Below are 128,416 nucleotides of genomic sequence, written 5' to 3'. Positions count from 1 at the left end.
GTGTTTTATAAAATGAATCCGAGCTGCAAGCTCTTAAATGCAAACCAGCTACTTTCACATTTTTAGTATTTAGCATTTGAGAGCAACCTAGAAAGTCAATAATAGCTGTCTAATGCTTTCGTGCTCTTGACAGACTAAATGTAGGTTCTCTGTTTTGAAAGGAGGGGGAGATTTCTAAGAAGTTCTAAAAGCAAGCATATTATTTGCAAACTACTGAATTTTAATATACATCCATATATGTTTGAATAGTAATAATAGAATTGTTACTTGAGGTTTCCCCTGAGAAAATATACAACTATTGTATTCACCTTTTAGAACATTTCTTCCAACAAAAGAAATATGTGTACACAGCCTCTAGGTCAACATTCTTCAAAAGAAGGTCCCTGTGTATTTTTGTAACAATTGCCCTTTCTTTCCATTTCATTCTCACTACAAATCTCAGATTAGTAAATGCTAAGAAATGGGGATTTTGTGGTGTTCGAGATTAAATAAATTAGCTCTGAAAAATCCAATTTACATGCACAGAAACACATCGGATTCACTCTTCTAACCTACACCTTATTTCACAAAACCAACAATGAGACCTGAACAAAATCATACGGAAGAAACCAAAAAACCCCAAGCCCTTTGTTTTAGTATTTGAGCCCTAAGAGCAGGGAAAGGAGAAAAAGAATTTACATTTGAGATCTGTACAGACCACCTATCAGTCTTGTTTACTCAAAAGTCAAAAAGAGAATACCAGCACATACCATCGTAGAGAGTCTGAGGATGACTAAAGAGTGTCTTTTCCTCATGGTCTCCATGCAAAAGCACACTTGAACACAGGCACTAAGTTTCTCTAAAGCCTTTGTGCCGTAGCCAGGATACAGGCACTCAAAGCAGGACTGAAGATGGAACTGAGACTCCGAGACCAAAATTGGGATCCAAATAAGACTCATCAGCTCTTGCCTAATCTTGAAGTTGCTTAATTTCACCCAGTAAGTATGTATCCGTTTGATTCAGTGCTTGTTCTGAAGTTGCCAGCCTAGTTATGGTTAGGATCCAGAAAAAACATATTCCAATGCCTTAAAATCTCTGAGTAACTAAATGCAACAGAGATTCAGAGAGACATTTAACACATGTTCATGGAACTGGACTTTCTAGAGACATCAGTTGTGAGCCATCAAGATGTGGGTGCACCCAGGAAGCTAGAAATGCAAATTCCACAGCTTAAGGACATATTTTGAGAGTACTCAGATTCTGCCTCTGGAGCTGTTGGCTAATATGGAGGCTATCATGCTTACAAAGATCAGTTAGGGTACAGCAATTTACAGCACAAAGTATGTTTCTTAACAGTAGCAATACAGACCACTTAACCAGATGGAGTATTCTGGTTCTGGTGTTCGCTCCTAAGGCTGGAATAAGAACAAAAATCCAGAATCATCACTGTGAGGTATGTGTCCTAAATAGGAAGTACACAAACAGGTTTCTTCTTGGCCTTTTTGGATCAATGAATCTTGAATGCTTTTCTGGATGGTGTCACAATTTCAGTAGTATGGGCACGGTGTAGTTTAAAGGCATCTTATGGGAAGTAAGAATGATCATTTCCTGCCCTTGGTTATATCAGACTTTTGAATCTCAGTAAGTGCCCCTGCCACATCAACAACCTAAAGTGGAACAACATGCACCTCTGTACCATCACCACCATGTCAACCTGGGAGAATGAAACTGAAGTGCACAGCCTGAACTCAAAGCCTCAGTGTGTTTATGGCCAAGTCCCTGATGAGATCTTCAAGAGACCAAGACTGATATGTTCACTTCGCAGTCCACTGATCTGCATCAAGATTTGCCCCTCAAGACAATGGCAGTGATCCCTACCCTTCCAAGCCCTCAGATTGTTAGTCCTTAAACTGTCAGTCAATTAAGAGAAGCAGATGGTTGCCACACTATCAACAAATGTGTGATCAAAGTAACACACTGAAATTTGAGGGTCTCCCATGAAAAGGGTTCTAGACCAGGCATCCAAAGTCAGAAATATACACCCTTTGAAATCAGATTTGCTTCTTCAGCAGAGAATCAAGATAACATTTCTTTCTGGTCCTCTGTAGAAAGTCCCCTTCACAGGTCTCTTGCAGATGTTTTTTTGGTTCATCCTCTCTCCCCACGCTTAGCACAGCTAACACCAGCACTTAGCGCAGGATGTGGGATACAGTCTACAGTGCCTAATTTAAAAATGCCTAATTTTTAAACAACCTTTACAAGGGCTAGCCCTTAGTCTCTGAACTAAACCAATTGCTCAACTCTTGTGAAATTATAGGTGTATTCAAAGGCACACTTTAAATAACAGTCTGTGAATAAGTTCTATGCTCTTGTGTTTTGGGCTCAGCTAGGTAGTGTCTACAGTACTCTGTGAGGCTTCTAGTATAAAAAGCTCTGAAAACCTTGCTATTTCAGATCAGTAAGTCAGGAACTTAACTAATACTTAAACTAAGGGAAATGTCCTCACAAAGTGCTTAACTGAAATCTATATAAAAATTTAAGTTAAACCAATGCAACTTGCTTCTGCAAGCTCAGGGCATGCTGCCCTGCATTTATTCTGCATATTCAGACTCCTCCAAAGGGAGCACAGGGCATAAGATTATAAGAACAGTCCATTCCATATAATCCTAAATTAACTTGCAGAAAGGCCAGCCAGTGCTGGTTAAGGCCATTATGGTTATGGGTTTAGTACATACTGTTCCCTCTAATACCCTCACTGCTCTACATTCTTAATCCACTTGAGCGTTGCACATGCTCACTTTCAGTGCAACATTTGTATTTCACCTATCATGCAAAATTCCTCACACCGTCACTATCAGGCCTACCAGGAGACCTAGAGACTTTATAGCCCTTACACGTAGTTCTAACAGAAGGCAGCTTAGTTTATTGCTCTGTCCCTAGCAAAGTCTTTACATTCAAAGCCAGTATGTGCTAGAGAGCAGGCACAAAGTAGACTGTCTTTATTTCTTATAGCTGCTAAAAACCAAAGAGTCGGTTGCTATATGAGAAGGGAAGTGAAATAAGGTAGATACAGCAAAGGCTGCCTGTCCTCTTCTATGAGTCACCAGTTACCCATGCTTGCATGATCTGAAACCTGAATTTTAAGAAAGATGAATACTTAGAAATAAAAAATCTGCTCACTTTTTAACTGAAACTGAATTCATGTTTCATATGTGGAGTTAGGAGACTTTCATAAAACCTCCTATCTGGCCTTGGATGATTCTGAGGTATTTTTGTTGGGCCCCAAACTCTATAAACTAGCCACTACTAACAGCTTCCTTCTGTGAGAGGCTCTGTTTCAAACTACAGCAAAACTCAAAGGTTAAATCCAAAATAAACAGTTCCTGTAAAAGTAAATTGATAAATAGCTCCCCTGTAATCATATAATTAGTGGTACAATGTGCTAACCGCTTTTGTGAAAGCAATTTAAATGCTCACCATTCACATTGTCAAAAATATCATTGACCCAGTTGCTTAAAAACAATTGCTGAAATGAATGTTGGTCTCTACCGCAATTATTAATGCTGGGGCAGATCTTGCTGTGTGCAGACAGCAACAGACCCTCCATTGGTACACATCCGTGCTGTGATTTTTTTATTATTTCCTAAGAAAATCTGAAGATTGAAGCAGGGTGGCAAGGATCCACATCTGGCCTATTCACTTATCCCCAGTCATCGGATCCACTAGTCAAACTTCCAACATACTGAGGATCAGTAGCTCTTAGGAAAAATTGTACCTCAAGGAATTCTAAACATTTGATATCTAAAGCTTCAGTAATACAATCATACTTCATAGAACATGGATGTGATTCCCTAAGGCTTTCACATCATAGCGATAGACCCTTACATTTCCAACCCAAGTAAAACTCAGGGTAACAAAAGGGATTTTAAGGAAATTTTCCACCCCTCATTAGGAAACAGAGATCAAGATGATCAGAGCTAAGTAGAATTAGGTCTAAATAAATGTTGGAATTCAATAAACAGAAGCAAATACCCTCATTTTAACTTTATCCAAGATCATCACCAAGCCTGCAAAACTTCTGCAGTCTGCGAAATGTTTTATCTCTATAAAAGATCTAGTGTGAAAAGAGTTTTCCATTTGCCTGCCGTTAAACTGGTAGTTATAGAATAACATTTCTCAAGGTGTAGAACATTCCTTAGGAAATGGACTAACTTGGTGGGCAACTTTCCTATCAGAGGTTAAGAAGCCACTATTAAAAATTAAGGCTCTAACTCTTGTGTTTGTGAAAGGTGCCTGCAATAAAAGGGAGCAACTGGTTTAGCTGGGTCTTCCTGCAGCTTAGACCCTTAGACATGCACTAAATCCACCAAATGCAAGAGGTGCTAATGCCAATACTACTCCCCATTTCACTACTGATGCATGGACAAAGGAAAAGATACCTTGTAGGAATTCTTACCCTAGTCGTTCTGAGAGTAAACAGTAAAAAATTGCATGTAATGAGAAAAAACCAGAATATACATATGCTAAGGTGTTTGAAGTTAAAAGCTCATGGAAAAGCAATGGGTTCAATTGATTTCACTTTGGAAATGATCTCAGCTTTTAAAAGACTGAGAAGTACTGTTACAGGAAGATGTAAAGATTTTATAGTAATAGCACATACCCAAATCGCAACAAAGCACTGCACACAAAATTCCTGACTTGCAAGTAAAGAGCTGTGCAGCCCATGCCTATTATTCTCAGCTCTCAATTTTCAACTCCTTGCCTCCTGAGCTTAAAAGAAGATTCTTTACTAATAAATTAATAAACCTACCTATATGTATCATCTTCCATTCAAATGTCATTTAGCCACAGTTTGACCCAGATGAGTGACTCCCAAGCTTTCTTTATCAGGACACCTTTTTTTCAAAATTCAGCCCTTTGATGACTTCCATTCTACAATTATTATTGTTCAGAACAAATCCTTTTCTACAAGTCCATACTATTAAAAAGAACAATCACTTCCAAAGACCGTCACCTGACAGTTGGGTGTCAGTTTTACTCATGGATCGTACCATGCAAACAGTGTCATTTCTGCCCAATCTAGAGAAATGCAGCTTAGCACAAATGCTAAAGGCAAAACCAATACACTGTTATATCAGGCAGATAGTATTCCTGCTCATTTGCTTTCCACTCCTTTTCTCACTTTGAGCATATACCACCTTTTAAAAAAGTAGAATTAGGATCTACTCAATCTTCACATTTTTGTACTTTTAATAGAAAACAAAAGTTGAATCCTTTCATGACACAGCTATGTAGAACAGAGTAGAGGAAAACTTGATCATGTTGGGGGAGGCATGGGGGAAGAGGAGGCAATAGACTTTCATTACATTGTTCTGGACATGCAGAAAGAAAGACAAGATGCAAGGGATGTGGTTTATTTTGGCTGCAGCTTTATTAACTCAACTCCTCCGGGAGCTTCCATCAATAACTTGTACAGTACAGGTCGTCATTCTTTCCATAATCATTCCCACCTGCTGGAGAGCTGCAGTTGGCCTCCTTTCTCCCATCACTCCTCCCCTTGCTCCCTCCCACCCCCACCTCCACAGCTGGTCACCAGCTCACTACTGACCACCATATCCCCAGAAAAAGAGTAAAGGGGCTGGAATAGGCAATTGATTCCCTGCTGTTACAGATTGTAGCAATTCCTACTCTCAGCTTCTTGCCTTTCTCCAAGTCTTCCTTCCGTTCCATTTAATCATACGTTCAGATCTTCATTGAACAAATGCCTATATTGCACATCTGCCTTATGGAGGAGACAGCAATTAGCCTGGCTGAGCTTCTCCACCCTTCCACTCTGTTTCCCAGAGAATTAACAGTTCACATTTGCTGCTCAGCACAAAGCTGCTATCAAATTCTGTACGCAGACTCAGCAAAGTGCCTCAAATAGAAATAAGGGCCTTTTATCCAGAATGCTGATAATCATGATGTTTACAATTGCTGTAACAATTTGAAAATATAATTTTAAATAGCAAAGGAAGTGGATTTTTACACTGGTCAGAGAAAGTGAGAAGCAGAGAACAATCTAACTTCCATGGTTTTTATCTATGCATCAGATGATCTGTTGACCTCACATTCTCAACTTCATTCTTCAGCTCTAAGAATGGACATGATACCCATAAAGAGAGAGAACTAAGGGCTTGGAATGAGAGTGACAATGTGTTTCACAAGAGCCAAGACTGTGGAAGTGGGGATGTGCCTATTGACTATCCACATACACAATCAATCCCCTGGGTTGTTCACACATCAAGTTTATATGAAATGTGTGTCTGCGTGTAGACCAGCTCCCCACCTCTTTTGGCAGGCAGATGGGCCCTGTGTGTGCAAATTTCATGTGGAGGAATGAAGGATTAACAAATGCAGCAAGAATTACACCCCCACCTAAAGTCTGTCCTTTAAGAAAATAGCAAATATAAAATCAGAAGCACCACATTTCTGCTATAATGCTAGCCATCTATCAGGTAAAAGCCACAGAATTGTCTAGGAAAATTCCATCTGGTATTCCGATGGTATGACCACTGCATCTTAAAAAGCAATCAGTCTATTTTTAAACTTCTGTTCATCTAAGATTTTTTTAATTTATTTTGGCAAGGTATATACATTTTCTATGAATTATCAGTGCAAAAGGAAATGCGTTCTAGGGCCTTCAGTGCAGCTAATGTGTTTGAAAAGACTTATATTTCTTAAGCCATTAAAATAGAGTTATATGAGGTAGCTATGCCATCACTGCCATCTCATTTTAGATAATTATATCCTTTCTACAAAGAACACCAAATGTAGACCCACTGACCCTTCACCTTTCTGAATTGATTCTCTTTTCTCCTGTCTTACTGCTTCAGTAACCAAATTGAAATAATTAAAAGCTATACCAGTTGTAGAGGCAGTGTAAGACCAGAAATGGATCTATTCCCATTGACTTTAGAGAAAATGGGACAGTGGTATGCATGATGCTGGCTCCAGGAACACAAAATTAGAAGGACTTTGCATTTCTGTTTTCATATTTATTTATTTTTTTACACCCAATTAATTAGTAAAATTAACTGCATAAAGTAAAAATGCATAAATAAAAATGGAACACATTTTCATCTGGGTTTTATATTTTCTAAATGAATCCCCTTGAAAATTAAATATATAATTGAAACAGAAATTATATATTTATTGCTCATAAAAATATATCATGCACAAGAAAGTTGAATGTTGAACTACTTAGAGAAATTTACTTCTTTGCATTTTTCACTTTAAGTTCCAGTATGGGAACTGATGGATGTTTTCTGGAATCAAGGACATTTGTCTCTGTTCCCAAATGCAGAAGAATAGAAATACAGTATTCTATCATTATGCTGTGCTTGGTCCAGGTCCATTCAATTTTTTTCCTAATGTTTTGGAAACATACAGACATGAAAACCAATGTCTGCCTGGCCCAGCAGGAGATAGTAAAATACTCCACAAACACCAGATGGGATTTTAACAATGTTTGTAAAATATAAAAGGCTTGAAGCATTCTCTGCAAACCTAAAACTGAACATGTTTCATCTCATTATAAGTCTTTTTAATCCTAGTGATTTCTTTACATTTTTGTTATAAGACTGACACTAACAGACCTCTGATGTTTCAAAGGAGATCCAAAAATCAATTTCTTTGGAACCCAATATTGATACAGATAGTTGTGTGATGTCACTAATGTAAATCCTATGTAATCATTATAATGTAACTGCATGGTGTCAATGCTGGGAAAAAAACCACTATATTTTTTGCTTCATTTTTATATTAAATAACTAAGGCGTTTGTGGGTTTCAAGATATTGCATTATGTTTATGTCTCTAACCATCAGATAACATTTTACAAGTACAAAAGCAGACTGCCTATCCATCATCACATCGGAAGAAATAATAACGAGTTCCTACTCCTCCAGAATTAGGAATGCTGTTGAATGGAAAATTTAAGAAGACTGCTTTTGCCACAAGATAAAAAATGGTTTAAACTGAAATTGTCTGAGGGAGATGAGCCAAAGGCACTGAATTTCCTATTAAAAAAAGGAAACATTTCAAAAGTATTGAGAAAAGTTATTTAGATGATTTTCTAACTAATTTTCTGTTTGATCAGTTTTTCTTTCAAAGCTTTCATCTTAAAATGTAAGGCAGTGATAGCTGAAATAACACCCTTTAAATGGAATTATATATTTAGAAACAATCAAAAAGAACAATTCACATTAAAGCATTAGTTGAGTTCACAACCACTCTCAAAATTTCAACATATTACCCTGATAATGGATGGACAGAATCTTCAAAATCTTGAAAGTTTTCCCAGGGTGGAAAATCATTTTAAGCTATATGAAAGTTAACTGCAGTTTATTTACATGAAGTTAATTTACATGTAATACAATACAATATTATTCTCTGAAAGGAAACCCTGTCAGTAGACAAACAGCCTTGTAGCCTACTTATTCTCTTAAACCCAAACAGTGCTAGAATTAACTGAACAGTTTAGAGTATATTCTTATTTCCCTTGCTAAACATTTCTGCTTACAGGGTATCTGCACTTTCTCAAACACAGGATATGCAGAACTCTTATAATTTGACAATTGGCTGCCTCCGTCAGATAAAGCAGTTATTCCAAGGCTAGATCTGTCACTAGCATTAAGAGAGGTGTGTGCCCTCCTGATCCAGGAGATCTGGTCTCCCCAACTTGGTAAGGTGCAAAGTTATGCTTTATCATCCTCTTTTGATGCAGTCTCCTGCACTCCCAGCAGCACAGCGATCTGGGTTTAACCAGAGGACTCTCTTCTTGGCATGCACTGCAGTTGGAACCCACAGGACCCCCAGAGGAAGTGACAGCCAGTGACTCCAGAGAGCCTGGAGTTCCTCCTTCTCACCTCCTGGCAGAATACTGTAATGCCAACAAGACAGTAGCACTAGCATTGCTCTAGAAGACCGGTGGTCAGGGTGCAACCCCTGAGTATAAATGCAAGATTGGCTTTGAATGGGGGAGGAATTCTAAACACCTGCAAACCAGCAGAACTCAGATGGGAGAAGAGGGCACTCTTAACCACTCTGGGGGGCACTTCTACGTGGGCCTGGAGGTAACTTCATGGGCAATAAGGATCACATTGAAGAAATATTAAGCAGCCCAAGATGTACTAGTGGTAATGGTGGAAAATAGCTTTTTTGGCTGCTTCTTCAGGAATTAGGCACCTCATTTAATGCAGTTTCAGCAATTTTCAGCTTAGGAAGCTAACTGGTAATGCAAAATAGTTAGCTTAGACAGATTTAATTACAGAAATGCCTGTTGCCATATGAAGGAACTTATTAGAGTGTGGCAGTCTAGATACTTTTGCATCAGGCTTACCAGATTCTCTCAGTTGCAATTTATATTTATCATGTCATTTTAAAGAAATATCAAAGGAATTGTGGCTCCCTAGAATATGGCCCTTTGAGTTGTGACTCTTGGATGACTTTATGCACAAAAGTACAGGGTGTCCATTGATGTAAAGTCACAAATGAGTTATGCATGGTCATCTTTAAACCAGAAGAGTATTAAGTGCCTTTAAGTTTCCCTATCCCTTTGCATTGTAGGCTAGATTTTCATAAGGTGAAGCTTGATAGCCATATATTTTATGAGCCTAACTTTTGCACCAGCAAGTGCCGCAATTGCATCCTTAAACACAACTTTAATTGAAGAAAACAGATGGATATTTGTGTGACTAAGGGACCAGTGAGGTCTTACAGAATTCATCATGAACCTTTCCACTAACTTCAGTGAGATTAATGTCAACAATAAAATTATATTTTTATTAAGAAATGAAAGACTTCTATAAATAGTTGCATTAACAAAAAAAAGGATGGAGTTAGATACATCACGACCTCTGGCTTGCTTTGTGAAAATCCTACACTGAAGACCATCCAAAAAAGAATGATTTCAGGAGAGACGGTGCTGGCATAATATTTTTGTTATGCTTTTTGTAGAGTTGCTTGTTCTATTAATTTAGTAGGAGATACTGCTATAGCAACTGAAATGTTATGAATTATTAATTATTTTCATTCTCGTTCTGTGGTGCATTATTGTATTCCTGAGGGTTTTATGTGAAGTACAGTTTGTGCATTTTTGTTAAATATTTTTAAAACCGTACTACTATCGGGATAAAAAAAAGCCAAAATAAATTCTAATCAAGAAAATTTTATTTTGGTTAAGTAATGTGTATATATGTATTGCTTACACATTTGGCTGCATCCATTTACAGACAAAATCTGCCTTCACAGAAATTTATGTGCAGAAACAAGGGACAAACTTTAAAAGCTGGAACACTTCAATAGAGATCTTTTTATAACAATCATATAATTTGAGTTACTCAGTTCCACATGTGGCACCCCCTTGAAAACTACAGCAATTGAGAGTGTACAGTCACAGAAGAATTATGAATATAGAATATATTCCTTAGTGAGAAGATACAGTGTCCTCAGGGAATTCACAGAATAAAACCTATCTCACTATGCCATTCTGTACTAAAATACTCCTCTGAGTATTTTTATTACCCAATGACGTCATAGATTTTCTATCAATTTTATTCCGTTCATAAGTTAAAATATGTTTGTGCTTCCTTTTGTAAATGCCACCTCTCTGAACTAGGCCTGAAATGTAAAAGTCAAGATAGCTTTTCTCAAGTTTATACTCATCGGTATGTTATAGTTAATTAAAACTAAATTGAGTTATAGCAGCAAAAATTTATTATAAGATTTATATAAAGTGCAAATAAGCAAAACAGCGCGCTGGGCGGCCGGGGAGACCCTTGCTCCGCACGGCCCGCGAGCGCAACAGGCAAAACAGTAACTTTTATACCCTTATCAATTCCCCTCCCATAGTCACTTGTTATCTCTTCATTGGACCTGAGTTCTTGGGGTTTATTCTGGTTGGTCCTTTTTTGCAGGTCCAGTTCAGTTGCCAGGGACTTTCCATCAATAGTTTGATGAGTCCATAGTCCATGAGGCCTGGTGTGTGGGATTCTCCAGATGTCCGTCCTGGTTCCTCCTTATCGTCCTTGTACTTGACCTTCTGTTCTTTATCTGTCTCTCTTTCGCCTGTATCCTGTCATTCCAGAAATACATTCTGAACAATACACTTTTAGAATAACAGGAAATAGCAGACCAACTCAGCGAAGCAAACAAGTTATCATGTTAATAGTATATGATTAATTCTTCTATAACTTATAATTTTTCAGCAAAGCATTAATAGCATAAAGTACATTGATTTGGGATATATGAATTGAAAAATCACAAGCTGCAGAACAGCCAACCGCTACATTAACATTACAGCTGACTATTCTACAACTTATGATCTCCCAGTCCGAGCATAGCCTTTATTATATTGATATAAAAAAAAGGTATGAATACAATTTGATGAGCAAATGGTTATTTCACCCTTCACCACCTATTACAAGTATCACCAGTAGAAGATGCTTTGCAGCTGAAGCTCCATTAGAAATGCTATTGTGCAAGACTGACAATAAACCAAAACCCTCTCACTAAATTTGTTGGCCCTTTAGAAAGGGAAAAGGAGCTAAAACATACTGGCAAGGGCTATGCTACCTTTGGAATGGCTATAAACACCACTGCTCACACATGGCTGCTGAAGGATCTGCTGCAGGCTGTTGTCCAGAGGCTGCCTGGAGGTGCATCAGCTTGGTATTCTGTCCTGCACTGGCTTGCTCTCTGTGTGATTTTAGGCTTCAGGGTTCCTTATCCTGTGCTTGAGAGCCTTTTTGAACCCTGAAGGAGCCCATAACTATACACCACGAGTCCTGTGGCCCTCTGGGATAAATGAGAATGACCTTCTAGGGACTAAACTCATCCTTAATGTCAGCACAGCAAGCTGGCAAAGCTGAGCACACAGTGGAAGCAAACAAGAGGAGTAAAAATGTAACTTTTTTAGTGGGCACCTTCGCTTTATTCACAGTAAATGTCTTCAGAGTTGCTTAAAAGCAGAGGAGTAAGCTCTGAATTCCTGTGGGAAATGGGAAGCTGTGTCTCCCTTTGCCTCCTTTGCAAATCATTCTCTGCATGTTAGTCTTGATGCAGCAAGGAAAAACAAAGTCAGATTGAGAGAACCTTTTTTTCCAATTTCTTTTTGGCCACAGAACAAAACTGTTGATTATTTGTGCTAGTGTGTTTATGTGTCCAGATGCTGCTTTTCAAGTAACACATCCTACCCAAGCTTCACAGTATGGCTCCATCCGTGCCTAGTGCTTTCAACTGCACTAAGTTCTCATTCCTGTCTTCCATTTCTTCATCCAAGAGTATATGAGGCTGTATGAGTCCTGAACTACATCACTTTTAATGAACCCAAATGCTAACTGTCGTTTCTGTGTTTCAAAATTTACATCTGGAAACAATAATAAAGCCACTTTGCCTATAAGTAACTTTATCCATGCTACTTACAACTTAAAGAACATTGTATTTGTATTTCTATTTAAATAATTTGACTAAGAGATCTCTCAGACGCTGGCTGGTTCTTCTTGTCTTGGCTAAAGGATGAAGTGCACCCTTTCAACTTCCAAATGTGATCTCTTTGTGTGTATTCTGAAAAAAAGTTTCCTTTTGAAGTTACTAAGGCAAGCCAGTGGTGTTATTTCACCCGCCTGCTTCCCTAAAACTTATTACTCATAATTTGGAACCCCTACTTGATTACTGTAAAGGCACAAGCTACAGGCTGGGATTAAGTACATTTCAGCAAACATTCTACCATGTTTTTATTACAGCAGAACAATATAAGGTGCAGAAGAAATTATTTCAAAAGAATTTATGCTTGAAAAGCAGATATACCTAATATAAAATGAAGTTAGAAAAAAACCTAGATTTCATAGAATGTATACTGTATTTCAATGAGCAGTGCATACTTCTCACAGAATTTTTTTAGACAGCATATGGAATATTTTTTTTTTTTGCATTTTGTGATAGGATCAAATAGGCTAAAACTCAGATAAAACTGAGAGTAGGGTAATCATAATCATATTTTTACACCACATCTTGAAAACCCAGGCATTCATATCAACAACACGTGTTCTACAGTGTAATGAAAATGTGCTAGAAAATAAAAAGTCTAATAAATCTAATTGCTAAAGCTGTGCCTCCTTTTTTGGTTTCAGAAAGCAATGGTCTTGATTCTTCAAGCGCATTTGCACGTTGTGGAACTATCTAAGCAGTCACTTGGCAATTCACACAACCTGTGGATGTTGTGCTTAAAGACACGGTTAGTGGGACTTGGAAGTCTTAGGTTAATGCTTGGACTCAATGATCTTAAGAGTGTTTTCCAATCTAAATGATTCTGTGATTCTATGACATGAGCCAGCCCAGCTTTGCATTTGTCCTGAAAGATGTTATCTGCTCAAAGCCAGCTCAGGTATATCAATATAGAAATATAAAAGAATGTAAACATCCCTGTTCTGTGTCATAATGTAGCCCTTGTGAGTCAAATTTTCCATTGATTGAAATTAAAATTAGCATAGTAGGGTATGGACCGAAAGATCAACACCTACAGTTATAGAGTTAAGACAACTGTGGAAGAGAAGACAACTGTGGAAGGGAGTAGGGAATGAGTCTCTGAACTTCTGAGCTCTACCATTCATAACTATATCCTAGCTCAATTATTAGAATTTTTTTTTTTTGGTGGCAGAAAAACTAAGTCTTGAAACCTCATCCTTCAAGTCCCAGTATTGTCCATCATGTATCTCAAAGCCAGCTATAACGGCAGAGAGTTTCTAATGTGAGGATGCTTTCAAAGCAGGTTTTTTGCTCCATTCACTTGCCTGCATAGAGTTTAGAGTGGTAAATGGTGCCTTAATGGTTTGAATGTAAGTGAATTGCACACAGCTATCTAATAAATGCTATTTATATAGGTGCTTCTAAGGTAATCACATTAAAGCAGTGAGTTCTAAAAATCACCAGTTAATTAAATTCGTGTATAAACACACACACACACACATATATTATATATATATCATATGAAGACTAATTATATCTGTATTCTGTTGTCCTGGCAACATCTGGGTGACTGCTGAAACACTGAAGATGCAGATGTTTCACAAACCTGAAGGAATATTGTCTGGTTTCTGTGTATTACTACTATCATGTCCATTTAAATATCAACAGGATAAAAAAATTATAGATGTGCTATTATAACTAAAATTATTTTAAGTAAATTTACATCATGCTACAAAGTAAATCTAAGAGCTATTGTGACAGGTTTTAGAACAGCATGTGGAAATGGCAATATCAGGTGCATATCTTTCTTCATTCTTCTGATAGGCTCCATTAGGGGCACATATCAGCACTATCATTAATCCCTTGGACTACATTGTGGGTTCAGCATTTTTTAGCAAGTATCACTGAACAAAGAAACATGTAAAACATACACTGACTTGAAAGCCATTTCTACAAACGACATTTTCAATGACATTTCCTCCTGGTAAACAGAGGGGCAACTTGCAAAAATAATCACATGAGGCTTCTCCAAGTTACCTCTGTAGCTTCTGATCGTGATTTTTTCCTATTTTCTGAAAAACTGTCTAGTAAGTCAAGGGTATTGTGACCTGGGAGGATTAACTGAGGATACAGTGTTCTCATTAGGACTATCATCATAGAACTACCAAGGTGGATTTTTAACCTTCCTTCTCATATATGCTTACATTCTAGCTGGGTTCATCGCTAACATGTGACTGATTCAGGCACCCTGTTTCTTAAAACCTTCAGAATTGCCCTTTGCATATTGAGCTTTAGTAACTCCAAAAAAAGCCCATCTTGAAATATATCTCATAATTCTGGTATCATGTTTGTAAACGCAGTTTTTCAGACTATTAGTAGAAAAAGCAAAGTCCTTCTTTTGATAGTTACCCTTAAAGAAAATCACAGCAAAGGCCCAAACAAACCTGTCATCTGACATGTCCATGAAAGGATGATGGGAATCTGTTGTGGCAAGTTGATCTCACTGCTTTTTCACATATAGTTCAAACTCGTGAGATAAAAAACAAACTCCATATTTATCCATGGCCTAAAAGACTGAGAAAATCATGCTGGACACTGAAATAAGAGAAGGAAAGGAAAAAGGTTAAGTTTAGCCTTCAAAGACCATACTTGCAAAGTTACTTGCATTGTTGATAGAGGGAGACAAGCTGTACTCCGGGGTGGGGGGAGGGAATCAAGAACACCTAGATGATTGCTTCTACTCAGGACCATCTTCTTACTCTTGGAATATTGTATGTTGCCTTGCTTTCCTCTGACACTGTAAACTTCTCTTTCAAACAAATTATGGGCTGCTGTTCAGTATTTAGGGATGGGAGGAGAGTTCACATTCATCTGCTCTCTCTCCCTTGCAGTGAACGACTGTGTCAAGCAGCGCTGTGATAACTGTTGGTCAGAACAAAGGGTATTAAAACCACTCCCTTTCATATAGCCTGTGCAGCCTTCCCTCAGTGTACAGGCATGTCAGAGACTATCACCTGAGTCCTCAGCCTAAGAGATTCCTTTTGAAATGAGTTGTATGTTGCTTTCTACAGCTTTAGCAATAGCTATCAGTCAGTACAGGGAACATGCAGCCATTTTGCATAATGTCTGAGGAGGTCCCTAATCTGCAGCCTTGTACTCTGCAACTGTATCACACCTCTCCTCTTGCAAAGGCCTGACTATGCAAAGGGTAAAAGTGCAGAAAGTGGATCCAGGCCTCTCTCTTTACACAAGTAGAATGCCATTTTCTACGTTGGAATCTAAAAGGCCTTTCAAGATTAATATAGGGTTAAAGGCTATATTACACAAATTCTTTTTCAGAAATTTAATCTTTCTCTCACATTTAGGACAGAAACACCAAACAATGTATGCTGGAAGGACTTAAAGAGGTTATTTTGATCAACCTCCAGCTCAAGGACCAACTTTAGATCATGTTTGTCACAGCTTATCCAGCTAAGAACTGAAAAAAAAATCAATGGATCTTGAGATAAATTATGCCCTAGAGTCTGGGGATGGCTAAAAAGAAGTGAGAGATGGAATATTAGTTTCCTGTTGAGTTTTACACAAGATATAGGGTTGGTTAATCTGCATCCTCCCTTTTCCATTCCCTCCCCCTTCCCTTTTAGTACCTGAAATCACAGAAAGTAAAAACTTGTTTCTGCCCAATATTTTCTTTTCTGGTCTATCTGATGCACTTTCATCATAACTATTACTTTAGAGTGTCCTGGTATTTCAAATGCAAGTTTTATATTTCTGTTGCATTTTAAAGATTAGACTAAATCTATTTTAATAGCTACTTGATTATATTTTTGTCTCAAAGTGTAATTGTTTGAATTAAGCTGCAAGTCGTGTTGTGTCCATTCTACTGCCCGAAGGCAAAGGGCTCAGAGCTCCAGCAGCAACCAGGAGAGGGAGCCCATGCTTTTAGCCTGGTCTTGTCTTGCTGACAGCGGGGAGCAGTGTAAAAAAGGCAGCATCAAGCGGACAGATTCTGTACAGATAAACTCAACTGCTGATAAGCGATGGCAGCCAAATTACTTTTTAATTCAAGCAGAAGTATCTGTGTCTTGGGTGTGTGTGCTTTTGGCAGAACAATAAATAAAATCCACACCTCCCAGTAATAAGCAGTAAAAAAACTTAATTGGTATGAATACACAAATGCACGGGAAGACATTCAATTTCTTCACAGATAAAATTGTAGATATGGTTGGAATCTTTTAATTAGCCCTTGGCCTCATATGCCTTTTTGTCTGCCACTGCTTTTTCAAAAGTCAAAATAACATCCTAGCTACTGCTTCATCATCCTCAGTTGAACCATGGCTTTAGACTTCAGTGTGAAGAGCAAATCTATGCCTTTATTTTGTCCACATGAGGATTCCCAAAGAAGCTGGGTAATGTGCAAGACATAGATTTATCATATATACCTGTGACTTTTCCAAAAACTAGTTCATCCATTTAATGTCTTACTGAAATCTAATTACTTGTGTTGTTTGGTTTTGTTTGATTTTTTTTCAAATAGGTCCTTTACAACTCATGTTAGTTAGTCCTTATGTGAAAATATTAATAAAAACCTACTTTTTATGTGTTATGGATATGTTTTCACAGAAATTTCTCTGAACATTTTCAATTCTCTTAAACACAATTCTAAACTTGTTAGGTTTTACTCTGGTGAGGTACCGAGATAGACATAGAAATATATAAATATTTATATAAATATAAATAAAGAATAGCTTTGCATGCTGAATGCAATGGCATTACCACAAAAGCCTCTATAATTTAGACAGACCACACTAAATAATAAGCTGGTTTGACAAATTTGACAAACATCTGTGTACCTGATAAAACATTTTCTTCGAATCTATCAAGCCACAGCAATTCTTAGTCTCATCACATTACTCCAAACTTGTACACATCAAAATAATTTAATGCTAAAATTAATGATGTTAAATTTAATGCTGTCCCTTTGATACATATTTTCAAGAAATATAAAAGGAGAGTTCTTACTGCATGGAAAATGCTTCTCTTTAAAAATGCAGTGATATACTGCTGGACAACTGTAAAACTGGAGCAAATACTAAACAATAAAGCTCCGAAGTAAAATATATAATAAATAATCTTCTTTGATCACTATAGTAAATCTGAATTTACGATTCAAAATACTTTAGTTAGTATAACTTTTGAAACTGTTTTTAAGTTGCTCTCAATTTGTAATTAAGTTGTGCAAACTTAGGAAGCAAAAATTAGCAGCCACATTTTGAAATAAACAGAAATATTGCATTCTGAAGATTCCTGGGCATAAATGAGCACTACTAAAGAATAGTTTCTGATTTGACACAAATTCACCTGTAAATAATATGCTCCTGTCCTAAATAAAGTTTAATACAAAGTTAATGTACACACATACTGTAAAGCACAATCTGACGACTTACCTCAACCTCTGACACTGTATGGAAGAGGCAGATTTTGCCCTCTGTCACAAACCTGCAAGTTGTTGAAAGGACAGAAGACTGAAGTAAAACAAGAGGACGGTTAAATTCTGCATGGCCACTCACAAGCAGCACAGCATCCTGTATGAAGTCTTTCTCTCCCTCCAAGTAATTTCAATTGTGATAAGTGCACATGTTCAAAGAAATACTCCCTAAAATCATCAGCCAACAGACCGGACATTTCTGACTTCTTTCCATAATAAGATCTTCTAAAATTCTGGATGAATCATTATTATTCTTAACATTAAATGCATTAAGTGTGTATTTGTTTTACAGATGAAGATGTGTTCCATGAAAAAGAAAATCTCTAATGGAAATGGAAGTGAAAACATACAAAAACACTACTTTTGACTTGGGGCTTTTGAAATCCATTCCAAGTGGCCAAACTGAAAAGTAATTATTTTCCAATACAATGCATTGCTTTCTCCTTTTGTCATTTTCTTTATCTTTTTTATGTTTTCAATTCCATCTGTTTTTACCATAGTTCACAGAAACATTTCAGAGAAAAACTGAACTTGACCAAATGCTTCTTTCTATACCACTGCCACTTCTGCCAGATTCCAAACGGCATTAGACCAAAATGATTAGTACCGATTTACTTTCAATCTTCTGTTTCACCTGTCTCAGGGGCTCATATATTGAGTCAAATGCAGACAAAAAACTGTACATAAACAGAATATACTAAACCTGTGCTTTTCATATTAGTCCTTGTTTACTAGTGTTTCCTCTTTCCTGCATGTAACTTCTCAGGGCTGCGCTTTATTGCAGCAGCAACACTAGTTGCAATCAATTCTTTTGCATAGCAACCATGATTTAACTATCCACAAATGCATTAAATAATTAATGTAGGTACTTTGAACCACTTTCTGGAGGAGTCTATTACTCTTAATCAGCTTCAGAAAGATCCCCGTAAGATTAAATTTGGGTGGTATAAACACTGTCTGTTCATATCCTACTGTCTCTATTAATTACTAAAGAAAAATAGTCAAACCCTCAGAGGCCCAAGTTGTTAAGAAAAATAAATACATTGGCTTCCATGGTCCATTTTTATATAAATTTGGATTTCTTTCAGACACTCTTTTAAAAAGAAACTCCTGCGGCAACCACAAACTTAGAAATTTCAGTTCTCATGACAGCAATTGCAGGGATATCCAAACCATCCAGCATGGGAAAGAGTATTGGACCTGAAGAGGCTCTAAGGTTCTCTGTGGGATCTCAATGGACAGAGAAAAGAGTTCTCTCAGCTTGAAGCCAGGAGCCAGCAACTCCCTTCTGTAGGTACCTCTTTTTCTTCAATGATGGCAGATGAAGCTAAACGAATCAACACCCTGCTCCCTGCTTTTGTTACATGTAATGGGTCTTTGCTGACACTCTGTTAAGATGGGATTTATAAATATAAAACTCTTTCAAATAAGTTGATTGCTTCAAGGGCCAAAATAAATGTGCCTGCCCTAAAGTCAGATAATCAGCCTTGCCAAAGAACAGAGAAGTAACACAATGCATATTGGTAACACAATGGTAATGTTATGTAAGGCCCCGATTCTGACATTCAGTCCAGAAATACATCTCTATATCTTTCAAAAACATTTAATACAAATACATAGCAATTCACAGAGTATTAACACTATCAGGGGCAGTGTAGAAGAATGAGCACAGAAACTTCAGAGTTCTGTATTTCAACCTACTTAATTTCATGTACCAAGACCTCTTGCCTTCTTCTCCTGCAAGTTTTTTGTGGATCATCTTTTCTCCTCTTCTCTTTAAAGACTCCTTTGTCATTCCTCTGCTCTAAACCTCTATTAGCTCTGAATGTCCCCATTCTCTTTTTTCAAATACAAGGCTCCTCCAACTCACTCACTCTCATCTTCCTATAAACATCTGTGCTGCAATCATTCTTCCTCCCTTTGCTCCCCTGCATAAGGTTCCTTCTCTCCATCTCCTTGGCCAATGTAGACTCACAATCCCACTTTTCCTTCCTGATGGTTGATGTGTCCAAGTTCTTGACCAGGTCCCTTCCTCCACCTACAGCAATAGCCCTGAATGACTGTCAGCCATGCAGAAGAACTAGCATTTCTTGTATATGTATGTGTCACTGGCAGGCACTGGTGGAGGCTTTGTGCATATGTTGAAGGTCACAGACCTATATTTTGCTCTCCTCTCCCTTTGTGTCATTTTGCATTACTGCAGATAGGACTGCACAACTTAAGAGAGTCAACAGAGGTGGGTAATGTACCCTGATAGTTCATCGTCATGGTACAAAGTGCAGATGAAGCATGTGAGCCACAGAAACATGGACACTTCAACATCTGTGCTGTATGTGCTATAAGGCTTTGGGAATTGATTTTGCACTGGGGAATATGCAAACAGTTTTCAAAAACGTCTTGAAAAATTAAGTCCCATAAGGTATTTCCCACCTGATTTTTCCAAAGTCCTAGTCCATAATAGGAAAAGCTATCAAGAGGATAGAGATGTTTGAAATGTTTTGGTCTTACTTGCTAACAAAAAAATCTTGACTTCACTCTCTGCAAAGAAATTTGCTTTTTCTGTGCTTACACCTCAGAAGACAAATACACAGAAACAGAAATAAAAATACAGGTCCCTCCCCCCTTCTAGAGGGTAATTTACAGGAAAACAAGGTATTACAACGCATCTAAACCCTTCTCATAATTTGTCACAATCAGGTGATTCTTACATACATTTCCTTCTTTTTGCATGACAGTTGATCCCAAAATGACTAAAGTTATTACAAACATCACCAAAAAAAAAAAAAGTAGTAAAAAAAATATTATTGTGACCTCCTTCAAACAACTACAAAACAATGTAATCACTCATTATACAATATCATGCAAATACACTTCAGAAACCACAGGAACCCCAGGGTGTTTGCCACACAGACACAGTGAGAGAAGGATGAAAAGAATTGGACAGAATTTCAGTAGGAGCTGCTGAATTAAGAAATTATTCATGCACATAGTATGTGTCAACTCCTGCAGAGAAGATGCAGATCACCACAGCACAGACAGGGCACAGAAATACATGTCTCTCCACACGCACACATATTCAAAAGTTTTATGTTTTACAAGTGTTCAGGAAAACAAAAACAACTTTGCAAGCCTCTGTGAACTGGAGTTAACTTCCTCGCAGATGTGGAAGTATTGACTTTCCACGGGAGTGATGAACTTTTGTTGCATTAAGTGAACAGTATTTTGGAGACCTTCCTCCAAGTCCCATTGACAAGCCCCACAGAACGCAGTGATCTCTGGACTTAACTACAGTGCTAAAATGCACACTAGTGCATTTTTAAATGTTTGGCTCTGACATCTGCTATTATATAGAACAAGTAGCTATTGATTACTTTTGTGGGGTGAGGAAGTAGAGACTCAAGACTATTCAAATCAGGAAACAGTCAAAGGGATTCATCCATCCCAATATACCCTTCCAAAATTCACATCTTTCTTTCAATCCTTTCAGAGAAACATTTGAGCCCACTTGCCATTTGGGCAGCAGTTGATTTGGCCTGCCTTGCTGCCACACTCCCAGTTCTGCACCTTTCTGAAGAAACTGTATCATAGCTGTTGATGCGACTGTCTGGGCTACAAGTGAGACAAGCTTTGAATGGGCAGTTAGACAATGCTTGATAAGGCTTAATGAGCCAAAACGAGCTCTTACCTGTTTTCAAATATTAGTTGTTCTCATAAAAAGTATTGCTCCTCATTTAATGCCTTACCATTCTTCATGTATCTTTAGATGTAGCTTACATTCTCCTCTTTCTTCTTCTGGTTCTACATGAGATATACAAGGATAAGGTAACAGACCAGTAAATGTTAGAGATAAAAAGCATCTTTTAAAGTATTGTTTAAACCACATAGTTTCTGTGCTGGTGAAATACCCACTTAATGCTTTTGCAGCCTGGCTGCAAATTCTCCAAATGATGTCACATCCACTTCAACCCAAAATAATAGAAGGTTCTCTTCATATACCTTAGTTCCACATCTTCACTCTAACAAGCAGATTTTATTTCCTAAGCAAAGAATTACTACAACAATCAGCTTTCATTCCCTCCAAACAAACATTCAGTAAATCTGCATCCTATGTATTTACATTTTTCCCTTGTTTCTTTTCCCAAATTTCTAGCTATTAAAATGTGCCTGGGTAATCCTCATTTTCCCACTAATGTTGCAAGCTTCACTATCAGATAGTTTCAGACTAAAAATAGTGTTCATGACAGTATCTGCTTCAAAGTTATATACATAAGTCAACTGTCACTGTATGAATTGTAGCTGTAATAATACTTGTGTTCTATTTTTGTCCCTTCTTCCTATCAGAAACTTAACTACTGAAGCATATTTCAAGTGAATCCAAATAAATCTTAGCTGGCAGATGTTTCACCTCTGTCCTATCATCACATTGACTACAGAACTGCTCAGGGAAATGTGCAGCTAGGTGGCAGTGTGCCAAACTAAAGAATCAATATAAGAAGTTGATTTCTAACGATGTGTGACATAGCATGCCTTAAATAGCATGAAAACCTAAACAAAAACAATCCATAATAAAAAAAATAAAATCACCCATAATATTATTGTGATTGAAAAGCTGTAGACAGGTGGTAAATTGAGCCACAGCAATTAAAAGTCCTATATTTCGTTCTGTTTCAAGGAGTGACTCTGCCCTAACCATCCCATATTTTGTGTACCAGCTTTTACCACCATGTAAAACAGAAACAGTGTAATCTGCCTTGGTCTGAAGAACATTGCGTGGCTCAGTTAAGGGATATAGATATATGTACATGTTTAAGATCCTCAGCTAAACATGATAGTTAACATGATGCAAATGACCGTGAACACACACTGATAGGAAAATATGGAATCAAATGAACACAGCATATAAATAGCCTTCTGCTGTAAGTATAAAAAGTCTATATAGTGATAAACCTTAAAAGACATGCACCATTCTTCAAGGCTAGCTGAAATAAAAGGACAAATCAGGTGTTCTGCGAGGAGGAAAGGATCCTTCTGCTCAGATCCCTGACCAGTTGCCGTACTGCTCTACAGTAGAACAGCCTAAGGGCTGTGGAGCTGCACACATGCCTACTGAACCCTTTCAGTGTAATGGCTTCAACACATGCAGTGAAGAATTTCTTATCCCAATAGGAAGAAAAAGAAATCCCACTCCGCACAAGAGATTTATTTTCTCCACAGTCTAAACACACGGTTGTACTTACTGCCTTCTAAGAACCTACCCGTCACCCATAGGCAGGAAAGGAAAAAACATGCTACAGTCAACTGGAAATTATCTTGTCCTTTGCTGCAGTGCTTTTTATTTTGTCTCTGTATTGGATTTGCCTTAATATTTAAAAAATAGAAGCTACCTTTGTTAGTGTTGATCTGTTAACATTTCTGCTTTGAACTCTATTTTAGCTGGGACAACTGATCATTTTAGGATTAAGCATAATTTTCCATGGTCAAATGTTTTAGCCACACTCTTTTTAAATAATTTTATCAAGTTTAAGTTTACAAAACCAATAGCAGTGAATATTTTAGATACCCAGTTTTCTTTTTACAGTCCTATATTTTAAAACCAAATTTCACATAAACTCTAAACTCTGTCATGCTGTAAGTAACGATCTAAAAGATTGATGTTAAATACATATACACACATTATATAAAAATACATATATATATATATACACGTTGTGCATTCTTGAAATAGGAACTGTTATGTTCACGTATCAGAAAGACATATTCAAGACAGCACTCTGCTGAGATCCCTAAGGGATTTGGTTATTGCCATGATGAAAACCGAAGACCACTGATGGCTGTACCATGGGTGTCACTCCAAATCACTGGGACATTATGGTGAGATGTTGGAACCTGTAGGAAATTTTAACAGTCCCAATGCCCTTTTGTAACAGTAACAGCATCTCCCAGAGATGTTACCAAACTGACAGATGTTTTTCCTTTTCCCTTTATGGAGAACCAGAGACCTATGAGAAACACAAAAAGGAAATAACTGTACAGCCTAATTTAAATGCACAAAGGCAGGGATTATCCATATCCGCTCCTATTAAATCCTTCTTTTAATCTTCAAGCTACTTTTCTTTCAAAAAATCTTTCAGTAAAATTGTAGAAAAGTACATTAAATGTTTTAAAGAAAGTCACTAAAACAAGTGTATTAATGCAAAATAAACAACATTCAAAGGAGGATTTTTACAGTTGAACCCTCACTAATTAATCTATGTCTGTCTAACTTCAGATATCTTGTGCAAGCTAATAAATCCTCAACAGAAGATGAAGAAACAGTATACTCTTTGCTTTCTAGAACAAACAAAAGAAGTGTGCAAAAGCCTCAGATTATATAAATACTATTTTACCACATTCACAAAAAATATTTACTTATTTGTTGAGCACAACTATTCCAAAGTCTTTTGGCACCTCGAGGACTAAAATATCATACAGTACAGATGTCTAATAGAAACTAGTTTGTCCTAGAAGAAAGTAAACTTTTCTCAATTTATTGAACCATTACCATGTACCTATTCAGCACAGTGAGAAACTCTTTTAAATCTACTAAATTCAGTAACAAAAGTATGGTTGCTTTGCAGAGATAGTAGACATGAGCAATGGACAGTCATAGGTTTTGGGGTAACAGGCTTCCTGGACACATATGACAGGACAGAATGAAAAATCCACTTCCTGCAGAATTTTTCTGCTCAGGCCTTTCTCACGAAAATTCTATGCTTTTAACCATTGTTGTTATGAGCTTAGGATAAGGTGATGCTTGGGGAAAAGCTTCCAGGCTGCCTCATAGGCCTAGATTTACAAAACATTCTGGCTCATCTAACCAGCCAGACAGCAGATTCCTTTTTCATTATTTTAAATAAAGCACTTGAACTCCAGTACAAGATCCTTCTACAGTTCAGATTATACCAAATGACGGTCCAGAGGCGAGAATGGGTATTATAAACTGAGTAGAATGTCTTTTGCTGGCCTTTTCATTAGGCTCTCATTTCAGACTTAATTGTAGATTCAAAGACAGTGTAGCAGAATACTTTTAACTAATGCTCTCCAACGCATACTGAGTAGCCTGACCAACAATTTAGTCACCAGTCTAAACAAGAATTGGGCTGGGACTGGGTTCTTAAACTGGTAGCTAGTCTCAAATATGGACTTTGTGGTCAACTTCGATCATGCTGAAAACTGACTTGGAGGAAAAAAAAGCTTTAAAGAAAATGCCATTCTTACTTTCCTTCACTAATGACTTTGGCATACTCAGTCACAGAAGCTTAGCACAAAGGTCACTACCTGAGGAGTAGAAACCTCTGGCAAGAAGCTGAGGGACAGCTCAAGAACTTTCAGTGGCATCCTCACTGAGAACTCAGTTTCCCTCGACAGCTTTTCCTCTAGAAAATTGTTGCATGTTGGTAAGCATGAAGATTTAACTGAGTGGTCACGAGGCAAGTGAGTGGATTCCCATTGTTGACCAGGACCACGGCTCAGTCTGCAGCTGGGTCTGCACTGACTGACTAAATAAGGCCTTAGAAGTTCAACCTCTCTTCCAGCCCACGGGAACACCCAAGGCTTTGTCCCACCAACCCAGAGACACACTGCTAACTCCACTGCCTTGGAACCATACCCCCACCTCCACAGCTGCCCGTTCTCCCACCTTCCTGAAACATCCACTGAAACATCTCCCCTGCCCTCAGAGGAGATTCCCCCTCAAGAAGACACAACTGAGAGGGGATGTCACTAATGTATATATAAATATCTAAAGGGTGAGGGAGATGCGAAGAAGATGGAGTGAGGCTTTTGTTGTTGGTGCCAACCACTAGGACACGAGGCAATGGGTAGAAACTGTGCTCTCAGGCACATGATAAGATTCTTGGGGTGTCCTGTGCAGGGCCAGAAGTTGTATGATCCTGATAAGTCCCTTCCAACTCAGCGTATTCTATGACTCTATGATTGTATCATGCACAGGAAGTTCCCCCTGAATATGAGTAGAGCGGGTTATCATACACTACAACAGATTGCCCAGAACGGTTGTGGAGTCTCCCTCACCGGAGATATTCCAGAACCGTCTGGACGCAATCCTGTGCCACGTGCTCTAGGACTACTCTGCTTCAGCAGGGAGGTTGGACCAGATGACACAGTGATCCCTTCCAACCCGACCCATTCTGTGATTCTCTGAGATCACCGCCCTGAGGCGAGCCCCGAGGCGTTGTGGCCGCTCGCACGGAGGGCAGGCCGGCAGAAGGGGGTTCCCCCCCTGCCTCCCTCCCTCCTGCCCGGCGGGCCCGCGGCCGCCCCCGCCCGCCAGCTCGCACGGCGGCGCGGGCAGGGCCCGGCGCGCTGCGGCGGGCAAGGCTGGGGCGGCGTCAGCGGGCGCGCGGTGCCGGCTCCAGGGCTTTAAAGCAGCGTGTAAGCTGAGATGCTACCACAGACAGCAGCGCGGCGGCGGCGGCGGCCGCAGGAGCTCCTCGAGCCCAGACGGGCGCCCGACTTTCGCCCCCGCCGTGCCGCGGGGCATGAAAGCGGCCGCCCCGCGGCTCTAGGTACCCCCGGGGCCCCATGGCGACGTCCCACGCTGCCCGCGCCTTCCTCCTTCTGCTCCTGCTCTGCCTGCCGGCGCTGCGGCGAGGGGCGCGGGTCGGCGGGCAGCGCCCGCGAGGCTGCCCCGCTCCGTGCCGCTGCGAGCAGGACGGCGCGCTGCTCCGCGCCGACTGCTCCGACCGCGGGCTCACCGCCGTGCCCGCCAACCTCAGCCTCTTCACGTCCTACCTGTGAGTGCGGGCCGGCGGGGAGGGGGCACCGGCGGGAGGGCTCGGGCCGACCCCGGCGCTGACAGGGGGCTCGCAGGGTCGGTGGTGCCGCTGCCCGCAGAGAACACCCAACTTTAAATACGTTTCTAATCGCTATTTAATTAGCAGGCGGGTTGTAAAGCGTTTATAGGTGCCTGGCCATCGCGGTGCCGGGTCCGGCGCCGGGAGGGTCGCTGTGTGATGTGGTGTTTGGGGGGTAATTAAAAGCGATTGCAAGACCAGAAACTCAGTGCGATCCGCAGGGACGTTAATCTTCACCTTTGCTTCCGGGGACAAGGCTTTGATGTGCGGTCGCTGCTGATTTAATCGTTAACAGATCTCCCCTCGGGTGGAGGAAAGGCAGTAAATCAGTCGCGCTCCCAGGAGGCGGCAGCGCTCGGGGACTGGAGTGTCTGTGTCCTGACACAGGTGCCTGTGTCACGATCCGGACCCGGGCCGGCGCACCCCGCACCGCCGGAGTCCCCCGGCGCCTCGCAGTGTCCGCCTGGCGGGGCATCCCCATCGGGCCGGGCTACTTGGAAACTCCGCTGCGTCTCAGGCGCTCTGAGTTACAGCGTAGGGACAGAGCCGGCGAAAACGGAGAAAATTTGTATTAACAGAAAAAACACAAACAAACAAACAAAAAAACCACCAAAACCACCCAAAACTGTGGTAAAACTTTCTCTGTTTCCTTATTTTTGGCTCAGTGGTCGTCGTTTGCCTTCTCTTGGTTTCATGTGTTGAAAGTGTTGGTGCATTGGAAGTGTTCCTTCAGTGCCCTCCTTGCTTATTCTTGTTTTTTGTGGTTGCATGACCAGTAGGTTGTTAATGTAATGTCCTTCATATTCAGCATAAAGTATTTCTGTTTCTAAGTGTGTTTGTCCATCTCTATTTTGACATGCTGATGACTTGCTTGCTGCTATAGTCAGTGTGAAGATGCTTTCACAGCATTGTGTGTTTGGGGTACTAAATCATTCTGAACTCGCTTCTCTGTTAATACCGCACTTCAAAAGACATAAAATATATGTTGCATCTGAAAAAATAAAGTAAATTAGAAATGGCTAAGAGAAGTACAAACGTGCCAACATACACAAGGTAGAAATTAAGTGCAACCAGTAAAATCTAAGTAGTAAGTATATGTTAGGGGAAAGCTCGATTTAGTGGAAGTAGCATCAATTTATGAAGAGGATGTGGAGCTGAAAGACTTTTCTAAATATGCATGTAAATACTGTTCTGAAACTTGTCTTAAGATCAGTTTTAGCTTATTTTTTCATAAATGTTTCACAGTCAAAGCTATTAGTAATGTTAAGAGGCAGGCGTTACTGAACAACTAGTTAAAGTAGAGGAGAACTTTGGCTATGCGTAATAAAGATACAACCTTTAAGAGACATACAAAGTCTGCCACTGGTTCAAAAAATAGCAGGTCAGGATTTCGGGTATGCATAAGATACAATGTTTTCTGGTGCTTTGGAAAGCCATAAGCAAAAAGGTGAAGGTATGAAGTCAGACTTCAGATGTACATATCCTGTGTCAAGAAGTAGAGGCCCTAAATTCTTTGTTGCTTGGAAGAATGCTAAAAGCTGGAAAAGCATGAGAGAACTCACTGTTTGATTATTTTATGAAGAAAAAGAGAGCATATGCATGATGATGTCAAAATACCACTGTTACTGTCTTCTGCTGTGGTTCTTATGCCTCTGGTAATTTTCTTCTTGGTAGGATTGTAATCTAGTCTGCAGTTTTATTTTTAAATTCTCCTGTCCTTCAGAAGGAATGTCTTTCTCCAGTCAGGAATTCTCTGCTGTTCAGTAACAGACACACTGAAGTGAAAAAACATCACTTGGACAGGCAGACCTTTAAATGACCGAGACTGCATATAGGCAGTATAACAGTATAAAAGACCACTTCATAAATATAGGCAGCTACACTTGCTGTTTTCCAAATTTACAAGGCTGCTATCATTGGATTGATTAATTATTGCCTAATTATGGAGAATTGTAGCTCCTGCTTGCCTTCCATAAAGAACTGTCGAGTCTCATTATCTGTAGATGGCTAAGCAATGGCAAATTTTAAAATGTGCCTGCTTGTTATGGGGATGTTTGCCTCCCTGAGTTTGGCAGTGACCAACTAGCTGCTCCTTGATTATTTTCTTTTCTGTTTGTTTGGGGTTTTTTTTCCCAAAAAAGACCCAGAATTGTCTTTTTGTGCTGTGACAATTTTTACTTCAGGTCAAAGTAGAAGGTTAAAACTCTGTATTCACATTTAATCTCTCTCCGGAAAAAAAATCTTCTCTAGTAGATTCTCTTCCTGCATCACAGACATATCTGACTAAAAACAACCTTGTATCAATTTTGAGCTTTTAAAGGGTTTTTTTCCTAAATTTCTGACATTTTTATTTTAGCTGAACACTTGCATAGGAGACGAAAGTAGAAGTTTTCTTGGTGTGCAGTGGAAATTGTGTGAGAAGTTGAAATGCTGAGGCCGTTAAGGTTTGTTTTATGTTGAGACAAATGTGTACAGAGCATGATATATTATGGTGAGTGAATTTTGCATGTGCAACCATTTTTTTATGATGGTGCTCTTGCAGCAGAGCTAAATGTACTCTACAGATGGACCTGCTACACTTTTCTCCATTCTCATTTATCCCAGGCTGCAATTCTTGCCTTCCATCAAAATATTTTTATTTATGGTTTTGTGTTTACTACAATAAACTGTTAGATTTTTTAAGAGCAGGCAAGGAGAAACCATGAGTTTCTTTCCATTCCTTTTTTTTCATTTACTTTTAGGCTAAGTACATTAATTTACTTTTAGGCTCACTGTATTTAATGCAGCTCCTGTTGACATAAATGAGAATTCCATGTGCTGATGAAGGGCAGCACTGAGTCTCTGTTTCAAATTAAGAACAGGTTGCTTTCCTATCAGTACACAGTGAAAAGAAGAAGAATTCTGAAGCCAAACCCATGAGTTAGTGAAGTATTGTTACGATTTGCTGTGATGTGGAAAACTGAGGCAAAGAAGGGCTTGCTCAAAGTTAAAGTTTATTGCAAAGCCATTAATTAAAGACAAAATGCCTTATCGTAACTCTGTTGTTTAACCACAAGCTCATCTTATTTAATTACTCATTAAAAATCGTGTAAAATCTGACAACTCCTGTTCAAGACTATTTAGTATGAAAAGTATCTCATGTGATGACAATATGGAAGACAGGTCTTAAAGATTTTGAAGTTCTCTGTTAAGGGCCTGGATAACACAAAAAACTAAATTTATTATAAATGCCAGGGCCGTTTAACAATTCGGATGCTGTATTTGTGATCAAAATGCGTAAACGATGAGCAGAATGTTTGCGTAATGTTACTGTCTTAGGTTGACATAGACATGCACGCATACATGTATAAATATTGCAGGATTTGCATTTTACATTATAGTTGACTTTAAAAGTTTAAATTTGAGTACATTATAAATATGTATAGTAACGCTTGGGGAAATATGGTTCATATAATAGTTAATTGTTCATAAAAATTACTAAGAAAAATTATTTTTCAAAACTTTGATAACATTAATATTATTACAGTAGAACCTATGGAGAAGAAATCAGTGCATATTATAAGGTTCCTAACATGTTAGTGTTTAAGTAAGTTTTGACCTTCTGCTTTATTCATTGCCATAATATTTTGTTTGTCGATAAATAGCCCTGTAGAGCACGCTCTGTAGCTTATATGCAAGTGTTTAAGACTACTAAACATAAAAATAAAGAAACTGGCAGAAAAAATTACTTTTCTGAAGGTTAAGAAGTATGTTCCCAAAAATTAATGATGCTTCCGAAATCAGAAAGATAGAAATTTCTGTGTCAAAATTAAAACCAACCCTTTGGGATAAATTTGCATTTTAGTCATTCTGATCTCACAGTCAAACTCAGGTCTTGTGTCTTCACCTAAGGTATCTTGGGAATGACTGTGTATTTTTAAAGAGATCAAATAGCAAGACATCTTCTTATGAAGAAGTGAGATTTATGAAGTCTCTTACACCTTCCAGATCCCTTGACAAGATTTAGAAGTTAGGTATTTCATAAAATATTTGTGTCTTTTTTAGAAAGTACTTGTTTACATAGGTACAAACTTTATAAGCCGTTTTTGTGCCTTAAATTAAATGATTGTCATGCATTTTCAGTTAATAATTTGAGTCTTGTCCTGATTGAGGATGAGGGCGAATCCAGGTTCTGGATTTAGAATTTAGTGCTAAATTTCTCTTTTGAAAAGGAAACCGAGTATTTCCTCTCTACTCATGGCTATAGTATGCTTGTAAAAGTAAAATGTATCTGTAGATAAATTAGAGGTAAATGAAAACTGAAGTAGTAAACTATATAAAGTTCACGTTGACCAGTTTTCAAGAGGTTTGCTTTAAATTTCAAAACATAATGTGTCAAGTCAAAGATAGTTTCTTTGAGAAAAAAAGTGGATTAAAAATGTATTTAGGAATGTCAGTCTTTGTTTTTGAGAATACATGCAGTGCTAAAAATAACTCTTTAGACTGCTTCCTAAAGTGCCTTTTACTGCTCAGAGAGGAAAAAAAAAAGGTCTGACAACACTACCTTTCTCCTTTGTAGCATTTACTCTGTAGAAACACTGCATAAATTGACAAGGAAAAGGAAGCTGTCTTTAAACTGGTAGAATATAAGGTGCTGACAGAGTGAAGGCACCTTCAATTTGGTTGGTATCTGAAGTGCATAGGACAATTGGCCAGGCAGAGGGAGCCTGACTCCAGCTGAGAACGCGTGCACTGGGTTGACCCTCCCAGTCAGCATGCCAGCGGAGATTAGACTTTCCTAAAGTGCTCCCTTGTTAACCCAGTCTTTTCTCCGATGTCATTTGTCTTTCAAATGCTTAAAACTGCTACCAATTTTGCAGTAGTCCAGATTGCTTTCTTTTATTCTGTTTGTTGGCCAAGATAATATTTCATCTGCATGCACTGCTTTCTTAATTCTCTGTTGGCTATTTAAATGGTCATGATTAATACAATTTATGGTATTTTCCTTGACTTCCTTACTTGAACTGTCCAGCAGATCTGATTCTTTTCCCAGTAAAAATCATGGTAAATAAAGTGTGGTTCCTTTGACTCCAAGTAAACTGATTGAGAGCAGAATCTGATTTGGTGTTTTTGACATACCAAAACAGCTTTAGACTTCAGTCAGAAGAAAATACCTTAACATCTTTAAAAAGAATAAGATGTGATCAAAGGATGATTACTCCTCAGAGATTTGGCATTCATGTGGCAAATCCTTATGCTACATGATCTGCACTGTTTGCTGAGAAGACCTGAGAAACGTCTGTACAATTTTACTGATGAGATGTGAGAAATTTAATGACTGGAGAATTATAAAAGAAATATATGTAGCTGGGGGAGGGGTAAGGTCTGAAATGATGTTGCTGTCACTTGTTAAAGGAGTGTTACCCTCTTTTATCTCTTAGAATTGAGGTTTAAATGTACAAATCTAAGACAGTCCACAGCTTCAACTGTATATGACAGCAGTTCATGGTACCCCTGATTTTGTCCTAGTGCTTTCTTTTCTAAGAATCTATAAGCAACAGGTTGTAATGTTTGAATTAGAGACCTTAGAACGAGTATTAAAGCAGCAGCACCCAAATAGAAATACCGTCCTGGAATGGCTTTGCCATTTAGATGAAAAAGACCCCAACCAACTCGTATTAGACTAGGCACCAACAATACCTAGAACACTAAGCAGGAATGAAATGGGATCACAATGCAGATCCCTAGGAGTTGGTGCAGTTTTATGAGACCTTTGCTCAGACAGCACTTTCTGTATCACCTTTCAGTTTTATTATTTTGCTGTGTTTTACTAATTCTTAGCTATGAGCTTTGGATCTTGGGGGCTGTGGCCACAGCAATGAGGTTAGTCCATGAAAAGACAAGTTATATTTTCGTGACTGGACAATGCTACAAAAAATAATTAATCTGAAGTGTCCAACAACGATAATTATAATAATCAACCACTCACAAACTAGGATTTTATTGGTAACAAATGGGCTCTTAGTTGGGTCCAGTTGTATGATTTGGCTCCAGTCCTGCAAATACTTATCCAGATACTATACTTCAGTGTCAGAAATGATTCCACTGAAATCACATGTGCAAATGTTTGTCAGATCAAGGCCTTTAATAATTCTAAAACAATTATCTCTTCCCCAAATATCAACTCATTTTTGGGTAATAGTTTCATTAAACTGTTCTGCTCCAGTGTCTCATTACACAGACTAAATAATTATGTATATCATAAATCTTCTAATACCATTTCTTTCAAAAATTCTCAAAATCTTACATTGATTTGAATATGTAGCTTAATCTAGAATGCACGGTCTTTCAACAGTATTGTTTTGTAGTTGCAATGAAATAATTTGAAGGATATATTTGTCATTAAAAATTGTTAAAGCTTTTTTGCATTATAGTGTAAAAGTGTAGTCCTTTATATACAAGTGATATACTACTGTGTGCATGGAGATGTGTGTGTTTAGACAGACTTTGGGCAAATTTAAAAAAAGTATCTATCAGTCCAAAGTAGTACAAGCAGCTATAACTCCCCCCCCCCAAAATCTCTCCCCTCTTTTGATGACACTTAATTAAATGCTTTCCTTTTTATTGAGAGTAAGTAACTATATGCTTAGTGAAATTACTAAACTTAACATTACTTAATTAATGCAAAAGTATTTTCTGGGTTGGGACTTAATTTTTATAGTGTTGTGAATACACCCTTTAACACTTACAATTTTTTTGAGTGCTTGTGTCATACAACCTTCCACATGAAAAGTGTACAATAATTTGATACTGATGTTTATGAAGGGGAGGTAGGAGGTAGTAAGTAATACTACTTCTCCATTTTTTCTTTTTTTTTCTGTTAGTTCCTCCACCTAACATTTCAGCCTGCTTTGTTTGAGGATGGAATAGTTAAAGCGCTGATATTACACAGAAATAGAACTTTCCTAGCCTTCTTTTCTGTTGCAATAGGCATCTTTTGATGCCAGTTATACCATGTCTTCTGGATCCTGTGATAATAAAAATGCTAGTGTAAGTGAATGAGACAACAGATGTGCGGTGATGTCAGCATTAAGGCAAGTGTAATTGCACTGATTTGGCATTCACTGAGTTTGTAAATGAGTCTCTGTGTACCCTGAGGGGAGAAGAAGATCATAGCTGGCAAGGGAAGCAAGTAAGATAAGACAAAGCTCGCTCTCACTCATCATTTAAAGTTACCTGTTCTGAACCACCTTGATGAGTAACTTGCCTTTGAGCTTGATCCTTAATCAGCTTGGTGTGGAGGCTGCCTCAGAAATTAAATCTTTCTCCTGTTGGTCTTGCATATGATGAGGTTGCATTTATGTTTGGGGGGGAGGGGGCAGACCAAGTTGTCCAGGGTCCAGAAACAGTATTCATCCTTATGAAGGCATAGAAATTAGAGTTTTTTAAACACCCTGATTCACAGAAGTTGCTGTTTTGGAAGCATAAGTAAAGGGCGGAAACTGCTTCTGGGAACAGGGACTACAATCAGATAGCCATAGCTGGGATTCAGGTAGAGAGAGCTTTCAGTTCTGTTCTTGGATACAGTAATGAAGTAGTTTACACATTCAGGTAAATCATGCGACTTTTCTCTGGTCTTACTGTATATATGTGATGGCTGACAACTACGTACATCTAAATTTGACTGACTTAGTAGTGGCTGAAAAAAACTGGAGATCTGTAGATTAAAAACACTTAATGAGGTACTAATTGTGAGTATGACATGGTAAAATAGAGGAATCACAAGGAATATTCTTCTCTTTGTAAGGATATATGTCTGCCTTTCCAATTTGCTCATGACTGTCTATTTGAGCTGAACCTCTGTGATATATAAGATTCTTACTCACTAGAACAAGTGAAGTCTATGCAGGCATTTGAGAGCAATATCTGACCTGCTGATGAGAAAATACAGGTCCATATGCTTGGTGCAATATGGAAGTATTACCTGCACTTGTGCTACGGTTGTGCAAAGACAAGGATTTGGAAGCAGGCCAAAAGAGGTGTAGGTTCAGCCTTATGACTTGACAAAGGTCTCAGGGAGTACATTCCAGTCCTAGAGCGTCCCTGCATAAAGCCTCACTATATTGACTGTAAACTGCAACAGGAACACACAGTTACAGGAAGATAACAGAGAAGCAAAAAGCCCATTGAGAAGAGATGGCAGGTAGTTTGGGAATCTGCCTGTGACAGTGCCATAGAGTAGTGAAATGTGGCTCTTATCAGGCAGATCAACCAATTTTAAACATTTTAAACCCTCAGGAGAAGTGGCAGTAATGCAGATCACAGTTCACATTTGTGCCATGTGTCTGCAATAAGACTTTGTAGGGTATAGTTATTATGAGAAACCTTTGTGAGTAACTGGCTCTCATGGAGATAACATCTGAGTATGAAGTTATGATGGGGTGAAGAGTAATAGTGTGCAGTACTACCATTAAGTGTTTTTAGAAGTTGAGTGTGAGGCACTGTGGAAGAGTAATTGGTAGCAGGAAAAGGGGTTCACGTGGTGTTATTTAGACTTAGAACGGAAAAGGGACAATGTGACAGCTCTTGATCAGAGAATGGCATCTGGGAAGACTGTACATTCCTCAGCATATAGAGGCTTTATGCTGCCTTGTACCTGTTTCCTATACGTATGTAGAGTAATGTGAACTGCCAAGTGCCAGAACTTTACTTCCTTTTGGCCAAGACAGAAGATGTGAGAAGAAAGACCAGGGCAAGCACCTTGGAACATCCTAGCTGCCCGAAGGCCAGAGGCAGTACAGAACATAGCTGAACACATTCTTGAAATCTTGAAGTACATGTTTTTGGAATAAAACAAATACTTACTAAATATTTATAAGGGGAAAACCTTTCATCTAGAATAGAAAAAAACATTGTGTTGAAACAGATATATGTGGAAGCATATTGTAGAAGTTTTCATTTCATAGGTTATTTGGATGGAAATAGAAGATAAATCATTACAGGGAATGGCAGAAAAAGAACCAGTGCCAGATTGTGGTGGTGCATCCCCCATTCCTTGGGCTGCACTATCATCTCAGAAATGCTCGTTAGCCCCCCTCAGTCTTGACAAACAGCACCTGGACTAGCTCCTCTTGAGCTAACCGGAAACTCTGTCTGCTCCCAGGAACTAGTTCTGTCTAACAAACTTCAGTTCTTTAATGAACAGCTTTGGAAACTTACTTTTCTTGCTTGAATAACAACGCAAGTGGAACAACATTTTTGTTGTCAAACTTTCAAAGAACATTACCAACCCAAATTGTGGCCAGGATGGAAAGTTACTGTGACTAAAGCCAACTCTCTTGCAACCCCATAAACAGCTGTCCTAAGTGAGACCCTTGGAGCTCTCCTGGACCACAGGGGGCTGCAGCCAGCAATGTCCCCCTGAGTGGGACGCCTCTCAGAGCCAGAGAACTCTCAGGTTTGCTGTACGTGGAGGATCGCTGCCAAACACCACCAATGGAGCCTGGGTCAATGCCCCCACTCCTTGAGACTCAAGCCTTTGCCCATAGAGAAGATGCAAAAACATTCGATGTGAGTACTCACTGAATTAGAGGGGAATTTTTCACAGGTATGTACCTTGTACATACTCCTTTAGGTGTTTGCATGTGCGAGTATGAATATGCTATAGCAAATGTACTGTGGATGTTTCTCTCTTAGATTCTTAAGTAGTTGAGATCTGTAAGGTTGCTCTATAAATGAGTTACTATTGTGCTTATAGCAAATTCTGTAGAATCTTTTGTTTAAATTGTTTAAATCAGGCTGTTGATTAAATGCTGTAAGTTTAAGTGTGGTTAAAATCTTTAGGCCTAAACTGTTGGTCAGGTCTAGGGCTAAATTTGGCAAGTGAGTCCACTCTAAACCTTGTGATTAAGCAGAAGGGCCTCCTTTATTCATTTTTATCCTTATCCTTTTTTCATCCCCAACCTCCATGGAGATAGTTTTTGGTTGATTTTAGATTTCAGTGCAGTTTTTCTCTTGTGTGCTTAAACCATCTATTAAGTAGTAGAGTGAACTTTCCCAATGAGCTTTGTTGCACTTTAACATTTAACCTGCTTTTGCTGATGGTTTTGCCGGTAATTCTTCGAGCAACCTAAGACACCCACACACGACACAGGTCCATCTCTGCGTGTCATTCCCTGTGTGTAAATCAATAGATTTATGCCAAGGAAGACTTCACGTAGTTTCTGCTCTGCTTATGCTAATGGAACTAACTTAATTTTGTGGAATTGGTACTGGTAAAATAAACCGAATTTGAAAAATGTGGACATTTTGGAAAAGCATTAATATAATTAAAATTAAGCACTTGCTTCAGTTTTAACGTGCCAACTTGGCAGAAAAACTTCTATTATGTCATTACCATCCATAGTGTCTGTCCTTCTGCAATAAATAAAAGTCAGGTTTGTTTTTTTTTTTTAATTTTAGACATACAGCCAAGTGATCATCATTATTGCCATGATTACATCACGATATAGACTGGTAGATGAGTTGTGTTGTGTTGTGTACAGATTTTCCAGTAGTTTGAGGAAGGAGGGAATGTTTTTTTTTGTTTTCAGTCTTTTTGTGCTTGCTGTTGATAGCATTCATTGAAAAGAGAGACACTTTTTTTTTTGGAGTGCTGTGATACATTCATTCCATTTATCATAGACAGAAAGAACCATCATACAAATACAGTTATCAAAATCACATTTCTGTATGTATCGGTTGCCTCAGTTGTTCTGCCTTCAGTGGCTGTCCCTGGTCCATCTGTGAAGAATCCCATAAACATGAAGCCAGATGTGGTCTGTTTTCTACATTTATCATAAATCATGAATACAGCCTCTTGTAGTAATGCAGAGTAGTGCTATAAGAGCATCAGATTTCACAAGGAATTTCTAATGTCCAGATTCACTGGATGTTATTATTTGCAGTGTCATATCTCTGTGTGGGAAGTATATAAGGAAGTGCTGCATGCTCTCAACGTGCTGCTAGTTTAATCTCTTCTGATAAGGTTTTGTGAAAACTAATTATGAGCCAGTTTGGTTCCCAATGAAGCTAGAACTGAAACTACTTTTAATGATGTGAATTGAGCTCCTGGTATGTCACAGTTAGTGACATTCATTAGTGGTTTTGATTATCTTAGCATGGAGAGCTTCCGTTAAGTTGTGTTCACAGCTTTTATAGAGCAGTATTAAGGTGGTTGTTCAATAATGGCCAAATTAAAATAAGAAATCTGTGTATCATCATTTAATAATATGATTTTGGTATATGGTTGGATGTCCCAGCCACAGGAGAATTATAATAGAAGGACATAAGGGGAAAAAATCCATACCTTAGTGCCAAAGCATTATGTTCTTTCAATCAGTAGTAACACTACTAGTATTAAAGATAAACGAAATACATGTCTTGCTATAACAGCAAAACAAAATCAGCCATGAAATAAGCCTACTGTTTGTTCTCTATCTGTAAAATGGTGTTGTATCAGAAATAATTCTAGCAATTTAAAGATTTGGTAGTTTAACATTTATTGGAAGGTTTAGACATTAACCTTAGTATTCCTCCATGCTGTCAATTTTTCCTTATACACTATGGCACAATTATTGATGAAGGTAAAATATGAGGCAGAATTTCTCAGTAGTTACATTACAAGATAGAGGCTTTGAAGTTGCATCGTATGATGATTCTACAGTGCTGCTTCATATAATTCTCAAGTATGATGTAATATGTATGTTTTCAGTTCTAGTTAAATAAAGACAGATTTTGAATATTTTTCTATGTCTGGGCAAGTATAAAAAAAGAAATGTGAACAAATATTGATTTCAGGGCACAGGGGTTTAAATCTAGAGAAAAAACCCCAACAATATTCAAGATATTTATTTTCTTTTTATATCATCATCCACCAGAATAGATAATGCAGCTCATGTAAAATCAAGAGATTTATTTCCTATCAATATTGGTTTTATTTATTTCTTTTTCATAATAGTCTTGTTCATGGGGTTGTCTCTGACTGCCAGATTTAGTAAAAATATGTAATTAAATATTTTGTAGGCAAGATGATGGTTAGATTTATTGAGGGCAGAAGATTATAAATAAGGTAAAAATTATTTTCGTGCACTTGGAGAATAGATTGCATTAACATAATATCTTGAGCGTTGTCATGATACTCAGTATTGAGGGATAAAAATTCAAACTGGATAAAGGAAAGTGCACATTGGACCATGGAATAATATCTTCAGACATATGACATGAAACAGACCAGCAGTTTTCCATTAATAAATAAATAAGAGAAACAAGTTTGAGATGTCAGGGTGTAAGTAGATACGTAAGTCTGAGTGATACTAAAACGAAAAGAGTGATTAGCAGTTTGAATACCAGTTCTGTCCCTCATGCTACTCTTTCGGTATTTCACAAAGTTTGTGATGCAGTTGACTGCACTACTTACTAAGTAAGAAAAATTCAGTAAAGGATATTGTAGTAGAGTTTATGCTGCTCCTAAAATTCAGGGGCAGGGGTGTCTAGAGGTATCTTTTGCCATTTTAAAATGTTTTCCTCTGTAGGTTACTTAAGACATCAACACAGCACAGAAAGAAAGTAGAAAAGGCCTACAGCTGCTTCCTAGAAAAGCAGTCAGCTCACATATATCTTGGGTACTGTTCAACTAGTGAGAACTTTCAAGCATAGAATGTAAAATGTCTTCGTCTGGCTTCTGAGGAGGTTGCTATACACCACTGCCTCAGTAATTCATTAGCTTTTCTTGGATCTTAAAAAAAATACATATCTATGTTTTTAAACTTTCACATGCCAAAGACATGACAATAAAACTACAAGTTTTGCTAGTTCTAAGTAAAGCTCTCCAGTAAATGATTGGATTTATTATACATGTTATGTTTTCTGGAGACATAAAAAAAAATGCAGGCTAATGCAAATGTGTGCATCTTCTGGCTAGTGATTTCAGCTGCATTGCTTCTGTATAGTGCAGTACCTCATACACTCATGAAGTCCTGCCTTTTAAGTGTAAAATATGTTAAGATCTAGAAATTAGTGTGTTTTTTCTCAGTATCTGCAGATCTAGCTGTTTTGTGTTTGGAAGGAAAGACAGATTGTGCTGTTACAGGGATGACATCATGCAGTCAGCTGTGGAGACTATTACTTCCGTATCATCCACTCAGTGCCTGGTCCTTCCTAGTATGTCTGTGTTTGCCATCTACAATGCTAAGTGCCTATACAGCTTTTAAGGCTTCTGTCTTTATCGTCTTTAGTGCCTTACACAGGAAAACAAAGCTTTTTCAAGCTTCTCAGATTACTATTCCAGATCTAGGAAGAGGTTTTCCATAAGTTTTTTCTAGCTATTGAATCTGAATTACACACCTCACTTTTTAAGACGTTAACTAATAAGATGAAGACTACTTCCTTTCTAAGTTGCAGTTGGTACAATACATACAGACATAGTGTGTGCCTGTATACAGGCTGGGAAAGAGGTTCTGGCAAATTTGATTCTTATAATATTTATTTTTAGATTAATTTTTGTTGTATGCTCTTATGGTAAGTTTTTTTTCAATTCCTTTAAATTAGAGTTCTTAAATGGGAAATGTTCAGTGAACACAATTTCTTTCTTTTTTTTTTTAATTATTTACTTACCAAAATGAAAAAAATTATGGAGTAATAAAAAATCAGTGCCACCATTGCAGAAGCCACCTTTGAGAGCCATTCTTTCTGTAATTATTGTACCTGAAAGGATAACAGGATGAAGTTGCAGTGGACACGTAGGGTTCGGTCCTGAGATTGTACTTGAGAGTATGCCATGAAATCTTTACAACATTAGTGGTTTAGTGAAAAAGATGAGAAGGAGGGCAGGAAAAGCTTGATTTATATGCTTTATTTTCTGGTATGTTTTATCTATATGCTTCCACTTCTGGTTCCGTAAGCACAGAATTTCATCATACAAAAGAATAAGAAACCAAAATGAGCTTTTTCTCCCAAGTTGTGAAAGGATGCAGATTTAGGACTTGCTAGATCTATGAGAAAAAACAATTTAGGAAAAGTAGACCACCAAAAGTGAACTTCCAACGTGTCAGCATCTGTGCTGACTCCTGGTAGTTTTGGCTCAAGCACAGTTGACGATTGAGCTTAGCAGGGCAGGGCACTGGGAAAATAACTTGCTTTCTCTAGCAGAATTCCCTGTGTAGGAGCGGCTTGTCTTTGCCAGTTAAGTTTCTGAATTCACAGAATTGGAAGAAGATAGTGCTCAAAGTTTTCTGGAAGACTGGAATTAGAATAGGAAACTCAGAAAAAATGTGCTTCCATATTAAGAGTCACTCTCAAACAAGCAGTTTTAGATGTTCATATTGGTCTTCCTCCCCTTGGAGCCAATTGTTCCCACCCTCCTGTTCTAGGCTCAGTCTCTTTCAGCTGTGCTGACTCAACTGGTTGTTTAAAAAGAAACACATTTCTGGTTGAAAAGTATGTATATAGATTCACTGCTTTGTTTTAGAATGTAGTCACAGAAACAGCCAAACTAGCACAGCTGAAGGGACAGGGACAACTGATCGGGAGCTCAGTGAGCAAATGAAAGGAGTGGAAAACTTTTCAAGTGCTCTTGCACCACTGCAGATTCCTAGGTAAAAATAAACCCTACAGAAAACCAAAGGGATGGGGTTTTTTATCTTTGATTTAGTTGTAGTCATATGCTCATAAGCAAAAATCTTTTGCTTTGATTAATTTGCTATGGTTGATAAACAATATTTCGTAAAAATTCCATTGAAAGTGCTTATGATAGACACATTATAATTTCTTTCAGGTATTCCAGATGAATCTAGGATTCAGCGAAACTGAGCAGCTATACATTCTTTGAGAATTTGAGTGCATTTACAGTAGTTCAATTTAGTAATCAACTGAGAGAAAATTTTTTACCCAGACATAGCTCTATAAGTTGCAGTTCTTGAATTTGTGAGTCTAATAAATATGAAGTATATACACAGAATTTCATATATATGTATATATACACATAATTTCAAAATAATGACTGAGTAAAAAACTTTTCCAAAATTAGAAAAAAAAATTCTTTTCACTCCATATTGAATTACCCACAGGTAAAATGTTTTGTCTGCCTAATGGCAAACTTCACCCCAGATATATATATCCTTAGCCTATAGACTACACAAGACCACATTTAAGAAAGTGAAAGAAGATTCATCAGATATGAGCTTACAGTTGGAAGTACCACCTTGCTCTAAAATAGCTATGAAATATATCATCCAGAGCAGAACTTAAACAAATTATTAACAACATTACTCTAATGATGATTATTAACCTTATGGAGAGCAGTATGGCTTGTTTATATATAATCGACATCTTTATACAAAAATAACTTCATTCCTTTTAGATACTGTGGCACTATTATGATACAATAACAGACCAAAGCACTGTAAGAAGTGATTGCAGCTGCCAATTTCAAATATATTTGCTGGGTTTACCTTATTTCATATGCAGAAAGGAAATATTCTCTTCTGTCTCCCAGCTGCCATTCTGTGCTTTGAAAATCAAACCCAATTCTGCATCCACAACTAATGTTCAGTGAGTAAAACAGATAAAAATAAAGCAGTCACGATTAATAGGTTATCAGCTCATATTATCATTTTACAAAAAAAAAGTAGACATGTTCACATTTTGTTTCTAAGATACCTAAAACAATTTTCCAATTTGATGTTTCACTTTTCTAAAATTCAGGAATGTAAGAAATGGTACATTTGGGGCACAAAAGAAAATGTACCTTTAAAACTGAATCATCTCATGTGTGTTTCTTAGAATAGCCAGAGACTGCGCTTTACGTGAGACATACAGCATGGCAACACTCATCAGAACTTTTTTTTGTTGCTAAGATCTGTATTTTAGCATTTTGAAGGCTGTTCTGTATTTCTCCGTTATCAAATATAGAAACTCTCAGATATGTTTTATAATCACCTTCTATATATATTTGACATTATAAGGAACTATATTAAATGTATAACAAGGTCAGTAGAGTTGTATTTTAGACCCTTGCTTCTCTAACATAGTATTTAAGGCAAAGAAAACTTACATATACTTCTTATTAAAAGGGTTTATTAAAATTGACTTTATTTGTTTTACAGTTTAGCAAACTCTGCAGGTAGCCTTAAGAGTCTGCTCAATTCATTATCATTAAATCAACAACCAGATCTTCTTTCTGCCATTCCCTGGCAGGATTAATGGAATTTACCATGATTTGTGCAATTAACAGTGAAAGCTCTTGCTGGGTAAGCTAGCAAGCTTGACTAATTCTCAGTTGTGTTACCTTTATAAACCTATTTTAAGGTTTTAACTTGACTAAAGATTAAAGGTAGTGACTTACGCTGTTACCTTTGAATATATCTTACATGATTATGGTTAATAAGTGTAAATAAAATATTATATATATATTGCATGGTACACATGTGAAAATATGTATGTTACAGATATTTTGCAACATCCTGTAAAACGTCATTTTTGTGGTTTAAAATGAGATTCCAAAAAGCAATTGATCTACTGATACTAAAACAGCTGCATAAATTTAAACACTTGAAGTATTAAATTATATACAGAATTAGTAAACTCTGCGTAACAGGAACAAATCATTTGTATTTCAAAATAACTTACGCTTGAATCAAAAAAGCGAGCAATTATTATTTGATTTGATTTAAAGCTGGCTTGCTCAGCAAAGCCATTTTAACCTGTAAAGCATTCCAGTTACTATCGGGTTTTTCACCTTTTCAGACAACGTTAGAATCAGTATTCAGAAAAGCCTAAAGAAAGGAGAAAAGAGAGGAAAAAATATTTTCAGCCTGTCTGACAAGACTACATGAAAAGCTTGTGATCAAAGGATCTTAAATACACGTTACTGGTGTGACAAACAACATTTTTGTCCCTTTATTAGATTTATTTTCCTTCTGGAAACTGCAGTAGCCAGAGTATAGTTTGTGAAAGAAAGCTGGCAGGGTTGTATTCTTTGATTCCTAATTAACACCTTCAGTCTCAAAAGAGAACTAACAGAAATACCATAAAATGTTGCAGCTGCATTGTTATTCCGCTTGGTTGGTTTGTTAAAAGTCAGCTGGGCATTGGCAGCTGCAATAAAGGAAAAGTTCAATGGATGTTTTGTATTGTGCCCACTGAAGTGAAAGAAGGCAACCATTTTATTTTCAAATGGGCAGCTGCATAGTGATGTTTAAATGGAGCTAAATGTGAGATTTACTGTTAATTTATAGTAATTGGTTATAAATAAAGTAGCAGTATAGCTTGGCTTTCATGTATTAAAGCCATAGAACACAAATTGAAGGCAAATGAGTTATGAAGGGTAAAAAGTGAAGGGTAAAATACTAGAGTGACAGAAAATGCAGTTACTTAGAAGGAGTAGTGGTATTCAGTTTTGCAATGTAATGCAGCAGCCACCTTGGAAGCAACTAGTCAAGCCTTCTTTAGATTGTGCCCTGAGAAATAAAGGTAGACATTGCTTTCTCCCACTGTAGTGAAAACCAGTGTTTTAATGCTGGGATCAAAACCAAGTGCAACTCTGCCTGGAGTGCATAGGTTTGTATTTTGGGTAGTAGAATAAAGGAGGCATTTAACTCTGGTCAGATAAATCTCACTCACACTCAAAAAAATGCAATTAGGGAAATATGTAAATCTAGATGTGTCATCAAATGCTACCTAAGGGGTTACCAGTTCTTTCCTTGCATAATGACTGAACTAAAGAACTTCAGTGTCTGTGTAAGAACCATTGTCCCAGCCCCAGAGCCCGTTGGAAACCGAGTCCAGACTGGCCGTGGGAAATACCTACATATTTGACACAGGCCCCATTTCTGAGAGAAAAGGGGGTGGAATAGAAAGTATGGAGATTTTACTGTTGCATTCTAATCAGCCATGATCTGCCTAATTTGCTTTGATCAGGAAGATAAACTAATTTTCCTATAGGCTGGATAAAAGTAATTAGCAATCCAATGCTTTCATGCTTTTGAAAAGGGTAAAGAAAAGAATAGCAGAAATTGTAATGGTGGGAGCAAAGTACCCCTTTTCGGCTCATCTGAAAGCGTTGTTAATTGAAAATAGGATGGTGCCATAGGAGAGAGGGCCTGATTAAGATGCTTTTTTGGGCTAGGATATCTTTGTGCTCTGTGATCTACAATGTTACGCAGCTAAATGTTTCTGAAGATTAATTTCACTTGAGTTTTAGTATATTTAGCTTCTGCTCTCTTTTGTGGAAAAAACATATTCCATGTAAACAGTATGTCTGACATTCTGTAAGGATGCTGTTTGATTTCCCAAGGCATTTTAATATCTTTTTCCATAATTGCATTAGAATAATTCAGTGGTTAAATAAAGTTTGGATCTGCTGCTTCCATAAGGCTTCAAGATGAGGGTTTCTAAGGCCACATAGGGAAATCAAAAACTCTATAGCCGTAGCCAAAGCCAAATTACTGGATATCCCAGTCTTCTGATTCTATTAGGTAAGAACTGTGTGGTTCTGTGGGCCTGAAGTGTGACTGTTAGCCTGACACACATGCTATGGTGTAATATGCCTCGGCTAAGTTTTCTGGTACCTGTTACTCCTCCTTGGCATTGGCCATTCTGTTTAAGTATAAATCAAGATGTCTTGAAAGATACTAAGTTTCACAGTAAAATGCTTAATATGCAGACATAATGGAATGCCAGCACACAGAACGCCATCTTTACCCAGGCAAGCAGTACTCATTCAGATAATCTTACCGAACTCCATAGGCTGCAGAATACCTTATTTTTAATACCTGTCTTCCCCTAGGTTTCCCCATCTTTATATGAATTGAGTAGTTCAGCAGGCACTTACAGACAGCTTGTTTAATAATTCTGTCCACTTAACTCTTTGTACTTTGAAAGTTATATTTAAGACATCAGATAAGCTTAAGGACTCTGTTTATCATTTATGTTACAGTTGTATTGCAGTCCACAGCCGTCAGCTGTCAGGAACAGCTAAAATACAGAGGCAGGCTCTATAAAACCTTTCATAGGAAAAAAAAAAGCACGTATTTGTGATGAATGAGAAAAACATTTTATGGCGTGGATAGAGAAACAGGGGCATGTGTTCTATCTCAAAGACGCTCCTATTAAAAAAATAATATCCTTCAAAGACGGAGTTTGGAAAATTAATTTCCCCTGCCAGCAATATGCCTTGAATAGTGTTTGGAGGGGAAAAAAACCTATGTTCCTGTATGATAGTGGTCTTAAACTCAAGTATATAACAAATTTTTGAGTTGTCTTTCTACACTCTAAAATATGTTGGCTTTGTGATCATCTGCAGTGTTTGTTTTCCAACCCATTTGATGTCAGCTGCAAAAGCTATGTTGCTTTGGATGTGAGAACAGAGTCACAGAAATAAAAATTGATGTAAGAATTATAAAACAAAGTAGAAGCAATCGTTGAAATACTGCACAGAGTTTTGTTTAGCCTGGGAATATTTATTCATTTTTCTTATGGAGGTAGCACAACCTCATAGATAAAGCATTGATTTGAGATTCAGACCTATATTTTTTTCATTTCCTTATTGCATTGCTTAGTACCACAGCAAAATTAATTTGTTTACCACTCTACAGTCTCCTTAACTCCTACTTAGTAGTTTACTTTTTCCTTATGCTGTGCTTTGAAAAGTATTGCATAATTGAATATGGCTGTACAAAAAGTGCAGGAGGGCAAAGCCAGCAAGTACATAATTCCTTCAGCCCAGAAAGTTCTCCCCCCACCCTCTGCCAATATACAGCCTTCTTTGGTATAGGTGGGCAGAAGTTGCTCCCCTAGATCTCTCAAGAGAAGACGTAGCAATTCTGTCTCAGACCTTTGTATTACATCACATTTTCCATAGAATGTGAGCTAGAGTGTAGATTCCTACAGCTGTTACTCACAAACCTGCAGAAGGACAGGGAATTGCTTTCGTGCTTCTCTTTGAGTTGCACAGAAATTAGTTTCCTAATCCTTAGAGTTTTTCCAAATGAAAACCATGAGGAAATTGGATGATCTGTAACTCTTACAGGAGGAAAACGCTGACCCTGATTATGAATGTTGTCCTTCTTCCATAGCATTCTGTTCCTTACAAGGCTGAGAGGTTTTGACATAACATTCTTGTGGTAATATGGAAATACACCATTCTCAAAATGGTGCAGAAAAATAGTGTTACAAGAAATACTTCACTCATTTCTAGGTCCAAAGAATTCAATACACATATGAAGTCACATCTGTGTAGAGTTTTTTAGGAAGATATATGTAAGCTCTGCCCTTGTTCTGAGTCATATGGAAACTATCAGCAAAGTACTGAGCCTGACCTTACCTGAACACTAACCTTACCAAAAAGGATGGTATTTGTCTGGAGACACCTAAGAAACTGCATGGGGGAGAAACCTACTCCACTTTGTTGAACCTAGAGGAGTCCGACTACAAGATTGCAACCCATGTGAAACTGGTCCTGCTAAGCTCTACTTTCAGGAAACCCATACTGAGATTTCAAAAGTCTTTAAGTGTTGTTACAGCCTAAATTGTATTCACTTTTCATAGGATTTTACTAATTTTTATTAAATCCTCCTTACTAAGTTTTCTGTATTTCTAGGAAGATCTGCCTATTTATATTTTTATAAAAGAAAGCCCAGCAACGAAGTCAAAAGTCTTAACATTTACTGATGAAAGCAAAGACAACTTCACACTTTTCCACGTAAAGAAAATTAGTTTATCTCATCCAAAGAAAAGCTTGAATAACCAACAAGGCATTACAATATGCTTCTGATGTCAGAAAACTTGCACCGGTGCAGATAAGGAATCAAGGAAGAAGATTTCTTCATCCTTGCATCACCACTAGCATGAATATGGTGCATACATTTTATCTTTTAATTTAGTTGCTCCTGGAGTCAAAGTGGAATTCAGCTCCAGATTCACATGCTGATCTAAAATGCAGCTGTCTAGAGTAGGCAGTGCCTCATTCTCATAGTATAGTCCCAGCTGTTGGAGAGCATTGACCAGAAAAAAGTCGCTTATCTGAAGATGAGATAAATCTTTCTACCTTTGACTACATTAGGAACCCAGGAGCTTGTTCCGCATGCAGACCGCTAACTTCAGAGTGTTAGGAGCCAGATCACTGTCTCAGAGGTCAGTGCGATTGACTAAGCAAAGGTGCACTCACTTTACCTGAGGGTGTTGTAGCGGGCCTTGAGTTGTTCCTTCACAGGGCGACGAGTCATGTCATAGGTCATAATGTCCTATTTGCCAGGCCGATGTGGATGCATCAGGTAACATTTCAAAAACTCTGGATGCCTGTGTTTACCAAACTAAGTTGAGTCTCCATTCTCTAATGCATCTGGAGCTTCATTTCAATGCTCACCCATATCTGCCTTATGCCATTTAAGATACTCCAGGCTATCTGACATGTCTCCATGGGATACATATGATATGGCCTCTAAAGGAAGTGCATCCTCTACTGTGTGGATAGTGTTGGTTGGGAGCCAGGCAAGTAATCTCCAAGAAATGATGACCCACAGCTAAAAAAATCTGGCAGTTTAGTTTTTTTTAAAAGCCGTGGCATAGTTCCCCTAGAAATCTTAAAGACTCACAGAGAATTGCAATACTATAAACCTAGCAACCTGCATGAGGGGGGAGATTTGGAGTAGAAAACTCCTTCTGTTTAAACTTGTGTTACAGGCTTCATATTAGTTTTGCGGTGAGTTGGACTGAGTGTGGATGATCTCTTATGCCATATTCACACTGCAGAGAGTTTTCACATTTAAATTATGAGGTTTCTTCCATTGATAGCAAAAAACATGTGGGACATGTTGTGATGTCCCACCCTGAGGGAAAGGAAGCACCCCAGTATTCCTAAATGCCCATCACTGAGAAGGAACAACAAAACACAGAGAGTCCACAAAAACTTACAGTTTTATTAGTAAATTATACGTTTGGAAGGGAAATTGGTGTAAGTTAGGCCCTTACAGTATAATCCACATGGTGGTGGATTTTGAGTAAGGGATAAAGAGAAGAGAAAGATATTAAGGAGAGAAAGGAAGGAAGAGAAGAGGGAGGGAGGGAGGGAGTCCAGTCCTAGCTCCAGCATCAGTCCAGCTGGTGGAGTGTCAAGGATCCTGAGGGCACTGCCCAGGCTTATCTTTTGGGCTATCTTTTTGTAGATAAGTTTTCCCATCCTGGAGCTAGGTTTGTCACTTTCCATGCAGATTAGTTATCACTCACACTTTGTTCTTCTAGGTCTTTCTGGAAGTGAGTCAGAGGGCTTTGGGGCTCTTTGGTGGTCTTGATCCCCCTGACTGGATCAGCCTTTGGTTGACAGTCCCTACCTGTTTCTCAACCTCATTCCTGTGCCTGCGCTGTTCTATGTTGTACTTATCTCCAGATAACCAGAACAAGGACATTTATCCCAGAAAAGTGCTGCCCTGTCTGTACGGCCCTCTTCTCCAGCCACATCCTGTTCTTTCTCACAGCATGTTCTTTCCAACAATCCTTGATTGGCACCATGACTACCCGGCTCTTAGTGTTTGAGACATACATGTAAGTGTACAATAAAGCAAATAAAAGAAGCAGATGCCAGGTGTGGCCCTCAGCCATAGTTGATGTGATTTCACATATACAAATCCTTGACTAAGCTTTTCACTTTCAACAGCATCGGAGGGAAGGACAATCTTTGTGTGTCCTTGGGAGGGGTGTCCAGTAAACTTCCTCAATCCCCAGATTGCGTGTTCTTGACATTAACAGTAAATTGTCCAATATGGTGAAAAAGTCGATTTGTTCAAACAATGAGATCGATCTGAATTACAGGAACTTTGACAGGGGTCTGATTTTTTTTTTTCTAATATTGAAACATTTTCTTGGTCTCCAGCGTGTGAACTTGTTCTGTTTTTCTTCTTTTTTGTGACGCATAAATATTTTGACCTGATCATTTCAACAACAACAACAATAATAGTAAATGCCTTGTGCCCATCAAAATAGCTCATCCCTTGGCCCTGGTGTAGCTTATTGGATACAAAATAGAAAAAGAAATTAGAAAGCAGAGAATAAAGGCATCTTTGGGATGTAAGAAAAAAGTTTGTGTGTGTAAGGGGCACAGGTTTTGAGGGTTTAGAGCCTGTCCATTAGCTTTATTTGGAGAAAGGTAAATTAAAACAGTGTTGTCCTAAAAGACAAACACAAAGCAGTATGTAACATGTTATAAATTATTACGCCTTATAAATATAGAAAGTTTTTACGAAATATCATAAAATTAAAATACTGAATAAGGATTTTTATTAGTTTCTTGTCTGTACTTTCAAAATAAAACAAAAAGTCTTCTGACATCTGATTAAGTGAAATTTTAGACTGTTTCATTAGATAAAGAAATCACGTTGTGCTTTAATCAGTTTCATTGTTGAATTAGATACCTTCCAGTCTTAAAATAGTAACATAATTGTAAAGTTGTCAGTCTCAGGTTTCTATTTGAACTGATTACACTTGATAAAAATAACAAACCATGACAAATAGCAGGGCTAGGTTTCAGTAATTCACTGAAGAATGTCTCTACCAAGTCTTTGTGGCAGAATGTCTTGTTTGCAGGACAAATGCAGAGTTGAAATAACAACCCATGAATACCACTGGTGAAATGGCTATGTACACAAGGTGAATGCTAAAGTTTTCCCTTCTGAATGGACCTTTTAATCCAGGCATTATCTAGACTCTGAAAAAGTCTTCAGTGGCCTTACGTACAGATTAATGAGAAAATCTGAGACTTGGAGTTGGGCTATTTGCAGAAACAGTTTTCAAGATTTACTGATGGTTGACAAATGCCATTTAAGCTTTCAAAGCCATCAATATGCTATTGAAAGGGATTTAGAGGGAAATCCTCCCACTATAGAAGATGAGGACTTTGAAGGATCTCGGTGGAAGCCCTTGGTCTCCCCACCCCTTCAAACCTTTCACTGGCTTGCTTCAGCATATAGAGCTCTGAAACGCGTGGCTATGGGAAAGGGGGGGGAGGCCCCTTTCAAAGGCGTTTGTATATCACTGAAGGTGCCAATCTGCTTTTGTTCAGGCATGAGAACTGAATAGAAGTGTTTCCAGAAAAAGTCTCTTGTGCTCATGGTCAGCTTTTCAATGGGCTTTCTGCTAATAGATTTTTAATATGGGAGCTGGAAATAGCAAAATACAAGTTTGAAAATTTTATTGAATTGAAATACTGCCCAGGAAAGACTCTCTGCCCTATTGCATCTGTTACTGATGCTACCATTTCCTTCTCTAACACTGTCTCTCAAAGAAAAGTAACCTCATATGTTGTCATGTGACAAGATAAGTCACTGAGCATTGAACTTAATTTTTTTAAATAATGTCCTTTTCTCCACAGGCATTTTAAAACCTGTTTCTTTTCGTTATTTAAAAACTCACTTTCAAACTGTATGCTTTTATTAAAAAATGTTCATTATTAGATTTGGTTAGGAAAAAAAAGACCCCTTAGATAATCACACTTTTGTTGAAGCGGTTTTAATTTAAGATCAGGATGGCTTGAAGTCCTTGCTGTTCTGAGTCTGCAGGATTCAAGACGAAAATTCCGAAGAGCTTAGTAAAATTGTACAAATGAAAAAGTGGCAGAACTCTCTGCGCAATTCTGGAGAAAGGGTCTCTGGAATCTCTGGTGGATTATGCAAGGATATACTGGGGCTTTATTCATGAGGTTCGCGAGAAATTTGTGGTTTTCAGTCAGAACGAATGTGCACAAACCCCCCTCTGTGGTCCTTTTAACAGCGACAGTATTTATGCATGGAGAAAGATGTGGTGGTGTCTTCTTCAGTCTGTCACAAGCACATGAAAGTTGAGATCCAAATGCCAATACCATGACTGAGAGGGACATCTTTTACCTCTAATCTTCACACCACTCCCCACATGGGATGAGAGAACAAAACCAGGATGTGGGCTGCAGTAGGCTCTTTATACCCAGTGTGTGGTGTGAAGAAGAATACCACTGTGCATCCCACCAAAGCTAAACTCCTCATGAAGGGAAGGCAAAGCTGACTGGATTCTGCAGAGCGTGGAAAACAGTACAACACCTCTCAGCAGAAGACTCACTTCTGCTTAGTGAGTGCCTTAACTTTATTCCTGTCCTATATTTCATTTCTATCTGCACCATTTTCATACTGGCATCCATTTTGCCACCATTTGGGCGAGGAGTGCAGCAGTAATGGTATGTGGCAGGTACTGTCTTGTGCAACGTGACAGGCGGTCATCAGCAGCCACTGTCATGTGGGAGGTGGATGCTGAGGCGTTCATTTGTGCTACTTGTTCATTGCAAAGCAAATGAAGCCTACAAGAGATCTCCCAGATCATCTAAGGCTTCTAGTTCCAAAATGTTGGTGCATGTTCACATAGAAAGAACCATCTGTCATGCCCCAGTCCACTTGGTGGGTTTAGGGGAAGGTCATTTGATTCCCTCTGGATGGTGCATGAGAGAAAAAAAAAAATTCTCAAGAGGTTCAATAACAAACTTTTACTTGCAAACTTTAGAACATTAAGGTAGAATAAGGTACGTGGCAAATTTTATAACAATATTCAGACAAAGTAAGGTACTTCACATACTTTAAGTTAGCAAACTTAGCCAACTTTAACTTATTCAGACACAACATGGCACTTACTAAGGCATTGACTAGAATTTTTTTAGGCTGGCTTAAAATATATTTCGAAAAGAAGTTAGGAGAAGAAAGAGAGAGAGAAAGAGAAAGGATAAGAGCGAAAAATATTACCACCCACAGATACAGCGATGAGAATTGATTGTTGCAATTTAGATGTCCACCACAGACTTGATCCGTCAGGGGTGGGGGAAGCCCACGAAGCACAGAGTTGAATGGGTTAATATACACTTGGGCTTGGTGGGAATGCCCAGGTACCTCCCCTTGAGGTGGACTTTTACACTGACTGTTGCAACTCTGTGGATCGTGCGCAGTCCTCTGGTGGAAGGCCCCAGAAATGAGTCTAGGGATGCTTCAAGTGTCTTTGTTGGTTTATGACACCTTCTAAGACATGAGAGTTGTGTTTGATGTCAGCGTAGTTGAGCCATTATGCCCCATCAGAAGGGATGAATACCTTCAGACCTACATGTGAATGTCCCAGTATCTCCCCCATGGGGGAGTTTTCCAACTCAGCCAGTAAAGGGGAGGACATTGGCGTGATAAAAAGCACTATCCCACCTCACAGGATCTGCTTATTATTGGCCTCTTCCCTTATCTGGCCCAAAACACAGCTTCTTGCTAAAGGAAGATTGATTTGTCATGGTCGTCCTCTGGTGCTCATGCCCTCTGCAGCTGGGCTGTTGCCTTGCACATCATCAGCAAAGCACTCACTGCTTTTGCAAATGGCTGATTGTTTGAGCTATTAACCATTAACATTTCAGTCTCTTAAACCATCACAATGCAGGTTATTCTTAGTAATCGTTCTGGTTTCCTAATGGAGCTAACTGGAAAACAGAACTTGATGTGAAAGAAAAATTGAGCAAAAGCTATGGAAAAGAGAGGGTGAGGAAGGAAAAATGAACAGAATCAGCTTGTCACTTTGAAAAAACACCAGGAATGAAAATTAAGTACCCAAATCATTGAAGCAGGCATGACAACCAAACAGGAAACAAAGAGAGGCTGTAACAGCAGAAAATGTCACACTTTCCTTTCCTTACTGGCCCAAACCAACAACATCCTGCCTTTAACTCAACAGATTTCGGAAATTATAAAAGGACTGAAAATAATATCTAGAAATCTTCCCAGTGAACCCATCAGTACTGCATGCACTACTGCAGACAAACCAACGTGCTGTTGCATAATTTCCACAACTGTGAAGTGCTGCTATTGGGTAGAACCTGGCATTAGGAACTTGTAGGCCTGGGATGATATCTTCCTCCCATGGGAGTCACTGGAAGTTTTGCCACCAGCATCAGTGGAGCCAGGTGTTTACCCATGTGTGCTGACATTGACTTGCTATATTAGAAGTTTTAAGATATGTAAATAATAGGAAAACTGATTGTTTCCAGCATTTTTATAGCATTTGGAATAGCTAAATGAAAGACATCTTGGAAAGTTCATTTTGTGTGCAAAAAAAGCAGACCAGACGTGCAGGATAAGGGACACATTTATTTCACATATGCACACAGGTGCAATAGAGTTGGCAGCAACAGTTTATATTTGGTAAAGGTTTGTTTTGGCTACTGATGTTTTGTGGTATGGTTCAGTATTGTCTCCAGGAAGATCCAAAACTGATACTTGAAGCCTGAAACAGGGACAGTGCAGCAGATTTAGCTGAAAAGCACCAGTTAATTGCGTGCCCTGAAGGGATTTTCTGTTGATCATCATAACAATCACAAGAAGTGATGGGTCACGGGCCTCAAAATGAGGTTGCCGAACAGTGGACTATGTAAACTCTCTGAATAAAAGAAGGAAGCAGGCATCATTTATTCTGGATCAGAGTATGCTGCCCCCACTCTTACTAAATATTAGTTTGTCATCTGAACAGCCCAACTGATCTCAGTAGAAATAGTTCTGAAGTATTTTACCTCTGCGTATAAATTGTACAGCTCTGATCCCAGTAATTTCAGTTATTGTAAAGGAAAATAATTTATCTAAAGGGATAACGTTTATATACTAGAGGGAGCGCAGCCCTTTTCCCTGAAGATTGTGCTGGTATAACCACCCGGAAAACACGTGCCAACACATAAGATGTCTCTACCAAAGATTTCTCCTTGGTAGGGTGACTTAATGCATCTCAGCCCTGCTCCTTGACCTGAATTGTTTAAAGCTAGCTCAGGTATTTTGGTACTCTGCCTGTCTGAAGGGCAGCTGATCAATTACAAGCAAACAAAATGTGTGAAGACTAGGTATGAGTCATGTCAGTATAAGATTAATGACCTGGTATTTATGTATATTAAGGCTGTTTTAGACTAGCCCTTGTGAAGGTATCTTATGATGAAGGTGAATTTTGATTACTTAAGGAAAAAAATAATGACCTGATGGAGAAATACAGTGGTTTTAAGTACATTATCTCTGTAAGAATCAAGCTATGCATATTTCTTGGCACTTACTATTGCAGAAATTTGGGTGTTCAATCTATCAGGGAAAGATCTGACAGCTTTGTCATTCCTCTGAGCTCTGCAGGAGGTGTCGGAAGAGGCTGTCAGCCATCCGGAGCTGGCAGATCTGGAGGCCTATTGTATTTTAGTGAACAAGCTCTGTCAGACATAAAGGTAAGATATGTGTGTAAAAAAAATCCTCAACTTTTTATATCTGAAAAATGTTTACAATATTTACGTTCTAGGCACAGGATCACCCTGCATTACTCTAAGCCAAAACTGCCAACTGAAATAAAACAATTCTGCTTCACCTTTCTTATTTGAGTTTGTGGAGGTACAAACAGCAATGTAGTGAACCAGTTCAGGGAGCTGATTTGGATTAAAACCAAATTTTTTCCTGGTGGATTTTTTTTAAAATCCAGGCCAGTTGCCAACTCTGGTTCAACAGCATCCTCACAAGGAATGAGTAGTGATGGGCTGGGGTGGGGAGATCAGGAGTAATTCCTTTGGTAGCAAGCATTGAATGAAATTGAGTGTGTTGGTAATATGACATCCCTTGGGTTGTCCGTGCAATTCAGAGAAGATTCTGTAAATAATTATTTCAGCTAAGCAACAACACAAAAATGATCAAATTCATACTTCAGAGAAGAACTGTAGTAGGTGTGATACAGCGTAGCATCATTTTCCTGCCCTGCATACAGAGCTGTGGTGCACAGATTTCTGGAAACTCGTGTTCACACCATCACTGTTGAAATGTGTTTGTAGCAAATGCTCTCACAGCCGTTTGTTTTTTAATCCTTGAAATCCATGCTGTGGAATTGAGTTGAGACAAAGTAAGACCAACAAAATCAATGACAGAGTATATCTTGTTATGAATGAAATCAGGCTAGTCATAAATAATTTCCACTCTCGGCAGACTCACTGAAGTAATAGTGGATATTTTGGTGAAGATGAGTTTTAAAATTGGCTTATGTAACATATAATCTGTGATGTATATAAGTTGCAGTTGGGTATTCAGCTCATTTGGCTATATGGTTCATAATGCTTGATTTAAGAAGTGTGTACTTTATGACAGTATGTATTTTCAATCTCTGTCTACACTCACATATATTTTGAATTAATTTCTGCTGTAGACAAGGTGTAGAACTCATAAACTATGCCGTGCTTTTTGTAGATATTCTCCTCTCATATAGATAGTCATAATTTAGGAACAGCTTCAGAGGTATGAAATTATAGACTGGGAATTAGAAGGAAATTGGACCTCAAATTTCTAAAATGGATGAATGTGTCCACTCATTCAGAAAAAAAAAAAAAAAAAAAGGGAAAAGAAAGGATTTTTTTCCTATATTTTTGTCATTTTTGGAGCAAATAGTTATAAAAATAAGCAGCTTCTGGAGGGGCAGAAAATATTCTGAAACTGAGAGAGGCCAAGCGTTTTTTTCTCCAGACTTGGTCACTTCTAATAAATATTGTTTCTCAATTTAGCTGTACTGTTCTTCATCAAAATAAAATAAACAGTACCTGATAAACAGGTAATGATGAAAACCACAACAAACACGCTAGTAGTTGTCTTCATAAATTACAATAAAACCTGATATTTTTCTGTTTGTATTGTTCAGTATTTGAACAAGACAAATCATGTATGCAGTACTCATTTAATATTTGAATTTGTTCAGCAGAAATAGGTAATAACTCATAAAGTAAAATAATACTAATACAATCTGTGGGCATGGGAGGAAGAGAAATTCCATTCAGTCCTCTTTTAATTGCTCTTACTGGCTTATATATTATAAAATACTCCTTATTAGTTATTTATGTTTTTTAATGTGTGAGTTAAGTACAGTAAATGACTGATGTGTTCAAATGTTTTTATAACTTACTCTGGTAACTATTACTTAGCAAACTGAGTCTTCAGCATCAAATGAACAACCATGAATCAGCTTTGAAAGTAAGTGGCTAATTTCATCTAGGAAGCATTATGAATTTGATATACAAAAAAAAGCAGAGAACCAGAATCTTTGTACCTAAGGTGAAATGTCAAGTACTTAGGTTAATTCAGCAGTGGGTGTGTTTGATGTGATCTTTGATTTTTACTTTGTGTTTTGACCCAAACTGTTTGCTCTGCCCTGCTCCCTCTGCTGGAGTGTTGGATAAACTGAATGGCAAAATCATTTCCTGAAAAGATTAATCATGCACATACTGTTTGCTTTACAAATGTTCTGCAGCCTAGATATAAGTAAGACTTTGATGGCTGTTTATATGATAGAATTGCCTATGTTCAGGAATAATATGTGCTGTTTAAAATGACTCTATTACAGAGCTTCTGCAGTAATAAGCCACTCTGCTGTCTGTGACATCAGAGGTTCGAACCCACTGACAGGTGTTGGGAGTGCAGAATTCTGGCCAGAGCATATTTCTTACTTTGTGTTGAATCCAGATGTGACCTAACAGCCTAGTTTGCCAGGATCCGATGTTATGGGCCAATACACAACAATAGAGAGGAGATGTGGACAGAGCCCTCTTGGTGTTACTGGATCACCTTTGAGGCTTCCCTAAGTTCAAAGTGCCTGATCCTTTTCATATATGTCTATTTACAGTTGCAATGGTTGCGTCTTCTGTAAGCAAAATGCACTGCTAGAACAAGCACCACTGGTGTGCCAAGGAAAGGAAGGAGAGTGAGGCAGGCAGCAGGAGTACTGTGTACTGTCTGTGTACTGGCATAAAAGCTCTTTGTGACGTGCGCAGGCACACATATTCTCAGTGCTGGGTCTATTCTCCGGTGACCACACATCATCTGCTTTCCGCAGGGTGTGTTTTAATACAAAGGTGTTGAGTCTCTGGAAACAGTGAACTTCAATGTCAAGTAACAGAAATTTTCTGTAAAAAATGTGTAACAAGCAATCCTCTTTTAGCCTTGCATCACTTTGTAAAAGTATAGCATGGGATCAGTTGCTGTTAATTCGCTATTACATGAGGTAATGAATTTTTAAATACTTAATTTTAGCATTTGTCATTATCAATGTGCAGAAGGGTAGAAATATCCATGCTATTGCCACTTGTTATTTACCGTGAAAACCTTGATAGTGAGATTTTCTGTTTTGTGTAATGTTTGTTATAACTCTCTCCCTACTGCTGCTTCCTGCAAATCTACCACTTTTTCTTCCAGAAGATTTTTCCAAATATAAATATGTACTCTTCAAATGTGAATCATTTAGTGGAAATTCACACCTTAGTCATAGTTTACTACAAAGTCCTTTAAAGAACCACAGATGAAGTTTGAAGCTACTTATGAGAAGGAATGCTATGGTTTAATTTGCAGAAAGTGCTAACAGTGCTTATTTTTGTGTGCTCATACTCTATCCTGTGTTGCTCTGCATGTGTGTATTAAACATGCAAATACATGACTAGGAGTTTTCATGATGACTTTGAAAGATAGTGTAATTTAGGAACATTAAAATGAAAAATATTATCATGGTTTTCTGAGTCTGTTGGCAGCTTATGCATCGCACTGGTGTAAATGCCATGGTTGGACAGTGTGATCCATGATCTAATGAAAAGGGCACTGGACAAATCATCATCAGTGTTGGTTTCCTTTTCAGATGTTGGTGTATGAACATCTGTTTGACTGTGAACATGTCACACTGCCATTAGGTATCTTGATTTCTCTTCTGTAAATTGATGATAATTCTATTTATTTATTGAGACCCTCAAACAAAAACATCTATAGCAATTTACTTGTAAGAAATAGGAACTACTACTACTACAGTGTTGACGAATAGATTTAAGTAGCTGTAGCAGATGAAGATATTTTTCATGAAAGCTAATGAAGCATTTGCATTAGTAGATGGCACGTAGTTAATAGCTAACATATTCTTCCATTGTACAGTGGAGCTATTGTTCTGCCAACAGTAGAAACAAGAGTTAAAAAGATAGGCACAACAAGGGAAGAAGAGAAGTAATATGCACCTGTTTTCATTATTTTGTATTACTACATGTGAGCTAGTGTCAAATTGTGCTGTAAATTAATTAAGGAAATTGTCATAGTTTAGAAACTGTTCTTAACTGGTAGTAACTAAGGGAGTACATTCAGTCTATTGTCAGTATTTTATGAAAGTGCTTTATCTTTCAAAGACTTCCATAAAAATAATTGTTAATACATCATGTTGGGATAAGGCAGGCTTAGAAGAATCAAAATTAATAATCCTAATAATAAGTCTTGATCATTTTCTAAGAATCAAGCAGGTTGCAATGGTTAAGAAAATAGGCTACAAAATTGTATTAGACCTGCAATAGGTAGACAGGTTTGTACCATTCAGTATAACAGATGTTGAGCCCAATAGTAGACTGGCAGGTTGATGAAAGCCAGTAGAGGTTTTGTGTGTATCCCTGGAGAGATTTTTGTTCTCCTTTGAAAGACGTGAGTATAACATAAAAACTGATCTTCCAAGATGAATAGTCACTGAAACGTTTCTTGTAATAACAGCTAATAACAGGTTAGCAACTCAGCCTCCAAACTCATCTGTTAAGTGTGAAGAACTGGTTCACTTAACTTGTTTTACTGGCTTTCTGGAATTCATTTTGAACTCACTATTAAGATGGTAGCTGGATGTTTTTTTTCAGCACATATATGCATGGACAACAAAATGGGGGGGGCGGAGGGGGGCTGTTGTATTTGCCTTCTTGGGTGCTGTTTTGCAAATGCTCAGAATTTGCCGATCTGCTCACCAAGAAAAAACAGATAGATGCATGGTGGAGTTTGCAATATTTTCTGGTTTTCAAAGATTTCATCATAGATAGGATTCCCTTAGCAAGTCACCAGAGGCACAGCATGGTGATTGATTGGCACAGGGTGTAGTTAAGATATCATTATAGTGAGCCATGTTGCCAATGCAGTCATTGAAACAAAACTTCTAATTTTTTGAAAAGATGAAGTTGCATTTACTGGTATGTTGCTTTTATAGTCAGCAGTTGGAAACAGGCTGCAGGAATGCTGATGGGAGAACACACGATATGTCCATCTGACTGTTCAAAACAGTTTATTGCCTTTTCAGTAGAATATGGCAGTTCACGGTGCAGATAGTTTTCACAAAGGTAGATCTGGTACTATTGCTGGTTATATTAGGAGCGTTTTAAAACAGGGTGTACTCTTACTGTGTTGCTCCTACTGACATCAGCGGGGTTTGTATGTGCTTTGATGGTGGGAGACAGGAGTAGTTCTGTTACGCTGAGTTATTTAAAGGTTTTCAGTAATGTAATAATTCTGTGTTTTTCATTGCTGTAGTTTGTAAGAGTTTACCAAGATCCAGTATAAAACCAGAACAATTCCACTGAGGATAGTTAAAGATCAGTACCTTGATTTTAATGTTTTTAAGCATTACAATGCAAATGCTGACGTGTAAGCCGTCTTTCATCCTCTTCTGTTTCCTAGAGAAAGCAAATTGCTGATTTTGGCAGGCTAGCAGTGAAAGCAGAAATCAGAAAACCTGTTTGATGCACTTCTTGGGAAGAAACCATTGCAGGTGCAGGACATAAGACATACCCATTGCAAGTGTTACTGGTTTTCATAGTAATAATGTGTAATCCTGTAATTTACCAGCTAGCTCTTTCTGGCTGTTAATTGTGCTTTATCTAGCTAATGGCTGTAAGTCTCATCCTAGCTATGTCTTCTTGGCAGTAAGGTCCAAAATGCTGGCAAACCAAAATGCTGAAAACTTCCTTTATTTGTCTCTAGAGCACTGTGAGGAATTCCTACTCAGAAGCCCAAATTTTTCATATTGCTCATACGAGACCCAGTGACCGATTGCCTTGCATTAACCATTTTTGTTTGTCTCACATCTCCAAACATCCCCCCAGCAGTAGCTCTGGGTCATGGTACTTCTCTCCCTTTCAGTGAGCAAAAATTGGATTAAATGCATCTATGGTGATTCTGATCCAGAAGAATATTCTGAATCTAAAAAATGAACTACTGCTTTCCAATGTAAGGGATGTGTGTTTTTTTAAGGAGAAATAATGCCACCTGTTTAGGTAGCTGATACAGTTGGGAAAAGTAGAGGTTTTTTATTTTTGTGCCTGAAAGTTTCTCAGTTTTTCCAACTGTATCCGCTAGGCTCATCAAATGCATTACCTCTCCCTACAGTAGTTGCCCTTATATTCTTAAACCCTTATAGCTAAAAGAACAGCACATTGCCAACATAGACTGGAATGGCCTGTGTATTAGTTGCAAGTGTGTTAAAAACTAGTTTAAAAAGACATTGTTGATCAAAATTGGGAAATAATTTCTGTTACATCCACCATCTCTGGAAGTATTTAAAAGATGCATGGGTGTGGCACTTAGGGACATGGTTTAGTGACCAACATGGCAGTGCTTGGTGAACGGCTGGACTGGAAAGATCTTAAGGGTCTTTCCAACCTAAATGATTCTGATTCTATGAAATATGCATATGTAATGTTTAGGACTTTTGTTTTACAAAAACATCTTTACATGCTATGTTCCAACAAAAGAATAATCTGGAAAAGAAGTAACCAGAAAAAAAAGTAGCAGAAGGAATTTATTTAACTAAAAAGAGTTAGCAGTTGCTGCAGTGTACACTGGGAAAGAGGTTCTCCTCCATCATATGATGTGGAGCACATACTTTACCACATGACTGAGTCCAAAAAGGAGACTAGGACATAGGAGTTCACTGCTGGCAAATCCAGCTCTAGGGTCTAAAGATGTTATTAAGAAAAACGCACGTATTGTTGATTTTCTCCTTGTGCATCAAAGCACATAAGGAAAGCCACCTCCTCTTATTCTAATCCTCTTAAGATATTAAGGTCTGATCTGTAGATTGCTTCTGACTGGTTCATCATGGGGTCCTGTGGGTGATACAAGCAGACAAGTACTGCTTGCTAGTAACAGAAATTAATATGCTAGAAAACCAGGTTTTCTTGGTCAGCTAGAGCACTGGTTAATGCTGGTTTTGTAGAATGCTCTAAATACGTGTGTATCTGAAGATGAATCATTCCCATCTTCCAGCAGGGCTGGTTTTTAAGTCTAAAATGTGATTTGGGATGTTTCCAAAACCCCATTAAGACATGTGTTGAAAATATCACAATCAAAATGATCTTGTTAAAATATTGGGTTTATCTTAATATTCCATAGTATGTACTTCACTACCTGGATGAGTATTTCTTTCGCCAAATAAATCCACGTTTTTGTTCCTTTGCCAGAATAAACCCTTTGAGCCTTTATCAAAGTAAAAGGGCAATAACCTGCTAAACAGTATGAAAGAATTAGGTGATAAAGTATTACAGTAAAGAATGAATTTAATAAGTACACATTTCTCAAATTATACTTTGATTTTGAAGTGAATGCAGAGACCTTACTCAACAGTGATTTGATAATTGTTATAAAGTATTAACACATTTCCTTTATTTCAGAATCTCTATGTGAAGTATGTTTTTAAATTATACATTTTAAAATTCAGCAAAAGATCAAACATATATCAAGCATATATTCTGTAATGTGAAACAGACTGTGAATAATAAGAACTAGATGGAGTAGGCATAGGATGCCTACCCAGCAAAGTACAGATAACTTATTTACCTTGTAAGCTCTCAACAGCTGGAAGAAATAAAGTTATCTAAATAGTAACCAAAGTAGCTGGAAACTATAAGCACTGCTACAAATGCATAGATACGTTTAAATAGTGGGGAGTTTTAAATTACTATATAACATTTGCATAAAATATGCAGGTCATTCTTAATTTTATTTTAAGAAACTACAGGAATTTTGTTACAGTCATGTAAGTTGGATCTTCCACACAGAATTTTATTATACAGTCTGTTTACAGGTTTTGTACTTAATGAAAAGCAATTATAATGGTACTGTGGGGCATGAGGAAGACAATGGAAAACCATGAAAAAGCAAGTTAAGAATAAAAAGGTATTATATGAAATTTAGTGTAAAACATAGTTTGAATGAGCTCTGACAGAGCTGATATGGCTAGTAGTTTCCTGTACCAGGAACTACTGTGGAACCCCAGCAGGAAGTGTGCTACAGAGCGGGATCACATTACACCCTTGTTTTATGGTTCATTTCACTTATTTAATGCAATTTGACTACCTGTAACAAAAGAGCACTCAAAAATTGCATGTTTATTATTTGAAAATATATCATTTCTTTGAGTCAAGTTGGGGTTTGGGGACACCTGATGTGCCTAATGTGAGGCAAGGCAAATCAGCGTGACCATGCAGCAGGTTTACAGCAAAGGCAAAGTGATTCCATAGTCATGAAATATAAAGGATGTTGCAGGTAGTCTGTATTGGTATGCTTTTGCCTGTCTGCTTTAGTAAACCAAGTGTACTATGGTGCTACAACAAAAACAACAAAATTCATAGTAGTTTTTCTTTACTACTCCAAGTAAATTTTAATACAATACAGTGGTTTATTAAAATTATGTTGACTAAAAGGGTTGTTTAGTGTTCCAGATGATTTATAGAGAGTGATAAAACATTCCAGAATCTCTGGAAATGAAGAACATGCTACAGACTGTATTTGATTTCACAACCCTATGTTCATACGAAAGAAGAATGTTTAATGTGCTAACTAGATAACGATTCATCAGTACTGGCAGAGGAACTGATTTTTGTTAATGTAGCACTGAAAAATGTGTGGAATGAACAGCTGGATGCCACAGTTGTGGCATGCCATATTAAGTCTGTGTCTGTTTTCCCCTACAGTGATCTCAGTATGAACAACATTACTAAGCTGCCCTCAAACCCTGTGCACAATCTCCGCTTCCTGGAAGAGCTGTAAGTATCATTGTATTCTTGATGGGCATAGTCAGCGCTAGACACATTCCTGTGTTTGTCTCTCATACTTACTGTGGGAACCAGATAAAATGGTGCAGGAAAGCTGTCAGCCTGACACTTTTGACACATGCGGAAACACTTAGTTGAAAAAACCCCAATTGCTGTGATTCTGGAAATGAACTTGTAAAAGAGTTACCATGAGGCTACAACTTCTCTAAGCAGAGACAGAGCCAAACAAATTAAAATTTTTAAACAAGAGTTGTTTAAAAGAGCTGGATTGCTTTTTGGAAATAGTTAAGCAGCAGGATATTAAAAGTTTGAATACTGGCTCATGTTTATTAAAATCACAAGTAAAGCTGTAATCAAAACCAAAACCTGCTGCCTCATTCTGCCTGTGTCAAGGACAATTGAGTCCACATTTCATAGTATCAAGGCTTCTTGTCCTAATCACTTTTAATTACTCTTTCCTTACTCTTAAACTTAGCGTCCCTGAAGGCTGACTGTAGAATGCAGGATCCTGCAAAAAGCTTAGTTACGCTATCTAGTACGTTCACGGAGGGAGAAAAGTACATTGCAAAAACTAGCTGATCAAGCACAACATCAAAAGAGGAATGCTGGCTTGAAGTGATGGTGACTAACCAAAAGTGAAAAGTATTGTGCATTCATGAGACCTGGATTTGGCAGTGACTCTAGTTATAATGGCCCAGGCTTAAAAGAAAATTTAGGTTTCTGAAGAGTGATTGAGACTCTATAACTGGTGCACCATAGATCTTGTGGAAAAAAGCTGGCGCCTGTATTTGTATGAGTACCTCTAAATGTTGATTAAAAGCCTTTTATGAAACATGGTTTATAAGTTCTAAAGTGAAAGTCTTCTGTTTTATAGCATGTTTAGCTGCTAACACACCATAAAATCCACGTAAGAAATGCAGAATCATTGTACTGCCTTTCTTGCAAAGACAGGTCTGTTTTAAGCTATGAAATGTGTACAATCCTCTGCAATTTAGGTGGGTATTGCTGTGACAATTTTGGTGTCCTTGTTAATGCTCCTTTGAATTTTGCCAGCTGGTCTTTCCAGGTGGCATCTATGAATCTATGAAAAAAATAGATTATTGAAACAATTTTGTAGTGCTAACTTTGGAGAATACCCTATTTGCAAACAGATTTTCCTTTCATGACTTATTTTTATTACTGTTGGCACTCGTATTTAGAAAGCTTTACTTCTTTTCAGTCTCTCTTTACTTATTTCTTTGATTGTCAGTATCTTTCTCGCTGTTAGTGCAACTTTGGAATATTGTAACAGATATGAACATGACAGAGAGATGTCACACACCAAGTACGTATGAAGTGAATCAGGCCACAAAGTCCCTGCTTGTGGACTTCTGCATAGTGTTCATGCTTGCTTGTCCAATTTCCTGTCAATTTTAATAACCCTACTAAAACCATCCAACCCAAAGAATTAAAAGTTTGGGCTTTTCCTGGAAGGAAATTCTAATACCTGAAGCCAAGTTACCTTCACTGTTTCATTTTATGGTCCAAAGTTAGATGACTCAAATAGCAAGACTTAAGTCAGTGCCTGAGAAGCTATTCTGTAGTCTGTGTCGTCTTCCTGATCCAGACCTTTGAAAATGTTCTTACCTTCTTCTTGTGCTGGGCCTGCTTTTTCTGCAGGCCTGTTTAATATTCTGGAAATATTAAACCTTTATCCTTACAACCCTCTGTTCCAAATCAAGTAATGCCAGTCCTTCACTGCTGGTAGTACCAGAAAGGTATTTATGTCTTTACTGTGTTTTGTTTTACATATACATAGTCAGCCTTTTTATTTGTTTTGCACAAGCCAACAATTTCCATTTCTCATTAATTTAATGCTGTTTTGTGAAACCCTTCCAGTTTGTATTCCCTTTTAAAATAAGCATGGAAAACTGAAGCCTTTGGAGATGTGAGGCAATTGATTACCTCCTCTTGTTGTGCTGAGAGATTCTTTGGTGTTCGGAGACATACAGTACAATTCAGCCTAGTATTACTTGGAAAAAAATTATAGGCAATGGAAAGGGAACTGGATGTTCAACTTTGAAGTAGGGGTAACAGCCATTGTTGTTCTCATGCTCCCCTATGTTAATTTCTGAGCAGTGATTGTACATACGAAAATTATTTTTCCCATCCAGGCATTGCCATATGATGGTTTTTTTCTAGCTTACCTGGGAATTCTGTGTTTTGTTTATGTGGCTCAGTTAAAAGGTGCTATTGAAAAATATAACTTGGCCTGTAACACAGACATTGTTAAAATAAGATTTTATGAGATCTTTACCAAAGCAATGTTCCATAAAATTAAAATGAATTTTAGCAATGTCTGTCTGCTCTTCAAAATACAAAAACAGCAGGAGCTTAAAATGCATTTTTTAGGGGTTTTAAGTGTTGAAAAAAGTGTTACTAGTACCTCTATTAGAGATCTGGTTCAAAAATCTGATAAAAGCCAATGAATGGTCCACCTAAGTTTCAGCTTAGATGTTATATCCTGGATGCCCGGTTTAGCCATACTAGTAAGTCATTACCCCAAAAGAACTAAGATTCTATTAAGACAGTTAGACCAATTGTTTTGCCTCCAAAGCAGTGATATATAAGCCAGGTCTGTTCAGCCAGTTGTGAACTTCCATGCTGAATGTGATCTACATTTACAGTCAAGGTTAGACATCTCTGCACACAGCATTCTTGCAAACTTGATGATCGTGCCTGGTATTTATTCTTAACCAAAGACTATGGTCACTGAAGTACAACATATTGACAGTATGCTGTATTTCTGAGGTGCACATTCCTCTGAAAATTTTGGAAAGCATTGAACTTTCTAACTCCCAAAAAGTTTAGTTCTGAGCAGGATCTTTTATTTGTGAAAATGTTGGACCTTTCAGGCCTAATTTTTTCTTAAAGCATGTATGATGGAGCTCCCACCAAGAAAGAAATATGCTTCAGCTGCTTGATTATCAACAAGTTGCTCTGCATGAACTTGTACAACACCATTAAGTTAAATTCTTCATTATAAATTCAAAATAACTGCAGATATTTATCAGTCTGACCAAGTCCAAGATTCAGTCTCATGAGGATTATTTGTAGACATGTGACATATGTCATTTTACAATATGCATAGAATGCCTTTACTAATAGAGCAGGGAATGAGAGTAATACATGGAAAAAAGGTTTTTTAAAGAGCATAAAGACTTACCCAGGGTGAGACTCTTAAGAATTTTAGAGTGTGCTACATCTGAGTGTAGGCCTAACATTTTGTGATTAGTAACACTTCAAAGCAGTGCCTGAAACTGTTTTATTTTATAAATTAATGTCTCAAAAGTGAGGAAGAAAGCCAATAAAAATTTAAAGCTATTTGAATCAGGCCTAGCTGTAAAATCTCTCCAGCTATATATATATATCCACATATACATACATATGCATAAATATATGTGCAGACACCCACACGTGCACATATGTAAGGCTTTTACTTTAATTTTAAACGCAGGAACATTCCACGGATAAGCAAAGCTCCAAGTGATTTTTAGTAAATTGCTATTTTTCAGGAACTTCATATCAGTGTTTTAGTAAAACAACAACAAAAGACTGTTATATTGCAATTATTTTACTACAGAGCAGGACAGTCCCAAATAACTTCTTTTTCACAAAATCAAGCAATGAAGTCACCCTAAATTAATTGCAATTTACATACAGGTGCAAGAGCATTTTTGGACACCCACATGATTATTTTAAAATAATCTTAAAAGGAATTTAATATATATCTACAAAGTTTTTCAGATTGATCTTGGCATTATTATGGAAGTCAGGCAGAAGTGCCTTTAAAAGTACATTTTACTGTAATATGGAAGTGCAGAATTACAGATAAAATATATAATAGATGTATTCTGTGAATCTTACCATTATTTGTGTTGAAATACCTTTATACTGCAGAATTGGTTAAGAGGCTCCTGTATAAATGAAGTCCTACATTACCAGGCATGATCCATTTCCATCTGTTCTTATTTATTTTTTTCCTTTCACTTCTCTCTGTGTTTGCTCTTTCTTCCTACAAAGAGGTTTTCAAAGCTGTTAATGGGAATTAGGTATTCTTTTCCCCACAGACTCTGAGCAGTGGGACTGAGATCTCTGGTCTTTGAAAACTGAGAGCATTTGCTCCTGGGGGTCCTGTACAGTCTTTATTTTTGTGCTGGTGCAGGCACATTGTGACTAGCTCTGAAAACAGATTCTGTACTTTTTACTGTTAAGTAAGCTGGTGTAAAACATGAAAATGCTGCAGCCATAGTCCAAAAATTTTTTGAGCAAGTGAGGAATCTTGTCATTTACTTCAACAGTCTTGGAACAATATGGTTAAATACTACAATCTTTCCCAAAGATTAAGCTGCATAAATTTGAAAACCTCCAAGGCAAGAAAGTAGAAATGCCTGCAGCTGCAGAACTGAAGTAAAAATAGAGTGTCATCTATTGGTCTCAAACTGTCCACACATTCCAATGTCACTTCAATACCAGTTTTACAGTTCTTGCACAGCAGGGTTTAGCAGAGCTGTTCCTGGTAGAAATTGGCTTGTGTCACTTCCATCAACTAAAGTTTCAAGAACTTTTCACTGCTAAGTGACATGATCCCATAGATCATATCAGAGCTGTGCACAATTTAACACATAAGTTGTGAATTCAGTTTCTTCCTATAAATTATTAATTCGGTTTCTTCACTTCACGTGTGCATACATGTAGATCAGACAATGGCACTGTGTTCGATATGTGGTGTTTTTCAGTGAGAGGTGCCTGTCACCAGCCCAGCAATTGGCGCATTGTAAATTCTGTTGCTGTAATAAACTTTGTTCATGCCTCGGGACTGTAGTTTCCCAGCTTTGCTTTAATACAGAGCTGCACTCTAAATCCTGACAGAGGAACGTGCACCAGTTTTCTTGAAATTAACCGTACACCGGTAAAAACAGTAAGAAGATATTTACCTAATTAATCAGCAGGAAACAATGACAATAGTTTTTCCCCTAGTGTTTGCTTGCTTGCAGAGTTTTAGTTTACTAGGAAAGAACAAACCTGAGCACAGAAGATCCTGCTGTATGAGCTAACAACTTGTAACCTTTACACCCACAAAAAAGGGCCCTGATGTTCTGGAGCTGTCACTGCCTTTGTTGCTGTCCCTTTGATGCCACCAAAGCGAGTAACAACAAAGAACTCGCCCATGTGGATGTGTCAGCCTGACATCCTCCAAACTGCCCTTTTTGCTGTCTTACCACAAATGACAAGATGAGGAACAAAAAAAAAAAAAAAAAAAAAAAAAAAAAAAACCAGAAAAAAAGAACAACACAGAGTAAATGCTAAATCAGAGTTGCTTGCATTGCTTGTTGAATAGCTTGTGCTGACAGACAATTATTCTGGAAATGTTAGTGCAAATTGCATGGAGCAGCCTTGACACTGGAGCTGCTGTGCATCTGTGGTATATAAAGAAGGGGAGGTGGTAGGGAAGGAAGAAAATAGAAGTGAAAAGAGTCAGATATGCATGAAAGCAGAAACAATAAATGTTCTAGGTTGATATCCAAGAAATCCTGTAGGCGCTGCTGCGTTACTCTTATTGAGCATCTGTTGAAGTTTATTTTTGGCTTGTAGCTTTTAAGTGCTTTCTGGAACTTGTAATTTATTATCCAGCAATATTCATTAGGAACTAGTTTAGAACATCAAACAGAGTCATTGGAAGAACATTTTGTGTTTTGCGATCAATACAGATAGTGACACTATACTTAATTAGACCAAGGTGAAGCATGCTATATATCTATAGATCCTGAGGCAGGATTTTAATTTAATTCTTACACATTCCGTGTGTGCTGCAGTAGCAAGTATGCAGAAATAATTTCCTTTTTTTATCAGTGGAAGTTCAGCCTGTTTGTAGACTGCTTGACTTCAGTGCAGTGACCACTTTTGGTACTTACATGGGTCAATTTTTCACTTGCTTAGGATTATGGCTAAGGAATTTGGCGCATATGACATTTATATCTAATAGGTTCACAAGCACAGTAAAATCAACTTCTAAGTTGTTTTTCTGAATTTCCAAGCAGGAGTAGCAGTGATTTCTCCCGTAATTCATTGGTGCTGCCTCATTGTACCACTCAGGATAACAGCAGCAACCTCAAAACTTGGATCTACACTGTTTGTGTTCTTTGTCTGTCGCACTGAAATGACTGAACAGCTAACACATTTTTCATTATTGACAGTGTGATCATGGTGTGTTGTACTGCAGTACACTTCAGCCAGTTCCTGCTATTAATGATTGTTGTTATTAATTCCTACCCTTTCTGGTGATACTGACACTACTGGGATAAATTGAAAACCAGCATCAGAAGTGTAAATGACACTTGGAAGACCCAGCTTAGGAAATTAGTTATGTATGATCCACCGTTTAATACTCCATCTTGATGTAACATTTAAACAGTGAGAAAGAAATTTTAACAATTTTAAGGTTGTTCTGAGAATAGTGATTTGGTGACAATATTCTTCAAACACAGAAGGAATGCCTTTTATTGGTTGTATCCATGGGGTCCACTGCTGGGAATCAGTGTGGGATTTCCTGGCTGATGTTAGGCTCCCTCCAGACGACTGGCCTTGCAGCAATTGGAAGGCAGTTTCTTGGATACCTGTTGAGCAGAAGGGTCCTGTTGGAGTCCTGTAGAAGAACAAAGCAGCTTGTTCTCAGCACTGGCTAGGGAGAGCTTCACAAATGGAGAGATCAGTTGTCTCTAGCAGTTACCGGATCACACTCAGGCCAGGTACAGAAAGAGTCTCTGCCTTTTATACATGGAGAAAGAAATAGCACGTTTTAGACCATATCCTTAACTGGCAAAAATCTGTTTTATCAAAGCCAGCTCAAGATCAAATACACACTGATTTAATTCCAACTGCTTTAGGTCAGTTGGAGTTATTCCAGTTTACATCCTATGAGAATTTGGCACATGCATTTTAAAAGGCAATTAGACCCTAAAGCAAGAGCAGACTGTGTTATATTTGAATTTCCAACTAAATTGTAAGTAGCAATAAATATAATATACAGCACAATTATGACTTGCACACTCCCCTCCCCTTTTTTAAAGAAAGGAGAATATCTTTACATTTTCTTCTCTGATCTCTCTGAGCATCAGATTTTTTAATATATCATTTGACCTACATTTCTTTTTATATTGCTATAATTAGTTTTAATTAACACAACAGATTGAAATATAAAAAGATAATTGACATACAGACTAACATTTAAATTCCAAGTCTAACATAGTAATTCTTTAAAAAAAAGTTGAAATATATGTTGATGTCGCACATTAGTTATTAACACTGTAATTAATCACCCATTAATTCATGCATTCCTATTGCATTGGTCTGAGAATAGTCATCAATAAATATAAAATTAAACTCATCAGAATTTTAGTTGACACTCAGTAAGTGCTGGATGAATGTCCATTTTGTCAGAGCTTTTTTAAATGTAAGAAGAAGGAACGTTTCATGTTACCTATTTATTGATGTATATGCAATCCGAAGAAAATTATGGTCATAGAAATATATAAATTATATAGTGGCTATACTTTTATATAGGAGGACTAAATATATATGTGTTGTGTGTTTATGTATCTTTGATATAGTTTGTCAGTAAAAAAAATTGAAGCAAGATTCAAGATTGGTAATTCTTCCTTGAACAAAGACAGTTTTTTATATCAGAACAAGTTGTTTTAGAAAAAGATTTGGAAATTTATGTTTTCTTGTTATACTTCCATGTTCCTCCCCAGGCAGCCATTTCCTTCCTTAGAAATTGGGATAATAGTTTTAGGATTGGTAGTAGTGCTGTTGGTGCAGCTCCTCAGAAACAAGTGCTGGCAAGTATGATACTGTGGTAGGATGCAAATGAGAGTCCTATTTCTACTTGTGTCAGCACAAATTTTTCCACAGGCATCAATGAGACTGGTATTTCACCACGGATCTTTATCAGTTATTCAGAACTATTATGGCATTTGGAGAGGCAGATCAGACTTTTAAGAAGTTTCAAATTACAAAAGAGAGTTTCTTATCTGTACACAAGATAAAAAAGACACAGTCGTGATTACATGAATTTTAATGGAATTTTCTACATCACATGCTAGTGTTTTAGCACCAAATTCAGGAAGGTACCACATAGCAGCAGAACTGTCCCATCTGTTGCGGTTTTTCACTGTCTCAGGCCTTCTGTAGTTCCAATTTCTATTCAGAAAAGCAAAGATTATTTTTTTCAACAATTTTTAGGTTCTTCTGTATGATCCCTGTTCAGTTTTCTCTCTGGAGAGTTTTTTAGCTGTAGTATATGCAATGTAGCAAATTATAAATAGAAGCTCTGTTTTCCAAGAAAACAGGCAAATATAAAACTGACTGAATTGTGACTCTGTTGATGTTAATCTACTCATAAATATAAATTTTTATACATATATATATATATATAAACATATTCATGATAGCATTCTCTTAGCATGTGCAGGCCTTGCTCTCATTCCTTAAATAAAACCAGCAAACCGGTTAGTGAACAGAAGTAAAATGCAGAGTCAAAGAGACATCAAGGCAGGATAGTCGTTCACAGAATTATTTTTGTAGAAACCCCTCTGTACCTTTGCATAGTTGAAGAATGATTTCATATTGCACTCATCTTTACGTTCTATGTAGGATATTGCACTATGTGAGAACTGATTAAATATAATGCAACACAAGTGATGCAATGATATATAACCTAATCTATATTAAAGAACATGCACTGGCACTAGTCTAGAAACATTGAGTCAGTTTGGTGTTCATATTATAATTTACTGGGATAATAAGAAGAATCCAAAATATTTATCAGAAATTTGAGCGTAATGAATTTGTACTTAACTGTATTTGTTCTGAAATAGAATTACAAGAGATTTCACTGCATTTTCTCTTCTTAATAGTGGAGCTTGACTCCTTTCACACTGTTTATTCCCATCATATGTTGACCTGTATCACTATCCAGAGTGTCATCTATTCTCCTGCATTTCAGCACCTTGAAAGAGTTGATCAGTAACTTGTTCCAGAAAATTCCATTGTGCTAATCCTGTTAGAACACGACATGAATATTAATCAGTGTAAACATATGCTTTTTCTCAAGGAGACAATTACCTTCCTTTCATGTCCTGGCTATAGGTTTGATACTACTAGATTTTGAAATACGCTTCACAGATGCTTGTTCAGCATTTGCTGGACTAGATTTTACTTAGGCAAAGAAGAAAAGCAGCCACTACCCGTATTGTACTAGCACTGTCTGCTGCAGACAGTGAGAAGTAGCTGGGTTAGATTTGCCACAGGTTCTTTCCACAGTCAATGGAAAGGTGCTTTCTTTGTTAAAGGCCACGGTTTTTTATCTGTACAGAGAAGACTTTTTAGTGTTTCGAGTTCACCTTCCTTCCCATCAGGTAATGAGGAGATGTTTGGTGCCAGGAAAGGCTTGTCATGGTGCAGAAAACATCCACACATAAAACTGGTTTTAGTTGGCAAAGAAGAATTATTGTATTAGAAATATAAAGGAAATAGTTGACTGTTCTCAGTTACAACCTCATATTTATTTGCTTCAGTCTGATGAAGTTTTTCTTTTCCGACAACGAAAGGAAAACAAAAAAAAGTTTCTGATAATTTTTGGAGCTTTCTGTGGGTTTCTTACATCTCTTATGAAGAAACATGCAATAGTATAAAAACATAGCAAATACCTAAGCTAAAGGTATCCTAGTATCTTGACTCCAGCTGTGGCAGATACTGAAGGAGACGTGGCACTTCTCTGTAAACTTTTCCAGCCTCCATTAATTTGCAAGATTATTCAAAGCACTGCAAGTAAAATCTAAATCTAAAATAATATAGCCCAGAAAATGTGATCCTTTTTGATTACTTTTTCATTAAAGAGATGTGATACATGTAAGCTTGAATGTATGTAATGAGATATTTTTAAAATAACAAGGTATTTGTAAAATAATGTCAGAAATACTTGAAATAAAAGAATTAACTTTCAAAAATGGGAATTCAAAGTTGTTCAAATAATAAAAGCCAGACATTTGGTTACATAAATACTATAAACTATTTCATTCCTGCTCTCCGAAATCATTACCTAAATACTCAACTATGGAGACAGATATTGTGTCCATTCTCATTTGTTCAGGGAAATTATATTTACCCATTCAGACTAAAATTACTACCCAAAGTATATCCAAAGTTCAGAAAAATGTTGGGAAGCTTCCCTCAAATAATTTAGGATAATAGAAAACAAAATCCCTAAGGTGGAGAAAAGTGGACGCTGGTAGATACTTGATATATAGTGTAGTGTGAACAAAGGGATTAATTTTCCCCTATGCCAAAGCTGAGAATAGAAACACAGTAAGAAAATGCTGCAAGGAAGACATTAAAAATTATCAGGAACAAATAACCTGAACTTAATGAGCTTTGCAGCATGCCTTAAAGAACTGATGTGCTAGATTTCATCCAAGAATATTGAAAGAATTAGACAATTATGCAAATGAATAATTTTTCCTGATTTTTACAGAATACTACAATGCTAGGGAATTCCAGTGGGCTGGAAAGATGCTACTATTGTGCCAGTGTTCAGAAGTGGTTTCGAGAAACATCTTGGGAATAGATAGGCGCTTTTCCAGAACTTGTTCCACAGTAAATCATGAAATAGCCATCGTGAGAAAGCATTTACTATGGTAAATGAAGGTCAGACAACGTCACTGCATCTAAAATAATTGTTGCCAGGTGTCTACCTTTTCTGACAATGTCAGTTTGCTTTGTGAGAGAACTACAAGGACATACATGCATTTGTGATATACTTTATGTAACCCTCTACTGAAATATGTAGGGCTGTACATGATGAGCATGATCTGCTGCTGCATTAGCAGAGAAATATCATATAAGATAGAATTAATCACTCTCTGCAAAATTAGTGAAAGGTCTTTCCAAACTGAAAAATATTCAGAGCAGGCAGCTATCAGTAAGACAAGAGGGCATAGTCTTAAGCTCTGTCAGGGGAGGTTTAGGTTGGATATTAGGAAGAAATTCTTTACAGAGAGGGTAATCCTGCATTGGAATGGGCTGCCCAGGGAAGTGGTGGATTGTCCGTCGCTGGAGGTTTTTAAGATGAGACTGGATGTGGCACTTAGTGCCATGGTCTAGTAACCACGGTGGTAGTGGATCAAGGGTTGGACTTGATGATCTCAGGCATCTTTTCCAACCTGACTGATTCTATGATTCTAATTCAGTCCTGTAGGTTCTTCTCTGGCAGCTTGGTACCTAAGGCATTTCCTGGAACTAATCCTATGTTCTTTCCTGAGGGCCAGAACATGGAAATGCCATTATTTTGTATCAAATAGATTATCCCTTTCCCGAACAAAAACCTTACAGAATGCAGCCTTTTTTTGGTAAGAGTAACATGCTTTACAGAGGTATTTGTTGTACTTAACTAGGTCCGTAAAATACTTTCAGGCATTCTGAGAGGAAGATGCAATAGAAGTAGGGAAAAAAACCCTACAAATTTCAGCAAATACTTTTTGCCAGCTTATTACACAACTACTCACAGGAAAACTATTATTCCACTGGTACAGCAGTTTTATGTGTAGTTATTTTAAAATGAACTGTGGTCATTACTGTATGGATTTATTTTTATATTAGTGCAGATGAGTTAAATGTGGTCGGACATCATACATGCACAATTACACAAAGTGCATGTCTGTAAATCCTCTGATGCTAATTGTTGTCAGTAGGTCTGTATTTTAGTTGCTGGGATTGCTCTAACCTCTAAAAACAATATGAAGAATTCATTCAGTGTGCATTCTAAACCATAAGGACAATTTGCTATGAAATTGTTCTTTTTTTCTGCAGTCCATCTGTCAGTGGATCAACTGTGCAGTTAAAGAATTCTTTTTTTTTCTTTAAAACGTGTATTAATGACAAAACTAGGTTCTTCAACTACTGTCTCTGGCATTGGTTGCTCAAACATAGCTGTGTTGCACTTTTTAACAACCAAATTAATTCCACATGAAGAGAAAAAAAAGTATTCACTCTTTCTTTTCCTTTTTCAAACTTTGCAGACGTCTTGCAGGAAATGGCTTGACATACATTCCTAAGGGAGCATTTGCTGGCCTTTTCAGTCTTAAAGTGCTGTAAGTAAACTGTGTGTTGTTTGATATATTTCTGATTTCCTAAATGCTCCAGGGAACTAATTAGCCAGTGAAGTTTTGATCAAGTAAATTACGTATTTCGATCAGCTCACTTTGAACAATTCAATTGAAGTGAAGATACATATGAACATCATTAAATCTTTGTTTTTTCATATAGAAAATATCCTAAACAAAGGTTGGAAAACATTAATGGCATTCTAAAAACAACTTGCTCATCAAGTAGATGTCTCTGTACAATATCAAAGGTAAAAATTGGTTCAGTTAATAGTTTCTTCAATTGTCTCAAAGTTCTGATTTCAAATGAACTTTTCATGATCACACAAAACTGGGGTTAAATTGCCTTTTCCTTTTCTTGAGAGCCGGGGGGGTAAAAAGCATTACTGTAGAACACAATGTAATTTACAATGCAGTCTATATTTCATATCTTGCTCTTTACAATGTAATGACTATTGGATAAATTATAAAAAATATTACAAAACCCTGTATTATTTGGAGTAATACGTCACTCATACAGTTACTAAAATTATTAGCAGGCCACATACCACAGTGGGGATTACACTAGGGGGGATCTTCGCCTATGTGAAATTCACAGAAATTGTATTATTAGCAAGAACACCAACCTCCTAGGCAGTGTCGAGCCAAGCCTGATGCTACTGTAAGAGTATACAAAACTCTACTGAAAAAATACACAACTGGAAAAGAAGTATGAAGAGATTCTTATTCCATCTTCTTTTCAGTTGATGAGCTCTAGCTCTTGTTGGCCCAAGGAGCTTTAGGTCTGCCAAAAATTATTTCTTTTCTAGTCTCCCATTGAGTATGCCTCATTTTGTAGGCAGCATGTACTGCTTCAGATTTATCCACATAGAATTCTTTTATATGTGTAGGAGTTGGTCCAAACAAGGATATTAGGTAGTGTGAATGAAACCATATTCAAAGGGAGAAAAAGATTATTTAGGAATGAAAAGTGATTTTTCAATCTTTGCAAGCTAAACAATGTGATATTTCAGAAAACAGATTTGTCGGGTCATTGCTAGCAACCTTCAGTTTGAGAAAATCTATTTCACTGAAAAAAATAAAGCAGTTTTTATAGAGATCAAATTTTCTTCAGACCAAATAATAAATTCCTCATACAGTTAAAAGTTACATTTGCCATAGTAGCATTTTCCTGAGTAAGGATTTCAAGAGTCAGTCCCTCACAGCTTTATCAGAATAGAATCACTTCGGAAGGAAAACAAAATTGGTACATGAGAATGAAAATTTCAGAGTCACTGGAGGCAATTAGGAGCTTAAGCCCTATTGAAAGAAAATCGGATTTATTCTTTTAACTTTCTCAGTTGCTTTGAAAATTCTGCTCAAAGCTGTTATCTAGCTGTTAACAAAGCTAATATGCTACAGGTATTTGTTTGCTTTGAAGAGAGCGGGCTTTTGACAGGGTCAGGGAACTGGAGTATTTGTGTAGCTTTCCTTTGTTTGTAATCTGAAAGTAGAACTACTACAAAAGAGGTAAGCTTGGAAGAAAATTTGCAATAGAAAGAAATTGTCTTTACTGTGTTGATTCTGGGTTTTGTGCTACTCAAAATGTAGGATGCTGCAGAATAACCAGCTACGCCAGGTTCCTACTGAAGCACTCCAGAACTTGCGCAGCCTGCAGTCTCTGTGAGTATACCTGATAAATCAACTTGCAACCTTTTATGAACAGTAATGTATGGTTACCTATTAATTATCTGTTAATATCACTTAATAATGTGCTGAATCAACTTTTTCTTTTAACTCTCTGTGAGCTGCTTTTCGAGAGAATTGTACTCTCAATTAAGCATCAAAAGTGACTGATTTCGTTCCAGTAATTTCATGACACTGACAGCTTCTTTGCAGCATTATAAACTGGCTCACCATCTGAAAAGACACTCTTTGGCCTGCAATGCTTTTTGTCCAGAACACAGTTTCTTGTTAAGATTCTTTGCCAGGGAAGAGAAGGAATCCCAAATGACTCCCTTGGTTTTTTTTCATTTGGTGTAATTTTTTTCTTTTTAAGCAGTATGGAAAACACTATTAGCTCATGAAACAAAGTGTGTTAGAAGATGCTTAATTATATTCTGTGCTTCTGGCAGGTCTCTGTATTTATAGTTCTTGACTGTGCGTGCTGACTCAGTCCATGAGCTTCAGTTTTAACAGAACTCCTGCCAAAACTGCTAGACCAGGAGTGAAGATTGGCTGCTTTGTAGTATTAACGAAATTATTTCTGATATGCTTCTACTCCGTAATATAAGGATGGTTGTATCGGGTTGTGCTAAAAGCTGACGTAGCCCAGCATTGAGCCTTCAAGAACAGATACTAAAGGAAAACTGCAAAGTCCAGCAAAGAATATAATAGTACTGCTTTGGTAAACTGTCCCAGCTGCCAGAAATTTGCACTCAAGGACTCACTGAGCCTATTGTGGCTTTGGTAACTCCTCAGAGTTTTCTTTTATGAGTTGGTACAGTTGCTTTTTGAGCCAGTGAAACACTCATGATTTTTTGTGGCAGCATGTCTGCTGATCAGCTAGCCAGTGTAGCATGGTGAAGTACCTTCTGTTATTTCCTTGGATCTTCACCACATTTGATGTTCTCTAAATGCAGCAGCAGGAGAAAGTGGAAACAGCAGTTCTCTATTGATGTACACCAGAGTTATACACCTCTGTTGTATCTCCATTAGTCAATTTTTCAGGCGTAGGCTGTTAGGATTGTTTCTCATGTGGAAGCTCTTCCATTCCTCTGTTCATCCTTGTCACTTTACTGAACTTTCTTTCAGTTCTCATGTATTTTATCTGAGAGAAGTGAAGGAGGGATAAGCCCTGCATAGCATGTTTAAAGTGCTTGCATACCATGGATTTATAGAGGGCAATTATGGACACTTTTTTGTTTGCTTTCCTACTATCAAAACTTTGGGTTTTTTTAATTTTTTAACCTTTACTGAATGCCAAGTTGTTATTTTCATACTTATTACAACTGCAGGACCTCTTTCTAGCATGTTAGTAGCTACTCAAGAGCTTGTCCTGTGAAGTTTGAATTGCCTTTTCCCTAAGTGCCTCTCTTGACACCTATCTATAACTGAACTTCCTCTGCCATGTTCTTGTGCAGTCAGCTGGGTATCATGAGTTCCTTCTGCTGCACTTGCAATTGGCATTTTGAAACCACAAAGACCCTTGTGCTGTCTCAACGCAGGATGCAATAAATAGAGTTAGTTTCTGAATTATCCACAGACTTGCATTGTCACCTGATAAATAAAAAAAAAAAAATAAGTTTTCTAAAGGATCTGCTGATTTTGAATATGCAGCATAAAATATCTAGATGATTGGAAACAGAGAAGCAGTTCTTTGGTCAGAGGAAGATGTCAGCTGCCTCTTCTCTCTACCTTAGTTGATCACCTTATAATGTCACAGAATTACTCTCAAATAAAATTGTTATCCTAAAAAGTTCCGAGACCTAAATGGGGAATTCAGTCTTTAAGTTCAAATAGCTATTACAGAAAATATTGCTACAGTGTGCACTGATCACCAACATCATCACTAGTAAGAGTCTAACCACGACAAGGATAGAGTGAGCATCTGTACAAAGCTGGTGCATCTGTACCAGTCTAGTTAGATTTAAGATGTGTTGATTGGGAATTGTACTACAATGAACATACTCTTCTTTTTTGTGTGTATAAAGAAGTTCCATGAGAAGGCTAACATATTTTGCATACGTTCAGTTCAGCCAAGCTCTGGAGAACAGAATGAATGAAATTAATGGATTTTTGTGTTTTCAGCAAAATTATGTCACCTCTGTATGACTTACCACTGCACAGGCACACATTATACTGTATTAGCTCCCAGGTTCTTATGTCTGTCTTGAACAAAATTTACCTCCATAATACATAAGCATTTGTTAAGGTTTCTAAAGGTGAAACAGCCCTAAGAATTAATTATCTTCTAATTGTTATTTGGTCAAGTGCTTTTTTTCTTTATTGACCAGACACAGACAAATATCTCAGCCGTATACTTTTGAGGTTACAGTTCTTTCCTTTGATCTTTGGAAAAGTCATGAGAAAATGCTGGTCTAGTGACCATACTAGGTTTTCTTTCTGCTAAACAAACAAAAAAAAAAATCTCGCTGAGATCACATCACTCTATACACATTCTGGACCAAAACAAGATAAGCCAAGCCAACAAGAGTTGCTTTGTTGCTCTGAAAAAGTTTTTGGTACAGTTTCTAAACAAAATGACGGTTTCGCTCAGGCTTTGTTGTAAATATTTTTTTCTTTGGGTGAAGAAGTTGAAGTAAACCAGAGTTTGTGCAGTCCATGTAAAGGACTGTAGTTTGTGACTTAATTAAAACAGAGGGAGAATAGGAATGGTCAGTAGAAGCATTTAAACAGCTGTCTAGCAGACCCAAGATGGAGTGATACAGGTTTGTACAGAAAAACTACTATCACCTGAAAAATGATCACTGGCAAAAGAGACCTCTTTGAGGGAAAGAAAACTATTATTCTTTTGTTTGCTTAAAAGGGGTTGTGCCTGTCAGATAAAGGTGTGCACAGATTCAATTTCTTGTTTCATATAGTCTAGGAATTTTCTTTTCACAAGGTTGTTTTGCATTGGGAATACAATAGGAATTCTTTCTTGAAACCTTTGAAATAGCAGGAGTCTTTTCAAGAGTTTAATTAAGAGGTTAAAAGCCTTCACAAAAGCAGTTTCTATAAGATAGCAACTTCTTGTGTTTATTATGTGTAAGTATGCAGGTGGCATGATTTCTGAAAGCCTCATTAACCCTTTGCTTTAGGTTAGTATAGATGTGAAAAACAAAACCAGTGACTGGACTCAAATCTCTGCCCTTTGTGGTTTTACTCAAGAAAGGCAGTCATGCAGAGGGGCAAGCCATTACAACTGCCTTGCTACCTTGATCACTGTGAAGGATTATGTTAAAATCCTTTTTATGGAAGTATACGTATCTTATCGTGCGTGTGTGCACAATATGTGTGTGTATATATATATGCACATGCAAATTTTGTACATTCACTCATAATGCAAAGTCATCCCAAATTTTTGCACAAGAAGGTATTTCTGGGTGTTATGCACTCTTTATTATCTAGTTCCAGGCTAAAAGAGGACAGTATAGGTATCAATATTGATAGATTCATGAATTGATATTAAATGGCCTGTGGTATAGAGAATAGGAACTGATGTATTGCAGGAACAAGCAACAGTTTTTTCCACTTTATTGTCCAAGTTTTAATATTGCTGGTATGACAAGTCTGAGTGATAAATATTCATAGATTTCTTAAGGCTTGAACATACCTCTGGAACAGATCAGTCTTCTTTAGACAGCAGACATTACTTAATAAATACTGTAAAATGAGAAATGGGCAGAAAAATTAATCAACATCCCATAAGATCTGTGAACTTTCCTTTGACAGCAAAAATCTATGAGAAAACCTTTATATTGTTTCCTCAAAACAAATGAACAATTTTTTTCTTTCACTGAAACAGAAAAATAAGATTAAACAATGTTAAAATCTTCTCCAATTCTATAAAAGTCTTTGTAGTTCAGTAGTCAAAACCAGTGACGTTCTACTTTGATCAGTGAATGACTTCAGCTACCAGAGCTTGGATAATGTGTGGATAGGACTCCAGTTCCCTTTGTGGCAATAGGATTTAAGGAAGTAACCAGACCATGCTGATTTTGAGATGTGGTTTTGAGCAGAAGGATATCTTCAACTTCTTATATAGGCTATATGGGCTATAATTTTCCTCTGAAATCTAGTGTGAACACAAATTATCTGGATTACTAGTCCTAACAATTCAAATGGCTTTTATTTCTGTCAAGCGCAAAAGAGTTTGCAGGTACCATGATTGAAAGGGAAGAACACACAATCACTGATGTGTTACAACTTAGTAGTTGGTAGCAGTTGAAATGTCACTTGAATGCTGCCATCCCTAGTACTCACCTTGAGCAAGTGTATTTCTTTAGGACAGAATATAAGCAGCTGATCTCTAGGTTTTGTTTCACACATCATCAGTATCTCCATTCTGCATTTAAATCATGAAACCTTTTAGTGATTTTGAATATCAGTGTATAGTCCAAAACTTTTTACATATGGCTATTGATTTTTTTTCAAGTGTCGTTCTTAATTAACAGCTTATTTTCTGTCCAACTTTTTTCATCTAATATGTGTATTTGTTTAAATAGGTATCTTTGTTTCCCTAGAGTGATCATCTTGTCATTACACCCCTTATGTACCAGACCTGACATATAATTTCAGTATTTTTGAACAAGCAGGGATTGGTGACATATCGATAATTTTTTTTACTGTTTTCCTGAACATTTTAATATAAATTTTATATTACTAGCATCCGAAAAGTTGCAGATCTCCACTAGGCAATGTTGCTTAATAAAGGAGGAAAGGGTAATTTGCCTTGCAGATGGCAAAGCAAAGCTTCTGCTCTTCTTTTATTGAGACTATTGTAACAACCCTTTGCAGTGAATACTACAGATGAAACTTCATTCCCTGTTTATTTTCTTGTTTTGACATCATTGTTAATAAGCAGCTTTTACCGCTGCATTGTAAGGCACAGAAATAGTCACAATAAAGAAGAAATCATGTGATGTCTCACTGCCGGTGTCAAACCAGTCATCAAGGACATTTAAAAGCAAGCATTATTTACTGTACAACCTGCTTTCATTCCTGTGAAATTTAAGAGGACATTTACTTTAATTGTAGAAAATAGAGCAGAATACAACATAGCCTGTTTTCCAAAGCACTTTGAACAGTTGATAGTGGGAAAAAATAAACCATCTTTTCTCTGTTGACAACCTGCAAAGTTGAAATTTAGGTAAGCAAATTAATTGGACTTTACAAGTAACAAAAAAATAGCATCAATGAAATGTTTTAGAATTTCCTAACAGAATTTGTAGATTGCTTAAATTTTATTTTAAGATGTTTCAGTATTTTTAGAGCACCTGATGGTGACACAAAGTTTTACACAAAATATTATCTAGAAACGTCTCGGATGTCCTCAGGAGTTACCTGGCTGGAACAGGTCAGCAAATGGATTTTTTGTCATCTTTCTACTCCCACAAATATTTGACATTTCAAGAGAAATTTCCGTTCTTAACCTGAAGAAGAGTTGAAGACTTTGAGGGCACAGAATTCTGAAATGCTTCCAGTTCGGGCTTGAAATTAGAAAGCTGCTTCCCCCTCCCCCATCCCCCCCCCCCAAAGTGTTAACTTGGAACAATTTTTTTCCAGTTTGATGCTTAATAATCCTGATTTTTAGTTGAAAGACCAAACAACTTTGATGAAATTACATTCTCCCAAGAGAACTGTTTTCATGAAAAGACAGGAACCTTAGTTGTGGTTTTCCATGTCACACTCCATGATAATGAAGGCTACAGAAGGCATGACTCTTAGGAAACCTGGTACCTCAATAGGTACCCACAAACTCCCAGAGGAAGAATTTCCCACATTTTAAATCAAGGTTGTTTGTACCTATGAAGGTGTCTGTACACATATGCAAAGATGTCTCAAAACTCACTGTTGCGGTCTCCTCATTTTATTGCACATCTTCATCATCTGAGCTGCTAGAGTCCCAAGCTAGGCAGTTGAAGAGGGACTGAAACACCAGGCAGTAGTACAATGTCAGACCGCCCCTCTCAATCACAGACACTTTTCTTGATTGATAACCAAGGGGAGGAAGGTAGAGGTGCAAGGTTCCCTAAAATTCTTTTGCTACTATTTTTTTTTTTAGATGCAGTCCCTAACTCAACCAGCCAGTTGCTTTCACAGTGGGTTGTAAAGTAGACTGTATTAGATCAGCAATTCCAGGACACTGAGTGATGTTTTCTTGCATCCAATAGAAGATACTAGGCATCTGACTCAGTTTCTGTCTTACGACTAATCTCAAAAAAGGGGGTTTGTATTGCATATCTTAGAGACAGACAAATTTCTCAACCTCAGAACTGCTAGCCAGAAATCATCTTGCATGGCTGCAACCACCAGGACATACACCACATGTGGAAGGAGGACAAGAAGCTGCTGTTGGAGTAGTTAGCAGTAGGGGGCTTACACTAGATTCCCAAGGAGGTCCTCCTGGGTGCCCTATAGTGGCATACTGTGGTAGTCAGAGCCAGCCTAGAAAAGCAAGCAGTGCTTCAGAGTGCTCCCAGGCTCTGGCCATGATCCATCCTGTTGCACTGGTAGCAGGGTCCTTGGCACACTTTTGATCTGTGCCAACCAGCAATTGCCTGAACTGTTCCTGGGGTCCATCTGGCAGTTCGCATGCCCCTGGGAATGTCCCCAGGAGGTGCTGTGCATACAGCCACCTTGCTTGGGATACTTGGAGAGGTCACTCCAGGCCAGTTGGCTGAGGACCTTGTGAGTGTTTCCAGCCTCACCAAACATGCCCATCTAGCTGTGGGGTCCTGATCTGTCTGCAGTCAGATTCTTAGGATAACCCAACAACCCCTGTTAGCACCTACTTTTTCCCACGTGTGGGGGTTGAAGGTACACAGTATCAGAGCCAATCTTTGTACAAACATAGCGTTGCAGTTGGCTGTTTTGCTGTATGCAATGTGCTGGCATCCTGTACCATTGTATTGAATACAAGTTTACCAAACACCTGAGCAGCACCTTTGGATTAGGAGAAACACTAAGGATTGAAACTCCCAGAGCTGCAGAGACCTCCTCATGTAAAACTGAGCAGTGGGACAGAAACAAGTGCGTGTAGACTGTGACTTATTACTTGTTTTTTTTGGTTTTGCTGTTGCCACACAGTATCAGTATCAGTCCTGTAGAAGTGAGCTATAAGAACTGCTGGTCTGGTGTGTTGGAATAAGCTTTCTACAATTGTCCTAGCATTTCCCCTGTGGACTGAAGAGGATATCCTGCATAAAAGACCATGTTTGAAAAACATGGCTTACAGTAGCCAGCTATATTTTCATTACATCCACTTTTCAGAGCCAGTTTAGATGTCACTTGCCATTACTTAAATGAGACTTTAGTCAAACTCCTGTGAACAAACCATTGAAGGGGTCTGTGTCCCCACAGACTAACAAAGATGGTGGGGCTGCAAGTGGCCCTCTCCTGCCTGGGGTACCCTTCCCAGGCAGGGCCTGTCCACAACCCTTTTGTTGCTCTGTACTTTGTGGCGAGGCTTGACTGAGGCTCCCTGCATAATAGAACCAGGTCAGGAAAAGAGGAATCACAGAATCATAGAATCAACCGGGTTGGAAAAGACCTCTGAGATCATCAAGTACACACCTTCTTTAATCCACTCTGCCTAAAATCAATCCTTGTTTGTTCTCACTTCTCTGCCTCCCCTACCTATTATGTACAGTCCCTTTTCATTTAGTTTTATCTCCCCTACTTCAAACCTTAAATGTCAGAAGAAGCATTTTATTCTTGACTTCTTTATCTATCTTTGTGGTTTCCCTCTTCTCCAGACCTTTCGGTGTATTCTGGCCCTCATCCATTGCAAGAAGAGGCAATCCATGTAATAGCTGTTTATTTCAGAGGGAGAGATGACCTGGGAGAAACCTCCTTCCTGATCTCATATTTAGCATTTGATTTAAACCTGAATGAATGAGCAAGGCACTCTAAAAAGTCATTAAGGAATTTCTTGATTGCTAGATACACCTATGTTGTAGTTGGTTTTGAGAGAAGATGCAGAAAAAGGAAAAAAAATATATATTCCCTTAGAAACGTACTACTGGCATAAAACTTAGTATCCATTCATATTGAATTGATAAAAAAATGCAAATCAGATCTTTTTCAAACATCTACCTTTGCCTGTACCAGTAAATGAATCCTGTTTACAATTCTATATGAACAATATCTTTTCATAAATTGTGAACATAGTCACAGCATTCACACTATGTCACAGGAAACACTAGTGGGTTACAGTCCACATGGCTCAATCATTTGCTTTAAGAGGCTTAGACATTTTAAGTAAGCTCATGGTGAATTTCATAGTGACTGCTTTATTTACATGCTGCCTATCAGAAGAGATCAAGTATTTCTGTTTCCCTAAATTAGCCCTCTCTGGAATATAATAGCAGCTTTCAAACTCACCACGTTATCTATATATTTTCAGTTATAAATAGGGTCATACTTGTGAGTTAATGGGTTTAGTTCTGAAAGTGCCAAAACTTTGATCAACACATGTAAAACAATTGACTGAAAAGAGTGATTTTGATCAATGCTTTATACATCAGTGTTCGTTACCTACAGTATGACAGGAAACATAACCACTACTGAAACCTTTTAATATCTGCAAGAGGGAAAATGGTGCTTGGAAATTTAAAAAAGATTAGATAATAAAAGAGCACTTGAGGCAGTACCTCTTATGAGTACTTGCAGGATATGTAATCCAGTTACAGAACCTGAAGCACAAATCATTTCAGCTTTCTTATTTTTTCCAAGCTTTATCTAAACAATAATTCAACTATTTAGAATTTCATTTATAGTACAGCAGTCTTGTTTTTCTTTTTGTGCTGTGTGTTTTGTTTACGTAGTCAGTGGTGGGTTTCTGTTTGGAAACTTAGGCTACAAAAAAATCAGTTCCTTGATTTGCTACGAAATATCGCTAAGATAAAAATCCTGGTCTCACTGACGACAGCAGAAATACTGCCATTTCAGCCACAGGGTCCCATACAAACAACTGACTGTTGGCTTGGCCACACAGCCAGGCATCTTGTGAGTAACTCCTGTGGAGTCAACAGGGACATCCGAGACGCACACGCAGGCTTCCTATTGAACAAGATGTTAACTGCAACACTGCAACACATTTAGTTTGAATAAAGCCTCCATTCTTTAATCAGTGTAACTGTCAAACTAAGGCAACTGTAACTTCTTAGTTTACATACCAGCATCACCCAGGGAAGAAATTTACTTCTGACTGAACACAAAGAAACCTCATCTACTCATTCAAATTATACCTTAGAAAACACAGGCATAGCATGGTTCTTGCCTGGGGAACAGGGGAGGAACAATGTGAGTATTTCTAAACATTTCCAGCCTTACCCATTTGTTGACAGACCCTTGAGTTATTTTGGAAGCTCTGTCTCTGCTGCCTGCCATGTCAGTTATTATATTGAAAATTTAATTGTACAAGGGCTTTGACACTGAACCTTATAAATTTGTTCCAACTGACCTTGTCTCAGTTATTTGCCAGCCTGGCACGGAGACTTAGCAGTCATTATTTGTTCTCATGCAGTAGGTAGGAGCAGCATGGAGCAGGAGATAGAATGGTCCTGACATTTTACATGACTTTAAATGAGGAAGAAGCTTTAAATAAAGAGATTATTATGCCCACCACAAAGAGTGTTGCATATCTCTCAAACAGACCGAATTTAGGTTGTACAGAATTACTGCTTTGTACCGTGAGTGTGGCTGTTTGCTCTGTAGCATTTTCAAACATCTACTTAAATTTATTCCTCTTTCAGCATTCACTTAATTACTCCTTTCTACACATTTCAAAAAAAAGTTTTAGAGCGTGGCTTTCATGTTCTGAAAAAGGTACAAGTCACTGCAACGCATTAAAAGCAGAAAACATGTATCGGAGTACAAATCCCCAGCGGGATGTTTCACAACGTTTCGGGAATCTGCAGCACACTTTTAAATCTTTCCTCGAAAGAATCACGGTGAAAAAGCAAAACACAGCAAAAGCTAGTGAATAAATGGTGCTATATTTGAATCACCACATCTACAAAAGGTTCAGTAGATTTAATCCTTATTTGCACAAGTGTGAGAGCAACGCATCACGTGCAGATTCTTCAGAGGTATGACTTGCAGTTGAGCTCCCTCTGTTGGCTCTGCAGCAGCTGAAGTGCATTTAGTAACTTCTTTTTCAATATAAATACATCACATTGGCAACACTAATCTCTGTGTAAAAATCATTATGTTGCACTACTAAAAAATGTGAAGTTCAGTTCTCATTAGAGTCATCGGAATAAACAATATTTTAGAAAAAGAAAAACAGGAACCTCTAGAGGCTCAGGAGTGAGTTCTTGGAATGGGTGTCTAGCATACGGAATTCCAGATTATCTTGCAGCTCAATGATTTATAGGTTCTGAAAGAGAATCTGGGAATGAGTTTCTTGTTCTTGTTCCATACTTTCAAACAATTGGGAAAGGAAACAAATTCATACCCAATGTTTAGAGAGACTCTGCTCAAAAATGATCAGTGTGTGCTCTCAGTGAATTGATGGCTCCAAAGGAGAGCTGTCTGCACAGAGCGAGCTGACAAGGAGACTTGTAAACATGGTTTGAGTCTCAAGGGTGAGGCTGCAAGCAAGATGGAAAGGATTTCCAGGAAATAAAAACTGGATGTGGGAACCCATGTCCATCCTTTGGGGTTGTGTGCTTGGTGATAACTTATGATAGCCATTGTGGAAAGCCACTGTTCTTTTCTTGAAGTCAATTTTCTCTATTTCTTTTTCTTCTAGGCGTCTGGATGCCAACCACATCAACTATGTGCCCCCCAACTGCTTCAGTGGCTTGGTCTCCCTTAGACACCTGTGGCTAGACGATAATTCTTTGACAGAAATTCCTGTCCAAGCTTTTAGGAGTTTACCAGCACTTCAGGCAATGACATTGGCACTGAATAAAATTCATTACATACCAGACTATGCCTTTGGAAACCTCTCCAGTTTGGTAGTTCTGTAAGTTTCATTGATTGCATTTTAGACACAATCTTTGCTTGCAGGGCTTTGGCCTCTTTGTGATGAATTACTTGAGGATGCAATGTTTAATTTAGATGTTACTTGACACAACCCTTAATAATTAAATATTCCCCTAATCCGTGTCCAGTTGGCAAATTATAGGTAAATAGGTATAGGCATGAGTCTGTTTTGTCTTATAGTCTTAATATTAAATTAATATCTTGGGGCTATGAATCTGCAGTTTCCTTTCTGCAATTGCTCTAGGCTTAGTGATATTCCTGAGATCAAAAGATCAATGTCATTTGTTCAGAAAATGGTGTTTTTGAAATATAACTGCAGTTTTCTGAGTTGCATATGTAATACAACCCAAAATTTTTACAAATTATCTTGGAGAAAATAATTTTTTTGCATCTTCCTACAATTTGACTAACATTTCCTAAACCACTTGTTTTGAACTAGCTCAAAAGTTTCCATCTCAATTAAAAAGTATGTAAGGGAGTTAAAAATCACCCTATCTGGTCAGCAAAACAAACAGGAAGGGAGGAATTGTGTGCTCCATAAGACTGACTGAGGGAAGATTAGAAACAGGAAATGATCTGAAATCTTTCTGGGGGACTTGGAAAGAATGCTGTCTAGTAGAAAAAAATATGCATTTCCCTTCATAGAAAGTATATGTATTTGGTTATGTTTGCATACCAGTTCAACTAATTGAAACATGCATGGCTGGCACCAAAATCTGGAAGGTATACTGGAGAGCATGATTTCAACTTTTTATCTTCTGGGAATGTACCAAGTAGAAAAAAAACTAAACTGGCTGGAGAAACTGAGGTGGAGATGGTATTTCAGGATGCTTTGGAAAATGTTAGCATTATTAAAGAGAGAATGATATATTCAAGCTTTACAAGCTGTCTGAAACAATAGTTTGTCAGACACTTATGTGTTTTATATGTTTTAGCATATTCCAGCCCCAGTGTAACCACTGAACCTGGCACACATCAGGGTTCTTTATTTAGTCTCTATCTCTCCGTAGTGCCTAATATACTCATATAAGTACATAGGGCCCCAAAAATGGGGATTAACATCTGCCTTGTGCTGCAAAACCTTTGCCTTCTCTTTACATTAAGTATCAGTCACATTCAAGTTAAAGAGTGGATGGACTTGTCATTTGATTAGGCTTCTAGGCTTATATCAGTGTTGGTAAAGACAAGAGGTTTTCTTGAATGTTGTTCTCTAGATCCCTACCAGAAATGTAGTGATAAGAGGACAGTTAAGAAATTCAGGAGAAAATAATTTCATTTCATGCCCTGATTGCTTCTGCTCAGTTAGGTTTCCCTATTTAAGATCTGCCTTCCTTATTTCTAATCTTCTGGGCTATATAGTGATTAATAATTTAATCATCCCTCATTACGTGCAACATTTGATATTTCTGGCTCCTCAAAATCTTTGTGTGTGGTTCTACTTTCATTTGTTTGCTACTCTATACAGTCTGGCAAATTTTGAATTCAGTGCAAAAATGCATGGTCAATTGGAGCATGTCAAAACCTTTATAATTAAAGATCCAGACATAATTGGAATTTGGAGATGCACTCTTCATGTTAACTAAAGCATTAAAGGTCAGTGTAGTCATTAAAAATAGAATTGACTAGGTTTCTTCCTAGGAAAGGAAAAACCTACAGAACATTCAATTTTGCGATCAGAATCCCTGCCTTTAATGGACAGGTAGACTCAATTTCTGTAGGTTTTGCAGAATATTCAGAGATCCTCTGATCTTTAATGATATTTTCAGAGCAGAGTGAAGTATTGAAGGGGCCTGGCAGCCCTCATTCACAGCCTGTATTTTCTTTTAAAGCAGTATTCCTCTAGTTTCCTTCCACTATAGGGATGAAGTTTTGAGGATGAAATAACAGGAAAAATCTGTTGGGGAAAAGGCATCCTTTTTAAATTAAATGACCTGAAGTGCCTACAGGTTGTATCTACTCATATTAATCAGCTTGACTCAGAGTGGGTTTTCTCCCTGTTGTTTTAAAGACTTAGAAATAGGCAGACCTCGTAGTCTTTGTGTGTGGGGATTGGTTAAAATATATAAAAATTACTTTCAATTGCTAAGTATTTCAGGAAGTAGTTATTGATTTTCATAATTTCAAAGGAAGGCAAGTTACAACACTTTTAAGATTAGTTAATTTGCTCATCTCAGCAACGCTGCAACTTCTTGTCTTACGGCTCTGTGTCTGCTTGCATTCTGCAAGCCTAATGCCCCTTACCTGTCTGCCACGCTGTCAGTCTCCTCATCTGCTGCTGGTTTGTGCCATCCCCTCTAACACCATCTGAATATACATCTTCCAAATATACACCTCACACCCCACACACAGTTTTTAAGACAACATGTTAATTAACCAATTAACCATCACTAAGAATATGTCTATTTGATATGCAGACGCCAATCTGAAGCTGCAGGATATAACATTTTTAAACAATCTAGGTGGTTTTAAAACAGATCCCCTCTATGAAACCAAATGGAAGCCTGTGTGGGTGGAGAGGTATCAGGAGAAAGAGTAGAGGGTGGTGGAGGTGCCTCCTATACATGCACTTTCAAAAGCATGACTTGCATATAATCAATGCATGCCAAAATAAGTTTCTTTTGATTTAACCATCAAAATGTTTTGTTTAAGTCCACTGTGTGCAGTGTGCTTTCCTGACTGCGTGCTTAATGTTCCCCTGCAGACATCTCCATAACAATAGAATCTATTCCCTGGGAAAGAAATGCTTTGATGGGCTCCACAGCCTAGAGACATTGTGAGTTGACCTCTTATTTGTTTCCTTTTTTTTAAAGTGTTTTCATTAATATTCTGAAAGAATAAAAATAGCCTAAAAGCCAAATGTGGGGTTTGGCTTGCCTAATCATTACAGGATCTAAGTGATAGTTCACAATGACTTTATGTAGCAAATCCTACTTTTGACTATAAAATTAGTTTGCCTTTTTAATAAGCATTGTCAATTGATAAGTTGTTTGAAAAACAGTTGAAAACGGTATTGAGCATTGAAAATGAAGTGACTATTCATGAAGTTATGTTTGTGTACTATTTATTTGTCTTGTTTAATCAGTAAAGCTAATAGCTAGATTGGGAAACTGTCGCAATGAAAAGCTTTAACATTAAGAAACTGTCTTGCCATAGAGGAGCATTAAAAAATTAGATCGTGGGGTTTTTTTAATACCTGGAAAAAGCAAAAGTTCCAGGTAGTCAAATTACACATGTGCTTTACAAGCAGAGGAAGACAAATGTGTCAGTTGTAGCCAAGTTTTTGTCTTTAAAGAACTCATAAATAATAGCACTAGTAAAGATTGAAATTTCTTTAAGTTTTCACTGTAGTTCTGTTCAGACCAATTCAGATTTTCTTGAGTTGTCTAGCAAAAAAATGTTCTACAGAAAATGCCGAAGAGGAATGCAGTGCTGGTGGTTAGTGCAAAGTATGCCGCTACAGTTAGTCAAATAACGATGTCTTCTAGAGTCACCCACAGACCCAAAAAATGCTATGGGGACAGTAAAACCTTGCATATCCTTCCTACAGCACCTGCCACAGTCAGCTGCGTCATTTTCAGAGATTTTAGATGTTCTACCAAACCAGGACAGAGGCTAAAAAGCCTGTTATGAGGAAGAAGTAGTTTCAGACATGAATAATGTTAGTCTGAAAGTTTCTGTTTGCTTTCTTATCCACAGAACTGCGTTCTGCCCACTTTCATGTTTCATTAAGATCAGGAAGCAAGATGTTTTGGGCTTGTTGGTTTTTTTATCACCAGTTTTGATTGCATCGATCCCTTGCTACTGAATTGCAGTTTTACAATTTGGACTTTTAGCTGGCTGCGAGTTGAGAGGAAGTCCCTTAGTGTAGCACTGGAAAGGGAGATGGGAAAGGAAGAAGGAAAATATAATTGTTTTGGTTTTTTAAGTGATATTCACATGGCACTTGGTCAAAAATGGGGGAAAATAGAACAATGGAATAAGTAATTGCAAACCCAGTCCCAGCCATCTGACACAAGAGAGATGAAAACACAGAGGACAGTCAGGAACCTGGGAGTAAGTGTAGGTGCAGCCACTTCACTGCAATAGGACAGTGTAGCACTTGCCTCAAGCACAGTAATTGCATACTTTGTAGACTGGTTTCCAGATAGTTTCAAAATAATCTAAAGATCTTGGTGTAAATGACGGACACCGGCTTTAAGATCATTTGTTTGCATTGACGCATAGGTCTGGAAATCACATGTAACTGGAGGGCAAAAGCAAACTGTACATGCCTGTAATCTCTTTTTGTCAATAAGCAGGAGAGATTTACAAGCAGGAAGGAAAGCCTTGTTGAATTCAGACAGCAGTTTCCTGCCTGCATTACTTCAGCCTGATGCTATTTCAATTTCAATCTATTGTAAACTGTGGCTTGTGCTTTGCCTGTTTAAAAAGGCTTTTGGTCCCATTTTTCAGACCGCTTTCATCACAAAGCATTGCCAGAGAACATCACAGTAAACTGGCATATCTCAATTTTAGTTTCGGGTATCTCCTAAATGCTAAAGGATATGTATGTCATGCTGAGAGCAGAAGCAGGATTATAATCCATTCAGCCTACCAGAATAAAATCTAATTTCTGCTGCAGTATGAGCAGTTCTTAAAGCAGAGGTCACTACCCTAACTAAACTATCATTTTTACAATTTTTGTGCTTAGAAATATTCTTTGTATGACTATTGTCAAGTCTTAGAATTAACAATACAGTTAGAAATATTTATAGTGACATGTATTAACCATGTAAAATGCAGCTCACCAAACAAAGTTGTTGAATATTCTGTTTGAAAGATTTTTTTTCCCCTGGTAATACTTTAAAGCAGTGAAAAGGATAGGCAATTTACAAAACAGCAATCCCGTAGCAGTATCCAAATTCACTTAACATTCTCTTTATTGCAGAATAGCTTAGATGTAACAAAAAATAGTTACATTTTTATGTGTGTTGATAAAAAATAGGAATGATAATGTGCCCTCAATAGAGTTTGTTGGAAATCATCCATACACTTTTGAGGATTTCCTCGCTTTTTGCTGTATGTATCTTTCAGTGCATGGAAGATGATAGTTTATTACAAGTGCCAACAATGCTGTGTTATCTGTTATGCAGTGCATAACCTAAATAATAAAATCAAATTTTTTTACACAGAGATTTAAATTACAACAGTCTGGACAACTTCCCCACTGCTATCAGGACACTAACAAACCTTAAAGAACTGTAAGTACAGAGCTCGTATTAGGAAGGAGGATGTTTTGTCTCGTGTGTGATTATATTTTTTAATGCTGGTGATTTTATCAGTAGTCCTTACAAACTGATACTCTAGGATAAACTAATAGATATGCCAACATACATAAAAAGTCATTTTCAACATTCAATTTAGGACACTCAAGTGCTGACAACTTTTAAACTGCATTGTGCAGTCGGTTTTCTCCAGGAACTTCATCCTTGGAATACTGTAAATAATAAACACAATTTATTCACTTTTAGTCCCAAACACAGTCTCAAACAATTAGATTTTGCAAACAATGCAGTATATCAGTCTTCTAGCCTAAGAAGAAGAAGGCATGATATCCTTATTAGTCCATCAGGTTTAAATGTCTTGACCAACTTCCTCCCTCTTCTCCATTAAATTAAAGAAATTTCTTTTCAATATATATAGTCCTTTGTAATGCTGCTTTTGGATGTACAGCCATAGTTTGCATTTAAAAGAAATCAACAATGAAAATAAATTAGTCAAATCTATTGTAAGAAACAGTTGTATTATTAAAAAATAACAATAATTAAATTATATTCACACATCATAAGCGCAATGTACACATCAATGCATATGTTCAGAATTCTTTCTGTTTGAATTATTTACCATGTTACTGGTACCATCAGCATAGATTTTTGACAAAACTAGCTAATCACATACTAGTTGGACATGGCTGTACCCCTGCTACATCAGAAAGTGGTCTAAAAAATACTTCTAAGTAGCTAACTGAGATTTTTCCAAAGCAGGGATCCCCAGACACTTTTGATTCCTGCTCAGCACCTTCAGTGTTGGCAGAATGCAGCTCTGGAAAAGGCAGCAGGGCTGAGTTCCTCAGCTCAACTGTTCTCAGCTGCTGTTTATGTCATAAAATAATTACTATGAAATCCAGTGACCTCAAAGGATTGCCTTTTTGATGATCCCTGGAGTCAGTAGCCAAAAATGGATAACTCAGGAAATGCACCTTATCCAGTCCAGCAAAGTGCCTGATGGCCTCCACAGGACTTCACCTCTAAGTATCAAACTTATTATTGCACCTAAGCTCCTATGTGCAAGAAATATTTGGAGTTTGAAATTGTAACCTGACATCCCAAATCCAGCACAGATCATGAAACCACGTGGTTCAGTGCTTTGGGACCTGGAAGCTGATCTTGTAAGGATGTCTCGCACACAGCTGTCCATGCCCTGCTGTTCTCACCCACATGGGAGCCCAGGCCCACAGAAGTTCAGCTCATTGCAGGGCCACCTTAGTAAGGGTGCTTCTGAGTGGGACCTCATGTCTCTCAGAATTTGTGCCTGGGCTGAAAACAGAAACTATCACCTTTTGGCTACAGCTACTAGCAGATATTTCTGTGGGAAGTAGTCATGTCATTTCCTTGGGTTTTCTGCCATGCAAGGAATTCCATTCAAAACCAGTCTGTTTAGTGGCTCTGGATTAAATGAGATGCTCATATTGCTTTGAGTCTGCATCTGCATGTTTTTATTGCATGCAGAGGAAGTAGGGATGTAAAGCCTTGCTCTGTGGCTCATCACCAGTAGCACAATGCCTAAACAAGTAAACCAGTAATGTGGAACCTGTGCAAGTAATGGCCAAGTGTGCTTGCATCAGTGAACAATTGGACATTTAGTAATGCATAAATTTAAGCTGGGAAGCCTTCTTCATACCCGACTCAACTAATGGGAGTTTCCCACACAAATCATCGTTGTTCTTTTGAAATCTTAGTTGTTCCTTTTGTTTTTCACAATGGGAAATTACTCATATGAATGAAATCCAGCAATTAATGATGAGACAAAGATTTGGCTTTCTGTCCAGCAGGCACAACTACATTTTGGTTGTGTACGCATTTAAAATGTTTCAAAAAAGAAGTGTCTTTGGGAGGATCAACATTACAATATTATGTATAAAATCATTTACTTGATAAACTTGTGCCATCCAGCAAAAGAAATAGTTGCAGTTCAACAAGCACAGGGGGAAATATATTGTTAGTTATTTAATTATTAGTATCTAACTATTAATGTTCTTAGTTCATATATGTGTGTATATTTACATTATATCTATACACCTATTTGCATATATTCTGAATTTTAAAAGGCCATTTTGCACTTTGTTCGTTTAGAAAAGTGCAGAATTACAGCAATTTTCCTTCCCCCTCCCCTCCCCTTCCCTCTGCTTTCCTCCCCTTCCTTCCCCTTCTCTCCCTTTCCCTTCCCTTGTGCTTTTTTCAGTTCTGTCTTATTCCAGAAAACAAGAATTATACTTTTACATACAGACACATTTCTTATTACAAATGAAAAACAATTAATACAGATTGAGTCTTCCCTTTTTTTTTCTTACCATATAAACCATTTTTCCTTTTGTAGGGGATTTCATAGCAATAATATCAAGTCAATACCTGAGCGTGCATTTGTGGGTAATCCATCACTTATTACTATGTAAGTGATAAGAATCTTTTCAATGACTCCTTGTATTAGAGAATGTGAAACTAAGTATTGTATTTGTGGCTAGTTGTCAAAGAGCTTTTCTTGTGAGTACACTACGTAGCACATCATCATACAGGCAAGCAAGCTCATATCTTTCCAAATTCATGGAAAGAATGGCAGTTTGCATGCCCTGTTTAAGGGAAGCAAGTAGTGGTCTCTGGCCTTTGACCTTTTATTTGAACTGTTTCTTCTAAGTCTCTCAGCACTACTGGTAATGCAGAAGCTGGTGAAAATTACTCTTGATGTATTCCAGTCTGAGTTCCCATTCTCTTACATGAAAGTGCACTTAATGGTCAAACTTAAAAATAAGAAACTGCGAAATAAATGTAAGAAAAATAACAACTCATCTTGAGTAATATTCTGTCTGCAAAAGCAGCATGACTACAAAAGGGCAAGGGAACCTCTTCTGAGTAGGTGAAGTTCTGACTTTTTCACGTCTCAGGTCATAACAAAGTTCTTCATATGTGGATTTCTGTCTTTGCAAACCTGGAAGGAAGAGAGAATATTTTGTTGACTGTCTTCTGGCTTTAAAACCAGGAAAACAGCTACTACTTGAATATTAAAAATGTGGAATGTGATTGATGAATATAGATTAGAGGGTGAGAAAAGTTCAAAGATTCACCTCTGCTACAACCAGAGCTGCACAGTACGTGATTCATCATGGAAAGTTTATTTGTTTTCTTATAGTATAAACACATATTTAAAATATTTTAAAATATTTTTCATTAAATGTCTTTTATCGTCTTTTTTCAGACATTTTTATGATAACCCTATCCAACTTGTTGGAAAATCTGCTTTTCAACACTTACCAGAACTCAGAACTCTGTATGTGTTTACTTTTTATTTTAATTGTCTTTATAAATTGGAATGTGAGAGTTGTCCCACACTTCCCTTACCGTAATTTTATTGAAATTATTTTTTGAAATTCTAGGGCTTTAAATGGTGCTTCACAGTTAACAGAGTTTCCTGATCTGACAGGGACTACAAGTCTGGAGAGTTTGTAAGTGTTAGAGAAGTATTTTTGCTTTGTTTTATTATCTTGGATACTGCCTTGTTGTAAAGAATATCCTAAAAAAAATTCCTGTTTTTCATACTTTAAAAAGTAATTTTTTTTTTCATAAATTCTTTCAATAGGACACTCACAGGAGCACAGATCACCTCTCTCCCCAGATCAGCTTGTGACCAGTTACCTAATCTCCAAGTGCTGTACGTTTCAGTAACATTATTAACATTCCATTAATACAAGAGATTAATAGACAAATGAAATTATTATGATTTCAAAATTACGCAATTACTGCTATTTCTGTGTATCACGTTACGTCTTAGGAATTCAGCTCAGGGAGCAGGCCCCCCAGTGTTACTCAGAAAGTTTACAACCGGCTTATCAGCCAGGATTTCCCATACATTGCTAAGAAAGACAATTACTTAGTATATTTTTAGGAAAAGGTAAAATGGTTCTTGATTTTGTTTAAAAACACACAGGCCTACCTTATTTTTATTCATTCTTTCTCTCCTACAGTAGTTTGAGATTTTTTTCTTACTAAGGCAGATATTTCAGTGAAGTGAATTAGCGTGGGTGAGGGGTGTAGTTTTGAGTCCTTGTTATGCTCCTGTTTTAGTGTCTTTCTCAACCAGACATAAGTAGCTGACTGAAATTTTAACAGACTATTCCTTGGCATAGTTGGGGTATATTTGACATACTAAATATCCAGTATTATTTTAACTTGCAGACTTCCTTGGAGTGTGCTTAATCACTAATGAAAGTAATCATTGTGCCCACTTCTTTGAGAATGAGCCAAGAACACTTTCCTCCATCTATTACATCACTAGGAATGTATTTGGTATTAATTCTTTGGCCAAAATTGAAATAGGACTAATTATAATGCATTATTTGAATACCAGAGTGGATGTCAAGATCATTTCCAGAAAAAAATTAAGTTAATGGACTCAATATAATCATTTCCAGAATGATAAAAGAAACAGGTCTGTTGCCAGAAGAAAGTCTGCACACAGACTTAAGTTGAAATATGTCCTGTATTACTCAAAAACAATAAATTATCTCAAAACAGAAGGCAACAAATACTACAGCAATTAATAACTTGTACAATTCATAGTAGAGTAGGACTGTCCATTGGAAATTCACACTTACTATTTTTGAGTATCACCCTATATTATTAGAGCTGATACTTAAAAGACTGGGGAACCAGTTTAGCATCAATTTCAAGTACTCAAGACTTGCTCTGACCCCATTCCTGTGAGATGGAAATGAGCCTGCGAAGTCCTCCCTTTGATTTGCACATTAGTTTTGCCTGTTCCATGAAATGTAATGGTGCCCTGAACACCACGAGTGACTTGGAGACCACGCCCTTGGAGGGGCTCCCTGTCTCAGATACACTCAAACATTACAAGCACACACACTGCTTTGAAAGGCAGGTGGTGCATCCTGTCTAGCCACCAATACTTCCAAGTGTGGATTAATGTAGAGCAGAGGCGTCCTGGGTGTCTGCACACCTGCAGTAAAGGTGTACCTGAGAACACAATCACAGCAGTCCTTGAAAGACTGCCCTCAGCATGGTTGCGGTGCACATCAGTGTGGGAAATGAAACCACTTGCCCTCTGCTGCTTCCAAGAACCTCATATATTAAGAAAGTGGGAAAAAAGACCTTAAAAATAAACAAGTAAAATATTTCTTGGAGCACTGACAGAAACTGAGAAGGGTCACAAGTCTGATTTGGAGCTTTTTTCTGTGTGTGAGGAGGGAGTGTCAGTATGTACAAAATTCAAGCTATTAACATATTTTTGAGAGGACCTAAGTCACAAATCTATGCATGACTAAATAGCCACTGTCTGCCAGACATAGAAAACATCTTTTACCTTGGCCTAAAAGCCTCTTGCTCATTGAATACCCTCCTGTAATGTCTGATTTGGACCACAGAGTACCTGTAAAAAATACAAAAACAGAGGCTATAATCTTACTTGCGGGAACAAAAAAAAAAAAAAACAAAACCCAAACATATTAATGTTTGCCTTTGTACATATTAAAATCAGAGTAGAATACCTTAAAGACACACACTGTCATTACTTGCACTACTTCCACAAATCAAATATAAAATAGTCTAAATGCCACTGTTGGAAAAATAACAGTGAAAATACAGTTTTGCCAAGGAAGTAAATAGGTGGAGATGAACCAGTTTTAAGGAATTTGAGAAGCAAGAAGAATTTCACAGAAGTGAAAAGTGATTACTCTTTCATGTGATAATACTGGATAACTGTGGAAAAGGATATTTTTCATAATTATAGGCTTAAGGTTTTTTTCCTCTATTCTTTTCACAAGCGTATTTCCCATTCAGCTTTCCCTGAGCAACACACACACACATCTACCTATCTATCTATCTATCTATCTGTCTGTGTAGGATGAGACTCTTGGGTGATGGGGACTGGTATTTGGTTCCTTTTTTTTTCCTCTAGTTTCTTCAAATCGCCTGGGCTTGGTTTTGATTAGTTATATTATACTATAAATCAGTCCAGATGTTTCAGTTATTCTGTAATTTGTTGAGTTTTGGCTCAAGTCTTTTTAAGGTGTTTTTTTTCCCCCATGTGGTGATTGATTTCAAAGTTAGTTCCAATTTTTTTTGACCATTTCCCTCAGTTATAAGTTACAGCAGTCTTAACGATCAGAGGCAATAGTGCTTAATTAAAAGCATAGAATGGAAAGCTGATTCTGATTCTTATCAGAAAAATACAGGATCTTCTCTAAAAAATACATGAGTATATATATTTAGTAGATTACTTTAAATGGTTTAAATATCAGAATTTAAACTTGATAAATATGAAGTCTGTGATATAAATCCAGTATTCCCTATGAGTAGATGACCAATATTGTTACTGTAAAATACTCAGCAGAAATCTATACTTCAGGCAGGAAATCTTCAGACAATGCAAGAAATTTGCAAATATAGGATATGGAGTTAATATATCTTGCCTTTCCCCCTCCTCTCTCAAACTAGAAATCAAAATCTGACAGATGAGAGATAAGTGAGTTTGTAGACTCTTATTCTTCTGTGGATAAAACCAAGTTATTTTAAATTGAGCATGAAAGTAGATCATGAAAGCTATTTTTCTTCTAACATTACTTTGATATTATTCTGTTCGTTTCTTGTAAAATACAGGGATCTGTCATATAACCTGCTGGAAGATTTACCCTGTTTTTCTGCATGTAAAAAACTCCAAAAAATGTAAGTGTCAAACTACCTTAAAAAGTTTAAAAAGGAGCATCTATGTGTGTTTGAGCATAATTAACTTAGTTATTGCTGGCTGATTTGACACACCCCAGATACACTATATTGATGTGGATCGTAAACACAATCTAAAACACCCCAAAGTGCCCTACAAGTGTTTTTGAAACTAAGGAGATTCTTACTGCTTTTTCAGTGACTTGCATCACAATGAAATTGGTGAAATCAAAGCAGACACATTTCGGCAGCTGGCTGCTCTTCGATCTCTGTGAGTACTCCCCCAACAGACATTCACACAGTTCTCAAAAACATGGGGAATATACTGTCTGCCCACTAGGTATCCTGAAAGATCCTTATTTCAGTTTTTCCACACTTTGATCTTTCACCCATTAGATCATAACTGTGAAAGGAGAACAAACATGATGAAGTTTAACATCTGCAGCAATTAATTAATTAATTAATTAATTAAAAAATTAATTAAAATACACACATCTGTATATTGTAGCTATATTATTATAGCTGTAAAACCTGTTACTTTTAAATGTTTCTTTTGGAGGTAGAGAGAGATACCAAGCCAAAGATGGTATCTGTTGACAGGTTCACATTATAATCAGCTCTAGGGAGCATGAAGTCCTTTTATAGAGTCCAGTCATTTGCAGGTTTCTAGTTTTCACACAGACATATGTGCTAGCAGAGTAATTTTGTCAAGAAATTACTCATGGTTATAAGTTTTTGCAGAATTGAATGCATACTTTTTTTAAGAGTTGCTTTTAGTCTTTTTGATTTTTCAGGGGCAGTGAAAATTGGAAGGCCTACTGACTATGGATTTGCTGTTCTTAGTCATATCATGAGAACATCTTAGAAGACTTAGTCCATATAAACCACCCTTCTTTTCTGCTGCCTTAGGAGGCTGTGAAGCAGACTGAAAAGCCTTAGACTGGAAGGCATTAAGATATTTTAAGAACACTGTCAGTTTAACAACTAACACCACAACTGACTAACAACTTAAAAATGAAAAAAACATTTTGCACTACGAGATATGCAGAAACTTACTGAAAATATTTGCCTGTAATTAATACCTTTTTTATATTTAAGCATCCTAATCAAGTGTTTGAAAACTTCCATATTCATTCAGTGGGTATGTCATTTTCTACTCACTTTTCTTGTAGGGATTTAGCTTGGAACAAAATTAAAATTATTCACCCCAATGCCTTCTCCTCTTTACCATCTCTGATCAAACTGTAAGTATTTGTATATCTTTTGCATTCAAATTTTTACATTTTTCTTGCAAGAGCATACAAAAATTTAATAGCTTGGTGCCCCAGCAGAAATGGAGGCTTTTTCTGTTCTGATCATCTAGTCTGTTGAATCAATATCTAAATGTCTGCTTTCTTGTACTTCACCAGTTCCCATAGATATTATGGCAAAGCTGCATACAACCATGTGTCATCAGCATGATTTAGGGTCCATGAAGATTATCAGTGCATCTACCTTTCTTCATTCAGTTTGTTAGCAGTTTAGTTATGTTTCAAGACTGAAGAATTGGATTAAAAATTCAATAAGAAACTTTTTTCAGTGTACACTTTTATTTCTTTGTTCCTCATTTGACAAAACAGTTTCTCTTCGTTAGTGAGTTCAGGCAGAGCAGTTAGTGATCAAAACATCAGCAACTAGTGTTCATCGACACTGTCTTCCCTCAGCTACTCAGACAAACCTCAGCTTGGAAATGTCATCTTCATCTGCTCCAGCCCAGACCTGTCCTACCCTGAAACTTACATCTTCCCCATAAACTTCACCTCCTCCTTATGGAGCTTTCAGGGCAGCCGTGCCCTCTGTCGTTCCACTGAATCTTCGAAACTGTGGGAAGCTGTTCTGGCACTGGCTCCTTTGAATTCAGACAGTCTAATGAACAGATTTCAAATTCATTTGCTAGTCTCAAAACTGGCACTGTGAACATTTGGAGTCAAAATTTGGCAACAGAGACCCAACTAACTGCTAGATATTACTGTTAGCTTTCTGCTGGATATATAGTTGTGTGCTCCTGAGCCGTGCTGTAACTTTGTTCTGCTGACTGGGGCCTCTGTTTAATGCAGGCATTTTTATTGAGTTAGAAAAGTTTAACCTGTTTTTCCAGTGTGACACTTCTACTGCTGAAGACAAAAATGAAAACCATAAGCTGATTTTTATTTGCTGTTATGCAGGGATGTGTCATCCAACCTTTTGTCCTCTTTTCCTGTGACGGGGCTACATGGTTTAACTCATTTAAAATTAACAGGAAATCATGCCCTACAAAGTTTGATAACATCTGAAAATTTTCCAGAACTCAAGTGAGTATATGATTAAAACTAATAAGCCACATTTGTGTTCATGTGCAATGGAAGGTGTGTCAGTGTGTATTGCATGTTACTTCGTATTGCCAGTCTTTGATCTGTGCCATTAAAACTAAAGCAAATATGATAAAAATGATAGACTTATTTTATTATGCTCACTTATAACTGAAGAAACTGTGAAGGGTTTTGAAATATTAACCTCAATACTTGCTTAGTACGAGCCACATCTGCTTCCTGTTGATATGTTTCAAAAGCTGTTAAAACAATATCTCTGGCAGCTTAGCGATATGTCCTTCTCCTACTGAACTGTGCTTACAGAACTTCCATTATATTTAATGAGAACTCAGAAAATACAAGGGAAGAATATACTCGTGAAAGTCCAGAAGATTTTACTGGTTTGAAAATGATTTTTCTGTAATCTTTTGATTAAGATTCAGATAATACTTTGCCATTATTACTAACACACTTTGATACTAATAATTTCTGCTGGGTCCTCTGTGATACAGGGAGGAAGTGTCCTCTAAAGATCATTTGCAGTTCTGCCAGCCACTAGATGATCGTGCCCTGTATGGGTATTGAACCTATGACCTTGGCTTTATTAGCACCATGCTCTAACCAACTGAATTAATTTCAGGGTCACAGCAAAGAGAGTTTTGTCTCTGAATTCAGGGTATTTGGAAGTGTCTAACTCTCCCTTCATTTTTATATTTTAATTAGAGGATGCCAAGTGCAACATACATTTTATCATGTTGTACTGTAAGAAGCTCAGTATCATAAAATATGAAACAGCTGAACAGTGTGCACATAGTTAAAGAATCACAGAGTGGTTGAGGTTGGAAGGGACCTTTAGAGGCCATCTTGTCCAACCACCTGGTAAGGCAGGGTCACCTGGAGCCACTTGCCCAGGACCATGTCCAGACAGCTTCTGAGTATCTCCAAAGATGGATGCTCCATCCTTATGTCTTCATTAGATTTGCCTTTTGCACTGGAAAAGTCCCAAGACTCTTAGCAGGCAAACAGCTGAAGATGTTACCACTAATGAAAAAGACTGGAGTGTTTGGAGTTATCAATAAGGGAATCATGAATAGAAGTGTGGAGCTGATTAAGCCTCTGTATACAGCACTGGAGGAATCCACCCTAGAACACTTCTATGATGACATGTTAATATGAACTGAGATAAGAGCTGCAAAAAATGTTTCCGAGGTTAGGAAGTAATGCCTTAAAAGTCTTAATAAACCCAAAAATTGTAGTTTGTCACAGAGGGATCGGGTACTGACTTCATCACAGTGCATGAAACCGCTTCATAACATTAACATTCAAAGTACTAGAGGCCTTACGTCTCTCTTACACTAGGGATCTTGAGATGGGTCTAACAGGTCAAGAGGCTAGTACCGTAAGATATCGTGAATGGTTGAGGCTGAGCTTATACCATGCTTTTTCTTCTCTCACAGACTTTACCCAGAAATTGAGGCAGGTGACAATTCTAAAATAATTGAAGTTTCTTCAAAAGAATGTGAACACAAGAAAATGCATTACTCCAACCTGCCAAGTATATAGTGATGTATATACCATAACCTAGAGCTATAAGAGGTGCTGCAGTAGTCCTAGAATAATCCATTATTCCACTGAATTAACTATTTTTTTAAATTCTTTTCTCAAAAATATACTTTATATGATTTTTCCATTGGTAAAATTGTGCACATTGCTCAAATGAAAGTACAGTGTATTTAGTCTGGATAAATTGTTAACAAGGATGTGTCCAACTAACTTTTAAGTCTTAAAAAAAGTATTCAAAGTATGAGTAATATATCTAGAGTTGATTAACATCTGTAAAAACAAATTATATCCAGTCAGGAGAGAATAGGGTAAACTCCTGACCTACAGTCTGCATGACTTTTACCATAATTCGAAAGAAAATCAAGACTTCACAGAGGATCACTGCACAGATAATGCATGAAGCACCAAACCTGAACAGAGATCTAAAACAAAATTATATTTTTTCCTTTGTAATTGTTGTAACTAGACAGTGGTTACAACATTAAAGACGAATTCCTGTATAAAAACTTCCTACTCATCTAAATTGATCAATACAGACACATGAAAGAGCTGAGCATCCTCTTCCCCATTTTCATCAATAGCACTAGTACACCCTACAGAGCTGAGCCCAGCCTATTATGACAAGCCTTGAGGAAGCAGTCAGGCTGCCAGCCACTCCTTCCTTCTTGATCTGATGCTTTGATTCAGCGCTGTAAAGAACTCAGTGCTTTGCTCCATTCATCGTAACTGTGCCTTCATGTTCACCATCAACCCCACACCTGTCTGAGGTAGAAAACAACCTTGTGTCCTCTGCTGCTTAATCTAAAAAGAGAAAAAAAAAGAGGCATTCCTTGCTAGAGGAAAAGAAATTATCAAGAATGCCGATATCATTAATAAGATAAGCAGTATATAAAAATAAATTCAGCCAGTGTTTCTAAAAGAGTTTAATTTGACAAAGTCCAAATCTAATTACCCACATGAAATAAGCACTAGCTTATCTGGACTGCTTCCAGTACTGTACACCTCTGAGAGTTCTGAGAGTTCCTTCCTTTTTTTTTTCTTTTTTTTTAATGTACCTTTTGCAAGAAAGAACTGATACCTATTTCCCTGCATTGCAAAGTATGTTTTGTCCTCTGTGTTCTGGGTTGCAGCCATTGTGTGCAATTATACTTTGCACGGAGATTCAGCAACATTTGCTAATTTGAGGATTATATGTATATCTTAGTAACACAGAGGGAGAAAAACAAACAAACAAACAAACTAAAACTGTTCAGTTTAAGAAAGTACGCTAGAAATACCTACAGAGAGAATAACAGTGGGAGTCTTGCTCTATAAAGATCATTTAAAAGCCGTGGATGTTTTTGGCTGCATCATCAAAGTAGTCGACCAGTACAATGTGAGAGGTCTGCATTTCCAGTGTATGACAGGCCAGCAGGCAAGTAGAAGCACAACAGCATCTGGAAATCTGTAATTATTAAGTACATAGAGCTGCTTGAATAACCAGAGAATACATTTCTGTTAGTCCCTTGAGCCTAAAATATCCACTAACTGTTCATTCCCGTAACTACATCAATGTCTTCCAAAAGGTCTGAAGGCACAAGTTGCAGACATCACTTCACAGAACTGTCAGTGTTTCTTTTGATAAATTTTTTTTTTGTTCCAAAAAAGGGCATTTCTTGTTAGGGGTTGGGATTGTTTTTATCCCAAATGATTAGCTATGGGTTAGTCTAGTAATCTGTGGGTATAATAATAGGTTATTTAAGAAGGGCTTCTGGGAAAAGTGTTCAAAAATGTTTAATCAAGATAATCTCCTTATTTTAAAAGATGGCATGTGGACAAGAATGAGTTAAAATGAAGTATTTAAATCTGCTGGCATGAGGTTGCTTCATAGTTAGATCTTGGTTGTCTTGAACTTTTATTGAGTACCCTAAAAATTTTGTCTTGGGTACAAGGGTACAGATTATTCTGGTTAATTCCCATCAGAAATGTAAGTATATTAGAATCTAAATGCCCCAAAATGAACTAATTTAAAAATCACTTTGGGGCTCAAGGTTCTGTTTGTTCTCCTTTGTACCTGCTTTTGGCTAGTGCACAAGTTTAAGTCCTTTTGGCACTGGGCCTGATTCAGCCTGATTTCTTTGCAGATTTCCTAGGGGTTAGAGGTTGGTTATTACACTCATTATGTTAATTTACACGATTAACCTCTTGAAAGTAATCTGATAGGAGGATCTAATTCTACTTTATTCCTTTTAAATCAAGTCAGAATAGCTTCTAATCACCTATTTATCTTTGAATTTTTTGGTTTATTGGGCTTTTAGAATTAAGGTGAGTTGCTAGGTTTTACTATGTGCTATTGGCAAACTGTGCAAATTAAATAGCTCTGCTTCCAAAGCATAAAATATATCTGCGGAATTGAAGAAGTAGTCTATAGAACTCAGATGTATGTAATTCTCCTGTGCTACCCCAGAATTTGCACATCCCCAAAGGAATTAAATTCACAGCATACTAGAAATGTGCAATTTTCTGACAAAAGAAACCCTCATAATCATTGGAACTCACTGACATATATTCAGTGATGTGTTAGGAATACTAATGATCTTAAGAGTTATAAATGAGCATCCAGTGTCCTGCAAGAGCTGTGCTCACTTCTAAGACAATTAATAAGGTAAAACCTTTCTCTCAGTGATATATTTTCATACACAGTACAAAATTCTGATTCACTCACCTTTTGGTTTGGAACACTGCTGTCTTGATCTGTGCACAAGACACAATCTCCTTTTTGCCATCTTACTGTGAAAAGGGTTGGATATGGAAAGAGGTGAATAAAGCTTGAATTCCAAAAGAACTCATTCTCCCAAAACTGGAGAAATTCCATTTTGGAAGTTTTTTGATTTTGCCTGTTAGGCTAGTAGATCAATTGAGATCTTTGCATCTGCTTTTTTTAAAAGAAACCATTAAGAAAGTAACTGTTGGAGAAACTGTTGAGTTACACAGTAAAATCATTAAAAATCATGAAATAGAAATATAACTCTAAGTAATATTCGCTCAGTGGCAAGGCATAGATCTCCCACTTTCATGTCTCCTATGAAAACACATGAAAAAACTTCATTGATGCTTTACTAAAATTAGCCTAGAAATCATCTGCATTTCTGAAGTGGAATTTGATATGCAAGTCATTATTTTGTGTTATCATGACTGATTTTTACTCAGATGTTTTTACTTTCAGTCATGGATATTTAAACAATTTCCTTTGTGCTGACAGTAAAGGAGCAGTACAATCCAATAATTCTAGTGTTAAAGCAGTATCATGGCATGCTTCCTTATTCTTCTGCAGGGTCATGGAAATGCCTTATGCTTATCAGTGCTGTGCCTTTGGAGCTTGTGAGAGCCACTACAAAATCTCCAGCCAATGGAACAAAGATGAGAATAGCAGCGTTGATGATTTTCACAGGAAGGATGCTGGGCTGTTACAAATTCAAGGTAACCATCATCTTAGGCTTTTAAATCTACCCACAGGCTGCAAGCAACCTGTGATGTTAAATCCAATACTCTTTATAGTCACAGAGGCTCGCCCTTTCTCTTGCCCAATAATGTGTTATTAAAGCATTCCTATGCTTAACAAACTCATTGTTTTAGGTCTGCCATTCAAAAATCTCACTCTCTCACCTTTTTGTCCAAACAGTAGCTATATTAATGTGGGAAATGAAATCTTCCCTTTATATTAGAGACAGGGAAGTGCAGCTAGTATGTAACTCCATACAGGAACAGGCCAGCAAAGATGTAGCTTCTTGCCAGCCTCAGAAGTAGCAACACATACTTCGCTTACCCACATGCTTCAGGGTGATTTACAGCTTAAGTGGCTACTTTGGCATGCTTTTTCCTAGAATCATAGAATATGCTGAGTTGGAAAGGACACGTTATGATCATTGAGTCCGACTCCTGGCCCTGCACAGGACACCCCAAGAATCACACTGTATGCCTGAGAGCATTGTCCAAATGCTTCTTGAACTCAGGCAGGCTTGGTGCTGTGACCAGTTCCCTGGGGAACGTGTTCCAGTGTCCAGCCACCTTTTTGGTGAAAAACCTTTCCCTGATATCTTACCTAAACCTCCCCTGAACTCAGCTTCATGTCATTTCCTCGAGTCCTGTCACTGGTCATGAGAGTGAAGAGATCAGTTCGTGCCCCCTCTACCTCCCCTCAGGAGTATATTGAAGACTACAGTGAGTTCTCTCCTCAGTCTCCTCTTCTCCAGGCTGAACAGACCAAGTGACCTCAGCCACTTCTTCCCCTCCAGACACTTCACCATCCTCATTGCCCTCCTTTGGACACTCTCTAGCAGCTTAATATCTTTCTTCTGTTGTGGCTCCCAAAACTGCACGCAGTATTCAAGGTGAGGCTGCACCAGTGCAGAGCAGAGCAGGGCAATCCCCTCCCTCGACCAGCTACTGATGCTTTGCCTGATGCCCCCCAGGACACAGTTGGCCCTCCTGGCTGCCAGGGCACTGCTGACTCATGTTCAACTTGCCATCAACCAGGACCCCCAGGTCCCTTTCTGCAGCACTCGTTCCAGCCTCTCGTTCCTCAGTCTGTACATACATTTAGGGTTGCCAGAGAGTGTAGTTGCTCTCCAAGACACAAGACTACTATACTTCTCTTCCCCTCTAGCACAAGGTCTGTTACTTGACAGGTTATCTGTTACGTAGGTGCACAGATTTGCTTTCTGTGCTGTCTCTGCCCCTGCAAACCAGTAAGTCTCAGAGTTTAGCAAGAATAGAGGCATTAGAGACAAGAATATGTGCTAGAGTGATGACATAGGAAGCACAGAAAACTTGATTGATTCTTAGTAGCCTGACACAATAGCAGAATTTGTATTTTAAACTCCTTCCTAGGCAGTCATCACACTGCAAAGTAGGTAAAAGAGAATGTGTCTTTTAGTGATTATTTTCAGAGAAGTAATGATGTCTACTTTTTAAATAATCCCAAGCGCAGTAATTCAAAACCAAGTAGGCATACGTCTGCTTCTGCTCACAGTTTGGCAGGCAAAGGGACAAGACCAGGCCTTAAATGCCATGGGAATTTTTGCAACTTTTACTAAAAGAAGTTTTCCTGAAAATTGCAGTAACAAATCTGGGTCTTTTCTCCCCTATAGATGAACGTGATTTTGAGGATTTTTTTCTTGACTTTGAAGAAGATTTGAAATCTCATCATTCAGTGCAATGCTCACCTTCTCCAGGTATGAAACTGTCAGGCAGATGGGAATCCAAGGACAGTGTTATCAGATATTCAGAATCTGATACTAGGACAACAACATGACATTGTGCAGTAATTTGATGAGTTTAATACAAATACATTGCACAATAATATAAAATTTTGCATTAAACTCCAGAAAACTATTCAGCTACTAAATTCATCTATGAGTGTAACAAAAGCTTTACCCAGTCATCAAACAGATACTTACTCTGGGCCCCTTTTCACCAGAATTGATCCCCATATCAAGGGAATGGGAAAGGAAAGACTCTTCCACTAAGAAACAGATGAGAAAGGCAACAGAATCTTTGCTCACTCAGCCTTTTGTAAAGCTAAAGTAATTCTTCTGAACTTCATTGACTTATTTTACATGTGAGCAACTTGAACAACATACAGTTTAGTTCAGTGTCTAGGAAATACCAAGCACTACTGCATCGATGTACACAACCCCTCAGGAAGGACACCCGGCACTGTCATTTTCTTTATAAAATAGTACATCCCTGGATTCAAAGTGTAACAGAAAGGAAGAAGAAATATACCAATGGAATAGCAAAGCTACCGGCCACCAATTCCACTGGAAGTTTTATTTAAGGAAAGGAAAGAAACATGCCTTTGAAAGGTCACTTCTAGCTGTAGCAGTCATGGTCATAAGTTTTGCTTGCTTGATTCAGCAAATGTTTTCCCTAGCCATTCTTTGATTATGAAACATGAACAGAAAAACAAAAGCAAGTGACAACTTGTACTTCAGCATTCATTTCAAGCCAAGATTCTTATTTGCAACAGCAAATAATAGTAAATTTTTTGAAGTTACATAAAGAGGAATAGAAAAGGTAGGAAGCCAAAGGATAGGGACATTTGACTGGCACATATTCTCTGATGGCCTAAATATAACTCCTGAGTTCATGAAAACATTGCTGTCTTCAAGGCAAGTTATCACCAGACCCAAAAGTTTAGCTTTGATCTTTCAAACAGTAACTTAAAAACTGACACAATAGATCCTTATGCTTGATGGCAACAGCCATAGTCATATGGAGCACATTTCAGCTGCGGCATTTTAAGTCTTCATGGAAAAGCACAGACCACTGTAAAGGACTTGCTTTGGTCACTTGTACTGAGATAAGTAATGTTTCTCAGACTGCAGAGCATTCAGCTTCAACTGCACAGCATATGCACCTCAGTTCTACGAGAATATACAGCAGGCTTCAGCCATAATGACCTGACTTTAGCTACAGGATATCCAAAAAGGCAGCACTTCCAAATGCAAAGAGAGCCTCAATTTTCTTGGATTGTGTAATGACATGTTGTAAGGTAGTCACACACTGGCAAATATCACAACATTTCTTGAAACCACGAAAGTTGACATTCACATTGCATTTGTACTGCTAGGCACAAAAAGAAACCCATAGACTATTCGTGTTGAAGGACAAAGATTCATGTGCACCAGTAATGCAACATGCAATGCACATTTAGCAGCATGTTATCAAGGTCTCAGATTACTCCAAAGGAAGAGCAAATTTCCAGCTCCCCTTTTGGAATTAAAATTCGCTGCTCGGCTGTGCTGATAATCTGCAAGAAGCATGAACTTCAATGTCTTAGAAAGCACAAATATTTTTAGTTTACGTGGGTTTTCCTTACCCTTTTTATTTTGTCATTTCAGGTCCCTTTAAACCCTGTGACCATCTGTTTGGTAGCTGGCTAATTAGAATTGGAGTGTGGACCATAGTGGGTTTGACCTTAATTTGCAATGCACTGGTGTCTGCTACCGTTTTCGGATCTCCATTGGATATGTCCTCCATAAAACTTTTGATTGGTTTAATAGCTGTTGTAAATGCCTTGATGGGTCTGGCCAGTGGAGTACTGGCTAGCGTGGATGCATCAACTTTTGGTAGCTTTGCTCAGTATGGAGCACAGTGGGAAAGTGGAATTGGTTGCCAAATAACTGGCCTTCTCTCCATTTTTGCTTCGGAGGCTTCCATTTTGCTCCTTACCCTAGCTGCACTCGAACGTGCATTCTCTTTAAAGCATGCTGCAAAGTTCGAAACAAAATCCTCCATTGCTAGTGCAAAAATTGGCATTTTCTTTTGCTTTATGTTGGCACTAATCATTGCAGTGATACCACTTCTCACCGGAACTGAGTATGGGATTTCTCCGCTTTGTTTACCACTACCGTTTGGAGAATCCACTGCTATGGGCTACATGGTAGCACTGGTATTACTGAACTCCCTTTGTTTTCTGGTAATGACTATTGCTTATACAAAGCTCTACTGTAGTTTAGAAAAGGGTGAACTAGACAACATTTGGGATTGCTCTATGGTCAAACATATAGCCTTGCTACTTTTTACTAATTGCATTCTTTATTGCCCTGTGGCCTTTTTATCTTTTTCCTCCTTACTAAACCTCACCTTTATCAGCCCAGAAGTGATTAAGTCAATACTCCTAGTGATTGTCCCACTGCCAGCATGTCTAAACCCACTGCTTTATATACTTTTCAATCCACACTTTAAGGAGGATTTTGGAAGTCTGCGAAAGCAAACTTTGTTATGGCGGAGATCAAAACACACTAGTCTGATCTCCGTGAATTCAGAAGACATAGAAAAACAATCTTGTGACTCAACCCAAGCATTGGTGACCTTCACAAGTGCCAGCATATCGTATGATATGCCCACCAGCAATTCATTAATGCCATCATCCTATCAAATGACAGAAGGCTGCAATCTTTCGTCAGTCGCATTCGTTCCCTGTCGCTAGTTTCAGTGGCGGTACAGAAAATATTTCTGTTTACAAAATTTTTAATCCTGAAAGTAAGTGTGGATGTGTGCATACAGTCTTAGAGAGTGCTTCTGAATTACAGTTACACACATCAGAAAACAGTGACAACACTTGTGGCAGGCTGAAAATCCAATACTTGAGCCGTCTCGGCCTGCTTCCGAAATACTGAGATGAAGAAAGAAACTGAAAGGTGCTGAAGTTTGTGCAGTTGTATCAGCTGCTCTCTTTTAAAGTAGCACTAGTCAGAAAGGGGCGTCAATTGGTCAAGAGCAAAAACAGCATGTTAAATTTATAACCTTCTTTTTTCAAAGCATCACCTGATATTCTCAGGGGTTGTGTTACTTTTTTTTCCTGTTTATTGCAATGTTTATAAGCATCTGTTTATGGCCTTCATTCAGCAACATACCTAAATGGAAGAGCAGTCTGTTCAAGTCCTAAAGGTTTCTGCAGAATACCCTTTGGTGAAGTTCCGTGTTTGATAAAGCTGATTAAATGGTTTAACTGGCATCGGGTTTGGATTTTGGAAGTCATCCAATTTGACAAAGCATTTTTAATTGTCAGCTAAAGGTACAAAAGGTAACACAATGTGAAAGAAGTTAATGAAAATCCTATTAAGCATTTAAAATGTGATTTTAAATGGCAAGGCATTGTCACATGGATATTTTTCTAATGAGGTTCTGCACAGTTTCATCCTGAATTGCTACCATGCTGGTAGAATTACTCCCAGAATTACTGATGATAACATTGGCAGATGACTCATACAATTTGAGGGTGGAAAATACTACATATAAAGTCATCAATATAAAAAAAATTGGCATGCTGAGAGCTATTAAAGGACACCAAAGGCACTCACATAGTGAGTTCATTTAAGGTTATTTTTCCAGGAACAAAAACTATAGACCTGCTCATGGCATGATCTCTGTCCTGTGAAACAGTGATTCTAGAAAGCTGCTAGTTCATGGTCATTGGTTAGTTGAAGATTTAGAGGCCACTGTGACCTTTTGACTAAGGACACCCAATATCCTGAGCTAAGGCGATATCAAGTAGGAGTGAAGAGGTTGTGTGATCTGTGTTCTTAGTGCTGATGCAAGCACTCCTGGGATATTTCAGTTATTTCATTCACGTGCTGTAAAGAACATTGTGAAATTGAAAAGGATATGAATATCATAAACTTAAAGCAACTTAAGAAATAAGTGATTTGAGCACAGTTTATAAGTAGCTGCTTCTGGGAAACAAGTTTGAAGGCAGAGGACTACTCATTTGAGAGGAGGAAAATCTGATAAGATAAAATGGAAATTGACATTAGGAGTATGAAGTATAGAAATAAAGGTGCAAATTGTTGACAGAGATGGTCATTAGCTAGTGAAACTGTCTATCACCAAAAGTCTCTAATTCAAATTGGATGTATTGCCAAAAAAGATAATTGGAACAGCTGTTGAAATTCAGGGACTTCTGATGGTTTTAGTTTAGGAAAAGGCTAGATTAGAGTAACAGTTCTTCTCTGGCTTTAAATCTGTTATTACTTTGCTGAACCAGGGCATGTATGTTTACACATCAGAAGCATCCCAGTTAAAGAGACGTCAGGTCCTTGCCAAGTCTACTGTTGAAATATCTCAGACAACAGACACCTAGAATATAGTTCTTTGACCTTGGCCAAGCCATCGGGGGATATTCCAGTATTCTTTTTTGGGAGCTGGCACCTTTTGCTTAAATGAGCTGATCATTTAAGACAGGAAAATGCACAGGAAAATTTTTTGTTAAAAATAGCTCCCTGAGGAGTAACATTTAATAGCCCAGTACTCACTGCTCAGTTAATGGCCACTCAACCTCCAGGTGAATGGGACTAATTTTTTAACATTACCAAGGTTAGGCTAGGCCCAGTAATTAAGGTAATCAGTTACAGATGATCTCTGTTGTTCATCTGTTTCTGTATATAAAACTTCCTGGGACTCAAAGGATGGATTTTCACAATGAAGAATTTGTTGCCAGCAATGGATATGCCTTGATTTTCATGTCCATTCACACTGGCATGTTTTCAGTTCTGCAGTTACAGATGGCATCAGTTGACTTTGGCTGACGTGTTCATCCTTCAGGAAAAAAAATGAATCAATTTCAAAATTATATACGATAAAGTCAGCTGAGTACTTATCTTAATCCTTTATCTTTTGTGGCTTTCGAAGCAGTGCAGCACACAGCTGCAGAACGATGCCTGAAACCCCTTTGGATTAAACAGAGAATCAGTCAACCATTGCACAATACGTATTACTATGTTTACTTAGCTTTAATTTAACTGGGGTCCATCTGTGCTGCACTGCTTAATGTCACTGAAGTTCCTTTCAGCTTGCTGTATTTAAGAAGTTTGTAAAGAGATTTGAGAAGCAAAATAATGTTATAATTCTAAAGACTAGATAAAGAAAGCTTCTTTTATCAGAACTTTTTTAGCTTGCAGAAAGTCATAAAGGCTTTGTGTCTTATTTTTATAAGCATGTTTGAAATATTTTGATCAGATGTTTTAAACTTGAAATTGTTAAAATTCATTTAATAGAGTTTTAAAGTAAAATGTGTAAATATAGAACTGTATTTATTATTACAGTGAAATGCAACAACAGTAAAGGACATGAGATTAAGCCCTGTACAGTTTCATATTGATATTTGCTATATTTTCTGCTCATATATATTACTAAATTCATTATCTGTAAATAATATAATGTAAATGTGTAGTGATTGTAAATAGGTGACATGCTTTCTTTTCTATCAGTGTTTCAAACATATGTAAGTTGTAATAAAATGTGACTACACAGTAAAGAGCATTTAATCGTGACCTAACACCTCACAAAATGTCGTGCATGCTCAATTAATCCTTCCCGCGTTATCGTAATATTTACACTAAACATCCCTAGATGTCTGAAATTCTTGACAAAGTAGAAATTATGGGTTGTGTGCTCTCATTAGTTGTCCATAGAGCAAAAAAGACAGCAACAGTGTTTTGTCTCAACACAGACTGAATCTTTTACCAAAACTTCACTCACAGACCCTTATGAACAGTTCCTGCTCTCTTTGCTTGCTTTTGTATCTCAGTGATGACCTCTCACAACTGCCACAGCTAAGACTGGTACTTCCAACTGTGGGACAAGGGTATGCACGAGGTCAGGCAATGAATGAGCACAAGTACCCCCAAGCTTCAGACCACATGGACCACATGAGAGGTGAAGTTGAGCTGCACTGGGCTGCTGCTTCTGATGAGACAGCAAATTCTCCCACACGCTTCCTTATTTTCTCTCCACCCCGTTATGTGGCAGGTCAAGTGGGTCAGGGGATTACCAAACAGCTAGCAAAGTTCATCTGATACTGGACAAAGAGGCAGTAGCACTATGAGGTATGAAGTGGATGGAGGTGCTAAGGGCAAATGAAAAGTGGGACCAGAAACATGGGACCCAGATTGCTCAGGCTGCACTAGAACTTCCAGCTCAGTTGAATTAAAGGCAGGCAGTAGCTAAACAGTCATATCATTATCTATGCATCGAGGACAGATGAGATAATGGATGCATTCCTGTTAGGAGAGACTGCAGCATGGGACAGTTATATGTGCTTGGTTTTTCAGAGATGGTGATTGTAGGTCATTTCTATGAAGTACTTGAAAGAAAGAGATAAAATACCAATGAAGTAAAACCTCTGAGAAAGCAATTTTATAGTCAGGAATTCATTCCATATGGCAAATAGCAAATTACAAAGATTAAAAAAAGAAAGTAAAATTATCCTAGATGTAAATGGATTCTGGCAAGGAATGTGCAGGTTCTCAGGATAGATAAGGAGGCTAGGTTGAGGAAGGTCATTTCAGCCAGAAGGACCAGTGGAGAAGAAGTAATTTTGGTGGGTGAGTTTCAGAATAGTCTTATTGAGGTGGGACAGGACCAGCAGTGAACAGGAATAGGAAAGTCATTAATTATCTTTAGGAGATAAAAACAGAAGCATGACAAAGATTTCATAGGGGAGTGCATAACTCAGGGAGGAGAGGGGGCTTCAAGAGACAGCGTGGGTGGAGTTTTATGGGGATATTAAGAAGTTTTGTGAAGGATGAAGAGCTCAGAATGTATATAAAAAGATGGAATCAATAGAAAACAGGCAGAAAAGGTGATTTCACATGCACCTAATTTACACCACATGGTGTAAGTAATATTAGAGCCAGGGGCCATAAGGAAGAAGAATGAAAATGTGTTACTTTAGGAGGAAAATACCACAACTTGAATAAGAAGAAGGGAAGTTAAAGCCTTAGTGCAGAAGGCAAAAAGAGGCAGCAAGCAACACCTTGATATGTGGAGAAAAGACTTACATACCAAATAGGGAGCAGCAGTGCCTGAAGTCACAATTTCAGTGTTCTGGCCAGTGTCCTATCGCACTTGTGTACAGGTGACTTCTCCCTTAAAGCACTTGTGCCACAGACATGTAGTGTTCTCTGCAATAACAACTGAAAGAGAGTTTATTGCAGGCTTGTGCAACAGGTTATTTAGGAAGAGCAGACAGACCGTGCCATCTGCTCACTGCTCTAGCTCACTAGATACGTTACTGAGTTTTATTTGGGAACTCAGTCCTCAGAGAAGTTTCAGGTGGCCTGAAAAAGAAAAAAGAGCTAGTCAGAGATACATTGAAAGCCATAAAGAGGGTGGGATCACCTGTAAGAATAATGGATGGGGATGAAGGCCAAGCCTTAGCACACACTAGCAGAGAAGCACAGAGAATGATGCCGCACAAGCAGTGCTGTGTCAGGTGGGCATGCAGCTTCAGACTCCACTCCCAAAAGAGGGGAGAACATCTCTGATTAATCGGGTGGTCATACTTGATCTGAAATGGAGACCAACCACTTGCACAGTCCTTGCTGTTCCTGCTGCTCCAGGTTTGCTTCCTGCCTAAGTGACCTACATGAACTAGACAGCAAGAAAGCTGCTGCAATACAAAGTGTCAAGCTACCTCCTATCCATATGTTCTGTAATAGGAATTTCAGCTTAACTGGGGCACCACTTATTTCCTCTGATTGTTATATGAAACGCTGGAACAACAATATCATAATCAGAATTTCTCTGTCATCAGTTTAGTTTGCTATATGAAAATTAAGGTGCTGAAAGTTTCATTGATCAACCACTTAAGAAAGGCTCAAATCATTAAAAATGTAGCAGAATTAATGTTTTCCTTCAGGAAAGCACTGGAAGACAAGGAAGTGGAGACAGAAGAATAAGGATATAGATATGGGAAAGCTAACAAAAAATGGAATTAGGATCACAACAGCAGCAACAACAGTGTTAGAAAATCCTTTCCAGATCCATAAAGAACAGTAATTGTGAAGATGCTCAGGTACTGCGGGATAACACACCTCGAAGTTAAGCCTAGGAAATTGATTCAGTGCTCTATCTGTCTTTGCTTGAACAGAATCCCAACTACATGTGATAAGAAATTTTAAAGAAAAAAGCAAATTTACCCATGCTAGTAAATAAAGCAGAAGGGATTCCATGTGTTATGCCTAACCCTTGTAAGCATACTGGAAAGAAAAGGCAGTATCAACATTGAGAACATCTTGTTCATATAATGAGAATCACAGACTTGTGCTCCAGTGACTCTAGAGACTTAGGAAACATGAGTATGTTCTCTCCATAAAACAATTTGTTGTGGCATTGTCAAAATTATCTGAAGATCCAGTCTCAGTCATAGGAAAAAACAAACATTAAGAATATTCCTCTTGAGAGCTGGCCCACAGCCAGGATTTCTAAAAACCTCAGTCACAGACAAAGAGTCCGCTCAAAATCCCTATCTAATCTTTTCACAGGTGGCAACATTTTCCACTTGTCAAGCAAAAAATACGCTTCATTAACAAGGGAAAAACTGTCCATCTGTGAATCTAAAGACTTCCACTAAGTATTATGCATGCACATACCAAGAGTCTTCTGCAGCCGGCCTGGAAAGTCTCAGGACTCCAAAACTAATTCTTGAAGGAAGTTTCAAACATCTCCTTTTTCATGTGGTGTCATTCTTGATATGCAATCACTGTTTTGACAGGTGTCTGCAGTTATTAATTTGGTTCCATGCATAACAACAGCTTCTCAGGACTATCTGTAGAGGTCACTGCAGTTATTATCAGCATTTCCCATTTATGGACTAACCTTTTCCTGGAGGAAGGAGCTCTCCCAGCCTTCTAAGAAAAAAGTAACTGGGGAAATTGCTCTACTCGAATCAGGGGGCTCGTCTCCCATAGGAAGTACTACAGCCTTCTGTAAAGTCCTTCTACGCCTCTTTTGTGTTTAACTCGGAAAGTGAACTCCAGAGAGCTTTGTGTGGCCAGAGAATGAATTCTAGAATATGAAATCAGTCTTAAGTCTGCATTAACAAATGCTTCAGTGCCTCTGTCCCTGAACATTGTCATCAGTCAGCAAATGAAAGAGAAGACAAAAATGTTGTTCCAGGGAAGTACATAGAAGAGATGATTGATGAGAATGTATCTAAACCATGGCACGCTAGCCAAGTGAAGAGCCAGCCACTGGCATCTTAATATGTGATGGGGGAAAATAGTTTCCTGACGTAATTGAATGCCCAACTGTGAATGCAAAGAATGAGCAGTTTTGCTTTATTTGATACATATTTGTCCCAGTATACAGATAATCCTCCATATTATTGGAATTTTCCATGGTTTTTTTTTGTTAGGGAGGTTTTGTTGCCATTTGTGTCTTTTGTGAGGGTTTTGGTAGGTTTGGGCAACTGGAGATATTCTGGAAAAGCTTCTGCTCCCCTGGATACCCAGTCGTTGTCAACCTAGCCACTCGGGTGGGCTTCTCCATCCTGTCCTGGAAGGACGCAGAGAGCTAAAGACACCAAGTCCTGAGACATTGGGACAGTATGTCTCTAAGAGAGAATGACATTTCTTACCGAGCTGAAATAAGGCAATAAAGCACACAGGATGGACGCTAGAAACACTGACAGCAGAGTTTGGCAAGTGTTCCATATCACAAAGGCAAGAAGTCAATGTGCTCTGTGAGGGAAAAATACAATTTCACTGTAGTACTTGTCAGGGAGGTAAAGTCAGGACAGACTGGAAACTGTAGGATAGCCATGGGCTGGAAAGGTTGTGCAATTACCTTAGGAAAAAAAAAAGACTATGTGTCAGAAAAATATTCCTTTGGAGTTGACTTCTTTAGAGAACATGCTCCAGCTCTCCAGCCAGAGCCTCCAGTTGGAGGCTTTTGTCCATGCTGTGAGTGGTGCCAGAATGTCTGCCTCAGGAAATGTCAGCTCTGGGACTGAAGGCAGCCTTCTGGGCTTAAAAGTACTACAAGCAGAGCATTTAGCAGAAATTTACTGATCTTTAAGAGAGGAAACAGAGAGAGGTTGTAGAGAGGTTGCGTTTCTTCTTGCGGAAGAAACACAAGAAAACCTTTGGAGGTGCTGGAGCAAAAGCATTTTAAAAATCTTATGGTCACCAAGTGCCTCATTTAAAAAAAGCAGCAAAGAGAAATCAAAATAGCAGTGGGCAAACTGTGTATGGCCCCATGTGCTGGGCACAGGGGAGGATTGTACAATACCCTTTATTGGTATTGTAAAAGGGGGAAGGAAGATCTCCAGATAAGGACATGAATATGCATCCACAGTATGACGCTATTCTCTTCCTTTGACTGATGGTCCGCAAATAAAGATAGGCTAAAACAAAGCATTTCCATGAAAAATCATTTAAAAACTCACCTGTATAGAAGGGTCAATAGAAAACAAACAAAACAATAAATCATTGTGTTTTATTGGGTTCATTGCTAAGTTTGGCAAACTGACAAATTATTCAAAGTTCAAATAGCTTTTTTCTTCTATTCATTCAACTTAAATAGGAATAGGTAATACTAGCTTGTACAGAACTGAAATACAGGTCTAAGTAAAATATCAGTATTTATAATTTGTTCTATTCCTGAATACTGCTTTTCTACCTACAAAAATTAATAGGCTTTCCCTCAAATAATATTCTCTCTCCTTTTCCCATTCTCTTAACTATTCTTTACACAACACTATGGGTGTATGTTGGTCTTTCCAGGTCTTTAAGTCTGTACAATCCTGGTATTTTGAGTGGTGTTCGAATCACAAATATGAATTGCAAGCTGCTATGGCAGATTTTCAGGGACAAATTGCTTATCATTTACCTTCACGCCCTTTACTGAAATTCTTTAGTGAAGTACCTGTTGGACAAAAGCTGCTGTCATCTACAGAACCAGTGGAAGGATTCACTCTGTTTACAGCTGGTTCTGGGAAAACAGGAAAGGCTGTTGTGGTCTGGTATACACCCACAGGATGGCAACATGAACTTGTTCAACAATCCAGGTCTCCACAAGTTGTGGAACTCCATGCTGTTACTTTGGCATTTCAACTTTTTCCTCAGCCTCAGAGGGTTTTATAGCAGTAAGAAATCCATTTTGTGAGCCAGAGGTGAACTGTTCTCAATATCAATTTCTCTCTATTTTTATTATTATCTGTGTTAGGAGAGCACTTTGGAGCTTTGGTCACGGACCAACATCTGGCTGCTCTAACCACCACAAAAACAGAAAAGGAAAAAAGCTGCTTGGAAGCTCTCAGAGCTATATTCTGACCACAAATAGACATTAAGAGAAAGGAGAAAAAGGTATAAGGAAGCCCACAGGCCTTTGCAATGTAGAATTCCTTCACTCCAGTGGATTTGAGCAAGTGTTTATTCCCGTACCAAATATTCCTGTTAGCACAGTGGAGACAGTGAACTACAGCATAGTCCTAAAAACTGTTGCCTTCTGGCAGAGTGAGGCATTTCTTGTCAAATCTGAGACCTCATAAATGATACACTAGGTCTGATTTTAATTTTTTTTTAAAATAAGTAACAAACACCAGAGCCATTGTCCACCAAGTACCATTCTTACACCAAGAGCCTTTCATAATGACAGCAGCATCATAAAAGTGCTTTGATCTATGAAGGATCGAATATCTTTGTTTTCTCTTAACATAACTTTCTATCCCAATAGAGCACAGAGCATTTCTGATAATGGCACTCTATTATGATAATTAGAAAAAGATTGTTAAGCTCTATTTCCCCTTTAGAGCTCCCTGGCAAATTTCTCCTTTCATGTCACTCAGATTTTCTACCCCAAATACCTCTGTTATAAGGAAAAAATTTTAAAGTTTCACATTTTGTGGCTCAGAAGTTCAGGCTGCCAATGTGACATTAACCAGTCATTAAAAGATTCAGAAGAAGGACCCGGACTAAAAATTAAGCCCTCACTTTTTAAAAACAGTATTTTTTTAATGTGAGTAAGATTTGCAATAACTATGTCACAGATCTTTTAATAAGGTAGCAGAAATGTGCCCTGGTTTTATTTGCAAGGGAGACATGAGAAAACACTCCAGGAAAAGCTTATCCCAAGGGATTTGAGGGTGTAATATGACCAGAAGCAGAATTCATACAGCAGATGACAGACAGAGGAAGACACTTGCTAAGAGAGTGTTCCCAGACATCCTTTTGGAAACTGAGATTTCTTACTTTGTCTTGCCCTGCAATACTCAGCCTTTTGCCTCTTCCATCAGGGATGCAGCTTTGGGGTCACAAGCAGTCAGGGCCAGAGGGAGAGTCAGCCTTGTTTTGCCAGTCACCTGGTGGCATCATGTGCCCAAGTGTGCCTCACTGCTGCTGAGAAACATTCACTTCCCTTTTCAGTTTCTGGTTCAGTGAGTCCTCCCTCTTCTGAAAGGCTCAGAAGGACACTTTGAGGGAACTCCATGTGCAAATTTGGGGAATTCTGGCAGAAGGTATGCTCACAGCCTCTCCCACCTTGGTGGTAGTGGAGATGGACTCAAGGCTGGTAATGGGAGCCCTTAGACTTCAGTGGTTTTCTGTCTGAAACACAGCATCCTTGATCAGCAAGATGGTTGCCACTCACAGCAAAACCTTTTAAATGCAGAAGGGCAACAATTAAAGAAAAGATCAACTGAGAAACTGATCAAAGAGCTCCGGCATTATAAGAGAAAAGGATCTCATCAGCCACATGAGGAAAATTATGTCAGGAAAACCAAAGGCACAGAAAGCAGACCCCAAACAAGCGAGATATGGGGAAACAGTGACTAGGAAAACGTGTACAGAGGACTCCCATGTCCATACAGAAGAATGGTCAGGAAATCAAAGAAACTAAGTGTATTGGCAGTTACTGTTATTCATATCTATGCATTTGGTATTCTACAAAACGAACATGTTCCTGTATGCTTCATCCATCAAGAAAGATAGGTTTTAAATCCAAAGCATTTGGAAGGCTGGAGATGGGACAGAGACATCCTGAATCTGTTTAACTGTTACAGTTCCTGATTCCAGAATCTTAAGGCAAGTGGGACATAGGAAGTGTGTTGGAGAAGCCAAGAAAATGGTCAATACTGCAGCCCACTTTAAGAGCCCATGTGCACAACCTAAATATTTGCAGCCCAGCAAGCGTACAGGTGAGCAAATTACAGCAGGTATTTATGACAAGAGTCTTAAACACGCTTCAAAAGCAGAAATGTCCTAGAAAGTACCACAATCTTCACACATTTGGCTGATCAGTCAAATTGGAATCTTCATTGCCATCATCACCACCACAGTTTCTATAAGCCATATGGAAAAATAATCATATTATTAGGAAAGCTTCCCCTGTTTCACCCTGCATAACTTTTTATATACTTGTTCTTTAATCACTACAGTCCTGAGAAGTTTGACATTTCATGCTAGCTCAGGGGAACTGAAGGATAAGAGATGTGAGCTGTACTGGAGGGCTTCAGCTGCAAGAGCACTCGGGCAGTGCCAGCAGCTCAGCAGCTGCCTCCAGGAAAAGACATCTTCAACACTCTGGGCACTCAGGACTTCAAGGATCCCAGTTCCATCCAGCAAAAAGCCAGGAGGCTTCTGTCAGTGTGCTTGGTTCTATGAGCTCCTCTGGTTCTAGAGTACCAGCATACAACCTGCTATGTGCCTCTAGACAGAGTGGCTACTTCTGTACTGTGAACTAAACTATCTGGGAATATTGTCTGCCCTCAAAGCATTACCCAAGTCTGCACACTTACACTCCCTCCAATCCCTCTTTCCCCCAAAATAGAATTGTCTTGTCCATAAAACATCTTGGGAATAGCGTCTAATCTACATTAATTCACCAAATAAAACTGGGACAGATGCTGTATGAGCCCAAACCATGTCAGGGAGCCTGACACACTGAACTATTAGCCTAAGAAAAAGTCTGTATCTTGCCCAATCCAACTAATACAACTAATGTTTTGGAGTTTCTGGCACAAATAAATTATTTAGAGGGATAGAGTTCAGGTTGAAGGCTTAACATTCTATCAGTGTGTTCAGCAGATCTGGATGCACAATATCCAGGGCAACTAGGTGGATTTCTTGACTTTGCTTAGAGACTTTCCAATCTGCTCCATTGTCCACTTGCTGTGACCTAGGAAACACAAAACCCAGTGTTGGATATGGCGCAGTAGCCAGCCTCACCAGTGACTGGATCAAGGCTTCTTGACTCCAGGTTTCTATAGATGATTCTCTATGCAGCCATTTGCACAAATTACAATTTAGGACTTCCACTACATCAAAAATTAGTGTACAATTGTGAGAAACTGGATTATTGTATTAATTATTGGCTCGGACCAACTCAAGTGCATGTGGAGGGGGTGAAGAGACAGGTCAAATGTCAGCCCCTTGGAGCCTCCTTGGGCAGCCCTGGCACAGCTATCAGTCACTGGACACCAGGAGCACTGCCCACACCCCACCCCCTGGAGCCCCAACCCAGCCCCGGATCGGCTGGAACACCGAGGTACCACCTGGGGAGGGGGGAGTGGCCACAGGGGGCCGGAGCAGATAAAAACAGCACCGTGTGGCCATTCTGTGGGTGTGGCTCTGCCATCTCCTGGACTCCTGGTAGCTGGATCTATGCTGGACCTGGGATGGTAGCTAATTATCTCTTTTTCTCTCTCTCTCTTTACTACTTCTTCTCCCAGTCTCCTTTCTTCATATATCGGTAACTTAAAGCTGTTGGATTTTGCTAAGTGGTATGGGTTAGCATGTGCTAAGTCATTGCCTTGTGGAATGCTTTATTCTGGTTGAATATTGCCCTTTAGGCTTTTGCCAAGTTCCCTTATTTTGTAAAGTTTGCCAGTAAAAGTGTGTTATTTAACCTCCTGAGAAAACATGCAGTGTCTTTTCACATGTGCTCTCTCAAGGTATTTAAAGAACTGAAGGCCCTTTTAATGAATGTGGAGGGCAGATATTTTTGGTGCCTTGTATATTTTTAAAGTAAAACCCCTTCGATGAGCTTGTAGCTCAAAACCTGGGGTCTTACAACAATACACGGAGTGAGCTCAGGCCTTGGTGTTGTACCGCCGTGTTCTGCACCCCTTTACATGCTGGTTGAGAGAAGGCCAGGCTGAAACAGTTTTCATTGCTCCATTTCCAACAAATGCTTTTCATTACTTAAAGCCTCTGGAGTGCTTAGTAGAATTGGGCAGAAAAAAAGGCAGAAAGACACACAAAAATAATAATCAAGCCTAACCTTTGATCTTGATTGATCTGATAAAGCCCTGGCACAAGGCCTTCAAAAACAACTCAATATAGCACTCTGGAAGGATTATGCTGAACAAGTGATAAAAGCACATGCTTTATGTTCACTGGCACTTTACAGACACCGCCTCACTCATGTCCTGATTTCAGACAGAAAACATTGATTTTTGCCTTCCAAATGAATTCCACTGGTCATTTTCCTCTCTCTTATCATGCCATTATAAATCCACTTACGTTACATATGGTGTGGTATCTTTCTCTCTCCACGCTAATCTCCAGACAATCCACCAGATTATGCTGGGGCTTTACAACCAGAAAGCATGTGGATGCAGGACTTCCTACTTAATGAGTCAAAACTATTCTACTGAGAGCTGGTGCACAAGTTCCATGTGCCAGTCCTCCTGGGCATTTCTGAGCAGGAGCAAACAGACCCCCACTATAAAAACAAGTTCTTTGCAGGCTGAACAAGATTGTTGCCCATAAATCAGTCTTTGGCTTTGTCCAAGTCTCCTGCATTTGGCTTCCGACAACACAGCACTGTCGTATGCACCTACCATGGGACTTGGTCTTGCTATGCACCATCTCCTGCATCCATCATCAAACCTTTAGCATACCCTGCACAGCTATCTTTAGACATAGCCTCAGTTATCTTAAGATTTCTGTGATTATTTTTTTAACAACTGAGTTTGTCCTCTGTGTAGAGAGATTTGTAGTTGATCCTCTCTCAATCACTTTCCAGAAATGATGGTTATCATACCTGTAACTGCATGGTTTAGAGAGCATACTTCAGCCTTCTTCATCTATCTATGGCCATGTAAGGAATGCTCCAACAAGAGATATCAGGCAAAGTTTGACTTTTCTTGACTGTACAGAGTTCTGAACAGTCAGGTCATGGTGTTAATCTTCCTACTGAAATCTATCCAGTCTATCCCAGCAGAGAAAAGTGCCTTAACATCTCTTCTAGAGAAAAGAAGTTTGCAGAATGTTTCAAAGTCCTCATTTTGGCTGGGGTAGAGTTAATTTCCTTCTTAGTAGCTGGTATAGTGTGTTGTGTTTTGGATTTAGTGTGAGAATAATGCTGATAACTCACTGGTGTTTTAGTTGTTGCCAAGTAGTGCTTATACAAAGTCAAGGACTTTTCAGCTTCTCCTGGTCAGCCAGGACAGCTGACCGAAACTGGCCAAAGGGATATTCCAGCTTGTATGGCATCATGCTGAATGATAAAACTGTAATTGGCCAGGAGGGGGGGATTGCTGTTCAGGGACAGGCTGGGTGTCAATCAGTAGGTGGTGAGCATTGGACGTCACTTGGAAGTTTGGGTGGAGCTTTTTTGGGAAGTGGGTTATTTCTCTCTTTTTTTCTCCCTTTTCATTACAATTATATTATTGTTATCGTTAGTGTATTTATAAATTATTAAACTCTTCTTACATCAACCCATGGGGTTTGCCTTCTTTCTGATTCTCCTCCCCTTCACACCAGGGAGGGAGGGGCTGTGAGTGAGCAGCTGTGTGGTACCTGTGGTACCGAGTTGCTGGCTGATGTTAAACTGCAACACTTCTTTTTTTTTTTTGGTGTTCACTGTAGGGCAATGAAGGGTTAAATAATGACAAATCTGATTAGAATGAGTTAGAACAAATTTGTTATAAACATTCATTATTAGTAGTCACTGGTCACGATGTTGATTTTATTTGCTCTCAGAGCTGTTCCACTTGTTTTCGGAGTTGTATCATGTTATACTTAAATGCTGGCTTATGATATGAGAGAATTGCTGGTCATGAAACTACCCTGGTATTTGTACTTAGCATTGCCATCATCTGCGTACTTTGTGAGCCATCTATTGGAAACTATTAATAATTAAACCTTTTACCTTTTCTCCTCGGAGACCCAATCCATGGGGGAAGACACCTCCCTTCGTCTTCCCCTTCTCCTCCAGGCTAGTTACCATAGCTCTTGCACCCAGAGATCTGCCCCATGGTTGGACAGCCTTGAGTGGCTGGGTATGTGGGATAGTATGGGCAAGTGCCTACCAGAGGAGGCACCCCCAGTGTTTTGGAACTTCCCCCCTGAAGAAGTGTAAAACTAGTAAAATATTTGGGAAAAGGATGTTGTCAGCCTGGTAATTCCAGATAGACACAAATCACTGCTGAGTGCTGCCATATTGGACATGCTGCAACTCCAGTATGACCTGGAGTCAAAGGCTCCAAACGGTTTGCCACAAGAGAGATTGCCAATGCATTTCTCTCAATCCCTTGGGCAGGCCACAATTTGCTTTCACTTAGAGGGATGTCCAGTACACCTGGAATCAACTGCCCCAGTGGAAACACAGCCCTCCCATCTGCCATGGACTAATCCAGACTGCACTGGAACAGGGTGAAGTTCCGGAACACCTGCAATATATCGGTAATACCACCATGTGGGGCAACACAGCAGCAGAAGTTTTTGAGAAGAAGATAGTTTTTGGGAAGAAAACAGAACTATTTTTTGTTATTTAACTGTTCTTAACTCATGGGTTTTACCTTCTTTCCCATTCTCCTCCCGATCCCAGCAGAGGAGTGGGCAGTATTACCAAGTGGCTGCGTGATACTTAATTACTGACTGGAGTTAAACCAGGACACAGAGGGAAAAGAAAACCGCAGGAGGGAAAGGAAAGAGCTGATGAGATTAGATGCTGAAAAAATATGGGCTATTTCTGCTTTACATAAAATCGTAACTAAAACTTCCTTATGGAAGCTTGTAGGAGCAGTTCTTCTGTCTTTCTTCTCATGTTGTATTAACTCTGGCCAATCCAGGAGGAAACATCGCTGCCCTCAAGATCCATACTTAAAAGTTCCTCAAACACCTTTCCTCAGCCACAGTTTTCTCAAACTGACCAGAAAAAGGACTGACCTAACTCTAAGGGTCACAAATGAGAGCCAGCTTGACAGCTGTCATGAAAATAAAAAGAAGATATAGAAATCAATGAAGATTATCATCTCAAAGAGCAAATGTTCCTCACAAATCACCTGTGGCCATCATAAGCTGTGGTACCAGTGAGAAATTATATAAAAATCATTCCCTTTTTCAAAGACACATTTTTTTCCCAGCTCAGACTCTTAGAAGCAAGTCACTTATATCACAGCATCACTGTATTTTCTGTGCTATTTTCTGCTAGATCAGGCCCTGCTGACTGCACTGAAAGGCTTCTTCCCATTTACTCTTTGTCAACATTTTACTGAGCCATGATGCAGTCACTTCTGCCAGTACCCCAGGTGCTGCACTGCAAACTTTATGGTTGCATTTTATGCTGCCATTAACAGAGAGCAAACAGACACATGGATAATTCATTGCCAACAGTTTTACAAGGTTAAGTTTCAGTTACAGGCCATACTCTTGCTTTATTATCTGCT

The 128,416-nt window shown here is 38.1% G+C and overlaps 1 protein-coding gene and 1 long non-coding RNA gene across 9 annotated transcripts; one reads left to right on the top strand and one right to left on the bottom strand.

Annotated features, from left to right (window-relative positions):
* Window positions 1–10,361: 10,361 nt before the first annotated feature.
* LOC120325329 lies at window positions 10,362–18,124 on the bottom strand. Its single transcript, XR_005567264.1, has 3 exons — window positions 17,933–18,124; window positions 14,930–15,080; window positions 10,362–11,094 (listed from the first exon to the last, which is right to left on the bottom strand). It is a non-coding gene; the product is annotated as an uncharacterized LOC120325329 (long non-coding RNA).
* Window positions 18,125–26,339: 8,215 nt separating this feature from the next.
* LGR5 (leucine rich repeat containing G protein-coupled receptor 5) lies at window positions 26,340–115,309 on the top strand. Of its 8 annotated transcripts, XM_039391331.1 has the most exons (19): window positions 57,582–57,872; window positions 60,326–60,416; window positions 63,619–63,690; window positions 75,816–75,887; window positions 77,490–77,561; window positions 88,363–88,578; window positions 91,300–91,371; window positions 93,770–93,838; window positions 96,234–96,305; window positions 97,107–97,178; window positions 97,285–97,353; window positions 97,488–97,559; window positions 100,523–100,588; window positions 100,785–100,856; window positions 101,758–101,829; window positions 102,790–102,915; window positions 107,789–107,934; window positions 109,605–109,688; window positions 111,360–115,309. In XM_039391331.1, the coding sequence occupies exons 2-19, from the start codon at window positions 60,388–60,390 to the stop codon at window positions 112,448–112,450; spliced, it is 2,544 nt and encodes an 847-aa protein (XP_039247265.1). In that variant the 5' UTR covers window positions 57,582–57,872; window positions 60,326–60,387; the 3' UTR covers window positions 112,451–115,309. The 8 variants fall into 8 exon arrangements, with proteins under 8 accessions (XP_039247261.1, XP_039247262.1, XP_027577762.1 ...); XM_027721961.2 differs by lacking the exons at window positions 57,582–57,872; window positions 60,326–60,416 and adding an exon at window positions 26,341–26,765; XM_039391332.1 differs by lacking the exons at window positions 57,582–57,872; window positions 60,326–60,416 and adding an exon at window positions 55,018–55,071.
* The last annotated feature ends 13,107 nt before the right edge of the window (window positions 115,310–128,416 follow it).

The sequence above is a fragment of the Pipra filicauda genome, unplaced genomic scaffold (genome assembly GCF_003945595.2).
Source record: "Pipra filicauda isolate LSUMZ 115617 unplaced genomic scaffold, ASM394559v2 scaffold93_size3172892_pilon, whole genome shotgun sequence".
Lineage (NCBI taxonomy): Eukaryota > Metazoa > Chordata > Aves > Passeriformes > Pipridae > Pipra > Pipra filicauda.
This window is presented reverse-complemented; position numbering and strand designations above follow the sequence as displayed.

What these genes read in the sequence shown, in the direction of transcription:
- LGR5 (XM_027721961.2), top strand. Translation starts at nt 26,554, where the DNA reads ATGGCGACGTCCCACGCTGCCCGCGCCTTCCTCCTTCTGCTCCTGCTC. An exon ending in AGCCTCTTCACGTCCTACCT is followed by an intron (nt 26,766 to 63,618) that starts GTGAGTGCGGGC and finishes TTTCCCCTACAG; the next exon opens with TGATCTCAGTATGAACAACA. An exon ending in CTCCGCTTCCTGGAAGAGCT is followed by an intron (nt 63,691 to 75,815) that starts GTAAGTATCATT and finishes CAAACTTTGCAG; the next exon opens with ACGTCTTGCAGGAAATGGCT.